The 144,179-nt window shown below is 43.5% G+C and overlaps 3 protein-coding genes across 7 annotated transcripts in view; all 3 read right to left on the reverse strand.

The window, feature by feature from the left end:
- Positions 1-5,271: 5,271 nt before the first annotated feature.
- On the reverse strand, positions 5,272-31,994 carry ERGIC3 (ERGIC and golgi 3). Its single transcript, XM_040330605.1, has 13 exons — positions 31,845-31,994; positions 25,004-25,074; positions 21,228-21,315; positions 19,785-19,904; positions 17,682-17,778; positions 15,452-15,617; positions 13,948-14,005; positions 10,703-10,734; positions 10,510-10,606; positions 10,274-10,338; positions 6,950-7,086; positions 6,797-6,852; positions 5,272-5,905 (listed from the first exon to the last, which is right to left on the reverse strand). Exons 1-13 carry the CDS (start codon positions 31,930-31,932, stop codon positions 5,826-5,828), a joined length of 1,155 nt encoding a protein of 384 aa, XP_040186539.1. The 5' UTR covers positions 31,933-31,994; the 3' UTR covers positions 5,272-5,825.
- Positions 31,995-40,245: 8,251 nt separating this feature from the next.
- On the reverse strand, positions 40,246-102,511 carry LOC120918801 (CMP-N-acetylneuraminate-beta-galactosamide-alpha-2,3-sialyltransferase 2-like). 3 transcript variants are annotated; one of them, XM_040330607.1, is made up of 8 exons: positions 102,306-102,511; positions 85,466-85,675; positions 57,796-58,575; positions 54,951-55,144; positions 47,662-47,841; positions 45,478-45,523; positions 42,942-43,061; positions 40,246-40,497 (listed from the first exon to the last, which is right to left on the reverse strand). In XM_040330607.1, exons 3-8 carry the CDS (start codon positions 58,087-58,089, stop codon positions 40,330-40,332), a joined length of 1,002 nt encoding a protein of 333 aa, XP_040186541.1. In that variant the 5' UTR covers positions 58,090-58,575; positions 85,466-85,675; positions 102,306-102,511; the 3' UTR covers positions 40,246-40,329. The 3 variants fall into 3 exon arrangements, with proteins under 3 accessions (XP_040186541.1, XP_040186542.1, XP_040186540.1); XM_040330608.1 differs by lacking the exon at positions 85,466-85,675; XM_040330606.1 differs by lacking the exon at positions 102,306-102,511 and having other exon boundaries at positions 85,466-85,879.
- A 14,467-nt stretch (positions 102,512-116,978) lies between these two features.
- The window catches only part of LOC120918803 (arf-GAP with SH3 domain, ANK repeat and PH domain-containing protein 2-like), a 218,344-nt gene continuing 191,143 nt past the window's right edge, over positions 116,979-144,179 (reverse strand). For 2 of the 3 annotated variants that reach the window (XM_040330610.1, XM_040330609.1), the window contains 11 exons: positions 142,952-143,037; positions 142,632-142,747; positions 138,504-138,571; positions 136,765-136,872; positions 134,571-134,805; positions 133,132-133,290; positions 130,519-130,585; positions 128,179-128,234; positions 119,944-120,092; positions 118,957-119,079; positions 116,979-118,401 (listed from right to left, as the gene is read on the reverse strand). In XM_040330610.1, the coding sequence (XP_040186544.1) occupies positions 118,327-118,401; positions 118,957-119,079; positions 119,944-120,092; positions 128,179-128,234; positions 130,519-130,585; positions 133,132-133,290; positions 134,571-134,805; positions 136,765-136,872; positions 138,504-138,571; positions 142,632-142,747; positions 142,952-143,037 (1,242 nt within the window). In that variant the 3' untranslated portion in view covers positions 116,979-118,326. The remainder of the gene's footprint in view (positions 118,402-118,956; positions 119,080-119,943; positions 120,093-128,178; positions 128,235-130,518; positions 130,586-133,131; positions 133,291-134,570; positions 134,806-136,764; positions 136,873-138,503; positions 138,572-142,631; positions 142,748-142,951; positions 143,038-144,179) is intronic. The other variant, XM_040330611.1, reaches the window with a different exon arrangement.

Here is a 144,179-nt window from a genome sequence, read left to right on the forward strand (position 1 = left end):
TATCTCCCCCCCCCACCTCATTGGAATTATACATGTTATTCTGGGAACAGATGCACTTTTAGCTAACTATTTACATATTCTTTCCAAGCAGTAAAATCTTTTTAACCGTTGCTGCCATTGCCCCGGGACCTTTAAGAGGCAGCGGTGGGCCCTTGAGATCTTGCAGCCGCATTATCAGCAGCTGCCAATCGCAAGTAAGCATTGGGAGCTGCCCGTGACATCTTAATTACTGAGCTGTAAGCACACGCTCAGAACAGAAAAGCCACCCCCCCCCCCCCCAATGGATGCACACATGTGCCCGCTTGGCCTAAATGCCCAGCAGTTACATATATGCATACGGCCAGTGGGAAAGGGTTAAATGACGCCATCCCTGACCTCTCCAGCGGTTTGTAATATGAAGTCGTTTATTCTCAAAATCTTCAAAGATTAAAGTCCTGTTTCAGTAAGAATCTAACAGCTATGAAACACCTGTTGTGATTTTAAGAAGACCAGCGCTGGTAGAAGAAAAAAATATCCTAAATATGTTAATGTCCTAATTGGGCCATATTAGCCATTTTTCTTCCCCAGTGTCATGCAGGGATGGACTGGCCATTGGGACTACAGGGAGTTTCCCGGTGGGCCGATGGCTCAGTGGGCCGGCTTCAGTGACAGCGGACTGCCGCTCCTCTGTCTCTGCCTTCCCGCAGCGCTCACCTCCTCTCCCTCCCCGCAGCGCTCACCTGGGGGGGGGGAACAGAGAAGCAGGGGGAGGAGCAGGGACAACGACAGAGGAGCATGGGGGAGGGGACAGACAGCTGACTCAACAGCTATGGCCTGGGAGTTTCTCACCTCTGCCTAATCTTGTCCCGTAAGGGGGAGCACCGAACTGATTCTTTGCCCCGGGTGAAATAATGTCTAGCTTCCCCACTGGTACTGCCTATAAGAGGACCAGTACCAGCCGTTCTACTCTAATAAAGTAGAACCTCTAGTGGTTAGTGAAGGGGGAGAGGGGGCTTGGGTGGATGGGGGGGGGGGGGGGGTGGGGGGGGAGTTGTCCGGCCGCCATGGGAGAGACCTGTCAATGTGGGCCAGTCTGGATGAAGTCCAGGGCCAAATTTTTGTCCCAGTCCAGCCCTGGTGTCATGTGACTCGTTAGTATTCAGGTGTGAATGGGGAGCAGGTGTGTTAAATTTGGCGTTATCGCTCTCACTCTCTCATACTGGTCACTGGAAGTTCAGAGATGGCAAAGAACTCTGAGGATCTGAAAAAAAAAAATTAATTGTTTCTCTACATAAAGATGGCCTAGGCTATAAGAAGATTGCTAAGAGCCTGAAACTGAGCTGCAGCACAGTGGCCAAGACCATACCAACAGTTTATCAGGACAGGTTCCACTCAGAACAGGCCTTGCCATGGTCCACCAAAGAAGTTAGGGGCACATGCTCAGCGTCATATCCAGAGGTTGTCTTTGGGAAATAGACGTATGAGTGCTGCCAGCATTGCTGCAGAGGTTGAAGGGGGGGGGGGGGGTTAGCATGTCAGTGCTCAGACCATATGCCGCACACTGCATCAAATTGGTCTGTCATCCCAAAAGGAAGCCTCTTCTAAAGATGATGCACAAGAAAGCCTGCAAACAGTTTGCTGAAGACAAGCAGACTAAGGACATGGATTACTGATGTCCTGTGGTCTGGTGATAAACGTATTTGGTGTCAGATGGTGACAAGCGTGTGTGGCGGCAACCAGGTGAGGAGTACAAAGACAAGTGTGTGTTGCCTACAGTCGAGCATGGTGGTGGGAGTGTCATGGTTTGGGTTGGGGGGCTGCATGAGTGCTGCCGGCACTGGGGAGCTACAAATCATTGAGGGAACCATGAATGCCAACATGTACTGCAACATACTGAAGCAGAGCATGATCCCCTCCCTTCAGAGACTGAGCCGCAGGGCAGTATTCCTACATAACAACCCCAAACACACCTTCAAGATGGCCACTGCTTTGCTAAAGAAGCTGAGTGTAAAGGTGATGGACTGACCAAGCATGTCTCCAGACCCAAACCCTATTGAGCATCTGTGGGACATCCTCAAAGGGAAAGGTGGAGGAGCGCAAGGTCGCCAACATCCACCAGCTCTGTGATGTCATCATGGAGGAGTGGAAGAGGACTCCAGTGGTAAACTGTCAAGGCAGTGCTGGAAAATAATGGTGGCCACACAAAATAGACACTTTGCGGCCATTTTCACTCAGAGCCGGTTCACACTGGGGCGACTCGTCAGGTGACTCAGCCGCCTGACAAGTCGCGTCCCATTCTATGCAATAGAACCGTTCTAAGTCGCTCCGACTTAGAAAAAGGTTCTTGTATGACTTCGGGGGCGACTTGCATTGACTTCTATACAGAAGTCATTTTGCAAGTCGCCTCTGAAGTCATCTTTAGGACGCCTTGCCGAGTCGCCCCCAAAGTCATGCCGCCTCAGTGTGAACCGACTCTTAGGGGTGTACTCACTTTTGTTGCCAGCAGTTTAGACATTGACATTTTTTTTTTCCACAATGCCTATAGCTACAGTGCTTTTTACTGCTTGTTTAGAACATGTGCGTACAAAGTCCTAAAGGTAAAGAGGAAGGCCTAAAACCGTTGCCCCTCTGGTGACACACACTAGGCAGTTGCACGCATAATATCTGCTAAACCTGGACAATCACCAAACCTCATTAGATCATGTGACTAGAAGTCTAGGTTTCTGGTCCTGTAACAGTGATGGCGACCCTTGGCACCTCAGGTGTTTTGGAACTACATTTCCCATGATGCCCGTGCATTCTGCAGTGTAGTTGAGCATCATGGGAAATGTAGTTCCAAAACACCTGGGGTGACGAGGTTCCCCATCACTGTCCTATAACCAGCACTACGAGGAGCTAGGGGCAGCATTTTACCCAGTAAATATATTTCAGCCCTTTTTTTTTTATTATTCCTTTTATAAAAAGGTGTTGTGCTTACAGTTTTGATGGAAGGGATACAAGTTAATATATCTACTTTATCATTATAACAGATTTAGGTAAATTAAAGTGGAATATTATACATTATTAGTGTTTTCATCAGTCCCAAATTATCTATAAAATCTTTTACATTTTCCTATATTCATTCTTTGCTTGCCTTCATAAATATCAGCTGATCTATTGAATTCAAGTAACAACTTTCACCTGGCGCCAATCTATGTGGAAATGAGGTGGTCCCGCATATTTCTCCATGAAACCGCTTTACTCTTCACAGGACTATGTGCTTTGTACTGCGGGTGCAGCAAGAGGAGGGATAAATGGGGACAATTTTGTTGCACATTGAATATTGCTGGGACAGGGAGGAAGGCTAGAATGTTAACAGACAGGCTTCACTCGGGGTGAAAAAAATTAAAGGACCGCTCTACCTTTAAAGCAATAGCCTGCTTTACAGGTTACTTGTGCCAAGTATAAAAAAAAAGACACTGCGAATATACTTAAAAAAAAAATACTAATTGCCCGTCTCTGGCTTCTGCCACATAACAGGAATGCCAAGAGAAGATAAAACACAAATTCTGCAGATTTGTTGATCTGCACCCCTCCTGAACACAATATGGCAAAAGTGCATCAAAAACACCAGGAGCCAATAAAAATCTACCACTGTTCGTTTTCTAGAACTGTGCCCGACACCGACATCTTGGAGATTTGATTAGGATGTTGCGTCTGCAGTACAAGTCGTCTCATTCAAGTCTATGGGATGTTAATATATTAGACATGAACTGCACATCCCCTTGTATAAAGCTGCAGGTAAAATGACAAGGTGCCATACCACCACCATCCAGAAATAGCTTGGTGTTCCAGGATTTGGTTTTCTAGCACAATGGTTCTCAACCTGTCCTCAATTACCCCCCACATGCCATGTTTGCAGGTTTTTCTTCTCTTTCACATGTGCTTTACATCAGAGTCAATGGCTTGGTATTTTTGACAGCTATTTTATCCAAGACAGGGCTCGACAAATCCCGGTTGCCATGGCGACTAGAAATAGGGGCCTGGCGACTTGGCTTGGAAGGGGGGGGGGGGCTGGCGCCATCTGGTGGTGAGCCGTTGGTATTACAAGTTATTACCACCAGATGTGTAAGCTGGCGCCATCTGGTGGTGGCCGTTGGTATTACAAGTTAAGCATTACAAGTTAAACAGCAATTCTAATGTAATTTTTCACTATTTGCACTGCCATCTTCTTCCCTCTAATTAGAACCCCCAAACATTATATATTTTTTATCCTAACACCCTAGAGCAGGGATATGCAATTAGCGGACCTCCAGATGTTGCAGAACTTCAAGTCCCATGAGGCATAGCAAGACTCTGACAGCCACAAGCATGACACCCAGAGGCAGAGGCATGATGGGACTTGTAGTTTTGCAACAGCTGGAGGTCCGCCAATTTCATATCCCTGCCCTAGAGAATAAAATGGCGATCGTTGCAATACTTATTCATGCCGTATTTGCGCAGCGGTCTTACAAGCGCACTTTTTTTGGGGAAAATTACACTTTTTTAAATTAAAAAAATAAGACAACAGTAAAGTTATCCCCATTTTTTTTAATATTATGAAAGATAATGTTACGCCGAGTAAATTGATACCCAACATGTCACGCTTCAAAATTACGTCCGCTCGTGGAATGGCGACAAACGTTTACCCTTTAAAATCTCCATAGGCGTTGTTTAAAAAATTCTACAGGTTGCATGTTTTGAGTTACAGAGGAGGTCTAGGGCTAGAATTATTGCTCTCGCTCCAACGATCGCGGCGATACCTCACATGTGTGGTTTGAACACAGTTTACATATGCGGGCGCTGCTCACGTATGAGTTCGCTTCTGCGCGCAAGCTCGTCGGGACGGGGTGCGTTTTCTGGCTCCTAACTTTTTTAGCTGGCTCCTAGATTCCAAGCAAATTTGTCAACCCCTGATCTAAGACATTCCTAAAGCATGGCCTGTTGGGGGCACTTGAGGACAGGGTTGAGAACCAATAGACTAGCACATTCTAATGGGCGCCAGGTGAATGGACAGAAAAGAAGATATCATTGTGCAATATTTTCCATAGAAAAAGGGGCCCGAATTCCCATAACAAAAAAACATGTTCACAAAAGACTTCAGAAAGGAGGAGAAAACATAAGACTAGCAGTAGACGACACCAATAAATATCCAGGAGAATCCTCAGAGTCAGGCACACTCCGTATTGTGAGATTGCGAGGAGGGATCTCACACAATTGTACACATTTCCACAAGATCAGCTGTGCACTTGCAAGTAGAGACGGGACAAAAGATTTTTTTAAAAATTCCTGAATATTTTACTGGTCAGGGATACTGCCAACCATACTTCATTAGATCATTGTAGAGCAATTGATTTCTTCCTTTTTATGATCCAACAGAATGCAAACCTGCATACAGTGTCTGATGTGCCACAAGCCCACAGTCCTCTGCTGGTGACCTGTGTGGTCTGGCTGAAAGAGAACTCCAGTCCTATTCTTCAACCAAGAAATGTTGTGGACCAGCCAGATTGTTTGGTAAACACCATCACCTTTCATTTTGGGACACCGCAAAGGAAGATTAAAATGAAAAACTGCACAAGTGCCTCACGGCTGCCAAGATGTCACCCTAATTTAAATTATAAAATTTAAATGATAAATTTCTGTGCGAAACAATGCTGGCTCCAACTTGTGACCAATAGAAAATATATTTCTTGGTAGATTTCTCATAAGGACAATGTGGCGTGTGTCCAAATGCACACATTCTGTGTCAGTAAAGTTACCCGTCTGTAAACAAATGAGCAATCTGGCAAGTCTCTGGTCTGTTGCTGGGGATGGAAGACAATTTTCCTTTATGTTGTTTTCCCGAGTTCAATCTTCTTTTGAATGGCACGTGTGGAGTAATAGATAAGAGAGTCAATGAGGCCCGCAACTGTATAAATAATAAAAAAAAAAAGTCCTATTTTAGAAGGGTTGGTTACAAAGAGAAGGAAAAGGCAATGATTGCAGGAGGAATATAAATTATAAAAAAAACAATAATTATATATATATATATATATATATATATATATATATATATATATATATATATTAATTACAAAACATGTCATACTTGCTTGCTCTGTAGAATAGTTTTGCACATAGCAACCCGCTTCTCTTCTTTTTGGGTGCTTTGCCAGCGCTCTGTGCCCCTCCCCCTTGCCGAGTGCCCCCATAGCAAGCCGCTTGCTGTGGTACCATTCATACATGCTTGCTACAGAGCCAGCTCTCTGCATCTATGAGAGACAGAGAGCACGGCTCAGCCATACTCCCGCCTCACTGGCTGTGATCGATAGCCATGGGAGCCAAAAGCTCCTGCATCTCAGCCAATCAGGAGGGAGAGACCTGGTAAAGCCTTGGCTCTCATGCACATCGCTGGACGGAGATCGGGCTTAGGCAAGTATGAGAGGGGAGCTGCACACTGAAGGTTTTTTTACCTTCATGCATAAAGGCGAAAAACCTTCAGCCTTTACAAACACTTTAAAAGTTGAATGTTCCTACAACACTTGTACAGGATATACACAGGCTCTATGGTCAATAGGGTTTACATGCTCATTAGTACACAGCCCTGCTGCCCAACCTCAGGCCTGAGAACCACATGGGGTCAGGTGGTTCTTGCCTTGGAATACCTGTCTTACCTTGCCCACAACAGATTTACAGTATATTATAGGCCTGTGGAAGAAAATCAACCCAAAACACCCAGACAGCATCTATAATCAAAAGTCTAGCTCTGAAAAAGGGACAAAGTATAAAAGATAATAAAGCACCGATGCAATACACTTACCTGTAAATACTCCTCCAATTATGGCGCACACTCCAGTTAGAAAATGGGTCAGTGATCTGGAAAACACAGAACAAGGTGATCTGAATTTTAGCGAGTGTGCATATTATAATACCAGGGCAGCGATGTGCACATGGGGACTTTCATGTGGCTCACCTGTGCTTCTCTGTGAGTTTTACCATCATTGGAGACAACTCATACAACACAAACACACCGGGCAATCCCTGATCACCAATCAGACCACTGGCAATTTTTTCGTGCCTGGTCACTGAAAACTGATTGGTTCGCAATACCTAAAATATGAGATATACAAAGAAAGAGACAGACAATGTTAAAAGGATAAGTGTCCTTGCAGTAAAAGTGCAATATTCCTCCTTCCACAGCACTCCTGAGCTAAACTATCCTGCGCCCCACAGCTGCTAACCCCAGGAAGATTGCTGTGGCTGTTTATCCTTTGGCTCAATCCTGCTGGCTGCTCCAGAAACTGGAGATGTTCCCGACGGGCGTGTAGAAGTGTATGAGGGCTCACTGCAGGCGTGAGGAGGATTTTGGCCAGAGAATGAAACAAAGCAATGCAAGCTGGGTGGGGTGCTTTGTTTTAGCTCAGGAAGGTTTGTGAGGCAGGTTCATTTACTTTCACAGAAAGTACACTTAAATAAGGAAACTTTCCTTTACTGCATGCAAATGTTACTGGCTGGATACTGGAAATTCCAGCAGTATTAATCTTCTGAACGAGTTGTAAGACTTTATTTCATTACACAAATATGGTGAGGAGTACAGACTATGCTGGAGAAGTCAGCCTTCTTATCTTTATAAATGCACTACAGCCTTGTGCACAGAATGCATGAAATCATGAAAAAATCCTAGTGGGAAAACAGTTTGTCTGTATGCAATTTCAACGTGCAAAAAAAAAAAAAAAAATTGCATGCTCGGAAGTGATTTAGGTAAATTAAAGTGGAATATTATACATTATTAGTGTTTTCATCAGTTCCAAATTATCTATAAAATCTTTTACATTTTCCTATATTCGTTCTTTGCTTGCCTTCATAAATATCAGCTGATCTATTGAATTCAAGTAACAACTTTCACCTGGAGCCAATCTATGTGGAAATGAGGTGGTGCCACATATTTCTCCATGAAACCGCTTTAGCCCTGGTTCACACTGGGTACGATTTGGAACGATTTGAGATGCGATTTGACATGTCAAATCGAATCTCAAATCGGCGGCAATTGTCGGCAATGGCACTGTCCTAATCAGTGCGACGCCGCATCTGCGATTTCAAAAAGTAGTTCCTGTACTACTTTTTGCGATTTCGGGCCGCGATTTACATTAAATTGCGGCCAAAATCGCGGTAAAATCGCGCATTTTACCGCGATTTTGAATTCGCAGCAGTGTGAACCTAGGCTTACTCTTCACAGGACTATGCGCTTTGTACTGCGGGTGCAGCAAAAGGAGGGATGAATGGGGACAATTTTGTTGCACATTGAATATTGCTGGGACAGGGAGGAAGGCTAGAATTTTAACAGACAGGCTTCACTTGGGGTGAAAAAAATTAAAGGACCGCTCTACCTTTAAAGCAATAGCCTGCTTTACAGGTTACTTGTGCCAAGTATGAAGAATGACACTGCGAATATATATATATATATATATATATATATATATATATATATATATATATATATATATATATATATATATATATATATATATATATATATATATATATATATATATATATATATATATATATATATATATATATATATATATATATATAGCCCGTCTCTGGCTTCTGCCACATAACAGGAATGCCAAGAGAAGATAAAACACAAATTCGCACCCCTCCTGAACACAATATGGCAAAAGTGCATCAAAAACACCAGGAGCCAATAAAAATCTACCACTGTGCATTTTCTAAGACTGCCCCCCCCCCCGACACCGACAACCTGGAGACTTAGAATAGAATGTTGCGTCTGCAGTACAAGTCTTCTCATTCAAGTCTATGGGATGTTAATATATATTAGACATGAACTGCACACCCCTTTATATAAAGCTGCAGGTGCCATACCACCATCCAGAAATCATAGCTTGGTGCGCCAGAATTTGGTTGTCTAGCACAATGGTTCCCAACCCTGTCCTCAATTACCCCCCACAGGCCATGTTTGCAGGTTTTTTTCTTTCACATGTGCTTTACATCAGAGTCAATGGCTTGATATTTTGGACAGCCATTTTATCCAAGAGACATTCTTAAAGCATGGCCTGTTGGGGGCACTTGAGGACAGGGTTGAGAACCAATAGTCTAGCACATTCTAATAGGCGTTTGTCAGGTTTTGCCAGTATTAGTAAAAGAATGCACAGCTTTATTCATAATAATGCTGCTAATTTTTTACTAATACCGGTTGAGTCCTCACATAAGATTGTCTTGTGGATCTCAAATACAGCTGGATAAGGCTATACACATTGCAATGCTTTGCTTCACGACTGTGGTAATTTAGGCTGCAGAGCTTGAGAGGCGGGACTGCCTGTTATGCCCCGTACACACGAGCGGTTTTCCCGTTGAAAAAAAAAAAAAAAAGGATGGTTTTCCCGAGGGAATTCCTCTCAAGCCTGCCTTGCATACACACGGTCAAAGAGGTCGGTGAACTTTTGACTGCCAAGAATGCGGTGATGTACAATACTATGACGAGCCGAGAAAATTAAGTTCTATGCTTCCGAGCATGCAAACTCACTGAGTTCAATGGGGCCACAATGCAAGCCAAATACAGTGCGTTCCCACAATATAAAATTGTTGTTTGCCAATTATAATAAATATATTTTCTCTCAAAAAGGGAGCCCAGTCTTGACTCGGTCAGAACATAAGGTTTAATATACAACCTGGGGGGGGGGGCAAGACATTGGAACTTGCAGCCACCATAAAGTGATACACTTCAGCACTGTTACCTCGGGTATATTTTACGCAAAGTCATGTTGACTTCAACACCTAGAGGCAAATAGTCACCAAAAAGTGAGGAAGATGTATGAAGTGCAGTAACTGTCTGTAGTTACCCAGATTTCAGTGCAATATACAGCAGTGGTTATCCTCAGTCCTCAAGTACCCCCAACAGGCCATGTTTTGGCAATTTCTCTTAGATAATATAGCTGTCCAAAACCCCAAGCCATTGACTCCGATTTTAACCACCTGTGCAAGATAAAAGGAAAACCTGCAAACATGGCCTGCTGAGGGTACTTGAGGACTGAGGTTGAGAACCACTACTATAGTGTCATCAGTCAAAGGTAGATTGAATGCCATGAATTTCCACACGAATCATATTTGATCATTAAATTATTAAAAAAATAATCAATTTTCTTCCTCTTTCAGCTCAGACTGGTTGTCAGACAATTACTCAGGTCCATTCAGTTTATTACAGCAATAGAAAGGTTAATATAAAAATATTTTTAGCGTGTTTTTTTGTACTAAAATGAGAAGTGATTTTACTTGCCTCTCCATCGATTTGTACATATACGGTAGGAACAATTTTCACAAAGTACTGAAACATCATGGAGGCTAAGGAAAAAAAGAAAATATAGGAACATAAAAAAATAAATAAAATAGGTTTAAACAAATGCAGCTGTTTGCTTATGCGCCGATAAATACGGTAACTATATGAAAAGAGAAGGATATCATGCAAAAACAACTCTGTATACAAGCTGAAGAAGTTATGTCGCAAGTACTTACATTGCACAGCAGTCACACTTGTTCCATCAAGAGGGTTCACTAAACCTGGATAATCCCTCCCAAATGACAAATGTTTGATCTTATGTGTCATATTGATCTAAAAAAAAAAAAAAAAAAGTCAATATATTGTCTTAGGTGCACAGCTATTAATGGGCTAATAATAATAAAATGATAATATAACATTCAAACTTACGTTGTCAAGTCCAAAACTCTGCAAGTCGTGGACTGTAGAAGCAAACAGACAAGACTGTTAATGCACCAACATACAAAAAAGGAAATAAGTTGTTACAGCCACTTGAATAAAAGGAGAGGTAAGTTCTTGAAGCATGAGCTATGTAAGTGGTTATAAACCACAATACGGATATGTCCTCCTAAACCGAATATTTCAGCTCTGGTTTAACCAGTCATCAGTTTCTTACATGTCTCAGGAACGCTGAAGGTACCGTAATATCTGTGGACACGAGTTCCCAGCTCCTCCCACCTGCAGAGGTAATTACACAAAACTCCAGTTTTTCCCCCATGGACCATCTACCTACCTATCTAGTATTAGAGATTCAGAAAGGAAGGCAACCTAAACCTAGTTACAGGCAGTAAAGGGCCGCGAAGCGGGAGCTTCTTACCAGCACTGGATAACTTAAGAGTTGCAAAAGCAAACTGGTAAACTTTGGCCAAAATGATTCACCCGAGATCTCATCTATCTGGTAAGCGGCAGTAATATTACATTATTTGGCTGCACATAGATCAAGGCTTCTTCTGAATATTAAATCGAATATTTTAGTTAATATTGGATTGATTCCTAGAGGTTGCATACTGTGATCATCATCCATATTTTTATCTCTTGGGACTTTTTCTGTCTTTGCACAGCACAGTTTTTTTTTTTCATGGACTTTTTTGTATTTGTGATTAACCTTGATTGCATTATTTTTGTGGTTATATATACATATATTTATTTTATTTATGTATGTGGAGAGACACACATACATATATATATATATATATATATATATATATATATATATATATATATATATATATATATATATATATACATACATACATATATATATATATATATATATATATACATACATACATACACACACACACACACACACACACACATATATATATTTTTTACTTAATTTGATCGCTTCTTCTGCAAGCTAGTCTGCACAGCTATATATTGCAGTTGCAACACACAGCCTTGCATTAGGATAACAACTACTTCTATAATAATTGGAGACGTTTACCCCCTTACTGCCCAGACCAATTTTCAGCTTTCAGCATTGTTGCACTTTAAATGACAATTGCGCCGTCATGAAACAATGTACCCATATGAACTTTTTATCTTTTTTTGACACGGACAGAGCTCTCTTTTAGTGGCATTTAATCGCTACCGAGTTTTTATTTTTTTGGCAAATTAAACAGGAAAAGACTAAAAAATTGTGTGTGTGTGGGGGGGGGGGGGTTCATGCTTGATTACTGAACAGATCTGGTATACACAGGGGACACCAAAATTAAAGTACGAATACACATGGCTCTTGTATTTTTGAAATATTGGTGTAGTTTGGATTTCAGCATTAATCTGAGGATCTGGTTTTGGAGATCAGCCGATTTCCTACTTGCAAGCCTTTCTGACCCAAGACACTGAGCTTTGAGAATACATTGCTCCACAGTACCTGCAGCTACAGAGTCCACTGAGGGCTTTTTTTTAAAAGCAAATTTACTGCTAGTAAACATTCAAGTACCCAAATTTCCATCATCTTACAGTATGTCTGTACTGTATTCAGAATGATGCTCTTCATTATGTACAGGGATCCCCAAAAGCAGGGAAGTAGTTGCATGCAATATCAGTTTCAGCTAGGACCTTGTGCTGATCCCCACTGGCACTGCTCTGTTGGTCCATCACATTGTTGGATCGGGAGCTAGGCACAGAAGGCTGGAGGACAATCCCAGATTGACTGGCTGACCTATCCGAACAATTTTAAGAGCAAAGCATTCTTGATTGCGGGTCCCCAGGGAAACCTCAACAAAATAGATGGGTACTTCAAGGTGTCTACACCAAAACTTGGAAGCCAGTCTGAATCAAGTGAGGCAGATTCACACTACTAGGTATTAAGAAATCTAAACACCTTTTTCCCCCAGACTTAAAGAGAGTCCGTCTATTCCAAAATCTGAATGCTTTATTCATAAATTCAACATAACACTGTCAAATCCTGCTACAAATGGTCTTGGGATGGGCAGAGAAATGGTAGACTAGATGGGCTAAGTGAATGGAAACTGTAATGTGTAACACATAGGAAGTGAGGCTGCCCAGAACATTGTGGATTGTATATACACACACAAGAGGTTCAGACTTACTCTCAACAGCATGAACTGCACAGAGAAAGCAGAAAGAGAAGAGAAAACATTGGCTTAATTACACAGTGGTATCGCTTACTCAGCACATGGGTTAGCTAAAGAAAGGCAATTATTTTGCCATCATTAGCAAAAGAAAAATTAACCAGATTCAACCATTCAAAAAAATAAATAAATACAGAGTGGTATAGAAACAATTATTTATCAAGCACACAGTATTTTTTGCCTCTGGGTCCTTTCACACGGGGGAGACTCCGGCTGCAATCTGCTTGCTCAGGAAGGGATCAGTCTACTGACGTCTCCAGAGCAAGCTGATGACAGGTCCATGTCCACCCCACTCATGCATAACTGACACGGACACAGCCCGCCCTTCTCTATGGGCAGCTGGATGTAAACAGACCAGACTGCCATCTGATCCAATCCGCTGGATGGAACGGGAATGGATCTTCATCTGTCCATTTTTAGCTATTGGATTGGATGTAGACGAGTGTAAAAAACAGACAAGTCCGTTTGCACCTGATGCTTCATAGGAAATGGAGGTTCCAATCAGGTTCACCGGTCCATTTTTCAGGCAGACCCGATTGGAAATCCATTTGTGCGAAAGGGGCCCAAAGAGGATATTTCTCTTCTACAACACACACACACACAAATATCAACAGCATTTAACACTTTGCTGCCAGAGCCATTTTTTTAATACAAACATGTTAAAATCATCCAGCTCCAACTAAGCTGCTCTGCCGTGTATGCAAAAGGAAAAAGCCATAAAAAAAAATAAAAAAACACACATACAAAAAAAAGAAAAATACTAAGAACTTCATGATAATGCATGTAAATGCATGGTTACAGTTTGTGACATGTTCCCATTCTCTGAGCCCACATAGTCTCCTTGTTTGTCTTTCTGCTCATATCCAGTGGAAGGAATATTAAACACCAAGCATTCAACCATGCATTGTGTTGCAGAATAAACAGTTGTGCTCCGCAGCATCCAATCACATGGCTCTATGTGGATTACTGGTTGCTATTTGTATTATATAAAACCCATTTATTTATTTTGTAACTGCACAGTAAAGAGTTATTTACCGTGAACGTGAGACTGCTGGAAGCTTTTCCCAGGAGCAAAATGGAAGTTTCCAGCCACCTAGAGAAGGAAAGGTAAACATTATTTGTTTCTCCAAATCAGTGCAGTTATGTACTGTATTTGCTGACGTATAAGACTACCTTTTACACTTAAAAAAACTGACCAAAAAGCAGGGGTCGTCTTATACGCCGGGTCAGCTGCTCGGATGCCTGCTGGATGTGCAGTAATATTGTACGTAGCTTCGGCTACATACAGTATATACCGTTTAGCCAATCCCAGTGAGCAATGTATTCAAATGAATACAGAGCCTGCTGGGATTGGAGCAACCTCTGCCAATCCGAGCAGGCTACATACAGTAGCCTGCCCGGATTGGCTTTGAGAGTCAGAGAGGCTTGGGCTGATGATGTTACAGCCTCTGCCAATCCAAGCAGGCTTTGTATTCATTAATAGAATACATAGCTCGCCGTGATTGGCTCCAGCAAGAAGAATATGGCTCCAGCAAGAAGCAAGAAGAATATGGCTCCAGAAGGAAGAAATATGAAGCCTAGGAAGGGGGGTCGTCCCATACGGTGAGCACATGCAAAAAAAAATAAAAAAATAAAAAAATAAAAAAAAGTAAAATTAGGGGGTCGTCCTTTTACACCGGCAAATACGGTAGTTATTCACAGATTTAATTCTCGTTACTAGACAAACACGGAGGTCCTCAGGATCTTAAAGGCCTCCTCTCATGCGCATTATGAAGCAAGCTTGCACCCACCTAAAGGCAAGCAAGCAAGCACAATGTATGTCTTCCAGAGAAGAAGCAGGTCATTCAAAGTGTCAATTGACACTTTTTGGTGCACTGAATGAATGGCAATAACACCCAAGCCAATTTCAGTGCCAGGGAAGTAACAGCCAGCATTGGCACTACAGCCGCTATTAGAGTCAACCATAATCTGGAAAAGTTATTCTCAACAAGGATTGCTTGGAGTTCCATGAGCTGTGGTTGACTGACCTTCCATCTGATGGTGCCTACAAAATTTAAGAGGTCCAGCGCCACTTGGCAGAACAAGTGGCATGACACCAATAATCTTTTTTAGCTGTCTGTAAGGGTGGCCTTCTTCCCAATGACTCCTGAAGAAATCATTTTCACTGAGCCCTGAACATTTCTTCAAGGGTTCCTCTGTAGTAAAAATGTTGACAAAGACTGATCTAGTCAATAGATCATGACAAAGCCACTCATATACTGTATATTAGTGTGTCTATAGATTTTTTTTTTTTTAGCTATGGATACATGTAAAGAAGGTTAGAAGGCCTTTCAGTTTTGATTTCTCCAACTAAAACAGTGAGGGGAATGTTCTAATGAGGACACTTGCTTTGTGAACGAGGAGGGGGTCTCTTCTCACTTTGGAGGGTTCATGTCTTGCCTTCCAGCAAAACAAAGGGAAATCTTATCAACAGCACAGAAAGATAAAAAGAAATACATAAAATTCATACATAAACATGCTCAGTAAATAAAAAAATTACCTTATTGACTTCCAGGAATCCGTATAACTCACAGCCCTCATCTTTCTGCTCCTGCATCTTCTGACTGAAGCCCTCCCTTTTACACTGTTCTATGGAATCTGGCGTTTTGAACGCCCACCCCTTCCGGCGATAGGCCTCCCGCACATCATCACATGTGTTACAACACCTGCAGAAGACCAGAGGACATTAAAGTGGTACTATAGTAAAAAAAAAAATATATATATCTGATGCCATCTTTCACTAGCATTAACACAAGTAGGTGCCCCCTCCCATAAAAATTGTATTACAAGATAATCCCTCCAGTTGATACATTTTTCCGATCACCTTCCACTTTCTGCATACGTTAATATGAGAATATGAGAATTTGTACAGCAGTGTTGTCACCCTGTGTACGCAATAGACAAATATGCCGTTTTAAACAGACTATATAATGGATCTAAACCCATCAATTTAACGGTTTCCCAAAACATTCAAGGGTCAAGGAGTGCGGTGAATGATAAAACTGGTATCATTACTGATCACATATGCAGAGGTGAAGATGGCAGATTCCATGATTATAAAAAGGAAAGGAGGGTTGAGTTCCACTTTAAAAAAAAAGTGTCACCAAGTCAATCACATCATAAAAAATAAACCATCAATAAATGGTGCATTACATGCTGTTCACTATGGAGATTCGTATTCTGTGTTCCACAAAAAAAAAAACCTGATAGAGAAACAGGATCAATCTCCACCTAGTGTTCATGTCTACAATTCAGCTAGGGATTTTACAGCTGGCAACTCTGCACATGCTCAGTTTCAGCGAGCTTCTATGCTGAGCATTTCCTCTCTATCACAACTGAGCAGCCCATGTGACTATAGAATCACACATGTGGGCGTATACACAGTGGTAAATGACAGCTCACTACCTACCTCCTCCTCCATGCCCACTAACCAGCTAAACACAATGGGGTGGGATATTACATGTAGATAATGGAAGCTTCACCTCCCTCCACACAGACACAGGCTGAAGGGGCATGACAAAAAAAAAAAAAGTATATCATTTTTTTCTTATAGTGAATACCATTTGGAGGTCTTAAACCCATACAGTTACCAGAATACAGTTTTTCTTTATAGTGGTCATTTAAAGCGGTTGTAAAGGCTGTGTGCTGCTTCCCTTACAGCCCTCCCCCAATACTTAAAGGGGTTGTAAAGGTACAATTTTCCCCCCCTAAATAGCTTCCTTTACCTTAGTGCAGTCCTCCTTCACTTACCTCATCCTTCCATTTTGCTTTTAAATGTGCTTATTTCTTCTGAGAAATCCTCACTTCCTGTTCTTCCGTCTGTAACTCCACACAGTAATGCAAGGCTTTCTCCCTGGTGTGGAGTGTCGTGCTCGCCCCCTCCCTTGGACTACAGGAGAGTCAGGACGCTCTCTACGTTGCAGATAGAGAAAGGAGCTGTGTGTTAGTAGGCGTCCTGACACTCCTGAAGTCACATTACAGTGTGGAGTTACAGACAGAAGAACAGGAAGTGAGGATTTCTCAGAAGAAATAAGGACATTGAAAAGCAAAATGGAAGGATGAGGAAAGTGAAGGAGGACTGCACTAAGGTAAAGGAAGCCATTTAGGAAAAAAATAAATTGTACCTTTACAACCCCTTTAACTGAGCCCGATCTTGAACCAGTGCTGTACACAGGAGCATCAGCTCTCCCGGGTCTCTCCCATTGGCTCCCACTGCTGTCAATCACAACCAGTGAGAAGAGAGCAGGGGTCGGTGGGTGAGTCACGCGCTGTGCATCTTATAGACACACAGAGCAGGGCTCATAAGCAAGCATGATTGCCCCCATCGCAAGCGGCTTGCTATGGCAGCACTCAGCAGGGGGGAGGAGCCAGGAGCAAACGAAGCCTTGAATATCACTTTAAACACGGTTATAAACCACTGCAAAAAAAAAAAAAAAAAAATTTCCCTGTAAGAAAAATTGCATAATGTGCTAGTATGCACCACATGCACCTGTCACCGCCGACATCTTCCTGCTGGTAATGTCACAGACTGCATCCAGTGTAAACATCTCCTAACCGGTGCACGTTTAGGGGATATACATTTTACCTACAGGTAAGCCTCGTTATAGGCTTACCTGTAGGTAAAAAAAAAATATTAAAATGATCAAAACCTACCGCTTTAAGCTTCGAAAAAGTTAAATAAAAAAAAAATAAAGCAACCAAAGAACCTTGTTCATCTCTGAAGCAATTACCTGATATCGTCAGTCTCTGCACCATAGCAGCTTTCACATCGATCAGGATCTAAAGTTTTTGGATCAAACACTACATGCTCCTCCGTTTTTCCTAGATCTGCAAAATATAAACGCAAAATAAAACTGCTACATTTCACAGAAAACTCCATCTCCAAGTTTATACAATTGCAAGTAACCACCATAGACTACTGAAGGACAAATCAGATTTTGTTTAGCTGCACCTCCAACAGTACACATCATGTGACCATAAACTAACATGTGAATTATATACACTACATGGCAAAATGTTTGCAAACAACTCTCAAATCATTAGGCAGGCATTTTCAGTGAATGGTACTGTTAGGGCCCTTTCACACGGAGCAGATCCATATTGATCCGCTCCGTGTGTGTCCGTCGGCTCAGCGAGGATCATCCGTAAATCCCCGCTGAGCTGTCGGCGGACAGGGCGGTCCCCGTACACTGTGCAGAGACCGCCCTGTCTTTCCTCCGCTCTCTCCTATGGGGAATCGGATTAATACGGACCCTTAATAAGGGCCCTTAATATTTTGGATTACAAAGTGATTTTTGTATCAAGTAACGTATTCATTTTTGTGTAATTTCAACTGTGTTATCAATCAATGGGTACCGATATAGTCCATTTATCCTGCCTTGTGGTCCTTTCCCCTTGTTTTTCCACTTTGTGAACCTCTGATATATTGGAAAGCTGACTACGAGCCAGGTCGTCTTGTCCAACATTAGTACCTGACCTTACAAATGTTATTATACTGTGGAAATTCAGCGACCACTACAAAATCTTGAAGAAAGTCATTGCGGCTCCGGCCAATCACAGCGTTGCCGGCCACAGCAGTGTGCTGGGACTGCTGGGGGGGCTTCGATCCAAGGTAAGTATTTCATAATGAGCTAGTATGCAATGTTTTTTATACAAGCTTAATATGCCTTTGTCTTGCAGGTTTACAACCACCATTAAATCATGTGCAAAGCAAATTCCTGTTTATTTCAGCTGCACATGATTGGTGGTGGTGGTGGTGTCAGGTTTCACACTGAGCCGATAGTGTAATTGTGTGTGAAACAGAGAGAGACAGACCAGCTGTCAAAATTCAGCAGTGATGTCGGGGGTGGGCAGGACCCAGTAGCTATCAAACACCAGGCAATGATTGGGATGCTTAAAGGGGGTGGGACCACATACACGTAGTGGCCTGTCCAGATCCCATCCTATTTGCTGGTGTTTGATAGCTGCTGGGTCCCGCCAACCCCCGACATCAACGCTCAATTTTGACAGCTCCTATCTGCATTCAGTTACATGTCAGTTTCACACTTAGCGGCTCTGGCAAGCGCCACGCTGCTCTGCCAACGGAGTGTGGAGAAGGGAGGAGGAACACTTGTGGGCATGCTGCGGTCAGTGTTAAATATCGCCCTAATCTGGATAATAATCAACCGATGACGATTTCTTAAACTGCCAAATATCAGTCGACCTCTACATACTATTGTGTAAAGGATCCAAACACCTTTAAGAAATCAACCATAATTTCAGCCCTGAAATAATGTACTGCCAAAAGGAGACAAATACTTTTCAGACCTCACAGATTATTTGGGACTTCTCTGGAGAATGCTCCAGGGACTAGGTAAAAATGACTGAGAATTTGAGTACTTGTTCTAAAAAAAATAAAATAAAAATAAAAATGGATTGATTGGATACTTATTTCACAGAATTGGTTCTCTTGGAATGCCTTTGATTTAAAATTGGAAAAGTAATAATTTGCTTTCAATTAAATGTGCACCCAGGTGATTACTGTCATAATGTGCATACTAGCACATTATGACATTAACCACCTGAGGGCACATTTAATTGAAAGCAAATTTTTACTTTTTTACTGCAATTATGGTAGACTTACTGTACCTGTCAAAGCAAAGCCCTTCAGAGTGGGCGCCATAAGTGTGGCCTGAGCAGGGCATGCGCAGCTCAGACTAAATTGCAGCTGAAAGGTATTTATGACATAAGAGAATTCTAGGATCTCCTCTGCTATAAAAATTCTTCTTGTTTTCAAACTTGGAATTTAATAACTCTTTAAAGAATGAAGCCTAGAATTTCCTGTAAACACGTACCATGCCTTTCTACTTCTGACGATACTTCTTTTCCATCTTTTCCCAGTCGCCGTTTGAACAGATTGTGCTCGACATCGAGTTGCTGCTCACCAGCTACATCCATGGCATCTATGCTCAAATCTACAGGGCAAATAAATAAAAAGCACAGAACAAGGTTACACAGGGAAGACAGAAAAGACCGGGCAGACTATCACTAAATCCCCTCAACCTAAAGGAGAGCCTAGCATCACACCAAAGCTCCAACCATGGTGAACTAACACAAAAACTGGAGGTATTCTTTCTACTACAAAACGAGGCTAATGGATAATGCTGGGTTCTCTCCAGGTGCTGTCCTGAAATCCTTTGGATTTACCTTCAACGATGTAGTGCAAGGGCCTTCCTGATTGCATACAAATGGAAAGTGTTTAGGTTTGACCTCATAATATACAGTTTTGGTAAATATAAATTGGTTGAACTAGATGGACGTCTGTCTTTTTTTTCTGCCCAGACTAACTGTACAAAGGAAAATTGTAGAAGAAAATTGCATAATATATGGCCAGCCTTACTGGCCATATCACCAGGTGAAAACAATATAAGTAAAAATAAATGCAGCCACCACATGTAAGAATTGGTAAGGTGCAATTTATTATATTTTGTTTTTTGGGTTTAAACCCCTGTTATGATTCATCATGCACTGACTTTCAGTACAAATCTTAAAAGATTTTCATTTTGTCAGGAACTCTGGTGGGGAGATTTTGCTTCAGGACTCCCAGTAAAAAGGCCAGCAAGTAATTTAGTCAGCCAGCTCCCACCAAGAACAATATACCGTATATATTCGAGTATAAGCCAAGTTTTTAAGCAATTTTTTTGTGCTGAAAATGCCCCCCTCGGCTTATACTCGAGTCACCTTTTTGCACCTGATCTCCTGGACTTTGGGGACCCGGTACTGGGCACACATATAGCCACACTCTTCCTCTACAAGAATGCAAAGTTTTTTGTCTGGAGGACCTACAGCCGGGGAGCACCGATTTTTCAAAGCCGGGCACCCCTTCCATAGACTCCCATGTTAAACGGTCATTTCTCCAGTGACTTTGGGGACCTGGTACCAGCCGTAGGTCCCCTTGACACACATGTAGCCCCATTTTTCCTCCACACGTGTGCAAAGTTTGTTGTCTTTGGGACCTACGGCTGGGGAGCACCGATTTTTCAAAGCCGGGCACCCCTTCCATAGACTCCCATGTTAAACGTCAGTCTAGTCATGGGCACAGCGAGGCATGCACATGGACACAGTAAGACACATGCAGATGGACACCCTAGGCTTATACTCGAGTCAATAAGTTTTCCCAGTTTTTTTGTGGTAAAAATAGGTGAATTGGCTTATACTCAAGTATATATGGTATACGGATCAACACAAATCTATTCATGTCAGAATAAAAAATTCACAACTGAATAAAGCTTACTTACAAGCACAAGGCATATGTGGAAATACAATATCAATATTGATTTTTAACTTGTCTCCTCTAGTTTTATCGACAAATAGTTCAGGGTACACCTAAGAAATAAAAATAAAAACAGGAAGATTCAGTAAAGTCACAAATGCATTTCTGCTGTCAAACAATTCCATACAATAAGAAGACAAATTTCATGTCCTGTTAAAGGAAGCAGAAAAATACCAGATCTAGGCTCTAGAATAAAACAGGTAATAGAACTGGAACAGGAGGGACTGATGTCTGACTGGGCATTTTGCACTCCTGTGACCCGGTTTCAGCAGAAAGCGGTCTGAAGTTGCAGAAATTTGTCCAAAAATAATGGCACGACAAAGGATTTTTTTGGTTGTTTATTGTTTTTGATCATACACAGTCTTTCTGTTCTGATAAAATATGAAAACTGTACACATTAAGCAAAAATTGTTTGTTCTGTTCCCGTACGAGAAAAACTTTGGAGTTTGTCCCTTTGGGATTTTCGTATGAAAATTTGGAATCGCCTGTTGAAAGGTTGCCGGGATCGGTTCTACAGGCAACTAGGAGAGTACGATTTTTTTTTTACTCGCCCTCGGATTACCATACTTCTCATTTAACCTAGTTTTGTAAGTTGAGAAGGCAGGAGTCAATGTGTGGAGGACCAGTCTCACTGCTCTGAATAAGGCAAGTATTTCTCCTTATTCCAGAGCCTCAAGATATAAAATGAGAATTTACAATGTAGGGAGCCACCTGCAAGGGTAGATTGGGCTTTAAAAAAAAAACAAAAAAAGAAGAGGGTTAAATACACAACAGGGTAAGGGTGGGCGGAGGGACAGCCTGGTTTAGGGATCTAATCTTAACCCTAAAGAAGCGTGGGCCTTGTGTATAGCCCGAGTTACCAGAAGCTCCAAAGGGACAAAGATTGATCCGAAAGTTAAAAGGGGTTGTAAAGGTAAATTTTCCCCCCTAAATAGCTTCCTTTACCTTAGTGCCATTTTGCTTTTAAAATGTCCTTATTTCTTCTGAGAAATCCTCACTTCCTGTTCTTCTGTCTGTAACTCACCACAGTAATGCGAGGCTTTCTCCCTGGTGTGGAGAAAGCCTCTCGAGGGGGCGAGCAGGAGTGTCAGGATGCCCACCAACACACAGCTCCTTTCTCTATCTGCAAAGTAGAGAGTGTCCTGACTTGCCTGCTCGCCCCCCCCAAGAGGCTTTCTCCACACCAGGGAAAAATCCTTGCATTACTGTGTGGAGTTACAGACAGAAGAACAGGAAGTGAGGAAGTGAATTTACCTTTACAACCCCTTTAACAGCTACTTGCAGATACCACTTCAGCACTTTCACCTTCCACATCACTTTAAATGGTATCCAAACTTAAAGCGGAGTTCCGGCCACAATTTTAATTTTTTTAATATAAATACCCCTGTAATACACAAGCTTAATGTATTCTAGTAAAGTTAGTCTGTAAACTAAGGTCCGTTTTGTTAGGTTGTTACAGCCTTTAGACACTTTATAAAATAGAAATTGACTGGGGCCATCTTAAGTGTGGGCATCATGAAGCCAGACTGTATGACTTCCTGGATTTCAGCCTTGCAGATCTCGCACATGCTCAGTGCTGCACAAGCAGTGTAATAGGTTTCAGATCAGGTTTCAGCACCTGTACTGTCCAAGTCACATGATTCTTCGAGACTGGGGAGTGCACAGACTCCTGGAAAGTTACACCCACTACATTCCCAGGAGTCTGTGCGGTGTAGGTTAGGAAGCTTAAGCACCTAGGTGCAGGAAGAGGGAAGATTACTATTCTGCCTAGCAACAACGCTTTGAAGGCATCTAAAAAAAAAATGTTTTTCTTAAAGGACTAATGACATTTTTTTTAAAACTACTGATGTAATGTTATATTTATGGGTGGAACCCCACTTTAAATGCAAACATTTAATTGCAGATTACCAGTCCTTAGATGTAGTAGCTGCGTATAAAGTCAAGTACGGAGAAAAAATAAAAACACTTGTTCATCCTGCCAGAAATCTAGTATCCTTTTGCCCTTCCTGTGCACTGAACAATGTTCAACTTCATAGTTTTATTGTGAAACAACCCCCTTTCCCATGGTACAGCGGTAAGCAGGGATGTTTTGTAGTCCTAACACAGGGTGACAACGATGCCCTTCCATAGACACAGCATAGTAAGTGATCCTTGTCAACTCAGGACAGGAAGTGTTTTACTAGCAGGACCACTAAATAATTAAAAGAAAAAAAGCCCTAAGAAAAACGAATACAGCCACAATATCTAAGGACCAGTAAGGGGCAATAGATTACATTTTGGTCCGGAGTTTATATGCCCTTTAGATTGAGAGGTTATGCCTTACTGCCTTTGAACAACACCACTTATCCTGCTGCCTACAATGGAAAGTACACAGAATCGGCTCCTCTCAGGTTACTTTATGAAAGGTCACAATATTTAATCAGAAAATTAAGTCCTGTTAGATCACTTCAGGCCGGCCCCTTTTGCAGGTTTATCTATGAAAAACATTAACCCCTTGGGGACGGCCGCTCACAAATATGCGTCCTCTCTGCGCCTGGTCCTTGGCACTCTGAGGCCACATATCTGCATGAATTGCTGTCAATACAAATGTGCCGAGAGTGCGCGCTCCAGACAAAGTTACCGGCGCCTAACTGACAGCTCCTGATTGCTACTTGCAATCTGAGTTTTCAGATTATGTGACCACCAATCGCGGTGGTCATGTAATCTTAAGCTCCACCACCTAAACCTCTTAAAGGGCCAGGAGGTGTCAGCATAAAGAGATTAAAAATCAGTATCTATATGATTTAAAGTCCAGTAATACACTGTTTCACCCTGCTCATGCTCAGTTGCTCTCCCATTTTATGCATTTTTGGGCACTTCCGAGTTTGTAGAGGCCGATTTGCTGACAACCTTAAAGCAGAATTAAACCCTCCTATCTTTTACAGCCAATGAAGCTGCTTCTGTTTGATCTGCAACTGCAATGGTGCTGCACATCAGTTAAGACTCCAGCTATTTGATGGTTTGGTTTGTGGACACAAGCAAATGTGACACTTAGCAATCCCAGCATTTCAGGAATGTAACCATTTTTTTAAATCGGTAAAGTGGTTGTAAACCCTTTACAGCCACTTTTCACTACAGGTAGAGTCTATAATAAGGCTTACCTGTTCCAACAGTGGATATCTCCTTAATCTGCACGGTATAGAAGATATGCCCTGTATCAGCATGTGCCGACATCATCGGTATTGAAGCAACGCTCATTCGTGCCACCGTTTCAGCGGACGTGCCGTTATCGGCGGCATGTGTGGGCGTGAAGTCATTGCGGCTCCAGCCATAGCCTGCGATACCCAGAAATAACTCTGGGACACATGTTGCTGGGCAGAGCAGTGGGGGGCTTCAATCTAAGGTGAGTATTTTATAATGAGCTAGTATTCTATGCATACTAGCTCATTATGCCTTTGTCTTGCAGGTTTTTTTTTCACTTTTGTGGGTTTACAACCACTTTAAATTGATGGGTTAAGCTCAGCGTTATGATTTACTGCTGCTCAGAGGCTCCAGCAAAATGGCTGCCTCCGGCAAGAAAAACCAGGAGCAATGCTGGAGACAATTTACAGCACACACTCATTTGGGTAGCATAATTATTAATGTGGAATGTATGTTCCTTGCAAAAGAATATTTTTTATCACGTTGTTATGGGTAAAATTCCGCTTTAAGTCAACAGAAATATAAATCAAATTAAGCAGCAAAAAATGAAAATGGACTTACCTCTTTAGTGAGAAAATACTGGAGCTCAGAGAAAAACAAAATCAGCATTATAAGACCACTAATCACGGTAACTGGAAAGAAAAATGAAAATTTGGATAAGAATGACAAGTCAGTGCACATGGTGTGGTACAATAACAACATTCAGACTCAAGGCTAAGGCAAACTTATGAATTGGGAAACTTGCAAATAAAAAAAACTATAAAACTTAAACTTTTGTATTCTATCCAATTGGCATCATTACCAAACAGCACAAATGATATCTACTGCCCAACCTGATCCGGTTTTTGTCCCCAAGGGTGAGTTCTCTCTTCACTTCTGCCTTAGGAAATCTTTTGGCTTTCCCTCTTAGGCCCCTTTCACATTGAGGAGTTTTTCAGGCGGTAAAGCGCTAAAAATAGCGCTGCTATCCCGCCTGAAAAACTCCTGCACTGCAGACTCAATGTGAAAGCCCGAGGGCTTTCACACTGAGGCGATGCGCTGGCGGGAGACAAAAAAATCTCCTGTCAGCAGCATCTTTGGAGCGGTGAGAGGAGCGGCATGTATACCGCTCCTTCACATTGAAAACAATGGGAACCGCGGCAATACCGCCCGCAATGCGCCTCTATAGAGGCACATTGCGGGCGGTATTAACCCTTTATCGGCCGCTAGCGGGGGTTAATACCGCACCGCTAGCGGCCGAATCCCACGGCAATCCCGGCGGTATAGCGCCGCTCTTTTTAGCGGCGTTATACCGCCACCGCGGCTCCTGCCTCAATGTGAAAGGGGCCTTAGTGCCGACTATACACACAAAGGGGGCTATTTACGAAAGGCAAATCCACATTGCACTACAAGTGCAAACTACGGGTTCAACGTGCACTTGAAATTGCATCTGAAAGTACACATGAAAGTGTAGTCGCTGTAAATCTGAGGGGAAGATCTGAAATGAGGGGAAGTTCTGCTGATTTTATCATCCAATCATGTGCAAGCTATAATGCTGTTTTTTATTCTCCTTGCATGTCCCCCTCGGATCTACAGCAACTGCACTTCCAAGTGCATTTTGCACTTGTAGTTTGCACTTGTAGTGCAAAGTGGATTTGCCTTTCGTAAATAACCCCCCCAAGTCAAATATATCACATGCTGCTCCAAGAAAGATCAGTCTCCACACTCAAATCTCAAGTGCTGACTCAGCTTGTTTCTACCAAATCAATGAATTGTACCAGCAACATAAATGCCTCACACCGAGATGCAAAATGAGACCTTGTGCTTCACCAATGTTTTTTAGACATAAAATGCGCTGGGGTTTTAAAGGTAAAAGTTGTTTTACCTTAATGCATCCTATGCATTAAAATAAAAAAACATCTGACAGCACCGGCCCCCCCGAGCCCCCGTTTTACTTACCTCACCGTTCGAAAGTCCCGGGCGCGTGCTCGTCATCCTGTTCAGTTCCCAGCCTGGCCGTTGATTGGCTAGGCTGGGCGGATTGATAGCAGCGCAGCCATTGGCTGGCGCTGCTGTCGATCACAGCAGATGTGTGACGCGGGGCCGAGTGATACAGTCGGCGGCCATGGCCGCCGCTGTATCACGGGAGCGCGCTCGCAAAAGCTTTCGACCATGCAAGCTCGCTCGCATGAAGGTAGAAAGCTTTTGCGAGGAGGAGTCGAGACAGCCGCAGAGGGACCCCAGAAGACAGGGTTAGGGGACACTCTGTGCAAAACGAGCTGCACAGTGGAAGTATAACATGTTTGTTATTTTGTTTTAAAAAATATTTCTGCCTTTAGTGTTCCTTTAACAAATTATGTGTAATAAGGTTTATGCCACCTCTCCTGGATTGTTTTGCTTTATTTAATATTTGCACTACTATTGAAGGCCAATAGTACAGCTTTTGCTATACATCCAGCACTCCAACAGGAAACTTACAAGGTCTTCTACACACAAGCCGCCCTCGTCTTTCTACAACATCTCTCAAAAAAGTTGGGACAAGGCAAAAAAAAAAAGACAAAGCGCAACCCCAATTCCAAAAAAGTAGTGGGCAGGGCCATGTTTACCACTGTGTAGTATAGTATGCCCTTTTCTGTAAACGTCTGGAAACTGTGGAGACTGGTTGCTGAAGTTTCAGGAGAGGAATGTTGTTCCATTCTTGCCCGAGCATATGCTGCTATAAAAACCTGGATATATCTTTCAGTATTGATGGTGCCATTCTGCCCATTTCTTATGTACTGATGCGCCCCCATACCATCAAGGCTCAAAGCATTCGAACAGAGTGCTGATGAATGTGGCCCCCATTACACTCGCAATCCACTGAACGTCGGTGCAATTCTTTTTGGGCTCCAAGAAAAAAAAACTTGAGCGTTTTCTTTTAAATCTAGTTCTTTTTCTGCCCAACATGTCTGCCTCTTGTGGCTTATGGACAGTAAAAGCTTAAAATTTCCACCTACACAGTCACATCATTGTTTAAAGATTTACGGTTCACCAACTTTTGTTTGTGTAACAACAGTGCCTTGTCATCTCACCTCTCTATGTCCTGAAGCAGCTCTGGAAAAAGTAATCCTCACTTGAGGAGCTCCTTGTGAGCTGGGACAGTGTGCGAGAGCAGATATAGCTATTGATATGACTTATGGAGGAGCTGAAAACAAGAGACAATTAGGCAGATTCACAAAGACTTACGACGGGCGTATCAGTAGATACGCCGTCGTAAGTCCGAATCCGCGCCGTCGTATCTTTAGGCGTATGCTCAAATTGAGATACGCTTCTCTGTTGCCAAGATACGACCGGCGTAAGTCTCCTACGCAGTCGTATCTTAGCTGCATATTTACGCTGGCCCGCTAGGGGCGTGTACGGCAATTTACACTGAGAATATGCAAATGAGCAAGATACGCCTATTCACAAACGTACGCCCGTCGCAGTAAGATACGCCGTTTACATAAGGCGGTTTCAGGCGTAAAGATAAACCACCAAAAAGATGGCGCAGCCAATGTTAAGTATGGACGTCGGGACAGCCGTCTAATTTCACGTCGTTTGCATAAGCCGATTCAGAATGGGGCTGGGCGTAGGTTACGTTCACGTCGAAAGCATTGACTATTTGCGACGTGATTTTGAGCATGCGTACTTGGATACGTTCACGGACGGCGCATGCGCCGTTCGTTAGGCGCATCATTTACGTGAGGTCACAATTCATTACCAAACAACACACCCACTACAGCCTACTTTGAATTACGCGCGCTTACGCCGGCCCATTTACACTACGCCGCCGTAACTTAGGACGCAAGTTCTTTGTGAATACTGTACTTGCCTCTCTAACTTACGGTGGCGTAGCGTATATGAGATGTGCTACGCCCGCCTAAAAATAGGCACGTCTACGTGAATCTGGCTATCTGTTGTCAGAAGAAAAAAAAAATCTCTCTAAGGGCCTATGCACGTGTGGGCACTTCTGCCTGTATAGCGTATAACCCGGGCATATACTGGCAGTCAGGAGGCACACATACAGCAGAAACCCCCAAAAAAAATAAACCAATGACCTTCTGAAATATACAGCAACTGTACGCTGTTCTGAGCTGTACTCATGTGCAGAGCAATGTATGCCCGGAATGTGACATTTCTGCATTCAAGACATGTGTCCCTGAATACGGGTAGCCGCTGCGCATGTCATCATGTGAATGATTATGACAGGGCTGCTGGAAGGAAGCTATACACTGCAGTGCCCCAGGCATCAGAACCCACCAGCATTTTATGGGCAAAAGTGCCCGTCCTAAAAAAATAAAAATGTTTATCTATGAACAAAAATATTGCAGATTAGCAGTCCTTAGATGTGGTGGCTGAATTAATTGTTTTCAGGCTAAGAATATTTTCTGAAAATACAGAAAATACCTGTTTATCTTGCCGGTGATCTGCCATGCTGGTTCCAGCTATCTTGGAAGTTCCAGCGCATATGCAATCTGATGTGCTGAGACGGTTCCAGATAAAGGGAAAGTTCCTACAAGGACTGCGCAGGCGCAAACTTGCTGACGGAAATCTCCGAACCTCGGCCGGCATCCAGGGCGACGTGGATTTCGAGGTAAGTGGCCAGTCGGCCTCACTTCGCTCGGACGGCTCGCTCGTCCTCCTGGCTCTTCTTTTAACATCCTCCAATCCACGGGGATGTTAAAGAATGAGCCTGGATGCCGGGCGAGGTTCGGAGATTTCCGTCGGGAAGTTTGCGCCTGCGCAGTCATTGAAGGAACTTCCCCGTTAGGGGAACATTGAGGACAAGTCACCGGAATTACAGTGTCTTTGTCCCTTCCTGTGCACTGAACTGATGTATTACACAATTAGGCCCCTTTCAGACTGGGGCGGGAGCCGCGGTGGCGGTATAACGCCGCTAAAAATAGTGGCGCTATACCGCCGGGATTGCCGCGGGAATCAGCCGCTAGCGGTGCGGTATTAACCCCCGCTAGCGGCCGATAAAGGGTTAATACCGCCCGCAATGCGCCTCTATAGAAGCGCATTGCGGGCGGTATTGGCGCGGTTTCCCATTGTTTTCAATGGGAAGGAGCGGTGAAGGAGCGGTATACATGCCGCTCCTCTCACCGCTCCAAAGATGCTGCTGACAGGAGATTTTTTTTGTCTCCCGCCAGTGCATCGCCTCAGTGTGAAAGCCCTCGGACGAGGATGAGAGGATGTCCGTGACAGGTGGAAACTAAGTTCCCCATCACAGACAAGGAGGAGGCGCAGCTTTTGTACACTGGATGGCTGCCGTCTGAGCATTATATAGAGACACAGGCATTACACGCTGCATCTCTCTCTCCCAGGTATCGGATCAGGCATTCGCATTCTTCATGTAGTTTAGATTAACAATCTGTACTTTAACCACAAATGAATCAGTCCATGTTCTCTCACACAAGTTTTTTTGATTATTATATCACAGTAGAGCACAACTGCTTGTATGAAGTATGCCAACAAGTGCCCACAATATTACTTCCCTTTTCTCTGTCTTGCTACCGTGTTTCCCCCGAAAGTAAGACCTACCCCGAAAATAAGACCTAGCATTATTTTCCAGGAGGGCTGCAATATAAGCCCTACCCCAAAAATAAGCCCTAGTTCAGAATGCTTGTAAAATCCTATAACCCGCTCTATTACAGTATTATATAATGTACAATGTGTGTGTTTCTGTAATATAATTGTGGGGAAGAGAGCTCTGGCGGGTCACAGAAGCGCAGAGCGGCCATATAACGAAGGTATTTGGCACAATTTTTTTACAGAAACGCACACATTGTACATTATGTAATACTGTAATAGAGTGGATTATAGGATTTTACAAGCATGTTAACTCAGTTCACACTGGGGATTCCCGACAGGCAGGGAGGGGGAGAGAAGACAGCACATTACATGGTAAGACCTACCCCGAAAATAAGCCCTACTGTGTCTTTTGTTGTCAAAATTAATATAAGACCCGGGCTTATTTTCGGGGAAACACGGCATTAGGGCTGCAGACTGGCTGGTATCTTTTATCAAAGAACTTCTAAAATGAGACAACAGGTTTAAGGGCTTAATTGATCAACCAGCAATCCACCTAATCCTTTTAATTTCAGTGCCGTTTGTCAGTGCCAGCCATCAATGCGTCACTGTCACATGACATTAAAAAAAAGTATCGGCGAGTACTTGAAAAAAAAGTAGCGGTACTTGTACTCGGTCTCAAAAAAGTGGTATCGGGACAACCCTAGTGGTCAGCCAAGGAAACTTAATGCAGCAGATTAGACACATCATGCTTCCTTCCCTTCAACATCAGGAGATACCCAGCAGTGCCATCTGCACAGAACTGGCAGAGACCATTGCACGAGTGTGTGCAATTTTGAAGCGTGACATGTTCGGTATCTACTTGCCCGGCATAACATCATCTTTTATATTTGTCCCCAAAAATTGGGGTAACTTTTGTTCTTTTTCGTTAAAGTGTATTTTATTATTTCTTTGCGCTTGCAAAACCGCTGTGCAAATACCATGCGACGTAAAAAAAAATTGCAACGATCGCCATTTTATTTCCCCGAGCAGTGATGGAGAACCTTGGCACCTCAGATGTTTTGGAACTACATTTCCCATGATGCTCATCTACACTGCAGAGTGCAGGAGCATCATGGGAAATGTAGTTCCAAGACATCTGGGGTGCCAAGGTTCCCCATCACTAATCTGTTTCTATGCTGGAAAAAAAAAAAGTATAATTGGGGTGGGGGGGGGGGGGGGGGTAGAAGTAATTTCCTAGCAAAAAAAATAAATACCGATTTAAAAAAGGTTTTGTTATTTGATAAAAAGAAATCATCACCACTTCTATTTCTGAAATCATTCTTCATTTACAACATTTATTCACACCCGCCTAAAACTTTTGCACATCAGTGTGTATACAGTGAGGCGTACGGTATATACAATGCTGGGTGTATGGTATATAGAGTGTGTTAGGCGTGAGATTATATATATATATATATATATATATATATATATATATATATATACACACACACACACACATACATACACACACCTATAGGGTATGTATAACTCCACACACACACACAAATATATATATATATATATATATATATATATATATATATATATATATATATATACACACACACACACATACATACACCTATAGGGTATGTATAACTCTACACACAAATATATATATATATATATACACACATACACACACACAGGGTGTCAGGTAAGGCAAGTAGTGAATGTAGGTTGTCATGTGAAGTCCTCTATACCCCTCCCCCATGTACAGTACACACTCAGGAGCCATGCCTGTCCCTGGGAAAGGGAAAACCTGTCAGCCCTGAGGATTGTGGGTAACGTGTCGGTCACACCGGTCAGCGCCCGGTCCCCTCCTCACCTACGGCCCCGCCGCATGTCTTCACTCGGAAGTCCTCCAGAGTCTTGGGATAAGCATCAAACTGCCGAAGCCGGTGCAAAGTCTCCATCTTCCCTAACCGGAAGTCCAGTCAGTCAACTCAGCACTTCCGGGTCCATTTGCGATACGTCCTAACCTCATTGGCTGAGTGAAGAGCGAATAGGGGCACGCTACGGCCCCTCAGCGTTTGCGCATGCGCGATCTAGCCCTGAGACTTGCTGCGTGAAGAGCGAATTGTGTCAGCGCCCCACCTTGTGGCGAAGCGTTACATTACACCTGCCAAACTTGCTGTAAAAAAAAAAGTTTTGTGACAGTTGAGAGACTATTATTTTGACTATTTATATTTATTTATATTATTATTTTGAATATTTATTTATTTATTTATATATAGTTGAGAGACTATTATTTTGGCTGTTATTTTGACTATTTATTATTTATTTATATATGTGTTTATATTATTTTGAATATTTATTTATTTATATATAGTTGAGAGACTATTATTTTGGCTGTTATTTTGACTATTTATTATTTATTAATTTATATATGTATTTATATTATTATTTTTAGTATTTATTATTTATATATAGTTGAGAGACTATTATTTTGGCTGTTATTTTGACTATTTATTATTTATTTATATTATTATTTTTAATATTTATTTATTTATATATAGTTAAGAGACTATTATTTTGGCTGTTATTTTGACTATTTATATTATTTATATGTTTTTATTATTTTATTTATTTATATATTTATATTATTATTTTTAATATTTATTATTTATATATAGTTGAGAGACTATTATTTTGACTGTTATTTTGACTATTTATATTTATTATTTATATATATATATATATATATATATATATATATATATATATATATATATATATATATATATATATATATATATATATATATTTATATTTATTTATTTATTTATTTATTTATATTATTATTTTTAATGTTTATTTATATATAGTTGAGACTATTATTTTGACTATTTACATTATTTATATTTCTTTATTTTTATATATATATATATTATTATTTTCAATATTTATTTATATATAGTTGAGAGACTATTATTTTGGCTGTTATTTTGACTATTTATTATTTATTTATACTATTATTTTTAATATTTATTTATTTATATATAGTTGAGAGACTATTATTTTGGCTGTTATTTTGACTATTTATATTATTTATATTTATTTATTATTCATTTATATATATTATTCTTTTTAATATTTATTTATTTATATATAGTTGAAAGACTATTATTTTGACTATTTACATTATTTATATTTCTTTATATATATATTATTATTTTTAATATTTATTTATATATAGTTGAGAGACTATTATTTTGGCCCCTTTCACGCGGTCTGACCGTTCAGATCCGCCTGTCAGTTTTGTCGCTGGACCTGAACGCCCGTTCCATTCTTCTCTATGGAGCGTCGGATGTCAGCGGAGACATGTCTGCTGACATCCGACCCAATCCGCTACAATCAGACGGATGGCTATACGTCGCCATCTGTCAATGGCGGATCGGATCGGGGGAGATCTGATGTAAACGGACATGCTGTTCCGGTTTCCTCCGATCTCTCCATAGGAGACAGCGGTGCTGGACAAGCCCCTCCCTGCCCTGCTTGTCATCCGCTCAGCGGAGATCCACGGAGAGATCTCCCGCTGAGCTGGCGGATCCGTCGCAGCGGAGTGTGAAAGGGGCCTGAAGATAGTACTTGGTGGCCGCTAACGGCTATTTTATTTTCTATGGAAACTATAGCGACATAAAAAAAAGGTAAAAAATTAAATATTCTATTTTTACCAGTGCTGATTTAGAGGCCAGCTCACACCACATGCAGTCCAGTGCGTTTTTTTTTTTCTGCATCAAAAAAGCATGGAAAGTACATTGTATGGTCTTTAACCACTTCACCCCCGGAAGGTTTTACCCCCTTCCTGACCACAGCACTTTTTACAATTTGGCACTGCGTTGCTTTAACTGGTAATTGCGCGGTTGTGCGACGCTGTACCCAAAACAACATTTATGTCCCTTTTCCCCACAAATAGAACATCATTTTGGTGCTATTTGGTCACCTCTGTGGTTTTTATTTTTTGCTCTATAAACAAAAAAAATGCAACAAATATATATTTTTTTACTTCTTGCTATAATAAATATCCCCAAAAATGTTTTTAACCACTTCAATACCAGGCACTTTCGCCCCTTCCTGCCCTTCCTGGGCACTGACAGGCACCAATAGGCGGCACTGATATGCAGCACTGATGGGCACTGACAGGCGCTATGATGGGCACTGACAGGTGGCACTGATTGGCACTGACAGGTGGCACTGATAGGCAGCACTGATGATGAGTTACTGACAGGTTTTACTGCTGGGCACTGATTGGCACTGTGATGGGCACTGTCTGGCACTGTGGTGGGCAATTAGCACTTATATGGGCACTGTTTGGCACTGTCAAAAAAATTTTTATGAGGCACTGACTGGCAGCTTATGGGCACTTTTTAACAGCTGATGGGCACATCTGATGGGGCTGTACTGATAATCAATGTGCTGATTATCAGCACAGACCCCCCCCCTCTTACAGGGGGAGACGCTGATCGGCTCTCCTTGTCAGCTCAAACCAAGGAGTGCCATTTACCGGCACTCGCTGGTTCATGTGATGGTCAGCTGTGATCACGCCGCACTCGTGATCACCATGCTGCATGCGCCCGCATATTATCCTGCTGAACATCATACGACGCCCAGTCAGGATAACAGAACCGCTTCCCAGCAGTCAATCTTCTATAGGCCGGGAGAGAAGTGGTTAAAAAACAAATTTCTTCCTCAGTTTAGGCCGATATATATTCTGGATCAGGGGAAGGTTCAGGCGCACAAGGCAGATCACTGGGGAATTGCTAAACTTCAAAGTCACACTTACCACTTCCTCTCGAGTGGGTATTGCTCACCCATATAGGCCCCTCTCACCTGGCCTAGCAGCCGGGAATGACGCAACGACAAGAATAATCTCAGTCTCTGCCACAGACTGGTTGCAAGTTCAGATGAGGGATTCCGGAATCCTCTGCCACAGGATTTGGTACCCGGATATCCAGCCTTACAGTCTTAGAGCCTTTAAAGGGTCACTAAAGGATTTTTTTTTTTAGCTAAATGGCTTCCTTTACCTTACTGCAGTCCTGGTTTCAGCCCACCAGGCACACTGTAAGGTATTGTAGGCTACGGTGCATCCTTCAATAAGTTACCAGGCCTCTCCCAAAGTACCAGCCTTCCACTCGGTCCTTTCCGGGACAGGTCCTCCCCTGGATTCCTCCATTGAGTGGCTTCCTCCCACAGGACAGACAGCACAGGATCACCTCCAAAGCGTAGGCCCCAGGCTACCAGGCTCCCGTGACCAAGTCCTGTCGTGACGAAACGTAGGGAGGCGGCGTTCTGACGTCACCGCGTTTTCTTTCTACCCGGATACAGGGTTGTATTCGCTGAAGCTGGCCAGTGTATTTCACTTATTTTTATACGAATAAATTAAGATTTTACACTATGTGAGCCTCTTTTATTCCTACATAACATCGGATGGCATATCGGGAGTCCTTTTAAGGATACGAATCACGAGTTTCCAGCATCTGGGCTTCAAATTGGACACCTTTATCCACATCTCTTACCATGCTGTTTTTGATCTCTTTTAATCTGGAGATCAACTCCATTCGGTAAGAGGCTTGATTTGACTGCGGTGGAGGTTCTTTCCTGTCAATCACTTTCCTGTGTGGATTTCCATATACACCTGGGAGATATATACATATATTTTGCCTATGGGCGGACTTATTTATGTACACTAATATGAACATTCACGTGTTTTTATTCATTCAATACTTTTCAATTTAGCGCAATCTCTTTTCCTTTGCAGGCAGAAATGCAGCATGGTCCCGAGGCTAAAAATCACACGACACATACCTCGCGCCAGGAGGGCCACGAGGCGAAGAGCACCCTAAAATGGCATCTGCCCCTTGAGTATCCTTCCCCAGCAGGCGGGGAGACCACTCCCACTGTGCTGTTCCTGAGGAAAGACACCCAATACACTATGGCTTGCCATAGTTCCAACATTGGCCTGTAGTGGTATCGCCACCTACAGGAAGACAAAGGGAAACCCCTCCAGGCACAGCCATAGCCGGAACAGAGGCTGATTTAGCCCCAATTGACAAAGTCTGAGCTAAACTTTCAGCTCAGACACCCTCTAAATTTGACATAGCCCCTGGTCATCAGGAGCAGGAGGTCTTAGAAGTCACTCTGCGCCTCCAGCTGACTTCTCCCATGAAGAGAGAGATCAAGTTTGACTAAATAATAGCAATAAGAGAACCTGATGTACATATATATCCGGTGATACTACCTATATAATATAGAACCAGATTGGGCTTGAGGTGACCACACTTTCATAAAGGTGAAACTGAAAGAGTGTTACTAAACCCACAACAGTAAAATCAGTCTGTATATGCAGCATAGCATGCTTTATACTCACTGTGGAACTTAAAGGGTTAATCCTCTGCATTGTGAAAAAAAGGATGTTTTATCCTGTATGCAGAGATCCTCCCCCTCCTACACTGTCTATTTGGGGAAGGCCAGCTAACACAGGCAGAGTAGCCAGCCTGCACATGCTCAGTTGTGTCTTGTTGATCAGAGCTAGCCAGGTCACATGATATTGACATCACACATGTGAGAGTGTATACGGGCTGCAGTGGAAATCTCCTCCTTCCTGAACGCGAGAAACTGTGCAGTTTATCACTGACCGTGATATACAGGACATCCAAAAAGGTATATAGTGGCAATGGGGCAGATCCACAAAAGGATTACGTAATTTTAAATTTCCCGCGTCGTATCTTTGTTTTGAATCCTCAAAACAAGATACGACGGCATCTGGGCTCGATCCGACAGGCGTACGTCTTAGTACGCCGTCGGATCTAAGCTGCAATTTTTCGGCGGCCGCTAGGTGGCGTTCCCGTCGAAATCCGCGTTGAGTATGCAAATTAGCTAGTTACGGCGATCCACGAACGTACGTCGGGCCGGCGCATTTTTTAACATCGTTTGCGTTCGGCTTTTTCCGGCGTATAGTTAAAGCTGCTATACTGAGACGTACTCAATGTTAAGTATGGCCGTCCTTCCCGCGTACAATTTAGAATTTTTTACGTCATTTGCATAAGTCGTTCGCGAATAGGAATTTGCGTAGAATGACGTCACCGTCGTAAGCAATGGCGGGTTCCGGTTTAATTTCGATCATGCGCACTGGGATACCCCCAGGGACAGCGCATGCGCAGTTCCAAAAAAATGTTGTTTACGTCGGGTCACTACGTATTTACATAAAACACGCCCCCATTACTTCCATTTGAATTCTGCGCCCTTACGCCGCAACAGATACACTACGCCGCCGTAACTTACGGCGCAAATTCGTTGAGGATTCAAACCAAAAAAGGTAAGTTACAGCGGCGTAGTGTATCTTAGATACGCTACGCCCGGCGCAATAATGCACCGTTGTATGTGGATCTACCCCAATATTTTTATGTAAAAAGAAGATTTGTAAGCTGTGGGCACTGGGAGGGGGCGGGCAAAGGAACTATTTTCATATTACTGGGTTTAGTAACACTTTAAATGAACATTTGATTGATGGGAAAACTATTGCTTTTTTCTTTCCAATGGGCTCCCCGTAATTCTCAGTTCTTGAGTTTGTATTTGTTTATGATATAAGAGGTAGTCAGACACTGGGTGGCAGCCGTATTATAATTTAATGAAGGCTGCAGAGTTTTTAGGCCTGAGTATTGTATTTATAAATTATTAATGAGAGTAAGCCGAGCTGGAAACCTATGACACATATTTTCAAATGCATTTCTATTTTTTAATTATTAATTGTTTCATATATGCAATACAGCATGCTGCAAAAATAGAAACAGTATTCAGACCCTGTTCACATTAGAGTGTTTCAGTACTGCAATGCATAAAACAAACACCTAGACAGCGCAACACAGCGCACACAGATTGCAAACCATTTGTGCATTGTGGTGTACCGAGTTAAAAGCGCATGTCTGATTTTAGTGTGTTGTGGTGCGTTGGCAGCCCATAGACTTTTTTTAGATTCAAAAGGCCCATACAGATGATCAGATTTTCTGATGGGAATTGTGTGATGACAGGCTGCTGTCGTCTGAAAATCTGACCATTTGTACGCTCCATCAGACAATTGTCAGATTTTCCGCCAACATATGTTGGATAGCATGCTTTAAAATTTTCCGGCAACAAATGTGTGTTATCGGGTTATCCGATCGTGTGTATAGAAGTCCTTCGGACAAAAATCCAATGTACAAACACGCATGCCCAGAAGCAATGCTTACTATAAAACAACATTAGCAAAAGTTGCCCAAAGGGTGGCGCTAAAGAGCTGAAAAAACAAGTTTAGTGTTTTTTGGCCGACAATTCTTTGCCGTTTGTATGCAAGGCAAATTCCTGCCCAACGCCCTTCAGACAAAAGTCCTACACTTTGTAGGAAAATCCAATCGTGTGTACCAGGCTATAATGTTCCATGTGTTTTCCAGCACGCATAATAATACACACACATTGTAGGTGTGACTGGACCCATTTAGTTTCACTTTTTCTTTCACTAAACTGCAACCTGTGTCCAGGGTTGGACTGGGACAGAAATTTGGCCCTGGACTTCATCCAGACTGGCCCACTTTGACAGGTCTCTCCCATGGCGGTCGGACAACTCCCGCCCCCCCCCCCCTTGGCCATCCAAGCCCCCGCTCCCCCTTCACTAGCCACTAGCCGTTCTACTTTATTAGAGTAGAACGGCTGGTACTGGTACTCTTATAGGCAGTACCAGTGGGGAAGCTAGACATTATTTCACCCGGGGAAAAGAATCAGTTCGGTGCCCCCCTTATGGGACAAGATTAGGCAGAAGTGAGAAACTCCCAGGCCATAGCTGTTGAGTCAGCTGTCTGTCCCCTCCCCTCATGCTCCTCTGTCGTCCCCCCTGCTTCTTTGTTCCCCCCCCCAGGTGAGCGCTGCGGGGAGGGAGAGACAGAGGATCGGAGGGGGGCAGCAGTCCGCTGTCACTGAAGCCGGCCCACTGAGCCATCGGCCCACCGGGAAACTCCCGGTAGTCCCAATGGCCAGTCCATCCCTGCCTGTGACCCACAGAATGGAATTTCTTCTTAAAATGCATTTCCATGCAGCAAAACAGACAAGTGTGAGTAAGCCTGCATGTTACATGTTAACAGCAACTACCCCCATTTTATTCCACATGGTATCTGCTTTCCGGAAATATATAATGTTTTGGGGTTTTAAGTGCATTTCCATGTAAAAACGTTGTTCTTTTTAGTATGCAAGGGAAAAATTAAAAAAAATTCTCTGGGGGCAGCAAAAAGATTACCCAAAACTAGTTTTATGTATGTTTGGTATTATGTGTATCTTTATGCTGTTTTCCTAAAGAGGAAGTAAATGTTGCCTCTTTTTTTTTTCATTTTGCTGACCTGCAATCGCATACTAATACATTATGTGAAACTTACCTGCAAACAAAGCTCTTGTTCTCATGCTGGTGGGCTGCATGAATTTTCACGTGACTAACCTCTTGGCATTCGCGCTATAGCCGAGTGACGGCTACAGCGCGGACCCCAATTGCCGGGAGGACGTCAATAGATGTCCTCCCGTTCTCGAGCGCTCACTGACACAACTCCTTTCTCTATCTGCAACGTAGAGAGCATCCTGACTCTCCTGTAGTCCAAGGGAGGGGGCGAGCACGACACTCCACACCAGGGAGAAAGCCCCACATTACTGTGTGGAGTTACAGACAGAAGAACAGGAAGTGAGGATTTCTCAGAAGAAATAAGGACATTTAAAAGCAAAATAGAAGGATGAGGTAAGTGAAGGAGGACTAAACTAAGGTAAAGGAAGCTATTTAGGAATAAAAATTCTACCTTTACAACCCCTGGTTAAGAGCACCAAAATCTGTGATGGTTATCATTCACAGAAGGCCTTGATTGTAACTGTTTTGGGAAACAGTTAAATTAATGGGTTTAGCGCCACTTTAATGATGGAACCTAACTTGCCCTTGCAGTATGGATAAGGCCTACTAACTGCCATTTCCTTGTCCAGTGAGAGCACCCGAACTAACCACTAGGGCTGTTCCATTGGACAGGAAAGAGGTAGTTGGCAAGGCTTAGCCATGCTTTCATAAAAGTGTTTTTAGCTTTTTTGGCTAATAAATGTAATGGCAGGTATCTTTCGTTGCCTGATCTTAAACTCTCTAAGGCTCACATTCACATGTTACTGTAAAAAACATCCCCACTTTCCTTTTTTTCTCTGTTGTAAAATAAGACACCAACATTAGCACAAAATTTATCATGAGCAGCAATTTTTTTATTACCAAAGTACAAAAAAAACTCCCACAGTGTTCTCTTATGGCTTTAGAGATACATCCATCACTTGTAAAATTTCAACCTTCCTTCTTTGGCCAACATAGATAGGAGTTCAGACTCAAACTCAGCATTGTGCACCCCGGTCCAGCGGAAGGCCCCCGGAAATTTGTTCTTTTCCCAGTAGTGGTGCCAGTTTCCATTCCTGTCTGCACCAAAACCAAACACTGATATCTAAGAAGGAAGAAGATCACAATTAACTCAAGACTCTGTCAAATAACAACTTCAAAAAATTGTGACCTCTGCTTCCAATTGCCTTAAATTGTGATCTTTATATTAATTTGATATTGATACCAATACTGTGCCAGTGACTCAGATTCTCGGTTAAACAAAGAATGCAATAAACTTTAAATAAGCAAAGATTGAGTCAGTAAACAGTTTTTTGGTTTTGTTTGACGACAAGATCCTCCTTCCATTGCAATCTTCTTAAAAACATTGGAATCCAAGGGGTGTGCTTTTCCTTGTCCTTTAAGCCCAATCTCGAAACATTGACAGCTCTAAATACGGAAGACTGCTTTATGTCAAACCATTGTGTCATACTACCAATGCTACATGTGACGGGAGGGACTGTGGAACCCAGAATCCCTTGGAAAGGTTGGGAAACCATTGTTTCAGCTCCCCATGCACCTCCTATGTCTAAGTTACCCTGTGTCCATTGGGGGCACAGGGTGACTGAGAAAATGTGGCTTGGATTACTTAAAATGGGACAGTGATATTTATCCACAATATCTCCCAGGTTATATATAAAGACTATTCTTGGTTTGTTTTATTCTGAACTCAACATGTTAATTTAAAGAGCTGATCACATTGGCCTCTGTACAATGTAGGCGACGGGCCGACTTCTACTGGAGCTCCTGCTATTGTGAGAAGGTGTCCTGTGTTTATACCTATGATAATGTATAATCTACTGTGTGAAGCCCAGTGACAACAAGTCTGACCTGTAGTGAAATCCTGATTAATCACAACAATGGCCAGGAGGGCATGTAGTCACATCGGCTGCTTTAAGGGATTAGTTAATTAGCTCATGTTAATTTATTTTTCTGGTTACAGGTGTATTGTTAGAGTAATATGAGCAGGAAAGGGGAACCTCCTCTTCAACTGTATGTAAGACTCTATTCTTGTTCTAATAAAGAGTCCATAGTGAGCAACCAAACAAGTATTGTCTTGTTCTGGTTGTTAGAGGATGGAATATCTGATTTCTATATACAGACTGGAAGGAAGCGGTATATGACGAAAGCACTCAAGCGGAGTGTGGGACGTTTCGTAACACTACATTCTCCATTTATTTTTATTCTATATGCAGAAGGTGGTGTGTAGCATCATGCAGGACTAAGAACCAAGAATGCAAAATTTATACCACGTATCATGTAATGCTAACCCTAATAATGAATCTCTCCTTTTTACTCCCCTTGATCTGTCAAAGCAGAATTCTACAAAATAAAGTAAAATAAGTACTGCTCACAGCTTCACTGTCTTTGATAACTTTCTTTACTTTCCAGAATAGTTTTCACAGCCCCCGCCCCCCTCACAGATAATGTAGTATGTGTAATTAGGAGATCCCTTAGATTTTGTGAGATTTTGCAGTATACAGAGATCTCCCAGGAAGACAACGGTGACGTAGCCCTCCCAGGGGGCAGTTGTGTAGCTGTGAGGCCCTGGCTACATCACCAGAGCCTCAGTCAATAAATAGCATTCTTAATTGCATGCAACAGGGATTTGAAGTGCTGGGCGACAAAGGTCCACTTTAGATATAGCAGTAAAATTGTTTTGTTATATCTATTTGATAAGGGCTTTAAATGCCTGCCAGAAATCTAGTAAGCGGATAACTGCCTGTGCTCTCTCTCTCTCTCTGCACAAAGAGAAGTTCTAAGGAACTGCAAAAAAACATAATCCAGGGCTGTCAGCATACAGCAGGCACCTCTTGGTGCCTGCATGTCGGGGAACTTTTTATTTTAAAGTGGTTGTGAACTCTTACATCTACTCGCTGAAGTGAACAGCCTCAGGTGATACACAGAGATAAAACAAATCCTTACATAGGTTGCATCTGTTTATCTACAGTCCTGTCTCCAGTCTACAGCCTCCTAAGTCACACAGCTCAAAGGCTTTTTTTCAGCTTGAAAAAGCAGGGGGAAGGGAAGGGATATAATATCTCACATTGCACAGCTCAGAAATTAGAGCTGAGTGTAATCTGAGCAGGAACAGAGCTCCTGGTCCCTCCCTTCCAATGAGTGCCCCCACAGCAAGCTGGTTGCTATGGGGGTACCCAAGCTGCAGCTGCCTGTGTCCATTCAGATACCAAGTCACGATCTGGCCCTGCCCGCTCTCTCTCCTGATTGGCTCACTGAATTTGATTGACAGCAGCAGGAGCCAAGGGCGCCACATTGCCGTCTCAGGAAATCAGGAGGCATAGTCTTGGGCAGCCGAGACACTCCTACAACATCACTGGATAGAGATAGGGCTCAGGTAAATATTAGGGGCTGATGCACACAGAAGGCTTTTTATCTTAATGCATAGAAAACCTTATGACTTTGCAATCACTTTAAGATCTAAAATATCTATTGAGATTTTTTTTACACCTTTAATAATTATGTAGCTATGCTGTCATTGGACATACTCACGTCATCACATATATGTAGAGCAAAGAAGACAGCCAGCATTCCAGTAGATGGATACCTCCCGTGATGATTTGTCCAATTATCGTGGATGTATTTGAAAAAAGCTGGATTAAAGATTAATACCTAAAAAATAAATAAACACTTTTAACACAGTAGTTACTATATAAGCATGCACTGAAGTGTACAATTTATATTATATGTTTCTATATTTCCCTGGATAAAACAATAATGTCCAAACATTATTTCACTCTAGACATTTGTTTGCATTGATATCTAAATCAGCATAGCTCCCAACTGTCCCTGATTTCGAGGGACTGTCCCTGATGTGGAGCAATGTCTTTTTTCTCCTCATTTGTCTCTCATTTTGGTCTGATCTATATATATTAGGGCTGTGGAAATTAACTATTAATTCCTCGATTAATCGTTAATTTTTTTGATCGATCAAAATTCTTTTGAGCGGTACTCACCTCTCCACCGGATTCCGGGTCTTCAGGGAGTTCCGTCGGAGATCCGGTGACGTCACGGACACCGGCGGGGCTTGTCGTGTCCATCTGAAGGGCTCCTTTGCTGTGCCTTCATATCTGCATGCCGGCGGGACCTTACTATCTGCCACACGCAAGGGCTGTTACACTTCCCTCTATCACGTCCCTCTATCATCCTGGGATTCTACAGCCATCCACTGGGAGTTGTGATAGTTCCCTTCATGGGACATCTACATGCCGACGGACTGATGTTATAACCCCTCCTCATCTGGATTCAGCAGTGGTATTTTTATACCAGTATCATACTTAGCTACATGTTTTTATGACTGCTTTTGCTACCGTTTGGTATTACTCGCACCATTTTTACAGTTTATGTAGCTACATCAATTTTATCTCCAGTGCAATGTTTATTTTGTTATCTACTTGAAGACTATACAAGTTTTAATGCTATTCCCATTGAGTGCTGCCTTTGTGTGTTTTTTGTATCCTGCTATGCATTTTTCCAGTGGTTGGTAGCTGCACTGGGAATCAGCCTGCAAGGAGATCAGCTAAAAGTAGTTGGATCTGTATGTGCGTTATAATTAATCGAAATTGGTCGATTAACCTTTAGAAAAAAAATCGATTAATCGAACACGAAAGTTTTAATCAGCAACAGCCCAAATATAGTTGTATATAAAATGCACTTTTTATCTTTCAAAAAGTGTTTCCCAATGCTAAACCTTTCATCCAAATTCTAGATTGCTGCATCTGTAATTTTTAAAAGTCAATATAAAGGAATAATAGTGGTAAAAAAAAAAAAGCCCTTGTAGATTTAATAAACCTTTTTTGGGGGTTAATTCTCCTTTAAGGGGGTGTGGCAGGGGGCGTGTCCTATGCCTACATATATTTGCTAGTAGGTGTCCCTCAATCTTATTTGAAAATGTTGGGAGGTATGGATCAGGGGTCTCCAAACTTTCTAAAGAAAGGGCCAGTAGGGGGGGACTGTGCCCAGTGGGAGTAAACAATGCCTGATCAGGTGCTGTTGGGAGGAATAGTGCCCCATATTTGTTGTCAGTGGAAGGAATTATGCCACCATCGTTGGTGTCAGTGGAAGGAACTATGCCACCATCGTTGGTGTCAGTGGAAGGAACTATGCCACCATCGTTGGTGTCAGTGGAAGGAACTATGCCACCATCGTTGGTGTCAGTGGAAGGAACTATGCCACCATCGTTGGTGTCAGTGGAAGGAATTATGCCACCATTGTTGGTGTCAGTGGAAGGAACTATGCCACCATCGTTGGTGTCAGTGGAAGGAATATTGCCTCAAGGGTCAGATAAAGGTTCGCAAAAGGGCAGCAGTTTGGAGACCACTGATCTAGATTAACAAGTCAGCTACATTTTATAATCCTGAATTCAGAGTTGATATGAGAGACTCCTGACATTCAGCTGATCTGTGTGTCCTCCTGCATCTCCCACAATAAATGTAGTCAAAATCATAGGATTACAGTGAAATGTAATTGTTTAGGTGCAAGCTCTTGGAGTCAACGAAAAGGCGAAACTTAGGTGGTTTCTGGTGGTTTTCAAAGTGGAAGTAAACCCTTTCTTTAAAGTAGTACATTACAACTTACCTGAAGGTACAGTGAATATCTCCTAAACTTCCACAATTTAGCAGGTATTCACATTACATGCAGCTGGAGATGTCACTGGCGCATGCGCTTTGAAGGGACAGTATACCCGTGCCGTCCCTTCAGAGCTCCGTGCCACATTTTGTGACTCCCATGCGTGAGAGTGACTTCATCGTGGTGTGGTCAATCAGATGGCCGGAGGACGCGAACCCGGAAGGAAGACCGGGAGAAGATGGAAGGGCCTGTCAGTGGTGGAGGGCTTCGTTCTAAGGTAAGTATTTAATAATGTGCTGGTATGCGATGCAAACACAAACACAAATACAAAAGAAGAGTAAATAAAATTCATAGAAAAAAAAAGCGGGGTAGATCTATAAATTTTTCTGAGATCCCTCCACTTACACCTATGGCCAAAGCCCTGTTATAGTGTTTTGTTATTTGGTTCTTCAGGACTCACCTTGTCCTTATCAGCTTGAATGTATTGCTTGACCCTTGTATATGTACTGGAAAGAAAAAAAAAAATTTATGCCAGTCAATAATATTTTAAAGGTGAATGGACTGTTCTATTGTACCATATACATACATTTACAAATACTGTACTCTTATAAGAAATTCCTTATGTTGGTTGTAAACCACAGACATGAAATATGAACAAAGCATATCCTTCAATAGTGTATAATTGTCTCAATCCAGAGCACTAAGACCCCTTTCAAACTGAGGTGGTGGGGGCATCGGCAGTAAAGTGCCACTATTTTTAGCGGCGCTTTACCGTCATTTTTTGTGGCAGTATTTGTCCGCTAGCGAGGGAAAAAAGGGTTAAAACCACCCACAAAGCGCTGCTGCAGCGGCATTTTGCCGGTGCTGCCCATTCATTTCAATTGGCAGGGGCGATTTATGAGTGGTGTATAAATAAATAAATAAATACACACACACACACACACACACACAGTGCAGCCTCGGATTGCAAGTAACACGGTTAATGAGCGTCTTGCAATACGAGCACTGTGACTCTGTGACTCGGTTTGCGAATGTTGACTCACAAAACAAGCACGATTCAGGCCAAAGTGGTGTGCAGTGCTGCTTTTGGCCTGAGGTGGGGGGCACCGGTGGCGAGCAGAGCTGAACATTGCCGATCGCAGCCGATCGGCGCCGTTCGTAAATGCACAGAAAGACCCGAGGACAGCACAGTTGACCTTGGCAAATCTAGGGTAGGAAGTCTTTCCGCGGTTTGCCGAGGACAGCCAAAGTGTCCTCAGGCCTTTTTGGCCGCTTCTGAGGCTCTCCGGCCCCCCCCCCCCCCCCGCCTCTGGCTGCATGCGGTATTGCATCCCAATGCGGAACAAATTATTTTCGTTTGGGGAAGCTCGCTTTGATATGCGAGTACTTTGGATTACGAGTATACTCCTGGAACGGATTATGCTCGTAATCCGAGGTTCCACTGTATATATAAATGCTCTATATAAACAAAAGAACATTTGTGAGGTCAGGAACTGAAGTTGGAGGAGGGGACCTGGCTAACAATTAGCATCTCAGTTCCTTCCAATGGCGTTCAAAAGGGTTAAGCTCAGGGCTCTGTGCAGGCCATTTGAGATCATCAGCATGTCTTTATGAAGCTTTGAGCACAGGGGTATAGTCATGCTGGTACAGTGAAAGGCCTTCGCAAACTACATCACGAGTTGGAAGTGCACAATTGTCTCTGTATTTTGTAGCATTAAGAGTACCTTCCAACAGAAACATTGAATGCAATAATTTGGAAGGGTAGCCACATACTTTGGGTTATGAAGCGTTATGCAGCGTACACGCGATCATTTTTCGGGTTGTAAAAAACTACGTTTTTCAGGCTCTAGAAAAAACAACGTTTTTTTCAACTTCATCATTAAAACGGCCTTGCCCACACACGATCGTTAAAAAAAAAAATGCTCTAGCAAAGCACGGTGACGTACAACACGTACAACGGCACTATAAAGGGGAAGTTCCATTCAGATGACGCCACCCTTTGGGCTGCTTTAGCTGATTCCGTGTTAGTAAAAGACGATTCGCGCTTTTCTGTCTGTTACAGCGTGATGAATGTGCTTACTCCATTATAAACGCTAGTTTTACCAGAACGAGCGCTCCCGTCTCATAACTTGTTTCTGGGCATGCGCAGGTTTTTCACGTCGTTAAAGCCCACACACGATCATTTTTTACAACCCGAAAAACGACATTGTTTAAAACGTCGTGAAAAAATAGAGCATGTTCGGAAAAAAAAAATTGCCCGTTTTTCAGAACCCAAAAAATGCTCTGAAGCCCACACACGATCGTTTTAAATTACATTTTTAAAAACCGTCGTTTTTTACAACCCGAAAAGCGATCGTGTGTACACGGCATAATATTGGATGGTCAGTTATCCAGAAACTTTTTGCCATGTAGTGTGAAAAAAATAGTATATAAATCTCTCCCTTATTCCATATCTGCTTAGCTATGCCCATATATGAATAAGGCCATGCTGTTTTTTTTTTTTCCAGGCTCTGTCCCTTGTAGACAGAAAAACAGGACTGGCCTATCAAAACCCAAGTATGCATAACGCTAAGGTGACTTTTAGGTCCATTTATTCCCAATGTAACTCCATAAGCAAACAATCATTTCATTACTGGATACGTACAACTTGATCTCTCCTGTGGAGAGGGCACTGCTAATCCACCTAAGGTCTTGCAGTTTAAATGGCACCAGAACTAGATGGACCCCTTTTGAAATGTGCATAGCACTTTCTGGATACATAAAATGATGAGTGGTCCTGAAGCCCACATCTTCTTCAAATCCGGAAGTGAGAGCTCTGTTCATTCTAAAAAATGGAAGGAGAGCGGATGGTTAGGAAAGGCATTATAACATTTCAGAGTAGGGTTAACACAGTGGAATCTATAGACACAAAAGCTTTGGTGTACCCAGTTCTACCCCAAATCAAAAATTGTTTCCACGCGGGTATAGATTTTGTTGGCAGGCGCAAAATATTTTGTTAGGGTAGGGAGTGGTTTAGACCCCTGCCAGAGTTTTTTTTTCTTCTGTATCCCAATAAAGTGGAGGTTCACCCGGAAATGTAAATTTTTAACCTTAGATTGATGCTCATTTTGTCTAGGGGAATCGGCTAGTTTATTTAAAAACTAAGCAGTACTTACCGTTTTAGAGAGCGGTCTTCTCCGCCGCTTCCGGGTATGGGCTGCGGGACTGGGCGTTTCTATTTGATTGACAGGCTTCCGACAGGCTTCCGATGGTTGCATCTATCGCGTCACGATTTTCCGAAAGTAGCCGAACGTCGGTGCGCAGGCGCCGTATAGAGCCGCACCGACGTTCGGCTTCTTTCGGCTACTCGTGACGCGATGTATGCGACCGTCGGAAGCCTGTCGGAAGCCTGTCAATCAAATAGGAACGCCCAGTCCCAAAGACCATACCCGGAAGCGGCGGAGAAGATCGCTCGCTAAAACGGTAAGTACGGCTTTGTTTTTAAAAAAACTAGCCGATTCCCCTAGACAAAATGAGCATGAATCTAATGTTAAAACATTTTTTTCGGGTGAACTCCCGCTTTAAGAAGTTTTTTCAGAACTTCCTGTCCCAGAGGCACAACAGAAAGTAAGAGGAAAATCTCTCCAAAGTAAAGGGAAATCCCCCTTTAGACAGTTGTCACTGGAACAGGTGTCTTAATTGTGTGCCCACCTCCTGTTCCTGTGACAACTCCAAGGCTGGCTTCAGACCTGTCCACTCTAATGTTTTTCCTTAAATGGGTTGTAAAGGTACAATTTTGTTTTCCTAAATAGCTTCTTTTACGTTAGTGCAGTCCTCCTTCACTTACCTCATCCTGCAATTTTGCTTTTAAATGTCCTTATTTCTTCTGAGAAATCCTCACTTCCTGTTCTTCTGTCTAACTCCACACAGTAATGCAAGGCTTTCTCCCTGGTGTGGAGTGTCGTGCTCGCCCCTCCCCTCTCTACAGGAGAGTCAGGACGCCCACTAACACACAGCTCCTTTCTCGATCTGTAACGTAGAGTGCGTCCTGACTCTCCTGTAGTCCAAGGGAGGGGGCGAGCACGACACTCCACACCAGGGAGAAAGCCTCGCATTACTGTGTGTAGTTACAGACAGAAGAACAGGAAGTGAGGATTTCTCAGAAGAAATAAGGACATTTAACAGCAAAATGGAAGGATGAGGTAAGTGAATGAGGACTGCACTAAGGTAAAGGAAGCTATTTAGGGAATTTTTTTTTACCTTTACAACCCCTTTAAGTCAAGGTGTGATAACAGCCTAAAAGTTTGGATTTCCCATCTCTTTCTGTACCGGACATGGGTCATCAGGACAAATAGTGAGTGTCGGGGGTGTATCGTGAAATCAGTGGGCCCGCGTGCAAAATCAAAAGTGGGCCCTAGGCAGTGAGTGACAAAGTCAATAATGCAGCACCCTGAGTTTATGCTATATATTGGGGATGGCTTAAAAGGGGGTGTGGTTAAATAGATTCCGAAATGACTTGCATAGTGCAGAATGTGGTAATGATAAATAGAGAATGTACAGTGTGAAGTGTACGGCAGTGGGTAGTATGTGCAGGAGAGGGGTGTGGAGTGTATATTTTTTTTTGGGGGGGGGGCTTTCAGAGGCTTTCATTCATAAACTGAAGCCGAGGAAATCATAAATTGCATTGACAGGCCTAGATTGAACTTTTTTTTTTCTACAGCTGCTGAAAGAAAAATAATGTTTAACATGACAACATTCATACTGTTTATTCCGCCCACAGACGTGTGTACTAAACACAAAGGAAACCTTGGGCCAGATTCAGGTACAGCGGCGTAACTTTGAGCGGGCGTAGCGCATCTCATATGCGCTACGCCGACGTAACATAGAGAGGCAAGACCAGTATTCACAAAGCACTTGCTCCCTAAGTTACGGCGGAGTAGCGTAAATGGGCCGGCGTAAGCCTGCCTAATTCAAATAAGGTAGTGGGCGTGTTGTAGGGTTGTCCTGATACCACTTTTTTAGGACCGAGTACAAGTACTGATACTTTTTTTCAAGTACTCGCCGATACCGAATATCGATACTTTTTTTTAAATGTGTCCCCAAATGCAGCCATGTCCCCCACGAATGCAGCCATGTCCCCCACATATGCAGCCATGTCCCCCACATATGCAGCCTTGTCCCCCCACATATGCAGCCATGTCGCCTCACATATGCAGCCATGTCCCCCCACATATGCAGCCATGTCCCCCCACATATGCAGCCATGTCGCCTCACATATGCAGCCATGTCCCCCCACATATGCAGCCATGTCCCCCCACATATGCAGCCATGTCCCCCACATATGCAGCCTTGTCCCCCACATATGCAGCCATGTCCCCCACATATGCAGCCATGTCCCCCCACATATGCAGCCATGTCGCCTCACATATGCAGCCATGTCCCCCCCACATATGCAGCCATGTCCCCCATAGATGCAGCCATGTCCCCCATAGATGCAGCCATGTCTCCCCACATATGCAGCCATGTCTCCCCACATATGCAGCCATGTCCCCCCACATATGCAGCCATGTCCCCCACATATGCAGCCATGTCTCCCCATACATAGATGCCGCCGCCTAGTTAATCAGCGTGCGGGGAACATTACAGCTTTCATTTGAATAGCTGTCTGTTCTCCGCCGCGCCACGTATAGACACTCCCCCTTGCTCGGGATTGGACGGGTGATCTGCACTTCGATAGACAGATCACCCGTCCAATCCCAAGCAAGGGGGATTATACGGGTATCTATACGTGGCGTGGCGGGGAATAGACAGCTATTCAAATGAAAGCTGTAATGTTCCCTGCACGCTGATTAAATAGGCGGCGGGGGCGTTGCGGTATGCGGCGGCGACGGCGGCGGGGGGGTAGTATCGGATCTGGCATCGGGGGCATTTGCGGGAGTACAAGTACTCCCGCAGATGCTCAGTATCGGTCCCGATACAGATACTGGTATCGGGACAACCCTAGCGTGTTGTATTAAAATTAACCGTGACGCCATGTAAATGCATGGCCAAACGAACGCTCAGAATCACGTTGCATATACTCCCTAAGATACGATGGCTCAATGCGTACAACGTGAACTTAACCTACGCCCAGCCCCATTCACGTACGACTTACGTAAACGACGTAAAATCCGATGGCTGTTTCCCGACATCCATACCCTAACATGACTTACCCCTGCTTTATGAGGGATAACTTTACGCCGGACGTACGCCTTACGTAAACGGCGTAGCTTACTGCGACGGGCGCAAGTACGTTCGTGAATCGGCGTATCTAGGTCATTTACATATTCGACGCGTAAATCAATGGAAGCGCCCCTAGCGGCCAGCGTAAATATGCACCCAAGATACGACGGCGTAGGGGACTTACGTCGGTCGGATGGAGCCAGAATTCAGGCGTATCTGGTTTCAAGAATACGGCGCATCCGTGGACTTACGCGGCGTATAAGAAGATACGTTGGCGTAAGTCGTACCTGAAATTGGCCCCTTATCTTTAGATTCCTGTGTGCTACAAATGAAAACTGCAGGCATCTCCAGTATGCAATCCTCTAGCAAATTCATTTACAATTTTACAAATCAGAAACAATTTTCTTTCTGGAGTTTACAAAACCTTATTTTTTAAATTACATAATACTTTAACAGCAGGTTTCCTCACACACTCAAAAAAGCATATTTATGTTCAAAGTTAGTTTTAAGATGTAACAAAAAAACAAATAACATTTCTTAGACGGACACAAAAATATTGCACAAATATTAACAATGTTATTTTTAATTTTATGTAATTTTTCCTTCTCCGACATCTGGTGACCATTCAGGAAGGGTGTGCCCTGCTGTGAAATATAAAAACGCTTTCCATAATTAACATTTGGATTTCAGTAGACAACCATAATTATAGTGATGGCAAAGTTTGTAGGAGACAGTTACAGCTTTCACCAAAGCTAAGTGTAATGCTTAGTATAGCTTCACCTTTAGAAAATACCATTTCCTTAAGACAAGCAAGCCCCGGGACTTATTACACAATGCTTTACTCTATTGGCGCGCGCACACGATCAGAAATTCCGACAAGAAAACTGTGGATTTTTTCTGACGGAATTTTGGCTCAAACTTGTGTTGCATACACACGGTCACACAAAATTCAGACCTTCAAGAACGCGGTGACGTACAACACTACGACGAGCCGAGAAAAATAAAGTTCAATGATTCCGAGCATGCGTCGAATTGATTCCGAGCATGCATGTTTTTTTTGCGCATCGGAATTGCATTTCCGACAAGAACTTTTCCCGTCGAAAAATTTGAGAACCAGCACTCAAATTTTTGCTGTCAGTAATTCCGACACAAAAAGTCAGATGGGACCTACACATGGTCGGAATTTCCGACCAAAAGCTCACATCAAACTTTTCTTGTTGGAAATTCAGAGCGTGTGTATGCAGCATATGGCCAGGTAGAGGCAGAAAAAAAATAGAACAAGAGTACCTGTGGTTCAAGAAGATAGAGACAGATGGGACGCAAAAGATGTCTGGGACTTATGTCTTGGCTAGAGCAGGGCAATAGGTTGGTCCAGGCAGCAGGCAGGGACATGATCAGTAAACAGGCAAGGGTTGGTCCAGGTGGGAGATAAGAGATGTGGTTGGTAAACAGGCATGTCAAGATTCACATGCACTTAAGGCATGTGGGGCTTAACTCTGACGCACACAGATGTAGGATCAATAAGAGGCAAGCTTGGAGAATAGAGCCACAAGAGGATTAGCCTGAGAGGTAGCTTCATGGCCCCAAAACAGGATGCTGAAGAGCACAAATACCTGAGTTGTCAGAGGCCCTCTGGGGAGAAGACTGATCGGCATAAAATGCAGATTCCTCTAAAAACATCCATAAAAAGCCTAAAAAGAAAGGGATGGGCATCCAGAGAAATGGTAGCAGTAAGAGCGAAGTGGCTAAGGCAGGAACTGAGGCAAGAATTAAACAGGCAACAATTTTAGTTAAAGACAAACCAATCTGTGATCTCTGATGTCGCAACCAATGGGTTCCCCAGCATATATTACACAATTCTGTATTCTCTGGCTAGGCAGCACAAAAGGCAGAGCAAAGGTGGGAAAAGAGTGCCTTTGGTTCAGAAAAACACAGATGTCCATATAGGATGGCTGGGACTCATGCCTTGGCTGAAGCGTCATCAGATAGACAAGAAAAGAGGTCGGTGCAGGCAACTGGTAGATACATAATCAGTAAACAGGGAATGTTTGGTCCAGGTGGCTGACAAGAGACCTGGCTACATCACAGGCATGTCAAGATTCAGGTACACTAATGGCAGTGCTAGAGAGGCAAGTGGAAAAACCTATCACAAGCATCAGGCACAGGGTCTGCGATGCCTAAATCTAACACAGAGGCAGGATCAATAGGAGGGAAGCAGAGAGGATAGAGCTACAGACCCTACCTGGGAACAGAACACCTGGACGTTAGATTGCTTTGCTTGGATACAGGTGCTTGGATACAATGAAGAGCCCAGAGGAGGAGCCAGAGGGGCAGCTTCATTACCTGGCAAAAGAATGCCAAGTAATGCAGCTGCCATCATCAAAATAGCTCAGGGAAGTTGGCTGATCAGTGTGGGATGTAGGATTGCTGAGAACAGAGGTGCTGTGGGGAGCTCATAAGAAGGAATACATATTTTCTTTTATAGCAGGAAACAATAATGTAAAAAAAACTGAGGAAAAATGTACATTTTGTTGTCCTGGGTAAGGAATTAGATTGCAGCAGTCACTTTTCCAAGGAACGCTGTTGACAAAGAATAAGATTGGCTGCTTTGGGCAACAAAAGCCCATGCGTATGTGTGTATATACTGTATACTGACTTGTCAGTAGAGCAGTGGGCGGTGTTGGCAGTTTTTATTTTTATTATTAAAAATGTTACAATTTTATTTTTTACATTATTTTTATTTTTTTAGGAGCCCCATTAGGGGGCTTAGGTGAAATATCAGGGGTTTAAACAGGGGGAATCTGCACCACACAGGGTGATTAGGGTATGCCCAGGCACACCTGGCACACACCTATGGTACAGTGCTTTCCGCTCGACCAAAAATATGGCTTCTTCAGGAGGCTCATAAATCACTGTACAGAGTGTTACTATAATTAAATAGAAGACCTTACATCATAAATACAATTCAATACATTCAAATATTTAACCAAATGCATAGACATTATTTAGGAAACACGCCTATAATATTTACAAAAAAAATAAACCAAAAACAACATATTTTGATAGATCATGCGATGGTACTTCTCACCATGCATGCATATACATACCCGGTAATCATATTTGATAGAGATGATATATATCATCTCCATCACATATGATCACATGTTAAAATATGTTGTTTTTGGTTTGTATTATAGGTGTGTTTCCTAAATAAAATCAATGAATTTGGTTAAATATTTAAATGTATTGAATTACATTTATCATGTAATGTCTTCTATTTAAAAATAGTAACACCCTATACAGTGACTCATGAGCCTCCTGAAGAAGCCATATTTCTGGTGAAACATGCCGAGCAGAAACCACTGTACATACACCATGACCGCAAGAACATTATGTTGTTGTTTTTAAAAATTGTATTTTTTTTTACAAAAATAAAACTTGTATGTTTTTTTACATAAGAAAATTTCTGTCTATACATGTGTTTTTTTTGCACCTGAAAAATCCCCTCTTACATCTCCTTAAAATGACTAAAGAAGTTATCACATATTCGTAGTTGTACCTTACAAGAATCAGTAATTTGGATAGTAGGTTACTGAGGAACAAAACTTTGGATAAATTTATATATATATATATATATATATATATATATATATATATATATATATATATATATATATATATATATAAAAGTTTAGCCACTCGGCAAGTCCAATAACAATGTGGCATTGTTACCTGATGATAAGTTTATGGGAATCTATTTTTTTCCCATGACGTGATCCTTTAAGGTTACCGGAATTCCCCACAACAGCACAGGTTCGGCATGGTCTGTTGTACACCTCTTCATATGGGTTCCCATTGGGTATAACCTTGAACATCTGACCAAGTATTCCAGGAATGTCACTTGCATTGTTATTTCCTTGGAGACTCTGCATGACATAAAATATACACTAAAAAGGCGGCTGATCCCAAACAACATTACAAAGGCTAACGAGGAGGCTAAATTCATATTGCACACACACTCTATTAGTAAATCACTCCCTATATGCCTGTGGCCCAGTTTCTTGAGTAACACAACTTTCAGTTCTGCAAATGAATTCCTCAAAACTCAATTTATGCACAACAGCAACATGGATTGAGAAATACAGTTTCTCATCTGTAAGAAGAAAGTGCTTGCAAAACATTTATTCTTTTTGATTACCGGTAACCACAATTTCACTAATACTGTAATCTCCAATTCATACTGATATGTTATGGTAATTTATGGCTATTTAAAGTGGTGTTCCACTGGTGGTGGTGGTGGTGGTGGTGGTGGCGGTGGTGGTGTTAAAAAAAAATCCTTTAAAAAAAAAAAAAAAAAGATAATTTTTTTACTCACCAGAAAGGGCGGTTGCTATGCGGAACTTGCTAATCTGCCTCTTCCTCCACCTCGGCAGGTCTTCTTCCTCGTCCTACTCGCGGTGTTTTCTGGGGAATGTGGCGCGTTGCCTTCTGGGAACTGTGTGAAACCCAGAAAGCAGCCACCCATTCACAAAGTGGCGCGAGCCTCTCGCATGCGCAGTAGGACACGGGCCTGTTTCCCTTACTGAGGATGGCGGCGTCGGAACTTTTTTTACCGTCCTGCTAGCGCACTGCTCCAGTGTGAAAGCCCTCTCAGCTTCCACACTGGAGAGACAGCAGCGGCTGTTTCAGGGTGCTTTGTAGGCGCTACTTTTAGCGTTATAGCGCCTGGAAAGCACCCCAGTGTGAAAGGGGTCTTAACAGCTCCCCCCCCAAAAATATCAAATTATATTCTATAACTAGATGCCTGTCAAACGCTCTCTGAAGGGAGAGGGCACATGGGGGTGCCCAGACAGCAGGGGGTTGGTTGGGCACAGACATGGATACCCCTGCAGTGAGGTCGGAGGGAGTAAAAGGAGGAGAAGCCAGCAGTGCTGCAGGGTGAGCCACAAGAGTCTGCAATAAGGCAGTGCAGCTGGCCCTCTTGTTCAACAGATGCTAGGCCCCCCTTTTGAATTGAGGAGGTTCGGGGTCGGTACAGGAGGGCTGGCTGTACTGCCTTACCAGCGGCCCTGTATCTATATTAGGTTTGCCACCCCATCCCTGTAAACCCAAACACATATGAATTACACATGTTCTGTAGCTGATTAAGGTGCTAATTAAACTCACTTGGTGCCTTATCTGCATTAAATAAGAACCTGTGTAATTCATAGGTGTTCGGATTTAAAGGATGGGGTGGCAACTATATATATTATAGGATGGGGTCGAGGATAAAGCTTTGAGATCATTTGCAGATATAGACTGGAGTTGGTCTAACAAAGACCAAGTGAGCAGGCCGAAAAGTTTCCATTGTTTCAAATGAAGGAGAAAGCCAGCTGTGCAGGAAATTGGCATTCAATGTTGAGTGTGAAGATGATATCGTCCTAGAGCAGAACTGTGGGAAACCTTTTGTATACAGTATATCCAAATAAATATTGATTTTACAGTTACTATGATTTATGACTATTTAAAAGAGTATAATTTCTTATGTAATTATTGATCTAACAGTGCAATTAGTTCAGTATTGTTTGGTACATAATGGAAAATGTGCAAGTTATTGTCCATTAAGGGAACATTTCTGGCACTTTTATAAGCTACTTTGCAGACAAGTTAGGTGTTTGCAATGTTCGGCTCTTAAAAAATAATGGACGAGATGGCCTGTGCGTTGACATAAAGAAGAGCTGAACTTTGGAGACTGTGTTAAAAAAGGGAAGTACAGGGTAAAGGACTAGTCTGCAGTAATGCCTGTAGACCCCCTGCCGTGGATACTGTCCCCAAGCCTTTGTTACACATTGTGTTCCTATGTGTGTAGGTGGCCATCTTGGTAGAGTACAAGCAGTTGCGGCCCATCCAATGGGTGCCCCCCCACCCATGCATCTGGCCCCCTGATCTCTATACAGGGACACCGGACCATAGATTCTAATGGGGGGGGAGTTTTTCCTTGAAGCACGTTATTAGAGTCAGAGGCTCTAAAAGGCTTCAAAATAGGATGGGCTCGGAACATAGAGAACTGTGATCCGAGCCCACCCAGTTGTGTGACAATAACGAATAAATATTTGCTATTTTTACACAGATTCTCCTCCCGGCCAATCAGTACGCAGGTCTTGAAACTGGAAATTGGCTGAAAGGAGAAACTACTCTGGCCGCTGGGAGAAGGAGGGAGCGGATGCGGGAGAGGAGAGGAGACGCAGTGGAAGCTAGCAGGCCACCCGTCTGTCACCCAGAGGGAAGCTATGCTGGCCTCCGGGAGGAGGAGGGAGGAGACACGCCACAGGAGGAAATGCGAGCAGAGGAGATATAGAAGCCGGTCACCCGGAGGGATGCCCACGGTAAGTGTTGCAGCCGCCGGGTGACACTGGCCAAATGACAGAGGGGATGGCTGGCTGTGCGCTGTTTGCTGCCCCCCCCCCAAAAAAAAAATACCACTGGCCGCGACTGAGCAGAAGGGTTTGCTCCCTCATGTTAGACCTACCCTCTGATGACCTGATGATGTGTGATCACACACAGGTCGATAAATTCAATATTTTTCTATTTTACTTACCAACCACCATTTTAGAACGTGAGTCGGGATCACTTGATCCTTACTTGCTAGTAGAGGTTGTACAGATGCATTGAATCGTTTTGCGAACCATGGCGTCTTTAGCTTATTTGGCTTACAGAATCCACACATACACACATGATTATCAAACTCTTCTACAACCTCCACTGGATTAGAGTAGTCTGGACAGAAGTAATTGAAGTAGATCACGAAGGCCACAACGCATAATAGTGGTGGGATCCATACTGTCCTTTTGTGATGGCTTAATCGGAAGTGACAGCGAACACAGTGCATCATATCACAGGCTCTCAGTTTTCCAGATCCAGAAAATAAAACCAGTTCTTCTTTTTACCCTCAGGTTTATTAAGCATGTTGCTTTGCAAAATAATGTTCCATTTTTTCAGTAGACACGAAGATAGACCAAGATGAGACCTAGGATTCCCACAAAATCATTTAGGTCAGATTCCAACATTTTTTTAAATGCTGCTAAATATTTACCGCATGAGGTTGAGGAGAATATGCAGAAGAATGTGCAACCGATAATTCACCATCTCGTTATTCTCTCAACAGACAATTCCAGATATCCCAAAATCAATACTTCCGTGCAATATTGTATGAAACTGGCTGTAGGCAAGATTTACAACAGAAGGAAATAATACATGTGTTTTATGTTTCTTTCCAAAACTCCAGGTGATTACACTTGGTCTTCCACCATGATTCCCATTAGTAATAGTGCAGGGTTTTAGATCATTCACGTGTCAATGTTTTTCTTTCTTGAATAACCTAAAAGATACAAAGAAATTTATAATTATGACTTGGAAAAAACCCAGAGAACATGCCTAGTGGCACCATGAAGAATCAATATGGATATGATAAAGTATGCAACTGAGACCCATACTTTTATTATGACTCCAGGTTTCGAAAGGTAAGCATTGCTCATATTTATTTATTTATATATATATATATATATATATATATATATATATATATATATATATATATATATATAAATATATACACACACACATACACAGTTGTGTTTAAAATAGTAGCAGTCCAAAATCCCTAACCAGATCAATCACTGTTCTTGGTATAAATTATATTTCTACATGGCAAATCATTTACTAGTAGTTGTAGTAGAGTAATAGAAAACCAACAGACCCAACAGTCATGACATGCATGCTGCTGATTCATTAATTGAAAGGGGCGTGTTCAAAATAATAGCAGCGTGGAGTTCAATTAGTGAGGTCATTCAGCCTGTGAAAAAAACAGGTGTCACATAGGTGGTCCTTGTTTAAAGGGTTGTAAACCCTCCTGATTTTTCACCTTAATACTTCCTATGCATTAAGGTGAAAAAACGACCGCCCTCCCACCCCTGTTTTACTTACCTGAGCCTTCGAAAGTCCCGCGTCCAGAACGCGCTGGATCTTTGCCCGAGGTTCTCGTCATTGGATAGGTTGATAGCAGCACAGCCATTTGCTCCCTCTACTGTCAATTAAATCCAATGACGCGGGCACCAGGGGGGCGGGGCAGAGTTCTGCATTCGACAGCTATGGATGCCGAATGCAGGACTCGGGAGTGCGCCCGCAGGGTAATCCCCTTGGGAGTGCGCTTTCCAGAGGGGGTTATCTGATGTGGGGAGGAGCCGAGAGGAACCCCAGAAAACAGCGTTCGGGGCCACTCTGTGCAAAACGAGCTGCACAGTGGAACTAAGTATGACATGTTTGTTATGTAAAAAAAAAAAAAAAAATAGTGCATCTCTCTCTGAAAATCTGAGTAAAATGGGTCGTTCCAGACATCGTTCAGAAGAACAGCGTACTTTGATTAAAAAGTTGATTCTAAAGGGTAAAACATAGAAAAATTAGCAAAACCTGATAGGCTGCTCAGTTAAAATGATCTCAAATGCTTTAAAATTGCAACAAAAAACAGATAGAGGTGGAAGAAAACTACCATTCGAATGAATACGCAGCCAATGATCAACTCCAGGATGATAAAAGAAGGTGTGAAGTTACCTGTGATTACTGTAACAATTAGAAGATGCCTATGTGAAGCCAAGCTGTTGGCAAGAAGCCCCCGCAAAGTCCCATTGGTGAAAAAACGACATGTGCTGAAGAGCTTACAATTTGCCAAAGAACACATTGATTGGCCTAAAGAGAAATGGTGCAACGTTTAATAAAAAAAAAAATATATATATATATAAAAAAAGAAAGAAAATAATATAAAAAAAAAATTATTTTATAAAAAAAAGGGGGGTTGCCATCCGGGGCCTTGGGGACCTCTGGGCCCTTTAATAATAATAATAAATATATATATATATATATATATATATATATATATATATATATATATATATATAAAAAAATATATATAAAAAAATAAATAACAAAAAAGGGAGGTTGCCATTTGGGGCTCTGTGGGCCTCCGGGCCCCTGGGAATCTCCGGGCCCCTAAAAGGGGGTTGCCATCCGGGCCCCTTACAGGTGTACTGCCTGTACCCCTCTGATGGCGGCCCTGTGCACTAGCCACAGGTAAATATTGCAGTGGAACACCAGTTGAGTATACAGCAAAGAAGGGTGGGGGTTGGTTAAATCAGCAAAGTGGGAGGGGGAAAAAATTGAGGAAATGTTTCCATAATGCTCTTTGGAAGTGTTCTTATTCTTTACATTAAATTAATTACTTGGCAAATATTTATATGTTTTAAATATCTGGCATGGTTATTCTTTTAACAATAAAAAGCGTCCAACTTTTTTTAACATCTGACTTGATTTGAATAGATTTCAAATATATAATATAGCAGCAGAGATTTAACGAGCTGGAAGATTCTTAAAACATATGGAAAGCACGTATTGCCTGCCATTTTTGGAAGCCCCCAACTAAGACCTGATAGTCTATACTGTCTAACGATCGGTTTTGACCTATCGGTTAGGAATCCATCGGTTAAATTTAAAGCAAGTTGGCTCTTTTTTAACGGATGGTTAAATTACCTATAGGGCCCATACACGATCGGTTTTGACCGATGAAAACGGTCCATCAGACCGTTGTCCTCTGGTTAACCTCTGGTTAACCTATCGTGTGTACGAGGCCTAAGACCAAGAACTGAGCAATCAAACACTGCTGATCACTCAGCCCTCAGTGAGCCGATGGCTGTCAATCACTGGCTCTCTGCTCTGCCCCTTCAATGCTCACTGGAGCACCAGGCTTTACAGGGGGGGGGGTAGGTAGCTGGCTTAGGCTCTCAGCAGTTTACTGAGGGGCTAAGCCAGCTGCTGGTCCCAGGGCTATCTTTAATATTAATTAAGCCCCGGGCAAACATTTCCGGATCCGGACCATATGGTCGGGGTCTTTGGACCGGGTCTGTGATGTCAGCCAACAGAGGCCTTTAGCCCGCTGTTGGCTGAAAACTGGTGCCAAGAGTGCAGAGCTAACTGCGTTTCTTTGATCCACAGCAGAAGTAAAGCCAAAAAAGCTTTGGCTATACTTCTCCTTTCAGGTAAATCTTACAATAATAATACAAAATGTTACTGAAAATATGTGTAAAAATAACTACAGCGCTAAATTAAATACTCAAACATATAACATTAATAAATCACCAAATAATAAAAAGCTGCAAAAATATTTGGTAGTGGGTCAAACAAAGTAAAGATGTGTATAATATAAAATAATGCGCTAATTATTAACTTAATTATGCCAACCGTGCTAAACAGTGATTCAAAAAACAATAAGGAACAAATCCACAAATTATGTCCAATTGTGTATAAGATGTGCACCAGTGTTTCAATTAAGACAGCAACACCCAGTTCAGTGTAGTGATAGGATTAAACGATGTAATCACAAAACCACTCCTGCTTCACAGATGGGGGGGTTCTCCTCCACACAGACACCGCTCATGAAAAGAAAAGGAGACAGCTCATTGCACAGATGGTATGGCACCAAAAAGAACCAAGCAAAAGATATTCCTCTAGAATGGCACACTCACGCTACCGCCGTTAAAACACAGCATGGATATCCAATGCACCAATCCTCCATAGGGCCGCTCAGCTGATGTTGCATCTACTCATTCGGATCCACTGTCCCGCTCGTAGCTCCTCCCCCACGCGTTACGTCAATGGTCACTTGACTTACTCATGGGTCACCATGACCCATGAGTAAGTCAAGTGACCATTGACGTAACGCGTGGGGGAGGAGCTACGAGCGGGACAGTGGATCCGAATGAGTAGATGCAACATCAGCTGAGCGGCCCTATGGAGGATTGGTGCATTGGATATCCATGCTGTGTTTTAACGGCGGTAGCGTGAGTGTGCCATTCTAGAGGAATATCTTTTGCTTGGTTCTTTTTGGTGCCATACCATCTGTGCAATGAGCTGTCTCCTTTTCTTTTCATGAGCGGTGTCTGTGTGGAGGAGAACCCCCCCATCTGTGAAGCAGGAGTGGTTTTGTGATTACATCGTTTAATCCTATCACTACACTGAACTGGGTGTTGCTGTCTTAATTGAAACACTGGTGCACATCTTATACACAATTGGACATAATTTGTGGATTTGTTCCTTACTGAAAATATGCCAACATTTCCTTTTAAATGAGATCCCCTTTGCTAGCTCGCAGATTTGACTTATAAAATGTGTTTGCTTTGTGCTCATACAATGTAATTTAGAGACCTGTAATCATGCAAAACCAAATGCTGCCAGCCGAGTTAGGTTGATAGTAGATATCAAGGCTTGGTTTGTTCAGACACCGAAAACAGAAGACGTTTTGGTGTTTTTTTCTGTTATAGATTACAGATCTAGGCACAGAGCCACAAAGAAGACAATACGTCCAACAGTCTAAAAGGGCAACAGGGCAAATAATTGAGCTCACTCAGGACAAGCTTTCAACTTGAGTTTCTTTATTTGAGAGGGTTTAAATTCGTTATTTGAGAGGGTTTACATTAGGGATGGGTGAATTGTATTTTAATTCCTGTGAATGTCCATGAAATAACAGTAAAAATCATAACATTTTGGTGAAATTTCATTATTTTGGTGTAAATCACAGGGGGCAATACCGAGAACAAATCTAAGGTTGTTTTTAAGGGTTTTATGTGCTTTAAAAATGAGAACTCCTTTCAACCCTCTTGCACCCGTTCTTACTGCTCATTATTTTACCTTTGCCACAGAAAAAAAAATATATAGCACCAACACTATGCATGGCACTTCACAACGTGAGGGCAGACAGTACAGTTACAATACAATACCGGAAGAATCAGAGAGCCCTGCACGTTAGTATTTTCAATGACTACATATTTAGATTTCTTACTGTAATGTTTACTTTAAAGTGGTTGTAAACCCTTTACAACTACTTCAAACTACAGACAAGCCTATAATTAGGCTTACCTGTAGCTGCACTGGATATCTCTTAAACCTGCACGGTTTGGGAGATATCCCTGTATTTGCATGTGCCGATGTCATGCGGTACATGCGCACGTAAGCCAACTGAAGCAACGGCACATTTGTGGCGTTGCTTTAGTTGTACTGTACCATTCCTGGCGGATGCGCGGGAGTGACGTCATCGCGGCTCCGGCCAATCACAGCCCCGGAGCCACAATACCCGGAAGTAACCTCCGGGATAGATGTCGTCGGCCGGAGGGGGAGACGAGGACGGCTGCAGGGGCTTCATTCTGGGGTAAGTAATTCATAATTAACTAGTATGCTAATTAACCGCTTGGGATCCGCGCTATAGACGAAAGACGTCCACAGCGCGTCTCTCAAGTGCAGAGTGGACATCTTTAGATGTCCTATTGTTGTCATTCCCTGTGCGCGCCACTGGGGGCGCGCAGCAGGGAAACAACGTGCCCGGCGCATTGCTCGGGAGCCGATGCGAGTGCCTGGCGGCCGTGATGTCCGCCAGACACCCGCGATCGTTGGTGACAGCAGGGACGTGGAGCTGTGAAATGCTGTGTCCCTTTACATAGGGACACAGCATCGGTCACCTCCCCCAGTCAGTCCCCTCCCCCCACACAGTAAGAACACAATGAGGGAATACATTTAACCCCTTCCTCACCCCATAGTGTTAACCCCTTCACTGCCAGTCACATTTATACAGTAATTAGTGCATTTTTATAGCACTGATCGCTGTATAAATGTGAATGGTCCCAAAATTGTGTCAAAAGTGTCCGATACGTCCGCCGCAATATCGCAGGCCTGACAAAAAAAATCGCAAATCGCCGCCATTACTGGTAAAAAAAAAAAAAAAAAAATCATAAATCTATCCCCTATTTTGTAGGCGCTATAACTTTTGCGCAAACCAATCAATATACGCTTATTGCGATTTTTTTTAACAAAAATATGTAGAAGAATACGTATCGGCCTAAAACGAGGGAAATTTTTATTTTTTTTAAAAAAAAATGGGATATTGTTATAACAAAAAGTAAAAAATATTGTGTTTTTTTTCAAAATGTTCTGTTTTTTTATGTTTATAGCGCAAAAAATAAAAATCGCAGAGGTGATCAAATACCACCAAAAGAAAGCTCTATTTGTGGGAAAAAAATGATAAAAATATAATTTGGGTACAGTGTTGTATGACCGCGCAATTGTCATTCAAAATGCTTCAGCGCTGAAAGCTGAAAATTGGTCTGGGCACGAAGGGGGTTAATTTAGAGATAGCTGTCTACAATGTAACAGATAAGAGTGCAGTACAGGAAATAAGTTGCGCTGTGTAATCCCCTGTAAAGTGTTTGCTCGGTTTCACTGCTAAGTGATTTCATAGAAGCTGAGCATAAAACACCCACGTCTACCATAAATATAAAAACATGCTGGGAAATAAAGTATAGCCTGGGTCCACACTTGTGTCAATTAGCAATTCCAGAACAAAAACACAGCGTTAGTCATGCGCTATTTTTACCCCGAATTACTGTGTTTATTTTCTTATAAAGATTCAGGCGGAACATATGAACGTGAAAGCAAGCGATCCGAATTGTATAAACATTGTGTGGGTAGGTGTCACGTTCCTTGCTTGGCCAAAGTAAATCAGATCTAACGCATAGACATCCACGGAATGGCACCTCTGGCAGTCCTAATATTTTAAAAGGCCAGTTTATCCACGGCTGATATTTCAGTTATCGGTGGGCAAGATCTAAATCTGGCTTCTTGTATTTCTGAAGACTCCATCAACATGCTCACTCTTTGGAGTTTACACTTCTGTTTTACCAGCAATATACCCATGCCCTCTATTCTCAACAATTAAACAATAAACTTAAAGCGGGGGTTCACCCTTAGAGGGCACTTTTCCCCCTTAGATTCCTGCTCGTTTTTACTAGGGGAATCGGCTATTTATTTTAAAATATGTGCAGTACTTACCCGTTTACGAGATGCATCCTCTCCGTCGCTTCCGGGTATGGGCTTCGGGAATGGGCGTTCCTTCTTGATTGACAGGCTTCCGAGAGGCTTCCGACGGTCGCATCCATCGCGTCACGATTTTCCGAAAGAAGCCGAACGTCGGTGCGCAGGCGCAGTATAGAGCCGCACCGACGTTCGGCTTCTTTCGGCTACGAGTGACGCGATGGATGCGACCGTCGGAAGCCTCTCGGAAGGCTGTCAATCAAGAAGGAATGCCCGCTCCCGAAGACCCATACCCGGAAGCGACGGAAGAAGATGCAGCTCGAAAACGGGTAAGTACTGCTCATATTTGAATACAAATAGCCGATTCCCCTAGACCGAACGAGCAGGAAGCTAAGGGGAGAAATTTTTTTTTTTTTACAAATGGGTGAACTCCCGCTTTAAAGTGTTACTAAATGCAGTAAATTATGCTCGTTATACTCACTGTGGAACCTAAGGCCTCGTACAGACGAGGGGATCTCCGCTGGAAACGGTCCGCCGGACCGTTTCCAGCGGAGATTCCTCCTCCGGATTTTGATCCGATGGCTTGTACACACCATAGGATCAAAATCTGCGCGGAATACATCCGCGGTGACGTGCCGTGCAGTCACTGCGACGATGACGCGGCGACGTGCGCGACGCTGGAAGGTAAGTACTTCCACGCATGCGTCGAATCATTACGACGCATGCAAGGGAGGGGAGCGGACGGATTGATCCGGTGAGTCTGTACAGACGACCGGATCAATCCGCTGGACACGATTCAAGCGGATAGATTTCTTAGCATGCTAAGAAATTTCTATCCGCTTGAAATCGATCGGCCGGAGGAATCTCCGCGGATAAATATCCGCTAGGCCGTACAGACGACCGGATTTGTCCGCTGGAACTGATCCGCGGATCAATCCCAGCGGATAGATCCGGTCGTGTGTACGAGGCCTTAGGGGTTAATCCTGCACGTTGTATACATACATACATATACATTTGCCCCAATTTTTAATGTCAATCATCCTATTGCAGGCTTATCCTTCCCTCCATGTGATCTCCCCCGCCTACCATCTTTGGGCTTCGCCCCCCCCTTCGGGTGACCCCCTGTTGAGTTACATGGGACCACATAGCACACCTTGGACGCTCACGTGGGAGCCCCAGGGTTGGAGCGATCTTTGGGAAGACGGCCGGACCTCCTTGACTGTGACAGCAAAGCTTCATCAAGACTCTTTTTTCTACTCTTTTACCGGTAATGATCGATGTTAGTTAATCTTTCTTATATCACCTTCACACTGCAAGGTTTTGTTTCCTCCACCCCCCACCCCCATTTTCCAAATAAAAGGTGTCTCTATACATATGGAGATTAGGGTGGATTTAAAAAATGCGTAATTTTCTTTCAGTCACAACCAAAAAAAAACCTCTGAAGAAGACCATTATGGTCGAAACGCGTTTATACATGCAATGTTTATTTATTTTATTCAGCTGTATAAATCATTTGTTGTGTACTGTAAATATTATGTGAATTTGTAATGTCCTTTGTAATGCTGCAACTCATATCCTATTTATACTCCCCAGTCCCTCTTTGATACATGTGAATAAATACTATTTTCACAAATTGCATCTAACTCGTCACTCTGAGCTGCCTAAAAACCCCACCGGGGAAATTTTCTCTGTCAATCCTGCACGTTGTATCCTATTAAAGTGTTACTAAACCCACAACAGTAAAATCAGTCTGCATATGCAGTAAAGCATGCTTGTTATACTCACTGTGGAACCTAAGGGGTTAATCCTCTGCATTGTGCAAAAAGGCTGTTCGATCCTGTCTTCTCTGATCCTCCTTCTTCCACAGTCCCCAAGTCATCCTTACTTTGGAAATTATCCAACCTTGGATTTTTACTTAGCGACATTATATGCCGTTTATGATTAGAACTATTTGTGTGCTGCTTATCTGTATGCAGTTTTTTGTAAGCCTTCCATATTTTGGAAATTCAGCCCATTCCAAAAACAGCGAGACTCGTTCCTTTTCTGCTTATTGTCTCTTTGAACCTTGATCGTGTCCTGAAGAAGCCTGACGGCGAAACGCGTAGACGCACAAGGGCTCACTGTACATACTGTATCATTATAGATGATTAACTATTGAACACTTATTATACTATGTACTTTTTTCAAGTAATGTTGTCTATTTTTGATACTTCTCCATTGTTTCCATGCCTCTACATTTCGACCCATGGTTACTATCTAGTACCATTTATGTGTTTCCTCCCCTATTTATGGATGTGGCAATGTGAGTGCCTTCTCTCTTTAATTTCCTGTCTCCAGCAGTGCCTCTTCTTGGCCACAAGATGTCCTCTGGGACAAATGATGCCCAGCACCAATAAACTTGGAAGACTGAAGACTTTACTGTGAATGTAGGGTGTCATGACTCCCCCCACTGAGGGGGCATCGCCATATTGCAGCCCTGAACTTCCTCTTCTCAGGTTCTGGCACTCTTGGCACCTCCCTTCTACCATGTTCCCCCAGAGCAAGCAGATTTCTATGGGGACACAGGAGCAGTCTCACTCTCAAGCTGGTGCTCTGCGTCTAGTCACACACAGAGAAGCGGCTTGGACTCGCCCCCTCTCTCTCTCCTCACTGGCTGTGCCAATGAGGAGAGAGAGTCCCCGGCGAGCCAAGGTTTTCATGCACATCGCTGGATCGCAATGGGGCTCAGGTAAGTATTGGTGGGGCTGAGGGAACGGCTGCACAGAGAACGTTTTTACCTTCATGCTCAAACTTGTGCCTTTAGAACCACTTTAAGTAAGGACTGCCCAGCCCAGAGAAGAGGGGCAGATGAAAAAGGTGCAATATAACCAACCTGAAGACACCAGAAATGTAAGCAAACACAAAAGGTATCAAATTCAGCCAACACGGGTCACATGGGGGTCACTTAAAGTGCGAAGTCTGTATCCCAGAGCTTTAAAGTCAAGTTTGTCATCACCTCAGCCTTCTCACCACACACCAGTGCCAGGAACTCAGCTGCTGATGAGAAGGGCCCTAAAGGGATTGCAGTAGGATGCCCACATGTCCCGGATTTCCCCGGACTGTCCCGCAATTGTCATGTCTGTCCTGGATCCCGGGCACCTTCATTACGGGACAATTCAGTGTCCCTGAATAAAACCGAAGACACAGCCACCCTACCAGGTACATTGCCAAACTGGTTGCTAGGGCTGCCCCCGCCTGGCGTCTACCAACCAGTGTCGTCACACAGACTCAGGGTGGGGCCGAGCGAGGCTTGCGCCTAGTGCTGCTTGGCTCCAGTCTCCACCCACTCCCTTCTTCTCCGGTCTGACTCCGGCGTGCAGCGGTATGCAGAGGGAGGGAGTGTCTTGCAGCAGGGACTGGCTGGTGTGATCGTCTTCACTGCTGCTCAGATCGGCTGCCCTCCTCTTGCCTAAGGGACCTCACCCACTGGTATAGTAATGAAGCAGATGACATGGGGAACTGAGGGAATAGTAATGAAGGTGACATAAGAAACTGGGGGACAGTAATGAAGGTGACACAGGGAACTGAGGGAATAGTAATCAAGGTGACATAAGAAACTGGGGGACAGTAATGAAGGTGACACAGGGAACTGAGGCAATAGTAATGAAGGTGACATAAGAAACTGGGGGACAGTAATGAAGGTGACACAGGGAACTGAGGGAATAGTAATGAAGGTGACATAAGAAACTGGGGGACAGTAATGAAGGTGACACAGGGAACTGAGGGAATAGTAATCAAGGTGACATAAGAAACTGGGGGACAGTAATGAAGGTGACACAGGGAACTGAGGGAATAGTAATGAAGGTGACACAGGGAACTGGGGGACAGTAATGAAGGTGACACAGGGAACTGAGGGAATAGTAATGAAGGTGACATAAGAAATTGGGGAACAGTAATGAAGGTGACACAGGGAACTGAGGGAATAGCAATGAAGGTGACACAAGAAACTGAGGGACAGTAATGAAGGTGACACAGGGAACTGAGGGAATAGTAATGAAGCAGGTGACACAGGAAACTGGGGTACAGTAATGAAGGTGACACAGGGAACTGAGGGAATAGTAATGAAGGTGACATAAGAAACTGGGGGACAGTAATGAAGGTGACACAGGGAACTGAGGGAATAGTAATGAAGCAGGTGACACAGGAAACTGGGGTACAGTAATGAAGGTGACACAGGGAACCAAGAGTCCATTAATAAAAGGGGACACAGGGACTGAGAGGACAGTAATGAAGGTGACACAGGGAACCGAAGGAACGTTAATAAAGGTGACACACAGAAAACTGAGAGGACATTAATGAAGGAGACAGAGAGAACTGAGGGGACACTAAAGGATACTGATAATTGATTGCCCGGCCCCCTCCTCCTCTATCTGGACTCTGGCAGCCTCGTATTGCAGGGAAGCCCCCGCGGGGGGCATGCCGTCAGCCACATGTGCATGTGAGAACTCTGCGTCTGCAATGTTTGTCTAAAAATAAATGAGTGTCAAAGAAAGAGGTGAGCGCAGAGCATCCGCAGAGAGTGTCATCTGCACACCGCTACGTCCCGCATCACATGACTCCCAGCCCCAGGTGCCGCACATCATGACCTAGGGGTGTTGTGGGGGAGGGGGGGTGTCCCTGAATGGCAGTATAGAAATCATGTGGTCACACTAAATTGCAGTGTTTTCTACCACAGCACTGGTACCAAACCTGATCATGGTAAAACAGGAACCTTTAACTTAACACTGTATTAATGCCAGAGATGTATTATGGCCTAGGCCGACAAGGCCCAGGCCTAGGGCGGCACTTTGTGGGGGGCGGCGAAAAAGCTGTCCCCCTGTGCTCATCCCACCCTGTCCCGCTGTGCTCATCCCACCCTGTCCCCCTGTGCTCATCCCACCCTGTCCCCCTGTGCTCATCCCACCCTGTCCCCCTGTGCTCATCCCACCTTGTCCCCTTGTGCTCATCCCACCCTGTCCCTCTGTGCTCATCCCACCCTGTCCCTCTGTGCTCATCCCACCCTGTCCCTCTGTGCCCATCCCACCCTGTCCCCCTGTCCTCATCCCACCCTGTCCCTCTGTGCTCATCCCACCCTGTCCCCCTGTCCTCATCCCACCCTGTCCTCATCCCACCCTGTCCCTCTGTCATCATCCCACTGCGTCCCTCTGTCCTCATCCCATGAAAATGACAGGACGGGTCTTAAAAAGGAAGGGGTGCGTCATATATAGTAAGTAGGGGGTGCGCAAGTTTCACCAGGCCTAGGGCAGCACAAAACCTAAATACACCCCTGATTAATGCGAGTAAACTGGAGTGACCTACCTCAATATCTACAGAACGAAAGCAAGTAACAATCTGCAGTAATGTTCTTTAAAATGCAAGCATTGTATATAGCTCGATAGCTCACCTGGAAGGTTATTTTCCATCAACAAATATGGAGTTTGACTTCATGCTTCCAACGGCACGCCTGTGAATTTCCTACTAAGTTACTCTCCTATCATATATTGAACTACAATTATGCAAACTTCCTGGCACAAGTCTGATTAGAAGAGTGGGAAGATATCAGTGCTGACTTAGTATATAAGTAAATGGAATAGCTGGCAGGGGAAATAAGTCTGACAAAGGTCTCCAGGGTTTAATTGAATTGCACAGTGGCTGCAAATCTTTAAAACACGAATGTATCCGAGGATGCGGATTCCTTATGATCAAAGGTAAAATCAAAGCCTTCGCTCAGCTTTTAGCAGATAGACTTTCCGCAAGTCATTATACACTGATTATCTTGTGCTGTATAGAAGAGATGTCATTTAAACCCTAACAGCAATTATAATAAAGGAATCTTCATTTTTTTATATACTGTATGTACAGGCCCATCGCTACAGGACAGGCAAAACAAACAATTGCTTGGGGCCCCGAGCTGGCCTGGGGCCCCCAACTTCCCCTTCCCAGGCTGTAGCGTGGCTAGGCTCCTCTTCCTTCTTCCTGAAGTCCTGTCAGTCCGGCCGCGTGTGGTACAGGAGATTCAGTTTTCTTTTCCCGGCCGGACTGACAGGAAGTGCACACTGAGTGCTCACTTCCTTTCAGTCCGGCCGGCAACACAGGAAACTGAATCTCGTGTACCGCACGGTACCCGGCCCAGCCCGGGCACTATCTGATAGGGGACTGGGGACCCATAATGATAGAACACTGGACTGACAAGAGGAAGAGGAGCTCGGGCCACACTACAGCGGCAGCCAACAGGGAAGAAGGGGAGGTGAAAATAGAAAAACATAGGGACTGGGGGGGGGGGGGGGAGTAAGAACATGGGTGTAAAAAAATAGTGTAGCGCTAACTTAGGCTTTGCATGCGGGGGGGGGGTGCTTGGGGGCCCCCATTTTGCTTGGGGCCCCCAAATTCCTTCAAATGGCCCTGTGTATGTACACACAGAGTTAATAAAGTGTGTGTGTATATTGTACAGGATATTGGGAGTGTGTCCTGGATGGATGGCAGGTATATTGCACCAGTATTTGAGTTGTGATCCCTTTAAGGGGGACAATTTAAAGACTGGGCTGAGTATTCAAGGGTTCTCATCCATACGGAGTAAAGGGTTTTGATTGAAAAAGAGTGCTTTCTTATTAGGGACCCAGATTTTCTGAAGTTCGAAGAAATTTGGATGGAAAGAACCTCCAAACCATTGGTCCGGAAGGGGTTAAGCCCCAGGCAGGAGAGGCTTGAAACACAGCAAAGGGGAAATCAGCACCAGTGTCAAAGAATAGAGTGAAGCTCACAAGCTGTGAGTAAGGCACCTTTCACACTGGGGCGGGAGGCGCGGTGGCAGTATAGCGCCGCTAAAAATAGCGGCGCTATACCGTCAGAATTGCCACGGGATTTGGCCGCTAGCGGTGCGGTATTAACCCCCGCTAGCGCGGTTTTCCATTGTTTTAAATGGGAAGGAGCGGTGAAGGAGCGGTATACATACCGCTCCTCTCACCGCTCCAAAGATGCTGCTGCAGGAGATTTTTTTCTCTCCCGCCAGCGCATCGTCTCAGTGTGAAAGCCCTCAGGCTTTCACATTGAGAAGGCTGGGGCAGGAGTTTTTCAGGCGGTATAGCAGCGCTATTTTTAGCGCTGTAACGCCTGAAGGAGCGTGAGCTCTCAGACAAGCTGAGATGCTGGTTGCTGCCTTTCGGGTTTACAGAAAATGGCCCGAAAAATAGAAAATATCCAGTGAGCGGCAGTTGTGTGGAGGAAAATGCCTTGTTGAGGTCAGAGGAGAATGAGCAGACTCAGTAACTTAAATAACCACTCGTTACAACCAAGGTATGCAAAACACCATCTCTGAACATACAACACATCGAACCTCGAAGCAGATTGGCTACAGCAGCAGAAGACCACACCGGGTGCCACTCTTGTCAGCTAAGAACAGAAAACTGAGGCTACAATTCACACAGGATCACCAAAATTGGACAATAGAAGATTGGAAAGACGTTGCCTGGTTTGATGAGTCATAATTTCAGCTGCGAAATTCAGATGGTAGGGTCATAATTTGGCGTAAACAAAATGAAAGCATGGATCCATCCTGTCTTGCATCAATGGTTCAGGCTGGTGCTGGTATAATAGTGTGGTGGGATATTTTCTTGCCACACTTTGGGCCCCTTGGTACCAATTGAGCATGGTTTACACACCATGTCCTACCTGAGTATTGTTGCTGACCATGTCCATCCCTTTATGACTACAGTGTCCCCATCTTCTGATGGCTCCTTCCAGCAGGATAATGTCACCATGTCACAAAGATCCAATCATCTCACCACTGGACAATGAGGTCACTGCACTCCAATGGCCTCCACACTCACCAGAGATAAGAGCACCTTTGGGATGAGTTGGAACAAGAGATTTGCATCATGGATGTGCAGCCGACAAATCTGCAGCAACTGCGTGATGCCATCATGTCACTATGGACCAAAATCTCTGAGGAATGTTTCCAATACCTTGTAGAATTTGTGCCATGAAGAATTGTAAGCTTCATGAGCAGAGCCCTCCTATTCCTTCTGTATTGAACTGTATTGCAATGGGTACTGTTCTCCTTTTTATTGTATTAAAGGGTCACTAAAGGAATTTTTTTTTTATGCTAAATAGCTTCCTTTACCTTACTGCAGTCCTGGTTTTGTGTCCTCATTGTTCGTTTTTGCTTTGATGTTGCTGTAATTCCTCTCTGTTCTGGACACTTCCTGGTTGTCTGTTTCCTGATCACCACAGTACTGGGAGATTTCTCACGGTGGTGACTAATCAAGGAGGTGTGATTACTGTGTGTAAAACAAAACTGGATTGGTGCTGAGGGGTTTTAGACAAAGTATCAGTGCTCTCTATTGGCTGACTGCCCTCTATTGGCTCTCTGTACATCAGAGAACCAGCAAACAACAGCAAAAACTAAACTAAACTGCAGGCACATTATACGATTGGTTTTTATCTATTTTTAATAATTTTTAAAAGGAATCAGTTAACTATTATGTCTCTATACCCTGTAAACAGTCATTTCAGCTTAAATGTTTTTTCCTTTAGTGACCCTTTAATTGTACTGTTCCCCTTTTTATTGAATTAATTGTACTGTTCCCCTTTTTATTGAATTAATTGTACTGTTCCCCTTTTTATTTTAATAATTGTACTGTTCCCCTTTTTATTGTAATGTGCTGTGTAAACTGTTGGCGCTATATTAACCCTGTATTATAATACCGTATTTATCGGCGTACACCGCGCACTTTTTTCCCCTTAAAATCAGGGGAAATCGTGGGTGCGCGATATACGCCGATACGCGCTTCTCACGCTGTGTTTGAACCGGCCGCCGAAATATACCGAGTGCAGTACACTCGGGTACACTCGGCCAGGTTTGACTCCGCTGCCCGAGTGTACTGCGCTCGGTATATGTCGGCGGCGGTGTTCAAACACAGCGCGGGAAGCGGGGATCGGCTCAACAATAGCACGGGAGAAGCGGGGAGGACACCACCAGGGCCGCAGATGGACGCCGGACAAGACACCAAAACTGTAAGTAATTAAAAAAAAAATTCCAAGAATTTGCCTTCTACATTAGGGGTGCGCGCTATACGCCGGTGCGCGCTATAGGCACATAAATACGGTAATACTAATAATAATAATAAAGGCAATTCTGAAGGCAAAAGGGGGTCCAACCCAGTACTAGCAAGGTGTACCTAATAAAGTGGCCAGTGAGTGTATATACACAAAGGTTGTGCTTTTTACCTCTGTCTATAGTTTCTAATCACATAACACATTGCGACCTCTATTCCCATACAGGACACAGTAGTGACGTAGCAGCCTGTAGTGGGAACCACAGATTGCAGCAAGGGAGCATGCATCTGGCATACACAAAAGTACTGTATGTTGTATACAAAATATTTTTGTTGGCAGCCGTAGCTCTTGAAGAGAATAAATATAGGCATCAGTGCCCACCAGACAGATAAGTATTAGGGCCCCTTTACACTTTTCAAGCCAACTGCTATGCATTGCCACACGCGTGTTAACATGCTGTATTTTGCATGGTAATGTGTATTGCATGAATGGCACCACAACATATGGTGCGTTTACTTGCATTACAGTAAAATATTTGTTACCATAAGGCAATGGTGAAGGCAATTCTTCTTTTGCTCGGCGCAGTTCCTTTAATTTTTTCCCCCAAGCTAGTGCCATATTTACAGTAAAAGACATAACACCAAATATAGAAGGGTTATATCTTTCTATTTCAGAAGGATTCATTTTGAAATGCCGCAGGGACTTAATATAGCTATGTAAATTGCAGCTGTGTATGCTCTGCAGAGTTCTGTGGACCATCTCTGCCTCCGCAACAAACTGAGTTTTGAAGAAGCATTAAAATAAACAGCAGTCTGTTTTGACAGCTAAGCTGCACAAATAGAGGGCAAGCCGATCTTCCTATAACATGCACCTGACTAACGGTGGAAGCCAGCCAAGGTTCTGCAGAAGTTGGAAAAAGAGCAGCATGAAATCTCCGGAGGTATAGGCTAGGTGTATGTATGCTGGTAAGGACAGGGCAGCCGGCATCTCCAGAGATACAAATAGCAGCACCAACAACTACATTTCTGTAAGAGTTTAGTAGACACCCTGTCGGTGCAGCCGCCGCTTTCCCCATAGATGTAAATGGGCTGCCAGCTTGCAGTACCTACCAGTTCAAGCTGCATAAACACACATCCCATTTACGGACTATGATCCTCAGCACCCCTGAGACCGAGGCCTTAGGCCTTGTACACACGAGCAGACATGTCCGATGAAAACGGTCCGCGGACCGTTTTCATCGGACATGTCTGCTGGGATCTTTTGGTCTGATGTGTGTACACACCATCAGACCAAAATCCCAGCGGACAGAGAACGCGGTGACGTAGAAGACACCGACGTTCTCTGACACGGGAGTTCAATGCTTCCACGCATGCGTAGAATCAATTCGACGCATGCGCGGGATTTCGGGCCAGCGGACATGTCCGATGAGTCGTACTAACCATCGGACATGTCCGACGGACAGGCTTCCAGCGGACAAGTTTCTTAGCATGCTAAGAAAGTTTTGTCCGCTGGAAACCTGTCCGCTAGGCCGGAAAACTGTCCGGTAGGCCCTACACACGGTCGGACATGTCCGCGGAAACTGGTCCGACGGACCAGTTTCAGCGGACATGTTCGGTCGTGTGTACAAGGCCTTAGTGGCCATTTTTTTAGGCAAACAAATTTATTTACGCAAACGAAAGACATTAAAGCATGCAGACGTGATCAAGCGGTTCAGCTGTTTCACAAACCGTGGGAACAGGGCCGGTGCTACCACTAGGCAGCCGCATAGGGCATACTTCTGCCTAGGGCGCCCGGCCACTGGTGTTCCTACTCTCTTCTCTCTGCAGCAAGAAACTAATAGGTAGATTCAGGTACATGGGTGCAAACTTGCGACGGCCTAGCTTAGCCTGTTTAGGCTACGCCGCCGTAAGTTAGCTAGGCAAGTACATGACTCTCAATGCACTTGCCTGCCAATATACGGCGGCGTAGCCTAAAGCGCGCGGGCGTAAGGGCGCCGAATTCAAATGTCTTGGAGGGGGCGTGTTTTATGGTAATGAGGCTTGACCTCACGGTTTTCAAGTTTTTTTTTAATGCGCATGCGCCGGGCGCCCACATTTCCCAGGGTGCATCGCGGGTAAGTACGCCGCACGGGCCTACTGATTTCGACGTGGACGTAAACGACGTAAATCCCAATTCGCGGACGACTTACGCAAACGACGTAAAAAATTCGAATCTCGCGGCGGGAACGGCGACCATACTTTAACATTGTTATTCCACCTAATAGATGGAATAACTTTAGGCCTGCTAATGCCTTACGGAAACGGCGTAAAACTACTGCGGTGGCCGGGCGTACGTTCGTTAATCGGCGTATCAACTCATTTACATATTTAATGCTGACCGCAATGGAAGCGCCACCTAGCGGCCATCCGAAATATTGCAATCTAAGATAGGACGGCACAATGCCGTCCTATCTTAGATATGTTTAAGCGTATCTCTGTTTGAGCATACGCTTAAACATAGGTCGGCGTAGATTCTGAGTTAGGTCGGCTTATCTACTGATAAGCCGGCCTAACTCTTTCTGAATCTACCTATAAGTCTCAGCATAAGCAGGCAGCCGCCGCTCCATTCGCAGGTTGTGTAAGAGGCGGTGGAGGACGGTGTCTGTGTCCCAACTCCCGAATGAATGAAAGCAAGCAAACATTCATTGATAGGCACTGGTAGGCTGCATTGATGGGCACTGGTGAAGCTGCATTTGATGGGCGCTTCATTAAAAAGGTGGGGTATACATAGGCAGGCCAAAGGGGGTGGAGCCAAGGGGGTGGAAAAATTAGGTTTCGCCTAGGGTGTCAAAAATCCTTGCGGCAGCCCTGCCTAGGAATGAGGAAGATGCATGATCTATGCGAAACTGTCTGTAAAAAAAGAGTTGGTTTTCTTGTGAAAAAAAAAAAAAAGAGTTGGTGCCATACAAGGTGGCTACAGCATCTCAGAAACGGACTTACCAGCATTTTCCCCAATACAGTAGAGATGCCAACTTTCTTGAGATTGCAAGGACAGTCCCGCATCTAGGTGCTGTGTCTCAATGAGCCTGTGTCCTGGGCTGCCTCCCAAGATCACAGCATCACCCTTATCCACTTGGAAGACCCGGCTTTTTCTGGCAAACTCGGTTTGCGAGTGTTGTCTGGCAAAACGAGCAGGATTTAGGCCAAAGCGGTGAGCAGTACTGCGTTTGGCTTGTGGTGGGGGGCGCCAGAGCCGAGCAGAGTCGAACGACGCCGTTCGTAAATGCTCAGAAAGACTCCGTTCCCGAGCCTTTCCGGCTGTTTCCGTGGCTCTCTGGTGCCCCCCCCACCTCTGGCCACATGCAGTATTGCATGCCATTGAAGTCAAATTATTTTCGTTTCCATTGACTTCAATGGGGAAACTCGCTTTGATAAATGCGAGTACTTTGGATTACAAGCATTCTCCTGGAATGGATCATGCTCGTAATAGGAGGTTCCACTGTATAATTGAGTTACTGTGCATGGGAAGTAGCTCAAAAAAGGGTATTAACTAATTGGATTGCATCACAAGTGGGAGATTCCAGCTTAATTAGAGACAGGACTGCAGAGAAAGTTGGCGTGATCTTGGTGGCACTGCCCAGAAAGTGGGATTGATGTGGAACCACCAGGAAGGTGGGTGTATTAAATGTGGTCTGTGGGCAGGGGTAACAACATCCTGAGAAATGGGATGAATATGTTAACATATATGCCACAGTCTCTAGTGTAAAGAAACTGGTTCATAAAAAAATATCTACAGTGAACAGCTGTGCTGGGACTAAACGCAGTTCCAAAAACCAAAGCAGAACTATAACTCACAATGAAACATTGCTGGCAGGTAGACCTTTATTGCAGAAGAGACTCTCTATGTCATCGTTGGAATAAAAGCTCTTCTGCCTGCCAGCAATGTTTCTTCTGAAAGTCCACTGATATAGTATACCTACAGTCTTATCTATTCTGTATCTCTATGGAAGAATTGATGAAAAAGAAACTTCCGGAAGTTGATGCATTTCCGGTAGTATCTTACCCACTAGACTCGTTTTCATTTCCAACCATTAACATTTTATTATTATTTACTTTTACTTAAATTTCCAACCTCACAAAAAAATATAAAGAGGAATTCAATAACGCAATAATGACAGTTTTCTGGTGGTATGGCCCACTTTGACACGTCCTGCTCCTAATTTATAAAAGCTTTGCACCAGTTTCGGTACCAATGCCAACATGTGCACCGGATTCAGGTAGTTCTTATTACTACCTCTGATTTTAAAAATCTGTTGCCATCTGAATCTGCTACCGACTGATCTACCGTTTATAACCCCTTGCCTGGCTCCGGGTTTTGTTTATGGTCTGCTCTGCTGCCAAGTATGCCTGGTGCCACCCAAGCACCACTGCCCCGCAGTGCATCTTGCTTGTTCCAGCTACCTACAGGTGATCAGCTCATCAGACCACAGTAACCCCAGTTCAGACGGCTGACACCCGAGAATAGATTCCTACATGATTGTAGCACGACCTATTCTCAAAGTAATCAGTTCTAGGACATCAGTTACGACTCAATTGGTTTCACCGCTGCCTTGGCTCAATCAGCCCAGTTTTTTCCTGAGCTGAATCAAATTGTGCTACAATTCACGCGTGCTAGATTATATTAACAAATCTACTGGTCCGTCCACCACCCTTAGGCCTTGTACACACGATCAGTCCAAACTGACGAAAACGGATTGAAGGCTGAAGTCTGATGGTCTGATGGACTGATGGTCTGATGTGCCTACACACCATCAGTTCAAAATCCAATCGAGTCCAACGCGGTCATGTAAAACACAACGCTAAAAAAACACGAAGTTTAATGCTTCCAAGCATGCGTCGACTTGATTCTGAGCATGTGCGGGTTTTGAACCGATGCTTTTGCGTACTAACCATCGGTTTTGACCGATCGGTCATCAGTCCAATTTTAAAGCAAGTTTTAAAACTTTGGTCTGAAGGACAAAAGTCTGATGGGCCATACACACGGTAGGTTTGGACTGATGAAACTGAACTTCAGTCCGTTTTCATCAGTTTGGACTGATCTTGTGTACAGGGCCTTAGCCTTCCGTGTTTACCCCCGGGGGGAACACCAGTTTGGGGTGTCTCTAATGTCGTCTGATGCCCATTAGGGCTTCCATTGATGTTTTTGGTTGACTCCTCCTGAAGAAGCGACACATGTCACGAAACATGTAGAGGACTACGTCTGTACCTACATCTTTGTGTCCCCATCTACCAGTTGGGTTCTATGCTTCATAAGTGTTAATGCAATCATATAAAACAATTCTACCATTGTTTTCTTGTTTTTGTATTTTATGTATTTTTCTTAATAAATGTATAACTTTTATTAAAAATTGTCTCAATTTCTGGGTACCGAGATAGTCCTTCAACACTACTGGCGATATAGGGCAATACTTTGGAGTAGCCCCCGTTAACCCTTCCCTTCACAGTAACTGGCAGACCATGCTTCTTTCTGTACTGCATTCCCTGTACCACCTTCAGGGATGCGCTGCACTTAACCGCAAGGGGAGCACTTCGGCCTCGCACCTGGTACGTGACACCATAATTCCAACGGTCCAATGCCCTTGAGGTCCCTCTTCTCCCTGGGTTCTTCCAGGTGCCAGTGCTCAGAAGTTTCTATTGGCTGGTGTGGGGATGACGTCACACCCAAGCATGCGTGGAAATGCAGTCAAGCTAGCACACTAGCAGTGTTTGTGCAAGAATGAAAACTAAGCTGTGCATATGCAGCTCCGTGCACATTCTATAGAGAATTGCATGTCTCTTCTGCAAAAGAAAAGCCAGCCTGTTTACAACTTTTTTACATTTAGTTCCACTTTAAAGCAGCTTATAAGTCCTTAGATGTGGTAGCTGCATTAGGTTTCCCTTTTCACAAAAAACAATTAGTTACACCACAGTGCTCTGTGTGCTCTTACTGATAGGAGAAGAGAGCAAAGACAGAAAGAGGAGCTCGTCTGTTTTCTACTGCTCCCTCATTGATTACTCGTAGCCTGGGGCAGGGACATGACCTAGTTGTGTTACCTAAATGTATGTTATCCTACATTTAAAAAATTTGGACTACCAGCCATTTAATTCATAGACTAAATGCCTAGTGATCCCGACAGCCTTCTTGGCTTTCTGTAGTTGTCTGACCATGCTATCCACAGAGCCATGACTGCTGAAATAAAGTTTAAGTTTCAGCCTCTGTTGACATTTTTATTGGGTATGCATAACTGCATATTATTTAATAGCCTGCCTTCAAATCAGCTTTCACATAAGCTTTAAGGCCTAATATTAGTAAAACAAAATAAAAATTATGTCCGCCCCTTCCGTCCGTAGGCAGATGCCTACGTTTTAGTTTAGGTTTAGTTTTTTGTGGCATGTCTCAAGTTTTTTGGTTGGTGCATACAAGGTTGAGATATTTTTAGTGACATAACTTCCCCTATGTGTACGAGTAATTTCCCTTCTTTCTTTGCAGCAGAAGTTTTACTCTGATGTGGAGTTCATCATGGGAAATTAGTGCTGCAACCGTTCTGCAGGCAGCGTCTCCCCTAAATCAGATCCTGGGTGTTTCCCAATGAATGGGCTTGTTGGATATCCCAACAAAAGATATAAGTAGCCCAACTAAAGCAACAGTACAAATTTTGTAATAGCACCACTAGGAAACAGTAAAAGTAAATTTTGCACAGCCAACAGCTGGTGCAGTTTAGTACATGCTTAGTGTTACTTGCTCAGAATCCTCTGAAGTCTGGGATTGTATGTGATAGACCAACACAAAGTGGCACATAATTGTAAAGTGGAAGGAAAATAAATATCTGAAAAGTGTGGCGTTCATTTGTATTCAGCCCCCTTTACTCTGATACCCCTAACTAAAACCTAGTGGAACCAATTGCCTTCAGAAGTCACCTAATTAGTAAATAGAGTCCACCTGTGTGAAATGTAATCTCAGCATAAATACTGCTGTTCTGTGAAGCCCTCAGCAGTTTGTTAGAGAACCTTAGTGAACAAACATCATCTTGAAGGTCAAGGAACACACCAGACAGGTCAGGGATAGAGTGAGTGAGTGAGTGACTTATATAGCGCAGCAAATGCGAACTTAATCGCCTCAAGGCGCTTGACATCCAGAGTCGAACCGGTCCTTCAGAAGAGGTGGGTCTTTAGTTTTTTCCTAAAAGCCCGATGGTTTTCCTCCAAGCGGATGGTAGTGGGTAGAGCATTCCAGAGCCGAGGTCCTTGGACCGAAAATCTGCGTTCTCCCTTCGATTTGTAGCGGGATTTGGGAATTTGGAGAAGGTTTTGGTTGGTTGATCGGAGCACGCGCTTGGTGACGTAGGGTATTATTTTCTCGCTTAAGTATTGGGGAGCGTTCCCCTGTATACATTTGTGGGTGAGGCAGGATAAAGTTGTGGAGAAGTTTAAAGCAGGGTTAGGTTATAAAAAAATATCCCAAGCTTTGAACATCTCACGGAGCTCTGTTCAATCCATCATCCGAAAGTGGAAAGAGTATGGCACAACTGCAAACCTACCAAGACCTGGCTGTCCACCTAAACCGCCATCCTGGGCAAGGAGAGCATTAATTAGAGAAGCAGCCAAGAGGCCCATGGTAACTCTGGAGAAGCTGCAAAGATCCACAGCTCAGGTGGGAGAATCTGTGCACAGGACACCTATTAGTCGTGCTCTCCACAAATCTGGTCTTTATAGAAGAGTGGCAAGAAGAAAGCCGTTGTTGAAAGAAAGCCATAAGTAGTCCTGTTTACAGTTTGCAAGAAGCTATGTGGGGGACACAGCAAACATTTGGAAGAAGCTGCTCTGGTCGGAAGAGACCAAAATGTAACTTTTTGCCTAAAAGCAAACCGATATGTGTGGCGGAAAACTAACTGCACATCACCCTGAACACACCATCCCTACCGTGAAACATGGTGGTGGCAGCATCATGTTGTGGGGATGCTTTTCTTCAGCAGGGACAGGGCAGCTGGTCAGAGTTGATGGGAAGATAGATGGAGCCAAATACAGGGCAATCTTAGGCCGCATACACACGGTCGGACAAAACCGATGAGAATGGACCGAGGTTCAGTTTCATCGGTCCAAACCGATGTTAGAGTCTGCAAAAGACTTGAGACTGAGGCAGAGGTTCACCTTCCAGCGGGACAATGACTCTAAACATACAGCCAGAGCTACAATGGAATGGTTTAGATCAAAGCATATTCATGTGTTAGAATGGCCCAGTCAAAGTCCAGACCTAAATCCAATGAGAATCTGTGGCAAGACTTGAAAATTGCTGCTTACAGACGCTCTCAATACAATCTGACAGAGCTTGAGCTATTTTGCAAAGAAGAATGGGCAACAATGTCCCTCTCTAGATGTGCAAAGCCGGTAGAGAAATACCGAAAAAGACTTGCAGCTGTAATTGCAGAGATAGGTGGTTTTGCAAAGTTTCGAATCTGGGGATTTACCCCCCACACTTTTCACTATTTTTTTTGGTAAAAAAAAAATTGAAAACCATTTTTCAATTTTCCTTTTACTTCAAAATGATGTGCCTCTTTGTTTTGGTCTATCAGTATTAATCCCCATAAAATCCATTTACGTTTTTGGTTGTAACATGACAAAATGTGGAAAATGTCAAGGGGTATGAATACTTTTTCAAAGCACTGTATCTTCTTATGGGTAATAGACCTAAAGTACAGTAAAGACATAAAGTAACCTCAGTGGCCTCTGAATGTATACCACACTGAGAGATTTGTGTTTTTTAAATAGTAAAAAATAAAGAAATAGTTGCACAATTTACTGATTACTGATAACTGCACATAGAAAAATACATTTTAAAAACTACAGAAACTGCACTGCTTATAAAACATTCATTTCTGCTGCATTTTGTAAATTCTTTTAGATTTTCTTGACATTGCTATATTTACAGTACTTTAAAGCATTTACGTTTTAATTTATCATTTAGCATGTTCTGGTGGGGGGGGGGTTAGTCCTCTGTCAGAACACAATAGTTTAAAGGGGAAGATCACCGCACTAACATTGCTTACTTAGTATAACAATCTCTTGTCGCTGGGGCAATGTGTTAAAACACAAACAATTCAAATTTCTTGTGTCTTTATTGAACACACCCATTAACTAACCCCTTTGCGCCTAAGGATAAAACAAATCTTAATGCCTAAGCCCAATTTTGCAACTATGACATGTGTTAGTAAAATCATACATATCATCACAACTACTTTGTGCATCCAGGTGGATTATACCGTTTTTTTCAGGACAAATTGGGCTTTCATTTGGTGGTAAATAGTAATGGATATCTCCTGATTTTTTTTGATGAAAACTAGGCCAAAATATATATATATTTTTTAAATATACCTATATTCCTTGCTGCTACCATGACCTACCACCAAATAACAGCCCAAAAGAAATTCTCCTGCTCCTGACGATCGCAGCAATACCACATATGTATATGTTAGTTTTTGTTTGTACTCGTAGTACAGCCCAGAAACAATTTTTCTTTTTTTTTTTCTTTCTTATCCTACCTAAAACACACTGTCCCGGATTCACATACATCGGCGCATAATTATGCCGCTGTAGCGTATCTCTTTTACGCTACGCCGGCGCAGCGCACAGAGGCAAGCAATAGATTCACAAAGCACTTGCTCCCACTCGCTCTTAAAGATACGCTGGGTTTCCTCGGCGTGAGCCAGCGTAGGTGAAAGTGGGCGTGAGCCATGCTAATGAGGCGTGACCCCATGCAAATGATGGGCCAAGCGCCATAGAAGTACTTAAAATGTGGCCGCATCCCAGTGCACATGCTCAGAATCACGTCGAAACAACTGCCTAAGATACGTCGAATCACTGCCTACGACGTGAACGTAAACGACAAAAGATACGACGGCTTGTGTTCCCTGGTCCATACCTTTGCATGAGTTGCGCCTCCTATATGGGGAATAACTTTACACCGGACGTAGGACTTGCGCAAACCGCGTATATTATGCACCGGGCGCAACTACGTTCATGAATCGGCGTATCTCCCTCATTTGCATAGAAAATCAATGGGAGCGGCAAATGCGCCCAGCGTAAATATGCGCCTACGATACACCGGCGTAGGAAAGTTACGTCGGTCGGATGAAGCCTGTTTTCAGGTGTATCTCAGTTTATGGGCACGGCTTAAAGCGGATCTCCACCCTAAAGTGAAGTCGTGCTGATCGGCACCCTCCCCCCTCCGGTGTCACATTTGACACCTTTCAGGGGGGAGGGGGGTGCAGATACCTGTCTAAAGACAGGTATTTGCACCCACTTCCGGCCACACGTCACGGGTAAAAGACGGGTTTTTTCTGACATCCCGTCCGTCCCCCGTTGTGTGCTGGGAACACTCGGCTCCCAGCACACAGCGGGAGCCAATCGGCGGGCGCAGCGCGACTTGCGCATGCGCCGTAGGGAACCGGGCAGTAAAGCCGGAGCGTTTCACTTCCTGGTTCCCTCACCGTGGATGGAGGGGGGAGCAGCAGGGTGACAGGGATCGCTCGTCCTCTGCTGCGGACGGCGCTGGACTCCAGGACAGGTAAGTGTCCTAATATTCAAAGTCAGCAGCTGCAGTATTTGTAGCTGCTGGCTTTTAATATTTTTTTTTTGAGCGGACATCCGCTTTAAGTGCTTTGTGAATCTGGGCCACTGACACTAACTGACATGGATACAAAAGAAAAAAAAAATCCTGTTCAAAAAAAATCCTGGCCCTGACACTTGACCCTGGCCCAAACACTAACCCTGGGGCTAACTTAGATTAAACCTTGATCTATGTATTTTTTTTTTATTTGTTTTATTATCATTTTTATTTTTTTATACAGTCCATCTTTTTATTGGAAATTTTCAAAGCAAAATAAAAAATAGAAGTTACAGCAGTCTAATACAGTATACACTGCTTTTTTAGCAAACAAAATGTCATTGAGTTACTAACTGGGTTGTACATCTACTTTTAAGTTGATTAAACCAGTGAGTGTTTCCTTACACACTGCCAAAGTAGCGTACGGCTAGGAAACAATTCCACTTTGGAGGGGAAAATCTTTTTTTAAAATAAAAAAAGTGGAAGATATGTATCCTACGGACACCGCTTTGTAAACATTGCCAAAAAAGGTAGGCGTTGGGGGGAGCTTGTGCAGGGGTTTTGCTGGCACGTGTCAGTAAAGGGTTAACCCTGTCTGTGTGTACATCTATGCAGGACATGTTCTAGCAGGGAGCCGCTGAATCCATTGTGATGATCTGAAAAGCATAACTAACCTGTTTTCCCGATGCGGCGTCTACATCTGTCTCCCCAGCTGCAGCGTGCTGTGCTGGATTGAAGTCTTTCGCTGCGGCTCGCCACACGACGTGGTGGCGATACTGATGCCAGCGTACACCCCTGTGTGACAGCTCCAGCTGCTGATCCGCCAGGCGGTATAGTTGGAAAGGATGCTGCTTCTTGCCTTGTTCTTCTTAGGAATGCATAGCCTGAAGAGGGAGAATAAGAAACACGGAAACCTGAACAGAGGTTTCTGATCTCAACTCGTGTCGTAATGAGAAGCCTTGTGCCAGATGAGGAGGATTTGGAGGCTGGCGGTGAAGAGAGGAAGCAAAATCAGAATTGTGTGTGTGTGTGTGTGTGAGAAACAGAAGTGCTGTCTGCGGCTCGCTCAGAATATCACACAGTGCTGGGACGCCACAATTTAAAGACCTCCGCTGTTCAAAGCTTATTCCATAGGCAAGGCCCAGGAGCTGTGCACAGCGCAGTAACCCATAGCAACCGCTCAGCAATCGTCTCTTAATGGTTCTGAGTGTAGTAAGGCTTAAAGAAGGTGGGTGTAGGTGAAGATTATTGTTTTGGTCTGCGCTGCGCTCTCTTTCTTGGTGGGGCCTGCAGAGAGAAACAGTTAAAGTGTTTGTTAACCCCCCCCAAAAATTGAGATCCTGGTCCCTTAAAGCAGATTAAACAGCACAGTGCTTATGCTGTGTATTCTGCCCCTCTCGAAACGGTTAAAAAAAAAAAACCTGGCTGATCCTGCCACTTCCTATATCCCCCTCTCTGCTAAGTAAATATATATACAGTACAGACCAAAAGTTTGGACGCACCTTCTCATTCAAAGAGTTTCTTTATTTTCATGACTATGAAAATTGTAGATTCACACTGAAGGCATCAAAACTAAATATAAAAATAAATAAAATATATTTCATATTCTAGGTTCTTCAAAGTAGCCACCTTTTGCTTTGATTACTGCTTGGCACACTCTTGGCATTCTCTTGATGAGCTTCAAGAGGTAGTCACCTGGCGCAGCACCCCATCACTCTCCTTCTTGGTCAAATAGCCCTTACACAGTCTGGAGGAGTGTTTGGGGTCATTGTCCTGTTGAAAAATAAATGATGGTCCAACTAAACGCAAACCGGATGGAATAGCATGCCGCTGCAAGATGCTGTGGTAGCCATGCTGGTTCAGTATGCCTATAAAAAACATACAATTACAGCACTCACAATAACATCACAAATCAATCAAAATAATGAGTGAAAAAGAGAAATATAATAAATGTCCATGTATATTGTGCATAGGTGCTCCAATCAATAAAGTGCCATTGTGCTCCAAACTTCTAGGTGCGCCTAGACATGGATGATCGAGTTTGGGGTGGAGGAACTTGACTGGCCTGCACCTCAACCTGATAGAACACCTTTGGAATAACGCAACACAAAGCCATTAATGTCAAAAAACCCTGGCAACAAAAGTGAGTACACCCCTAAGTGAAAATGACCAAAGTGTCAATATTTTGTGTGGCCACCATTATTTTCCAGCACTGCCTTAACCCTCTTGGGCATGGAGTTCACCAGAGCTTCACAGGTTGCCACCGGAGTCCTCTTCCACTCCCCCATGACAACATCACAGTGCTGGTGGATGTTAGAGACCTTGTGCCCCTCCACCTTCCATTTCAGGACGCCCCACAGATGCTCAATAGGGTTTAGGTCTGGAGACATGCTTGGCCAGTCCATCACCTTTACCCTCAGCTTCTTTAGCAAGGCAGTGGTGGTCTTGGAGGTGTGTTTGGGGTCGTAATGTTGGAATACTGCCCGGCGGCCCAGTCTCTGAAGGGAGGGGATCATGCTCTGCTTCAGTATTTCACAGTACATGTTGGCATTCTTGGTTCCCTCAATGAACTGTAGCTCCCCAGCACTCATGCAGCCCCAGACCATGACACTCCTACCAACATGCTTGACTGTAGACAAGGGACTTGTCTTTGTACTCCTCACCTGGGTGCCACCACACAAGCCTGACACCATCTGAACCAAATACGTTTATCTTGGTCTCATCAGACCACAGAACTTAGTTCCAGTAATCCAGTCTTCGGCAAACTGTTTGTGGGCTTTCCTGGGCATCATCTTTAGAAGAGGCTTCCTTCTGGGGCAACAGCCCAATTTAATGCAGCGTGTGGCGTATATTCTGAGCACTGACAGGCTGACCCTCCCACCCCTCGAACCTCTGCAGTAATGCTAGCATCAATTATACGTCTATTTCCCAAAGACAACCTCTGGATATGACGCTGAGCATGTGCACTCAAATTCTTTGGTTGACCATGGCAAGATCTGTGTGGAACCGGTCTTGTTAAATCTCTGTATGGTCTTGGCCACTGTGCTGCAGTTCAGTTTCAGGGTCTTGGCAATCTCCTTATAGCCTAGGCCATCTTTAGTTAGAGCAACAATTCTTTTTTTCAGATCCTCAGAGAGTATTTGCCATGAGGTGCCATGTTGAACTTCCAGTGACCAGTATGAGAGAGTGAGAGCAATAACACCATATTTAACATACCTGCTCCCCATTGAGACCTGAGACCTTATAACACCAACAAGTCACATAACACCGGGGAGGGAACATTACTAACATTTTTGTTGCCAGCGGTTTAGACATTAATGGCTGCGTTTACACTGTTATACAAGCTGTATACACTACTTTACATTGTAGCAAAGTGTCATTTCTTCAGTGTTGTCACATGAAAAGATATAATAAAATATTTACATAAATGTGAGGGGTGTATTCACTTTTGTGAGATACTGTGTATCAATATTTACTGAAAATTCACACGTTACAGGTTATGATGCAATTACAATTTTAAACTAGAGTAATGTCCCTATCCCACTCACCAGATGCACCGGTCATCTTCAGCACAATGACCTTGATCCAGCAGGAAGATAGATCCTTTTATCTAATTGGAATAACCACTTTCAACCAGAGAACAGGATCTCTATTACCCAGCTTTAGTAGGAGAGCCCAGGCCAAACTAAGATCACCTTACAGTCTACTCCTGATCAAATAGCGCACCCATCTTGCTATCAGTGTCATTTGAGGATAGTGGTGATTCCTGGCTCTCATGCCACGTACACACGATCATTTTTCGGGATGAAAAAAAACATTGTTTTTCAGCATGTCCAAAAAACATAGTTTTTCCAACTTCATCATTAAAAACGACGTTGCCCACACACCATAGTTTTTAAAAAATGATGAACAAAGCGTGGTGACGTACGACGGCACTCTAAAGGGGAAGTTCTATTCGCCTTTGGCCCGCTTTAGCTGATTCCGTGTTAGTCAAAGACGATTTGCGCTTTTCTGTCTGTTACAGCGTGATGAATGTGCTTACTCCATTATGAACGCTAGTTTTACCAGAACGAGCGCTCCCGTCTCACAAATTGCTTCTGAGCATGCGCAGGTTTTTTACGTCGTTTTAGCCCACACACGATAAGTGAGTGAGAAACTTATATAGTGCAACACATGCAAACTGAATCGCCTCTGGGCTATAATTTTTTACAACCCCAAAAACGAATTTTTTTAAAACGACGTTAAAAAATGCAGCATGTTCGGAAAAAAAATTGTCGTTTTTCAGAAACGGAAAAACGATGTGCAGCCCACACACGATCATTTTAAATTACGTTTTTTAAAAACGAAGTTTTTTTCATGTCGAAAAATGATCGTGTGTACGCAGCATCAGTCTACTTGTGAAGATCGACAGTTATCGCTCCGACTCTACACTCATGAAAAAAGCTACTCATGTATGACCTTAGGTCTTAGCTGAACAGCTCACCGAGACTGTGCTAAATGCTCAGTAAAAATATATTAGCCCTTGTTTTTTGAAATGTAAAAAGAATAAGAAACACATTTTAAGAATCTAAATTTACCTTCAAAACGAGGCGTCAGCTTTTGGCCCAGTGCTGCCAGCTGTAAAATCTAAACAAAATGTTCTGACGATTGGCGAGTGGTGACTCAGCATCCAAATTCAGTAGGAGGAATAGAAAAGAAGACCTTGAAGTGTTACAGCAAACCAGAATTGGCCAGGGACTACCGACAATGGGAACAAATGAGGGTCAAAGCCGCTACAAATGGCACAAGCAGGAGGCTAATATTTGTATAACGAGAACCCAGCAAACACCTACACATACCGTAATCTCTGCGTTGCTTAAGCGGAAGAGGTGGCTTTCTGCCACTGTGCTGTACTGCAGCTGATTAATAAGAGAATAATAAGCAGGTCTGAATCAATAGGCATACAGCAGAACTCAAAGGTCAGACATATGTTCAATGGAAAGGGGCTCTAAGGGGAAAAAAAAAGCCAAAGTAGATGTCAACCTCAAGTGAAAGTGAATCTGACCTCCGCAGTAAAAGCTCTTCAACACTGGGCAATTCAGTAATCAGACAAAATACTGTCATCACTGAGCATGTTAACTTTCAGATTCATCGGAGAATACTTCTGTGTGAACGGTAACATTTAAAAAATGTATCTCCATTACTCAATCACATAACAATGTTGAGAGCTTTTGATGCTATTTCGTTTTCTGTGTTTCAAACACATCTCAAGTCACAGAAAAAGATATTGACTCACAGTGAGTAAGTAACTTGTATAGCGATACAAATGTGAACTAAATCGCCTCAAGGCGCTGTATCCAAATTTGTCGTCTAGCCACGCTTCAGAATAGATGTGTCTTAAGGCCCGTACACACGGTCGGACTTTGGTCCAACAAACTTCCAAATCTGCAAGTTTTCACATTTGTCCGACCGTGTGTACGCTCCATCGGACCAACCTTTTTCGGGTTTCGTCGGACAAAAAGTTCGGTCTGCAAACGGACAAACTTTACGACAGCAAAAGTCCGATGGTGCCTAGTCCGACCGTGTGTACAACAAAGCCATCTGACTTTTGTCCGAAGTACAAACACGCATGCCCAGAACCAATGTTAAAATCAACCAACAATAGCAGAAGTTAACCAAAGGGTGGCGATAAAGAGCAGAAAAGACGTGTGATGTTGGGAAAGTTTTAGAAAAGTTTGCAGAAAAGTCAGAGCGTGTGTATGCTATGGGTGTGACTCACTTAGGACAAATATCCAAGGGAAAGTTTGTCGGATGTCCGACCGTGTGTACGAGGCTTTAAAGGGGTTGTAAAGACAAAAATATTTTCCTCTTAAATTAAAGTCTGACAGTAGCTGATAAAGTAAAAAGTAATGTTTTGCATTATAACTAGTTTGATACCTGTTGAAATCTAGCTGTTTTATTCACCTCCGTCACTCCTGAATCATTATTCTCACTGACTTCCTGGTTTGCGGTGCGCATTCATTCTTGCTACATCACGGCCTAATGGGAACTACAGTTCCCATTAGGCTTAGCCTCCATGCCTGTGAGGGATAAGAGAGCATCTTCATGCAGGGCTGTAGTCATAGGGAGGGGGTGAGCACATTCTGCTTTCCACCATGCAAAACTGCTCAGATGATGGTGGAAAGCAAGAAGAGGAGTGACAGGAAATGGCATTTTCAAACCTGGATTACTGTATTTTGGAGGTCAAAAGAAAAAACGAGGTAAGTGATATTTAAATGCTCTAGCTTACAGCAATCAATTGATCTAATAAAAACAAACCTTTAGTGTTCCTTTAAGTTTTTTTCTGAAGGCCTGATAGTTCACTTCCATCCAAATGTCTGTAGGTAGAGCGTTCCATAGCCGTGGTCCTTGGACTGTAAATCTTCGTTCTCCTTTAGATCTGTAGCGGGACTTGGGGATGTGGAGGCGGTTCTGATTAGTTGATCGTAGGGCCGATTTGGGGTGTAGCGTTTTATTTTCTCGCATAAGTATTGCGGCGTGTTTCCTACAGTCCTACGTTTGAGTAACCTATTTTGGGAGCATTTTAAGTTTGGGACTGTCGACCCTGCCAGAACCCTTCATCTCCCCCCCCCCCCCCTTCTTCCCATTGACACTCGGTTTCCCTTTTTAAAGAGAAAATTCCTTCGGTTTGCGCATACCTCCCAACTTTCCAACTTCAGAATGAGGGACAAATGAGCATACCTCCCAATGAAGTTGGGCAGGGGGGGGGGGGGGGTCCGCGGATCAGAGTTGTTGAGCGGGGGGGGGAATTCCGTGGATCAGAGTTGTTGAGTGAGGGGGGGTTATGGCCAATCGCGGGACCGCAGGGTTTATTGCAAATCGCGGAATTTGCCGCGAATCGCGGGACCGCAGGATTTAGCGCAAATCGCAGTAATCGCGGGGGGTGGGGGTGCCGCGGAATTGCGGGACTCTAGCACTGATCGCGGGACTGCGGGATTTAACGCGAATCGCGGGACAGTCCCGCAAAATCCGGGACGGTTGGGAGGTATGGGTTTGCGGGGATGCATTAGTACTGCTCCTGCAAAACCAGGACTGAGAGCCACACACTATGAGAGGTACAATGTTCAAGCTTAGTCCCCTAAAATACAATGGCTTGGTATCTGCCAAATAGGGACTAATTCACGTTATTTCGTAAGTTGTGCTTCTCTCTCCTTCAGTGCTCTTAATCAATGGCTTTCATACATCCAATAAAACTAGTTCTATTTTGAGTTTGGAGGTTCCCTTCGCTGTTCAGGTTGAATAACAGGAAATGACTGTTGGAGTCTTTAGACCACAGTCTCCTGATTTGTTATAACTATGTTAGGGAACCTTGCCTGGTATTTCTCTAATATATGTAGACTTCTTGGACGAGTTATTATTATTGCCTATTACTGAATTTCGCAGGTTGACGTGTGTTATGATGTCATGTTGTATACACCACATACCTTAAAGGGGTTGTAAAGGTAAAACATTTTTTTCCTAAATAGCTTCTATTACCGTAGTGCAGTCCTCCTTCACTTACCTCATCCTTCCATTTTGCTTTTAAATGTCCTTATTTCTTCTGAGAAATCCTCACTTCCTGTTCTTCTGTCTGTAACTCTTCACAGTAATGCAAGGCTTTCTCCCTGGTGTGGAGAAAGCCTTTTGAGGGGGCGAGCAGGCAAGTAAGGATACTCTCTACTTTGCAGATAGAGAAAGGAGCTGTGTGTTAGTGGGCGTCCTGACACTCCTGCTCGCCCCCTCAAGAGGCTTTCTCCACACCAGGAAGATACCAATTTCTCACTTCCAAGTAAACTTGCCCCCATCATCCGGGCCGTTCTGGCTGGGGGTTAGTCACCCAGAACAGCTTACCGAGGAGGAACAGGAAGTGAGAAATTCAGACAAAGAAAACAAAAGAAAATTTAGAATTTAGAAGGGAAATGGAAGGAAAAGGTAAGTGAACCAACAATGCACTAGCTTAAAATAACCTATTTAGAAAATAAAAAACTAACCTTTACAATCCCTTTAAGTGGTTAAAATGTACACTGAGCTGTAAATGTGCAGCTCTGTATACATTTTTAGAAAGACACGCACAGGAGTTATGTTTTCTCCTGGGGCGATCAAGTTTCCTGAAGATGCTAAACTCAGAAGAAGAAGCAGATGAAGAAGTTGACACCGGCGAGGGAGCTTGTGGAAGCCACATTGTTGGATGGGAAGTGCGTACGATGGACTTTAATTATGTTCAAAGAGGAGCAGCAGTCTTTTTCATGTTAATTAAAAGTCAAAAAGTGTAGCTGCCGACATTTAATAAACACACGATCTCCTGTCCCAGGATATAAAAAACAACAGATAATTTGCTGTTATATGTCCCGTATTTGTTCAGACAAGAAACGTACACCTGAGACTGATTATACTGGGACGCCCCGGGGCGAGCATGTAAACAGTGACAGGTTACCAGCTACAAGTGCTAACTGGTGGTCTGTTGAATGTAAAGAACACTTTGGACCGGTAAGAAATGTTGAATTGGTTTCCTGAAAATTACAACATGCCTCCCAAGTTTCTTGGAAAAGAAGGAAGCTTTTTACCATTTATTTTTTAAGCGGGTCTTCACCCTAAAACTCATCCTCCTCTTGCATTCCACCCCCCCCCCAAAAAATGTTTTTAAACACCAGCAGCACCCCCCCCCCCCCAGATGTCCCGCAGGGCTTCGTGTCCTGACAGCCCTGTGGCAGCTTTGCGCAGATGTACAGGGAAGCCCGCAAAGCTTCCACAGGGGTGTCAGGACACGAAGCCCTGCGGGTTAGTATGGAACTCACAAAACTTTCCCATCTTTGCGCACACTAGGAAAATACATTTTGCAGCAGAGCCCTCCAGCATTTCTGTGCACGCGCCATATGGTGGTGCAAGGAGAGCTGACAGTCACCAGCTCTCTGCTCAGGGAGCTCTGAGAGATCGGTGGTCTTTGATCGCTCGGTTTCAGTTCTCTGTGTTAGTACCGGCAGGGGACAGATGTACCATCGGAACGATGCTGCATCCACCTAGGTAAGTATTATTCCCCAAAAAATTCCCATACTTCTCTTTTAACTGCACCTTTGTTGTACTTTCACTTACCGTATTTATCGGCGTATACCGCGCACTTTTTTCCCCTGAAAATCAGGGCAAAATTGTGGGTGCGCGATATACGCCGATACCCGCTTTCCCGCGCCGAGTTTGAATACTGCGCGGCATATACCGAGCAAAGTAAACTCGTGTATAGTCGGTCAGTCTCGGCTCCTCCTGCGCTCACGTCCTGGACGTACAGGACGTGAGCGCGACAGTAGCCGAGCCTGCCCGAGTGTACTGCGTTCGGTATATGCCGGCGCAGTATTCAAACTCGGCGCGGGAAAGCGGGAAACGAGCGAGGAGGACGCCGCAGAAGGGCGCCGGACCCGACGAAGAGGACATCCGAAGCCGCAGATGGACGCCGGACCCGACGAGGCCGCCGCGCAAGACACCAAAACTAAGTACAAAAATCTTTTTTCCTCAGGAATTTCGGGGGAAACTTTAGGGGTGCGCGCTATACGCGGGAGCGCGCTATACCCCAATAAATACGGTATTTAGAAAATAAAAAACAAACCTTTACAACCTCTTTAAGTGTAACTAAAAAGGCAGCCTTCATCCACACACTGGCTTGTATACAATTTCTGGGCATATTTTAGGCATTTTGCCAAGGCACCACTAAATAAACATCAAGGAACCCCAGGTTGCCTGGGCTGGGCACCCTTGTTGAAAAAGGCTGTGCTTCAAAAGGTGAAATAAGCCTTTATGGCAGAGTTCCGCCTGGGGGAAAACAAAAAAAAAGGTCAGCAGCTATAAATACTGCAGCTGCTGACTTTTAATATAGGGACACTTACCTGTCCATAGAGACCACGATGTCGGCACCCGCAGCCGACCCGTCCCTCAGCTCCGGGTGAAGGTGCTGCCATCCTTACTAAGGGAAACAGAGCCGTGCGGCTTCACAGCCTGTTTCCTACTGCACATGCGCGAGTCGCGCTGCACTTTCTGAATGGTCTCTGCTGTCTTCTAGGACCTGTGCGTCTCCAAGAAGGAGGCGGGAGGGGAAAGGAGGAGGGGCTGGGCATTGCGTAGTTCGCCGCACAGTTTGCGGCGATCTTTCCCTGGAAGAGGGAGCAGATCTCTGTATTTGACAGGTATCCACTCCCCCTCGAAAGGTGCCAAATGTGGCACCCGAAGGGGGGAGGAATTCGATCCGCGGAAGTTCCAATCCTGAGTGCAACTCCGCTTTAATCTGAACTCTGGGTAGATATAAAAGACACAAATTATTGTAGCTCTGTTATTAATACATCATTAATGTATTTTTTTTAAATGCAAACAAAAGACCTGATTTGTAGTATCAGCCTCTTGCAGTCCCTGTACAAACAGAGCTAGGGTGTAAGAGGAAGAAGCAGCACTAGCAGCCAATCAGTTGACAGAAAGACTAATATGATAGGGGGAGAGAGCAGAGTGACCAATAAATGGGGGTCATCATTGTGTCGCTTCTCTTTTCACTGTGCAGTAACAAGGGGGTTCGTCCAGGACAACCTGGGCTCAGATGAATATGAATATGCTGGTGACTAAATTGAAGACATCTAGTGGCAGAAAATATACAATAAGAAAATCTCTGGACTGAAACTGAATATTTCACAAAAAACAGGTTTGTTATTTTATTTTTTAACCACTTAAGGACAGCCGCACGACGATATACGTCGACAGAATGGCACGGCTGGGCACAAGGGCGTACATGTACGTCCCCTTTAAGAACCCAGCCGTGGGATGCGAGCCCGGTCCGAAGCTCCGTGACCACGCGCCCGTGGGACCTGCGGACCCGATCAACGCTGGTGTCCCGTGATCGGGTCACAGGAGCTGAAGAACGGGGGGGGGGGGGGGTGAGTGTAAACAAACCTTCCCCGTGTTTCTCTGTGGCAGTGTCAGTGATCGTCTGTTCCCTGTCATAGGGAACGACGATCAGTGACGTCACACGTCCAGCCACGCCCCCCTACAGTAAGAAACACTCATTAGGTCACACTTAACCCCTACAGCGCCCCCTAGTGGTTAACCCATTCACTGCATAATTTTTACAGTAATCAGTGCATTTTTATAGCACTGATCGCTATGAAAATGACAATGGTCCCAAAAATGTGTCCGCCATAATGTCGCAGTCGCGAAAAAAATCGCTGATCGCCGCCATTACTAGTAAAAAAAAAATGATAAATAAAAATGCCATAAAACTATCCCCTATTTTGTAAACGCTATAACTTTTGCACAAACCAATCAATAAACGCTCATTGCGATTTTTTTTTTAACCAAAAAATATGTAGAAGAATACATATCGGCCTAAACTGAAGAAAAAAAAAGTTTTTTTTAATATATTTTTTGGAGATATTTATTATAGCAAAAAGTAAAAAATATTGGCCCGGATTCAGAGAGCAATTGCGCCTACGTAACCATAGTTACGCAGCGCAATTGCTTACTTGCGCCGGCGTAACGAATGCTCCTGATTCAGGAACCTCGTTACGCCGACTGCAGCCTAAGATATGCGTGGCATAAGGCTCTTATGCCCGCATATCTTAGGCTGCATTGTTGCGATGGCCGCTAGGTGGCGTTCCCGTTGTGCTCAGCGTATAGTATGCAAATTGCACACTAACGCCCGTTTCACAACGTTACACGAGCCCTGCGTACGCAGTTTACGTCGTTTGCGTACGGCGGTTTTCGCGTAAGGCTGCCCCCGCTATTAGCAGGGGCAGCCAATGTTACGTATTCCCGTCGTTCCCGCGTCGCGAAATTTGAACTTTACGTAGTTTGCGTAAGTGATTCGTGAATGGCGCTGGACGCCATTCACGTTCACTTTGAAGCAAATGACATCCTTGCGACGTCATTTGCCGCAATGCACGTCGGGAAAGTTTCCCGACGGAACATGCGCTCTACGATCGGCGCGGGAACGCGCCCAATTTAAATGATTCCCGCCCGCTACGGGATCATTTAAGCTGCGCACGCTTACGCCGGGCAATTTTAAAGAGCGCACACGCAATTTACGGAGCTACTGCTCCGTGAATCGAGGGTAGCGCAGTAAATTTGCGGGGGCGCAGGGCAAAAACGGTATAAAACCTACGTAAAAAATGCATAAATGTTACTGAATCTAGCCGCTCTATTTTTGTTTATAACGCAAAAAATAAAAACCGCAGGGGAGATCAAATACCACCAAAAGAAACCTCTATGTGTGGGAAAAAAAGGACGCCAATTTTGTTTGAGAGCCACGTCGCACGACCGCGCTATTGTCAGTTAAATTGACGCAGTGCCGAATCGCAAAAAGGGGCCAGGTCCTTTACCTGCATAATGGTCCGGGTCTTAAGCGGTTAATGAGATTTATTTTTTTATTTTTTTGACAGGAGTAATGCAATGAAGCCAAATGTGTGCGGGGTAACGCACCACAACAATCTGACCATAACGAACTTTTATTTTAGCACAAATGATTTCTGAAAGATACGATTCTTTAATGGAAGAATAATTACACTGAATGACCGTGGAGAATAATCATCCTTTGTATAGAGGTCTGCAACATGAAGAACATTTTCTAATGGGAGTTTCCAGGGAGGGGTGGGGCCCGGCTGCATTAAAGATAAACAGTACAGATGCCTGCCCGTCTAAAAGCAAATTGGTCCTGGAAAAGCTCCTACACATGAACATTTACTATCTCATCTTGTGCACTCCCAGCCAAGAAAAATAACCGAATTAGGATTACAAATTTCCCCAGCTACCATGAAACTGCACGGTGTAGACATTACTCATTATAGAACTACCTAGACATCAGAAACCCGCAACCCACTAAAATCAAATTCTGCATAACGGCCCGACTGTTACCGACTTCCAGGGACAGTCCCAACCTTTGATAGCCTGTCCTGGAAATATTCCAAATATTAAACTTCAAGGAATTGCTGCTTTTCGTGATATTTTATACGTCTTCACTGTTTTTTCAAAATGCTTCATGCATATTTTTCTATCTCTGGGGCTGATGCATGAAAAATGTGCTACAAATTTTGTTGTTGCCCACAGAAACCCACCATCTTCCAACTGTCATTAATGCAGTTCAAAACTAAAACATATTAGGTGAGGTTGAAAAAAAAAAAAAAACAAGTCCAACCAATGTGTGTGATTTTATGTCAGTATTACATTGTATATCCCTGTATGTTGTGGTCGTTCAGGTACTTATCTAATAGTTTATTGAAACCATCGAAGCCCCCCGCTGAGACCACCGCCTGTGGAAGGGAATTCCACATTCTTGCCGCTCTTAGGCGCGTACATACGGTCGTTCCAAACCGATGAGAATGGTCCGACGGGCCGTTTCCATCGGTTCACCGCTGAAGTGGCCTGATGGTCTGATGTGCGTACACACTAGGGTTGTCCCGATACCACTTTTTTAGGACTTTTTTAGGACTGAGTACAAGTACCGATACTTTTTTTCAAGTACTCGCCGATACCGAATACCGATAGTTTTTTTAAATGTGCCCCCAAATGCAGCCATGTCCCCCACGAATGCAGCGATGTCCCCCACATATGCAGCCATGTCCCCCACATATGCAGCCATGTCCCCCACATATGCAGCCATGTCCCCCACATATGCAGCCATGTCCCCCACATATGCAGCCATGTCCCCCACATATGCAGCCATGTCCCCCCACATATATATGCAGCCATGTCCCCCACATATGCAGCCATGTCCCCCACATATGCAGCCATGTCCCCCACATATGCAGCCATGTCCCCCACATATGCAGCCATGTCCCCCACATATATATGCAGCCATGTCCCCCACATATATATGCAGCCATGTCCCCCACATATATATGCAGCCATGTCCCCCACATATATATGCAGCCATGTCCCCCACATATGCAGCCATGTCCCCCACATATGCAGCCATGTCCCCCACATATGCAGCCATGTCCCCCACATATGCAGCCATGTCCCCCACATATATATGCAGCCATGTCCCCCACATATGCAGCCATGTCCCCCACATATGCAGCCATGTCCCCCACATATATATGCAGCCATGTCCCCCACATATATATGCAGCCATGTCCCCCACATATATATGCAGCCATGTCCCCCACATATATATGCAGCCATGTCCCCCACATATGCAGCCATGTCCCCCACATATGCAGCCATGTCCCCCACATATGCAGCCATGTCCCCCACATATGCAGCCATGTCCCCCACATATGCAGCCATGTCTCCCCATACCTAGATGCCGCCGCCTAGTTAATCAGCGTGCGTGGAACATTACAGCTTTCATTTGAATAGCTGTGTGTTCCCCGCCGCGCCGCGTATAGACACTCCCCCTTGCTCGGGATTGGACGGGTGATCTGCACTTTGATAGACAGATCACCCTTCCAATCCCGAGCAAGGGGGAGTGTCTATACGCGGCGCGGCGGGGAACACACAGCTATTCAAATGAAAGCTGTAATGTTCCCCGCACGCTGATTAAATAGGCGGCGGGGGCTTTGCGGTATGCGGGGCATTGCGGCGGCGTAGTATCGGATCTGGCATCGGGGGCATTTGCGGGAGTACAAGTACTCCCGCAAAAGCTCAGTATCGGTCCCGATACTGGTATCGGTATCGGGACAACCCTAGTACACACCATCGTTCCAAAAACCGATCGGGTCAGAACGCAGTGACGTCAAACACACAACGTGCTGAATAAAACGAAGTTCAATGCTTCCAAGCATGCGTCGACTTGATTCTGAGCATGCGTGGGTTTTGAACCGATGCTTTCTGTACTAACCATCGGTTTGGACCGATCGGGCAGCGGGTCATCGGTTCGACTTTAAAGCATGTTTTAAAATTTTGGACCGAAGGAAAACAGACCGATGGGCAATACACACGGTCGGTTTGGACCGATGAAACTGAACCTCGGTCCATTCTCATCGGTTTTGTCCTACCGTGTGTACGCGGCCTGACAGTAAAGTACCCTCTACGTAGTTTAAAGGGGTTGTAAAGGTAAAAAAAATCCTAAATAGCTTCCTTTACCTTAGTGCAGTCCTCCTTCACTTACCTCATCCTTCCATTTTGCTTTTAAATGTCCTTATTTCTTCTGAGAAATCCTCACTTCCTGTTCTTCTGTCTGTAACTACACACAGTAATGCAAGGCTTTCTCCCTGGTGTGAAGAAAGCCTCTTGAGGGGTAGGGGCGAGCAGAAGTGTCAGGACGCCCACTAACACACAGATCCTTTCTCTATCTGCAAAGTAGAGAATGTCCTGACTTGCCTGCTCACCCCCTCAAGAGGCTTTCTCCACACCAGGGAGAAAGCCTTGCATTACTGTGTGGAGTTACAGACAGAAGAACAGGAAGTGAGGATTTCTCAGAAGAAATAAGGAAACCTGTCACTCACAGCAAAGGGGCGGAACGGACTAAGGTTTTGCTCTGTAAGTCCGTTTTATTTCACTGAACAATAAAAGAGGATTGCTCAGAGCGGGATTAACTCTTTGTGGCAAGACTGGGCACAGATGATAGGAAATTTTATACTGTACATTGTGACATGAAAAAAAAAATAATAATTTGGTTTACATCCACTTTAAGACTTTACAACCACTTCAAACTGCAGGCAAAGCAGCTGCTGCATTTTCCCCTGCAGCAAAGCAATGTCGCGTTTTACTGAAAAGCTCAAATGCACCTCAACAGGACATGCAACACCCTAAAAACCGCAATACAAAGCAAAGCAGGTAAAACACAGCCTCTGAACTGCTCAATTAAAGTCAATGAATGGGATGTTGATGATCTGTGCCTGACACCCATTCCAAATGCAGAAAAACAATGATCATCAATATAGGCCCTTATTAAATCAAAGAGGGAGAATAACAATGAAATTCTATTTTTTTTAAATGATAATGTGATTTGAATCTCTAGATTCTTAAAAAAAAAAATAACTGATTGGTTACATAATCTAATTGAATGTTTCCAGGATATCTATTTTCAATTCAACAATATAAACTAAATCTGAAAGTCATCATAAAACACAACAAACATTATTTTGATATTTAGCCGATTAGTTTGAAATATAGAATTCTATTAGGCCCCTTTCACACGTACGGACCGTATGTCCGTATTTCATCAATCTGTTTTCGGATGAAATACGGACATACATGTATCCCTATGGGATAGTGGGTATCAGCAGATGAACATCCTCTGACACCCGATCTCATCGGTCCCCGCTGTGGTCCGATTCTGCAGACGCAGGAAAATCCTATTTTTCCATCCGTCTGCGGATCCTGTGAACACGGACAGACGGTGTTCATCCAATCCCCCCCATAGAGCAGAGCAGAGGTCTGACAGGGCGGTCCCTGTCACCTGCCGGCTCAGCGGGGATCAACGGAGCGATCCCCGCTGAGCAAGCGGATGAGAAAGGTACCGATCCTCACGGGATCCGTACGTGTGAAAGGCGCCTTAATGGAACAAAATTGAACATGGGTGCTCAACCTGTGGCCCTCCAGCTGTTGCAGAACTACAAGTTCCATCCTGCGCCTTTAAGGGCTCTTTCACACGGAGCGGACCGTTTCTGGGTCCGCTCCGTGTGTCTCTGTCGGCTCAGCGGGGTTCCCCGCTGAGCTGTCGGCGGATAGGGCGGTCCCCGCACACAGTGCAGAGACCGCCCTGTCTCAGCTCCGCTCTGCCCTATGGGGAACCGGATGCAGACGGACCGTCTGTCCGTCTGCATCAGTTCCGTTCCGCCGGACGGAAGAAAAATAGGGTTTTCTTCCGTCCGAAAACCGGATCCCGACGGACGCGGATGTTAGCGGATGCTCCATCCGCTAACGGACGCGATCCCATAGGGATGTATTACAAGTCCGTTAACGGACTTGTAATAACGGACAGGCGGAGCGGATGTCTGAAAGGGGCCTAAGAGTCATGCTTGTACCTGTCAGACTTGCAGTTCTGCAACAGCTGGAGGGCCACAGGTTGAGCACCCATGAAATAGAAGCTACCATTAGACAGTGCTGTGAATTGCTGGTTGATAAATGACATTTTATCAAAGTGTACCTGAAAATTATCTTAAATGGCAGATCCATGCAAAACAAATCTTTCAGTTTTTAGTAGATGCTGAAATGACACAACGCCTTTATATATATCTTGGATACCACCCCGTCCGTCCGTCCCCCCCCCCGGTTTTTCTGCCCACAACTCAGTCATTCTTCTCCTGCTGCACAGCAAGGGTCTCACTTCATCTGCTGCATTTTTTTAAAGTATAAATAATAAATCCAAAAAGGGAGAACGCAAGCCTTTGTCATGAGGCCTGCTGCAGGTAGGAAGACCAAGGTACCTAAGTGCAGAGAATTAGCTTTTGATATATAATAATCTGACAGGTGATTCAAAGTCCAACCTCAATCAAACATTAAAAAACATCACTTTTCGGCGGACCATTTATCCAAAATGTTGCCAATTCTGGTTCTGGACAATCCCTCCCCATATTGTGACATTACCTTTGGGTTCCGAAACCTCTCAATCGATCTGGAAATTTCTGTCGTGTCATCAGAATAAGTAGAAGGCAGCAGCTTACATATAGACTGTATGCTGAACGCTGCTTACATCCTTTCTAGAACCTCCCCCACACCCAGACAGGAAACATCAGTGCAGTTAGCAGGAGATGTTTTTCTAACTGGACTGTGGAGGTTACATGAACTCGCTCCATACAGCCACTATACACGGTGTTGGAGCTGGTCCTCTTGGCGCCCGCACGGTTATATTCCTGTCCATCTGCTGACCTCACCCTCCGCTCACTTATCTATGGAACACACACAACCGAAAATATCCTGAAACAAAAATACAAGAACACTACATGTTACTAATAACAGGAGAATAAAAATAAAAATAAATGGAGTACTGGATCTGTTTAGGGCAACAAAAAAAAAAAAAATTTTTTTTTTGTGAAAATCATCTTTTGGAATAAAAAAAAAAAAAAAGATAGAAAAGAAATAAAGTTTAACCACTTAAGCCCCGGACCAATATGCTGGCTAAAGACCCAAGGGGTTTTTACAGTTCGGGACTGCGTCGCTTTAACAGACAATTGCGCGGTCGTGCGACGTGGCTCCCAAACAAAATTGGCGTCCTTTTTTCCACACAAATAGAGCTTTCTTTTGGTGGTATTTGATCACATCTGCGGTTTTTAGTTTTTGAGCTATAAACAAAAATAGAGCGACAATTTTGAAAAAAATGCAATATTTTTTACTTTTTGCTTTAATAAATATCCCCCAAAAACATATATAAAAACATTTTTTTTCCTCAGTTTAGGCCGATACGTATTCTTCTACCTATTTTTAGTAAAAAAAATCGCAATAAGCGTTTATCGATTGGTTTGCGCAAAATTTATAGTGTTTACAAAATAGGGGATAGTTTTATTGCATTTTTATTAATTTTTTTTTTTTTACTACTAATGGCGGCGATCAGCAATTTTTTTCGTGACTGCGACATTATGGCGGACACTTCGGACAATTTTGACACATTTTTGGGACCATTGTCATTTTCACAGCAAAAAATGCATTTAAATTGCATTCTTTATTGTGAAAATGACAGTTGCAGTTTGGGAGTTAACCACAGGGGGCGCTGTAGGAGTTAGGGTGCACCTAGTATGTGTTTACAACTATAGGGGGGTGTGGCTGTAGGAATGACGTCATCGATCGTGTCTTCCCTATAAAGGGAATGACGCGATCGATGCGCCGCCATAGTGAAGGACGGGGAAGCCGTGTTTACATACGGCTCTCCCCGTTCTTCAGCTCCGGGGAGCGGCTATAAACAAATAGCCGCGCCGTGGTCCCGGATCGCTCCCCGAGCGGACCCGACCTCCGCATGTAGCGGGGGGGGTCCCGATCGGACCCCCCACCCGCTAATAGGCGAGGACGTACGTGTACGCCCATGTGCCTGTACGTGCCATATTGTGGACGTATATGTACATGCGGGGGTCGGGAACTGGTTAACCACTTCATTACTGGGCACTTAAACCCCCTTTCAGCGCTGACGCATTTTGAATGACAATTGCACGGTCATACAACACTGTACCCAAATTATATTTTTATCACTTTTTTCCCACAAATAGAGCTTTCTTTTGGTGGTATTTGATCATCTCTGCGATTTTTATTTTTTGCGCTATAAACAAAAAAAAGACAGAACATTTTGATAAAAAACACAATGGCCCGGATTCACATACATCGGCGCATATATATTCCGGCGTAGCGTATCGAATATACGCTACGCCGACGCAGCGCACAGAGGCGAGCACAGTATTCACAAAGCACTCGCCCCCAAATCTACGCTGGGCTTCCTCGGTGTAAGCCAGCATAGGTGGAAGTGGGCGTGAGCCATGCTAATGAGGCGTGACCCCATGTAAATGAAGGACTGAGCGTCATAAAGTTACGAATAACGTACGGCGCATGCGCCGTCCCGTGGACGCATCCCAGTGCGCATGCGCAGAATCACGTCTTAAATACTCCCTAAGATACGTCGAATCACTGCCTACGACGTGAACGTAACCTACGCCTAGCCCTATTCACGTACTAATACGTAAACGACGTAAAATACGTCCGGCTGTTCCCTGGTCCATACCTTTACTTGAGTTGCGCCTCATAGATGGGGAATAACTATACGCCGGACGTAAGCCTTACGCAAACCGCGTATATTATGCGCCGGGCGCAACTACGTTCGTGAATCGATGTATCTCCCTCATTTGCATATTTGCAATGAGGCGGCCAGCGTAAATATGCGCCGACGATACGCCGGCGTAGGAAAGTTACGTCGGTCGGATGAAGCCTAATTTCAGGCGTATCTAGTTCTGTGGGCACGGCGCACAGATACGACGGCGCATAGATAGACTTACGCGGCGTATCTCGAGATACGTCGACGTAAGTGTTTCGTGAATCCGGGCCAATATTTTTTACTTTTTGTTATAATAATATCCCAATTTTCTTTTTTTTTTATATTTTTCCTCGGCTTAGGCCGATGCGTATTCTTCTACATATTTTTGTTAAAAAAAATCGCAATAAGCGTATATTAATTGGTTTGCCCAAAAGTTACAGCGCCTACAAAATAGGGGATAGATTTATGATTTATTTTTTACTAGTAATGGCAGCGATCTGCGATTTTTTTGTCAGGCCTGCGATATTGCGGCGGACATATCGGACACTTTTGACACAATTTTGGGACCATTCACATTTATACAGCGATCAGTGCTATAAAAATGCACTAATTACTGTATAAATGTGACTGGCAGTGAAGGGGTTAACACTAGGGGGTGAGGAAGGGGTTAAATGTATTCCCTGGGTGTGTTCTAACTGTGTGTGGAGGGGACTGACTGGGGGAGGTGACATAGCTGTGTCTCTATGTACAAGGGACACAGATCGGTCTCCTCTCCCCCTGACAGGACGTGGAGCTCTGTGTTTACACACACAGAGCTCCACGTCCCTGCTGTCACCACCGATCGCGGGTAGCTGGCGGATATCGAGGCCGCCAGGCACGCGCATTGGCATCTCAGCGATGCGCCGGGCACAGTGTTTCCCCGCTGCACGCCCCCAGCGACGCGTGCGGGGAATGCACATAAAAAGGACGTCCACCCGGCAGTTGAGAGCCGCGCTTTAGACGAAAGACGTCCACAGCGCGGCTCTCAAGTGGTTAAAACCATACTAAACTTTCTGTTTTGGATTATGCACAGGGATATTTGGATTTGTTTCATGTGCTTAGCGTAAATTCCCCAGAGCGGTCCTGCACCTGGGGAGCTGCAAGTGTCGCGCACAGCTTTCCATACAAGTAAATGGCTGTATGCGCCCGTATTCTTGGAAAGGCTGATGGCGTGTACTTCTCAGTTGTCCTTCATTTTGGTCTGACCAATGTAGATGTATATAAAATGCACTTTTAATCCATCAAAAAGTGTTTTCCGGTGCTAAACCTTTCATCTGATTTCTAAACTGCTGCATTTGTAAATTCCAAAAGCCAATATAAAGGAATAGTAGTGGTAAAAAATAATAATCGTGGGTTTACCCAATCTTGTTTTTTTGTACAGGGGTGTGTCTTACGCCTGCATACTTTTGCTGATTGGGTAGGCGCTATTTGTAAATGTAGTTATCTGAGCTGTAGTTTAGCTCAGGATTTTATGCCAAATTATGGGTCTCTGTTCCAGCTCGGCTGTATTGCGCATCTTCCACCTGACTGTGGGCGTTGCTGTCACCAGGGTGCAAGGTTGGAACTGCAATGGGCTGGGTGTATTGGGTGCTTCTTGCCCAGAAGCAGCTCAGTGGCATGGCACCTGCCGCTGTGCATTCTGGGGAAGGGTACTTAAGGGACAGACATCGTTCTGGTGGGGTCTTCCGATCCTGACATGAGGGCCTTCCTGGCCTCACGGATGTTTTAGCAACTTTTTGGTCTCTGGGCCTGCTGGCCCGAGGCTTCGTTACTGTGAGTAGGCCCAGGAGTTTCTGGGGGCCTACTAGTCCAGGGATAGTCCTGCACGGTCTTCTCTGCAGGAGGAAGCCGAACGATTGAGGATTCAATTAGAGGACATATCCTGGCCAGTTTACCTCACAGTGCGGCCGGTTTGTCTGAAAGATCCTAGCACCGTGAGCTGTGTAATTTCTTTGAACTTTGCAAAGTGCATGTGTGGTTGCATGGCCCTGTGGCAGAGAACCGTGTAACGACTCAACGACATTCATCAAGTCAGTGGCAGAGACTTTTGAACGAGCTTCGCACCGGCTGCTAGGTCAGTGAGAGAGGCCTATCCGGTGGTCTCTGGATTCAATGTGGGAGCAGTGTGTCCTCTGGATCCAAGATCATACCCGCAATCCGCAAAGCAAGGTACATGAATCTTTCCCTACCCCTTCATCCCTCTTATGGAACTTGTTTAATAAAACCCTTGAAGAAAAAGAAACAACGTGTTGGTGCGGACATTTGTAACTCTTCAAGAAGGACCCCTAGGACAAGAATGGTGAACAGTAAGGTAACGGCAGGCCCAAATCTAAACCAGCAGCTCCTTCGGGGGTAGTGCTACAATGTCATACATGCAAAACTCAGATGCAAAGACGCATTGGCATTTACTAGAGCACGGCTGCCTACAAATATCCATGTGCATAAGCCTTACTAAATCTTCTAAACATATTTCAGATACATAAAAATAGGCGTGAAAAAAAGTCTAATGTAGCGTATACACGGTCGGAATTTCAGACAACAAATGTTCGATGGGAGCACGTGTCCTCTGCATTTTTCACCTAAAGCCAGTAGTGTGTGTACTGCCTTTGTCCTCTGCAGTTTGCACCTAAAGCTATTTGGTGTGTACTGCTCGTGTCCTCTGCAGATTGCACCTAAAGCTGCGTAGTGTGTACTGCCCGTGTCCTCTGCAGTGTGCACCTAAAGCTATGTGGTGTGTGTACTGTCTGTGTCTGTGCTATTTTTCTCAATGATTTTCATCCATATTGCAGGGACCAGACATTACATTAAAGCCGCAAGCAGTTTTAAATGACTTTTTTCTTACAGTAATCTCATTTTGTGCAGGGACAGTTCTAAACATGTGCCACTTCACAGGCATACTATAGACACCCAGCAGGTACAATATTTAAAGGAATTTTTCATTTTTGTTTTTAAATTTAAGCATCATTAAAATCACTGCTCTAGAAAAAACTCAGCTCATCCCTACTGAACAGGTTCCAGCCTATTTACAGCCCTCTCTCACCACCTACTGGGCACACCTCCCCAGGGATTGGCCAGAGGGTAGTGTATATTCAGGTGACAGATTTGAATTTCCCTCCCTGAACTCTAGAAGATTCTCAGAGTCAGGAGAAAATAATCTCACCACCCGAGAAACCACAAACTTACCCAAACAATCAAATCTAGCTCATCTGGCTACTTAACAAGCCAAACACTAAATTTTCCTAGCCTCCTAGTCTAGGAGGTTGCTACACAATGTTTTAAAAAGAAGAGATCCATTACATTGGTGGTCAGTGAGGAAAGGAACCTGTAGATTGGTGGCCAGTGGGAGAAGGACCACCTTACATTGATGGTCATTGGAAAAAAAAAAACTTACACTGGTGTTCATAAAAAAGGCTCCAATACATTGGTAGCCAGTGAAGAAAAGACCCTGTAGATTGGAGGCCAGTGGAGAAGGACCACCTTACATTGATGGTCATTGGAAGAAAGACCCCCTTAAATTGTTGCTCGTAAAAGAAGGGAGCCATTACATTGGTGGCCAGTGGAGAAAGGGCCCTGTAAGTTGGTGGTCATTGGGAGAAAGGCTCATTAGACTGTTGGTCTTAAAAAAAAAAGGCTCATTACATTAGTGGTCAATGGGAAGAATGCTTCTTACATTGGTGGTCAGAGGGAAAAATACTCCCTCACAAATAGCTAAAAAGGGCATTAATGTCAGTGGTAACTTTTCTAAAAGGCAAAAAGGAACCCCTAGTCAAACCACATACAATATATGTAACCACAATCACTAAAATCTTATTAGCTTGAACATGTTAATATTTCAAAAGTTGTTTTCATTAAAAAAAATACCTTGTGACCCTGCCATGAAGATCCTTGTTCATACACTTTCCGTTCCAGAGCTACAACAGACTCCCAAATGATCTCCTGTATTGTTGTTCTGTCATATTCCCCTGGTGGGGAATACAATACATATTTGCCAACATACATTGTGCCAGCATTGCTCCAGACCAGCATTGTCCCATCGTTGGCACTCAGGATGCTGGTCTGGAGCAATGATGTGAAGCTGGAGAGATCGCATGTAGACAGTAAGTAGCTAAAAGTTAAAAAAGTTAATATAAAAAATAAAAAAAAATAAACCTGGGAAGTGAGCAATGGGCAGGTTATTGTGCCACGCACAAACTACCTAATAATACCATTCTTTAGCCTAAAAAAAAAAAGCACAATGATTTTTGGACTATTTTATTTTTTGAACAATTACAGAATTTTAAACTGATGTTTTTCAGCTTTTTATCTTTAAATAAAAGTTTAGCATAAAAGTAAACATTTCATACAGGGTAAATCCATGACACTCAGTTTACAAAGCATGCCGTTTTTTTTTAAATGAGACAGCTCGGCACTATATATTTTGGAGAAACCCCTGCAAGCTAAGTACATCTAACATCTGCTTGTACATCTAATCTGATCACTCCTGTGTTTCAGGTTTGTTTTTGTAGTAGGAAAAGCAGAAGCTCCCGTTTTTTGTCTCCTGACCATATTAAATACAGAAATACTTGTTTGTTTCATTTAAAATCCATTGTGGTGGTGTATAGAGCCAAAACGATTAGAATTGTGTCGATATCCCAATATTTATGGACCTGACTGTATCTCTGTCCTGTTACCATCTCACATGCACAGTGCCAGATAAGTAGAACTGAATTTAAGGCTGGTTGAGTAATGGCTGGGGGGTTTCCTCACCACAGATCTGTTCCTCCGGCCTCCAACAGAAAAAAAGGCGCCAAATCATCCTCAGCGTTGCCTGCAACTGGACTTTGCTGCAAAATTCAAAATATTTCTATATCCCCGGGTATATGTGATCATTTCCACCAAGACTCCTACCGGGCCCTTTGCAGATAAATACCGGTTTGTAGATTGGATGTACAGTATGTACTGTATTATTCTCTTCTTATATAAAGCTTGTATTATTTATGTAATGGTATGCAGCTATATACCAATCTCCAGCAGGTGTCTCCAATCTCAATCGTCTTTTATACTTTATGCCTGGAGTTCTTATCTCTGGGGTAAGAGTTTAGACTGGAGGGGGCTTCTATCTGCACAACCCCCTCCATTTCCTCCGAGCACGTGTATGGTGGTGACATACAGGACCGCAGCAAGATTGTATTCTTTTTCTCTCCTTCTGGGATTAAGTGGACTATTTACATATATTTACCTTTCCCAAATCATTTTCGGGCTCATGATATGGACTTTATACTATTAGAAAACATGTTTACATGTATATGCTAAAGCGCTACCAGGTCTACATTTTACATTACATATTATATGCATTTGTATTTTATTGACCCTTACACTACTATTGTACAAACATGTTTATAGCAATCCTGGGTTTAACCACTTAACCCCCGGACCATATTGCTGTCCAAAGACCAGAGCACTTTTTGCGATTCGGGACTGCGCCGCTTTAACTGACAATTGCGCGGTCGTGCGACGTGGCTCCCAAACAAAATTGGCGTCTTTTTTTTCCCACAAATAGAGCTTTTGGTGGTATTTGATCACCTCTGCGGTTTTTATTTTTTGCGCTATAAACAAAAATAGAGCGACAATTTTGAAAAAAATGAATATTTTTTACTTTTTGCTGTAATAAATATCCCCCAAAAATATATAAAAAAAACATTTTTTTTTTTCAGTTTAGGTCGATACGTATTCTTCTACATATTTTTCGTAAAAAAAAAATCGCAATAAGCGTTTATTGATTGGTTTGCGCAAAAGTTATAGCGTTTACAAAATAGGGGGTATTTTTATGGCATTTTTATTAATATATTTTTTTACTAGTAATGGCGGCGATCAGTGATTTTTTTTTCGGTACTGCGACATTATGGCGGACACTTCGGACACTTTTGACACATTTTTGGGACCATTGGCATTTTTATAGCGATCAGTGCTATAAAAATGCATTGGATTACTATAAAAATGCCACTGGCAGTGAAGGGGTTAACACTAGGGGGCGGGGAAGGGGTTAAGTATGTTCCCTGGGCGTGTTCTTACTGTGGGGGGGGGTGGCCTCACTAGGGGAAATTACTGATCTTCTGTTCATACATTGTATAAACAGAAGATCAGCATTTCCCCCGCTGACAGGACTGAGAGCTGTGTGTTTACACACACAGCTCCCGTTCCTCGCTCTGTAACGAGCGATCGCGTGTGCCCGGCGGCGATCGAGCCCGCCGGGCACACGCAAGGGAGTCGGGGGCGAGCGGGGGGCGCGCGCGCACGCGCCCCCTAGTGGCGGCTCAAAGAGCCGCTGTATAGCTACGGGCTCTCGCCCAGGAGAGCCGACCTGCCGCCGTATAATGACGGTGCGCGGTCGGCTAGTAGTTAAGGTAGCAGCTATATCCAGTAATGGTTGCATGATATCTAATCTGGTGCAGTTTTCCATGAGCGCTTGTTTTTGTGTTTGAGATAAGGCGTTATTCTCAGATCCAAATTTTTCCCTTTAATATTTTTTTATTGAAATCAACGTACTCCCTGGGTGTTTATTCCCGTTATCTGTAGTTGTTCAGCAAACATGCTGATTACAATGTCCGATATATACCAATGTCCACTTGGAGGAATCACTTTTAATCTCTATATTAAAAATGATAATGATAATAACAGACAGAAAGCAGTTTACAATGGAGACTCACATGGAAAATAAACTTTACAGCAACCGCTCACGTTGCAAATATAGAATAATTTCTCTCCAAGACACAAGGTGGTAATCTAGTTGCAATAAGACATTCCTTAGAAAAAAAAACACATTTGTTGATACAATCATTAGTATATTTTTATTTTTCTTGGCAAGTTAAACATTTTTGCATAAATAGAGATATATATTACCTGAACTATTATTATTTATACAATTCTATGTACAGCAAGTACAGGGCACAGCAGAACATGGGGCATCACAGTTTTGTTGTACTTTCATCATCTTAGAACACAGAACTAAAAGGTATTCTATTCCACAAATCATGTAAAAATGTTGTGCCAAAGAACATTAAAGCCCACCTCCAGCCGAAGGTAAAGGGTTAGAGCCTTCATTATGTTTTTATATTGATCGGTGTTCTCCCTGTCTAATTTGCCTGTTGGTTACTGTCCCATGAGAGAGGATGCCACTGCGACAGAAAATGGACGGCAATTTTGCCAATGGAGATACAACCAGGACAGGAAGTGGACGGCAATATCGCCAATGGCGATGTAACCAGAGCAGGAGAAGGATGGCAATCTTGCCAAAGGAGATGCAACCAGGACAGTAGGTGGACAGCAATATCATCAATGGGGCTTGCAACCACTACAGGAATTTGACGTCAATCTTGCCAATGGGGTCCCAACCAAAACAGGAATGGATGACAAACTTGCCAATACGGATGCAATCAGGACAGGAAGTGGATGGCAATCTTGCCAATGGGGATGCAATCAGGACAGGAAACAGATGGCAATCTTGCTAATGAGGATGCAACCAGGACAGGAAGTGGATGGCAATCTTGCCAACGAGGATGCAAACAGGACAGGAAGTGGATGGCAATCTTGTTAACGAGGATGCAACCAGGACAGGAAGTGGATGGCAATCTTGCTAACCAGGATGCAACCAGGACAGGAAGTGGATGGCAATCTTGTTAATGAGGATGCAACCAGGACAGGAAGTGGATGGCAATCTTGTTAAAGAGGATGCAACCAGGACAGGAAGTGGATGGCAAGCTTGGCAATGGGAATGCAATCGGGACAGGAAAAGGATGACAATTTCGCTAATGAGGATGCAACCAGGACAGGAAGTGGACAGCAATATCGTCAATGGGCCTGCAACTATTACAGAGAGTTGACAACATTCTTGCCAATGGGGATGCAACCAAGACAGGAATGGACAGCAATTTTGCCAATGGGGAGGCAACCAGTACAGGAAGTGGATGGCAGTCTAGCCAATGGGGACGCAATCAGGACAGGATGTGGAAGACAAGCTTGCCAATGAGGATATGGACAGTAGCAAAAATCAGTCAAAGTTCTAAGCCTTTAGTTTATGGCTGGAGCTGGACTTCTTTACTCAAACTAAGCAGAATTTGGTGATTTGTCAGTGATATTAGCATCTGTGTGGAAACGGAATGGTCTGGAGTGTCATTTAGTTAATTTGTTCATGGGTGTGCACTGAGAATACTGGCAAGTGTGATATATATATTAACCTAATCTCCTGTTTCTGCTTCAATCACCTATCATTTTTCTTCTTGAGGACTCCATTGATATCAGGATCCACAACTCCCCCCCCCCCACTATATGGAGTCTGACTTTTCCTGATACATTTTCCATAATATATATCCATAAAATATGACAGGGAGACTGGAATCTTGCTTGAGATGGGTGCATTATAAAATGACCTGTACTCTGCAAGCTGTATTGCTTAGGCACAGAAAACATTTCCAGATGCTCATAAGAGAAAATCAGCGGGGCTGGAAACCCAGATGAAGAAAACTCACCTGAGATTTAAGCAGTTAGTAGTAGTTTGTGATACAACTTGCCTGAATTCACGCAAAACTTAAATATCTGGGTTTATGCAAATTTACCCTTCAATTGTTTGGCACTGAAAAAAAATATAACTAGAGACACTTAAAATTAAGTTTCCCGACATATAAAACTATATACTTCATTGTATTAATTTGTTTAAAAACATACTAACAAAATACAACCAAGTCCTGTACTGTTGTGTACGTTTTAAAAAAAATTGTATCAAAGTCCTCATGTTTAAGGGTTTGTTCGCATGTGTGGCTATTATTGCTTCCCCTGTGAAAAGCGTTCCGTAGTGGATGAATTATAGGAGGGATTACGTTGGATGGATATTAAAAGCATGGGTTGCATTTGGTATTTTAGGTATGGGTGAAGGCCTTTTTTTTCCCCAGACAGACCTCAGATGGACAGGAACAGAAAGAAAAATTATGACCGGGAGATAGCTCTCCAAGTTTCCATTACTTATACAAAGCTAAGAGCTGACCTAATCTACCAAGCTGCGTCTATAATTAAAATATCACTTTTGGATGGACCGGTCCTTTAAGCAGCAGATCTCCCTTTAAGATGCAGCGAATAGAGAGGGATTGGAAAAAACAGGATTTTTGTACTCACTGTAAAATATTTTATTTGGAGTCTATTGAGGGACACAGGAAGTATTAAACCTTCAGGATTATACTGCCACCTAGAGGAGGATTAGACACTGGCAAACAAAAAACTGTCAGGATGTTTTAATACTTGGAAAAGCGGGTGCAGAGGGAAAGTCTTTGGGGCTTAGGAGTTTACAGCGACCCAAGCCTGGAAACAGCATGGGTAGAAGCTACAGCGGCCCACCCTCTAGTTTCAGAGTGGTGTTTCATGCATCAATAAGAGCTAAAAAGGTCTTCTTGAATTTGGGAGCAATGGCAGTATATTGCACCTCCTCTGGTAAGCTCATCCGTCAAGGACTAGAGCGAATCAGAATCAAAGTCTCTGTGGCCGATGGCTTTGGAGACTGAAAGGGCCACAAGCTAAATCAGATGCATCATGTGCAGGAGAGGTGACCAAAGTCATTGTAGGTGGGCAGTAAGAACAGACTAAGGTTACACATGACTCTTTTCAAGCAGGAACAGCAGCTTCCATATAGAAATTATGCTTCCATGGTGCTCTATAGCAGAAAGGAGAATGCAGATCGTGCACATGACACTCCAGACATTGAATGACATCTGCGCTCAGTCTCACAGCATTAATCCCTTTCACTGCCAAGCCAGTGGGAATGGGGTATAATTGAGGTACCTTTAGGTGCCTGGCCCCACTGGCCTACTAAAGGCAAAGTTCACCTTTTGGAATATGGTACACCCATATTTAGGGTGGAACATGTAACATATTCCATCTCCTGCCACCAGTTTCTCCCCGTCAGTGTGACAGCGGGTGCGGACACTTCTTCCCACACCCGCTGTCACAATTTAAAAAGCATGGCGGTGTTGGGCTCCGCCCACACGGTAATATCATTCATTTAGTTTCCTGTGAATGAATGAACTATAACTACGGGTAGCCACCACAGCTGACAGATTGTAGTGCTGAATGAACTGCGAGGGAGCTGATGAGCACTCTCGAAGTTCATTTACAAGCCCTGGAGCTTTTAATAGACAGGCCATATGAAGGTATGGACAGAAAGCTGTAGGGCTTGTGTGCAGATGGCTGAACATTGCACTCCTAAACCACTGATCAAGGGTGCAATGCTTTCCAGGCTCCAGAAGTAAAAAAAAAAAAAAAAAAAAAAATGGTAATTTTTTTTCTGCAAAAATATGTGCATTTATTTTTTTGAAAGGTGAACTCATCCTTTAAGCACGTTTTTAGACAGGACAAGTGCTAAAGGCAAGGCCAGCAACTCTGGACCTGGAAAACAATCCAAGGCTTACTTTCAACACAATGGAGTCTAGAAAGAGCCCTACATGGAGAAAGTCACTTCCAGGCTATCCTGGCACAGTCAGTCCAGCCAGATCCCCAGGCCGAGGCAGCAGCATAATGCGAAGGTTAAAAACGTTCTGTGTTTCCTATGGACGAGAAACAAAAGCATTTTTGTGTCTGTCGGAGAGTTACCCTGGCTTCCTGTCTGGTTAAATGTTTTCAATATGTGACTCAAGTTGAATGTTATGATTTCCTCTTACATTTTTACTTGTCATAAAGAATTAAAAAGAAAATGTTTTCAGCAGGAGAGGAAGGTAGGGTAAATCTCTTGAATTGTGCCCCAGATAGCAATAAAAACCTGACAGGGGTTCTGACCCTTCCCCACTCAATTTGGGGGGGGTCTGTGTGGAATGATAGGAGTAGGCTCTAACAGTGCTGTATTGTGCTTTGAATTCAGTTGGGGTATCAAAGGGCTGGCAGGAGGAGGTGGTAACACCATGTTTACAACATATTATGGAAAGAATACACCGATATCAGCTATGTTGGTTCACCTCCTACAGAACAGGTTAAGTTATAAGAGATGCCAGGGGATGGGTCATATATTTACAATTCTAACCTTTTCCAATGACTGATTTGTGTATATGCATGCAAAGATCAGACAGAGCACCATTATCGGATGAACAGTTGGGTAGACTTGTTCTAATTTATTGTTTTCAGCCTCAAACAACAAAGGAGAAAGTCTACCAGTAAAGTCTGATCATTCACCAAGACGGAGGGCAAATATTGTTCTTTAACAATTTGCTGTTCATGTGTACAACTGAACAAAGACAACAAGTTATATCATACAAGTATATTGCTCGAAAAGAAAAGTCCCATGAGTAGTTGGCAGTTAAATGACCATTTCCTGATGTGTTCCTTTAAAGGATAAGTTCACCTTTTTAAAAAAAATATAATAAATGCACATCTTTTTGTATGTATTGTTTTTTTTTACATGGAGCCTGTAAAGCATTGCACCTGTGATCAACAGTTTGCGGGTGCCATGCAGTACTCCTGCACACTTCAGTGTATATGTCTGCTTGTACCTCATACCGGCAGACAGATACACATTGACAGGAAGAATGAATGAGCGAACTACGAGAGCGCTCAACAGCGCCATGGTAGTTAATTGAAACTACAAGCAGACAGCCACAAAGGCTTCAGGAAATGTAACATAAGGAAATGATTCCGGATGGCTGCACTTCCAAAAATCCTTTAATTGAAGCTTCATATGACAAGTGGTTGACAGATGGAGCAGGAGACAAAGAGGTAGAAGCATTTCGCACAAAGGTTAGTTAAACGCGTCTACCACTTTGTCCCCTGCTCCATCTGCCAACCACTTGTCATATGAAGCTTCGATAAAAGGATTTTTGGAAGTGCCGCCGTCTGAAATAATTTCCTTATGTTACACAGCATAGTGTGAATAGTGTGTGTGGGGGATTAACCAGATACTCAGTCATCTTGTTTCATTGAAGCTTCAGGACTTGTAGTTTCTTATTCACAGAGCGCTGTAAATGAATTACTTGGGTGGGCGAAGCCCTGCACAGCCACAATCATATTTCAAAACAGTGACAGCAGGTACACAGAAACGTTGCCCGCCCGCCGTCACTGTCGAAGGAAGGGGGAGAAGCTGTAGCTGCTGGAACATGTTGCATGTTCTACCCTAAATACGAATGGATTATGTTCCAATAGGTCATGGGTCTTCAAACTACGGCCCTCCAGTTGTTCAGGAACTACAATTCCCATCATGCCCAGTCATGTCTGTGAATGTCAGAGTTTTACAATGCCTCATGGGATTTGTAGTTTTACCACAGCTGGAGGGCCGTAGTTTGAGGATCCCTGCAATAGGTGAACTTATCCTTTGACCTTAACAAAAGCGGGGATATGTGGGCTGCCAAGGCTGACCTTGCATTTAAAAAAATGTAGTTCTCTGGCTGTTGTGCCAAAACCAACTTTAATGTTCTTACCCAACTAATTAGACAGATCGGGAGTTTTGACTTCATTGCAACTTTACTTGCTGCAAGCTTGCTGTAGGTAAGTTTTAAAAGTATTGAAAGCAAAAACAGCCAAACATCAATTTAGGGAAGAAGTGAAGAATGACACCCTCCATATTCCTCTAGGTACAAGATTCTTTTGTAGTGGAATTATTGTCAAAATCCAAAATGATATACTGTGTGTGGGGCAGTCTGTCACTAGTGTTAGTACAATATGTTTTTTTTTTTAGTTCTTTTAGTAACCTAGTTTTATTACCTATCAATCCTGCTAGTAGATCTGTTATTTTACATTTCCTGTAACAGGGTGACAACACAGTTCATTCTGCAATGAAACTGCATAGCAGCGTTGTCACCCTGACTGTTGTAACTACCCCTGTCAGTGCGATTTGCCCTTTTCCAACTGTAACAGCCTTTTACTTTATGGCACAGTTTCCAATATCTGTGAAGTCCACCCTAAAACTAAAATCCCTGCATCTATAAACATCCATGATCTAACACTAATCTATTTAGCCTGTAAAGCACAAAATCAGTATACATACCTTTTTGAAGCCGCTCCGACCCGATCCCACACTGAGCTGTCAGACGTGGCTTCGCTGTGGAGGAGGGTGCAGAGGACACCGCAGACAACGGAAGCCCCATAGTAACTATGGGCAACGTCCCTCCCCATTCATTTCACAGCCGTTGTCGGCCATGTCCTCTGCAGAGCTTCCGCCGCTGGAGATAGGGTCGGATCGGCTTCAAAAAAAGGCATGTAGACCGATTTCTTTTTTACAGGGCTAGATGGGTTAGTGTTAGATCGTGGATGCCTATAGATGCAAGGATTTTAGTTTTAGGGTGGACTTCTACTTTAATGCAGCATTAAAGTTTGTTTGTTCCACTGAACACAATTTTCTGAAATATGGATGTGCCATATCCATAAAATACACCCAAGCAGTGCCTTTTGTTTGTTCCTGCTGTTTTTGTGGACACAACTGCCCCAAGTTGTGTGCTGTATAGATTGTACTTTTGCAGCTAAGCTGACACATTATTAGGATTATATCTGTAAAAATGACACAAAGCTATATGCATTACAAGGCACAGCACAAGCATAAAATGCATGTCTATTAACCCCTTTATCTCTCACATTACATGGTTTGGCGAGTCACAGATTTGGTGATGATGGTGTGGTCCCTTGTTTATTAAGAAGGCCATTGACCAGCACAGTCTAAGCAGTTGGAATTGGTCCTTTTGCCCTATTTCTGCCACCTGCTCTTGCATTTACCATGACAAGGAGTGGTCCATACAAAGGCCAACTTATATACAACCAAATCAGAACTTTTTATCTGACGACCCCAACCTCTGGTTCTGTCTTCTTTTGGCTCATGTCACGTCCTTGAGATTATGCTTACTAATCAGTTAAAATGTGCACAAAGGATGCTGGGAAAACTCCTCTTCTATGCAACTGACCATCGATGTAGCCATTCTAGAGAAGAGAAAAGAAAATACGAGTTAGAAACTTCACTGCAGGCACACTTCCCCACTAATCCTCCGACGCAGGGTGCATTCGCTGGCATCTCCACAGATTCTACTGGCAAACACACAAAGAAAAAGGGAAGCCGTTCGCAGTTAAGAGTCCTGTTCCAGTTAACTGAACTCTCCAATATACAAACTGTTCCACCTGGCCCATAAAAGCCCAACACATTTCACTCCACTTGGAGGTTACTTATAGAGTCTTTGAGTAAGCCTCGGATGAAGTGAAGCGTTTTAAAGCTTCTGTGAACCAGCTGGAAAAGTACAGATATTGGAGAGTTATAAAAAAAATTGAAAAGGCATTTAACGGTGAGGTTGAGGTTTTGATCAACTTTAACCTCTAAAGCCTAAACCGAACATGAAAGGCCGTACTTACCATATCAGCCCCATTTAATGTCAAATGCTACGATGCCGGAGCCAACTGTCCAGCCATTTTGCGATATGTGACTAAACTGTTTCAGGCGCTTATGCAAAGAATTATCAGAGAAAGTTATGCTTAGCTACTCACCCACCAGTTGTCGTCCTCCTCTTCTGTGATTACAATAATTTCTCCTGTGCTAAAAGTGAGCTCATCTTCTCTATCGGCTGTGCAGTCAAACAAAGCCTTCACCCGTCTGAGCCTTGGTTTGCTCTTTACAAAAAAAAAAAAAAAAAAAGGAGCAAAAATTGATTTTCTTGTCAAATTTGTTTATTGAATTTTAACAATTAGCATACATAAGTACATAGGGTGCCAGCAAAAGAAAAGATTACATATATGTTAACAATATTGAGTTGTAGTTTCAACATAAACTAAAAGCAATTCAACTAAAACAATGTAAGCATGGATCTAACTACGTCAAACGATTATGTCCATACATTCTATAAGAAAGGATAAAACCAACTTAGAACGGGTTAATTATAAGATGACCTCAGATTTAAAAAAAAAGGGGTCTTAATTATTAAGAGTATAGTCTCTGAAATTGTTCACAAAGTTTTAAATAATAAAATGTAGAAATGAAAATAAAAAATAAAAGTATAAATTAAATTAAAATAAAAAAAAAAGACAATTTATTATAGAATCTAAAATCTTATACTATATATTGGAACTATGTACAATTGGTATAATGATAACCAAGGAAATAAAAGTTCTGCTACCAGAACTATATAAAGAGTAAATTGAAAGAGGAGAGAGAGAATAGGGGGAAAAGTAGAAGAGAGAAAGAAGATAAAAGAAAAAGTAATCTTTCGGCAGGAGAAAAAATAGATGGGGAAGAAAGAAAATGAAAGTTAGTAGGGGTCCCCGGGGTAGTACATGGTAATAAACACATACTATGAATGCAGAGAATGTAAGTATAAATCGAGATAACCAAGGTCTTAGTAGGGAATTATCAAAATTGGAAGGCAAAAAGTGAGTCACCCAGGGATTCCATATATTCTTTGTTTCAGTTCCAAATATAAATAAAAGTTTAAATATCTTATCAGTCATTATAGAAACTAGGATCCCCTTAATTCTTACCAGACTCATCCTCCGTGGCATTGGCTGGGGAGGTTCTTGAGTGGGCGTTGGCACGCGGTACAGTTCCTGCACAGATGAAGCTGGAGACGTGCTGGTCTGGAAGGATCTTTGGTTTCCTGCTTTTGAATATCCTTCTGTCCTATAATCAACTGGGAAGAGGAGACCAATAATACATCACTTATGGTCATGGTTGATTCTAGACTTCATACTACCCTAGGTATAGTGGTAGGCAGTAGACACAAGGCCCGGAATGCAAACCATCTACTCCCATTCATGGGCAGCTGTATGTAGCATACCAGGGGCTTTTAGGCACCAAAATAAACCAGTGCTGTAAGGAGAAATGCACCTGTGAGCATAAGCCATTAATGTGATTTTATTATTTTCAACAAAGACTTCAGAGTTGGGTTTTAAGTTGGTTTCTAACTACTTAGAAACACCTGAGGATTGTTTATAATAGAGGGCTAGCAGGCTGACAAGATTCTGGTTCAGCAGAAAGTAACAGGGAAAGAGCCAAGACGTCAATGCCTGTGTTGCAAACTTTTACCATGAATTTCTTCACAATGCTTTTAGATACATAGATAAATGAGGGGTTATTTTAGATTTCACTACTTCTTCAAAATAGGTAAACACTTTAGTGTTACAAAGTTGGTAAGGTTGAAAGGACACCAGTCCATCCAGTTCAAACTGTGTCTGTGTGTATGTATGTGTTTATGTCACTACAAATTTCCCCTAAAATGCCAATCTAAGTTTTTTTTTGTTTTTGTTTTTTATCTACACTCCACGTTGACACTTCAAACTATGGAAGGGAGTTCCAAATCCTTTCTGCTCTGACAATAAAGAACCCCATATGCAGTTTAAGGTTCTGTCTCTCACCCAACTTCATTTAGCGACCGCATGTCTTCTTAAGAGACCCAAGATTGAATAGCTTTCCCCGTATGTTAGGATCACCATTTATATATTTTAATGTTGTGATTATATCTCATCTCCGCTTCGTTCTCCAGGGGGAATACGTTTAATGGTTGTTGCAGTTTCTCATAACTAAGGTCTTCCAGCCCCCTATTAGCAAAGGTACTCTTCTCTGGACTTTATCCAGTTCCAGCACATCCTTTCTAAGGATTAGTGACCAGAACTGGACAGGAAATATAAGATGTGGCAGAAAAAGAGTTTTGTATAGTGGAAAAATTATAGTTTTATATCTTCAGTAAATACCCTTTTTATTACATGTTAATAGCCTGCTGGCCTTGCCTGTTGAGTCTGTGATCTACTAGGATCCACATATCCTTTTCCATCCTAGACTCCCCCAGAGGTTTACACCTTAGGAGTAACTTTCATTCATATCTTAGCCCCCCCAAGTGCATTACTTTACATTTTCCAATACTAAACCCGTATTAGCCATGTAGTTGCCACCCCCTTTATTTTATCAAGGTCCTCTTACAAAGCTGCTACATCCTGTTATAGAGTTATTACCCTGCTTAGCTTTCCATCGTCAGTGTACACAGAGATTGAACTATTTATAATAACCTCTATATCATTTATGAACAAGTTTAACAGAATTGGCCCCATGACAGAGCCTCCGGATACCCCACTTACAACTACAGCCATTTTAGGGGATATGCCATTTATCACTACCCTCTGGACCAGTTTTTTTATCCAGGGAAAATACACTATCGTCAATGCCAACAGACCATAGTTTGTAAATGCTTAGGTTATGGAGTACTGTGTCAAATGCTTTAGCGAAATCAAGATACACAACATTCACAGGCCTTCTTCTATCCGAATTACAGCTCATCACCTCATAATACACTGGTCTGGCAAGAATGATCTTTCATACATCTATGCTGGTTAGAAATTATACCATTTTCATTAGCAAATTCTTGGATCTCTTATCCCCTCCAGTAATTTACATACTATTGATGTTAGGCTTAGTGGTCTGTAGTTTTCAGGTATATACCTTTCAGCTCCTTTTTCAATATTAGTATCGCAATAGCTTGTTGATCAGCCTTACTAATCCAGTCAGTAATCTGTCCTTAAAGATTAAGAATAACAGTCTGGCTATAATATGGCTAAGTTCTTTGAGGACTCTTGGGTGTAAGCCATCTGATTCTGATGATTTACTCACATTACGTTTTTCAAATATTTTTTTTTAACAGTGGCTTTTGTTAGCCATAAGGCTACATTCCTTGTGCTTCTAACAATTCTATACCTAATTTTTCTTTGTAAAAACCGAGGAGAAGACTGTATTTAGTACAGTTGCCTTCTTGTCACTTATAACCAGCTTCCCCTGATTATTCTTTCAGGCTGAGGGGCCTGTTGCATACACCCACTATTACATTTACCCTGCATTTGTCTTTGAAACTCCAGCCACAAGGATTCCACCTCCTTCTTTGCCCTGTTAGTAAATATGGAGGATGACATTGCTAACAAATCGCAAGTGTGTGTGATATGGACACAGATTCACTTTAATGATTATGTCATCCTCTGGTAAAGCTCTAACAGCAAACACCACAAAAGATGAACGCAATTACCTTTATTAGTTAGATAAGCCTCTTCTGTGCAATTTGTTACTGGGGTCTGACTTGCTGGCCAAGCCCTGCCAACTACCATTTCATCATCCAATGAGATTGCCTCAATGAACAGTAAGGGCACCCTCACTAGCCAGATGGGTGGTGACAACTGGCAGAAATTAGACATAAATTCAGATGCTGTCAAGCCACAGTAGCAAAGTGAAACAGGCTGGCCATACACGGTTTGAATCTCAGCCGGTTCAGCAGGATGCCACCGAGATTCAAACCGTTAATGGGCAGGCTGAATGTACCAAGTTGATCAATCGATCAACTTGGGTACAACCAGCCTGCCAGAGTCTCTTATGATCTCTAGTGACTACTATAGCTGCCTACAATAATCACTGTCTTCTCCTGGTGGGGATGGCCTCCGCTGCCTGCCCCCGGCCGGGAGCAGATAATGGCTTACCAGATTCTCCTGCCTGCACTATCCATGTTGATGGGGGAATTGTGCAAATTTATTTCCTCAAACCCATAGTTGCAGGAAAGAAATTCGCACCTTGTATGGTCTGCCCAAGTCAGGGGTGTCCAAACTTTTTTCAAAGAGGGCCAGATTTGATGAAGTGAACATGCGTGAGGGTCAACTATTTTGCCTGGCATTTGAACCATTAAAATTAAATGCAAATTAACTAATACACTGCCCGACAAGAATTCTTTTGCCTTGTGAGTCTAAGGATGAGCTTAGGTGTGTTATTTGGATATACCGTATTTATCGGCATATAATACACACTGGAGTATAACACACACACAGGCGTATAACACGCACCTTCACTTAAGGAGGAAAGTTTCAGGAAAAAAAATAGAATTGTAATTAAAGAACTGTGAAGCAAAATAAAAGGGTCAGTGCCCATCAATGCAGTCTAATCAGTGCCCATCTGCAGCCTCACCCTTGTCATGAAAGCAGCCTCACCCTTGTCATGAAAGCAGCCTCACCCTTGTCATGAAAGCAGCCTCACCATTGCTATGAAAGCAGCCTCACCATTGCTATGAAAGCAGCCTCACCATTGCTATGAAAGCAGCCTCACCATTGCTATGAAAGCAGCCTCACCATTGCTATGAAAGCAGCCTCACCATTGCTATGAAAGCAACCTCACCATTGCTATGAATGCAGCCTCACCATTGACATGAATGCAGCCTCACCATTGACATGAATGCAGCCTCACTATTGCCTTCAGTGCAGCTTGATCGATGCCCATCTACAGCCTCGAAGGGGACAGGGAGGGTGCGGGACAAATGCCAACCGATTACATACAGAAGAATCTCCTGTTTACTCGGCGGCCTTCCAATTACAGAGGCCACCAAGTAAACAGGAGATTCTCCTGTATGTTATCTGACAGCACTCGTCACACCCCCTCCGAGGCTGCCAGAACGATAAATAAGGTATATATCTTTTGTGGCCCCCCAATGACTCGCAGAGTGCCACGCAATGGGGCCGCATTAAACCAAAACGCGGGCCGGACTTTGGACATGCCTGGCATAAGTCAAGGAGCACAAAAGAAGATTCCCTGAGTAAAAACGGTAACTGCAGGTATTGGGTTATGTCTATTCTTAGGCTGCACTCTTCCATGATTCTTAACTCAAAGTCCAATTTAACTTAATTTAAAAATAGAAGGAGGCTTTCAACGTTTGGCTAAAAGCTTCAATTACCAAGCATCAATCCTTACAGTGCTTTTATTTCTCCCAGCACTGGCATTAAATCTGACAACAAGGCTGCCTGGAGGTTTTACTGCTCTCAGGATGAGAGTGATTGTGCCCAAACAGCAGCCTGACAAGGCAGCACTACAGCACACCAATCAGCAAGGCTTGCCGAGGACTTACTTGGCAATTAATGCATTTAGAACAACGTTAAAGCTTCTGCAGATTATGCTTTAACGGGAGGTTGACAGCCTGGGCAAAGTACCTAGAGCGCTCTCCAGGCACAAAGGAACTAAACTGAGGAAATACACCAGTGGTTGATGTCTTCACATTACTTGAAATGTCAGTTAAAGTGATAGTAAACCACACTTTTTTTTTTAAACTCTGCAAGACAAAGGCATAATGTGCTAGTATGCATCACATACAAGCACATTATAAAACACTTACCTTAGAACAAAGCCCTCCTCCAGTGGTGCACTGTCACCGCTGACAGGGCTTCCACCTTCACCTGGTCTGCCTTTCGAGTTTGCGTTCTCCAGCTGCCTGATTGGCCACGCTGATGTCCCTCCCACGTGCCCTCAGACAAAGTCAGCCAATGACGAAACGCGTCAGTGCGTGACTCCTATCGTACGACCGGAAGCACTGTGAGCGTTCCAAGGACCAGGAACAAGGAAGTCTGCAGACGTACTGGCATCAGAGCGGCTTCATTGTCATGGTGACCGGAGCAACCACAGTCACAAGTAACATTGTATGCTTGAGATCTTTTTCCTTGGGGTACGCATATTTGTATATGGGGTACTGGTGGGGTGTTTTAATAAACTTTTTAAACGGTACTGCACTATATGAATTTTATTTCCTTATATGGAATTGTGGACTTGACTCAACAAGAGAAAGCAAGTGGTGGAGAGTGCAATACTCATGACAGATGTAGATGATGGTTCCATTCTGATTTAATATCACATTTTGGTGAGTGCATCCCCAAAAAGGGGGAAAATCCCACCCACGTGGTGACTACCCCCTGGTGAAAGGAGCACTGGTTAAGAACTGTTCTGATCAACTACATCTCGTTTCCCTGCACCATTATTGTTTCCTATATGCATTACATATCGAAGCAAATTTCCCCATAAGAAAAAATGGAAACTCAAATGATTTGTTCCACAACCATTTATTCATAAATTCTTCAGTTTATAGTCCATATAAAAACATTATAGTAATGTGACAGGTTACCAGGTAACCATAAAATGTCCATCCACAAATGGAAACCTCCACAATATGTTGATAAATGTTGTACCTTCGTTAAATGTAACCATATTGCTACACTTAGGCCGCGTACACGCGGTCGGTCCAAACCGATGAGAATGGTCCGACGGACCGTTTTCATCGGTTCACCGCTGAAGTGGCCTGATGGTCTGATGTGCGTACACACCATCAGTTCAAAAACCGATCGGGTCAGAACGCGGTGACGTAAAACACACAACGTGCTGAAAAAAAACGAAGTTCAATGCTTCCAAGCATGCGTTGACTTGATTCTAAGCATGCGCAGATTTTGAACCGATGCTTTTGTGTACTAACCATCGGTTTGGACCTATCGGGCAGCGGTCCATCGGTTCGATTTTAAAGCAAGCTCTAAAATTTTTGACCAAAGGACAACGGACCCATGGGCCGTACACACGGTCGGTTTGGACCGATGAAACTTAGTTTCATTGGTTTGGACCGACCGTGTGTACGCGGCCTTAGAGGCGCCTCTCTTCTCTTTTATACTCAGTTGTGACATGACGCTGCTTGTATATTAAGACATCGCTTGTATATCAAGTCAAAATGTATTTTAAAATGTTGCTGGTCTTACAAATCGCTCTCAAACCAAAGTTTTACTGTATAACTGAAAATATTCTATCCAAAGCTTTGAAATACAATCTGGAGCTGGGCTTTAAGATGTAATTATAAGGTATTCAAGTAGGGAGGGTGATATATCTACATCTACAGAGGTGTAAATCAACATTACTGGGCTATTTTGTGTCAATAACACGTTTCTAATTTATTCCTTACATAAATAGTGTTATCTTATGTGCTTTGCGCTCTTATGATTGTTTAGCAAACAGAGCTTAGTGGCACTGCAAACATTGGTTAGAAGTCCTTATGGATAAGTGCCAATTCACAGTAAAACGGGCTTAAAATGAAGTCTGAGCAAAAAATAAATGTACATCTTTGATATACACCCACAACACAGAAAAAAATATGTTGATCTGCTAGAAATCCAGTGTACTCCTTTAGAACATTTAAAAAAAACGGGCTGTAAAGCTAGTACAGATGATAGGAAAAAAAACGGCGTTAAAAACGTGTTTTTTCCGCGTTTTACATTGAATTCAATGCACGTTAAGCTGCGCTAGCTTTCAACCGCGTTTCTGTCTGTATTGAAAATCAATGGTTCCCTATGGGAGCCCATTGATTTGAATAGAAGTCGCACCAGAAGTTGGATCAAGATGATCCGACTTGCGGTACTACTTGTGTGCTGAGAATCTTGAAGGGCGAAAATTTAAAAATAAAATTGCTCGAGGCTCGCCCCCCCCCCCCCTCCCAAGACGATACCAGACCCTTTGGTCTGGTGTGGATCTTATGGAGAACCCCTATACCAAAAAAAAAAAAAAAATGGCGTAAGATCCCACCCAAGATCCATACCAGACCCTTATCCGACCACGCAGCCTGGCAGGTCAGAAATAGGGGGCCAAACGAGCGCCCCCCCCCCCTACTGGACCATACCAAGCCACATGCCCTCAACATGGGGGGGTTGGTGCTTTGATGCCCCCCATCCCAAAGCACCTTGTCCCCATGTTGATGAGGACAAGGGCGTCTTCTTAACCACCCTTGCCCGGTGGTTGTTGGGGGTCTGCGGGCGGGGGGGGTTATCGGAATCTGAGAGCCCCTTTTAACAAGGGGGCCCCCAGATCCTGGCACTACACCCTATGTGAATGAGTATGGGGTACCCATTAACCTGGGGAAAAGTGTAAAAATAAAACACACTACACAAGATTTTCAAGTAATTTATTAGGCAGCTCCGGGGGTCTCTTCCGACTTTGGGGGTCTCTTCCGACTTCTCTGCTCTCTCGGGTGACTTCTGCATCATCTTATTCCCTCCGGTCTTCTTCCGATGTTGACTCGACGCTCTCTCCTGCTGTAATGCTGTGTGCACAGTGCGCAACGACTTATATAGGCAAGGGGCGGGGTTACCGTGTGATGTCATCCGGTGACCCCGCCCCTCACGATGTCACCGTTCCGGGGCATGATGACGTCATAAAGGGCGGGTCAACACTTCGGCAGTGTTGCCCATTGATTTTAATAGCAGGGGCGGTTTAGAAGCGATGTACACAGCGCTCCTGCACCATCCAAAAGATGCTACTTGCAGGACTTTTTTTTGCATCCTGCAAACGTACCACCCCAGTGTGAAAGCACCATGGGGAGGCAAGGGAGACAGTTTAGAAAAAGGATTGCAAGCAGCATCTTTTGGGCGCATCATTTCGCATACTAGCACATTATGTGAAACTTGCCTCAAAACGATGCGCTGTCACCTTCACCAGGTCTTTCTTCTAGGTTCGCATCCTCCGGTCGTCTGATTGGTCGCGCCACAACGTCGTCACTCGCACACTATTTACAGCAAAGGTCTCTGAAGGTATGGCACGGACATGCTGTTCCTTCAGAGCTTATGTCCCAGTGACGTCACCAACCCATTCACAAGTAAATATCTCCTAAACAGCACACATTTAGGAGATACAGCGGGTAAAATAGGTATTGAACGCGCCACCATTTTTCTAGGTAAATACATTTCTAAAGGTGTTATTGACATGAAATGTTCACCACATGTCCATAACAGCCCATGCAATCCATACAAAGATGTCGTTGGGTGGAGAGTGGTTAAGAACAAAGCCACATAATCAGAAAAAGTATATATATATATATATATATATATATATATATATATATACACACACACACACACACACACATACACATAAATTGATTTGTAACAAACATTTCGATAAAATACCTTTTGGTGGGACTTCCGGCACTTCATGAAGACTGCTAAGTTTTGGAGATCCAATGCTGAATATAGAAAAAAAACATTTTAAGAAAAAAAGCAATTATAGGCCCAATTTAAAAGAACACTGTACAGTGAGAAATATGTAGGTGGCCATTGGTGATATCCTTGGTAAAATGCTAGTTGCCAAATAATACTTGGCTTCAGTGTTTTCTGAGTCCACTGACCCAGAGCCAGCAAACTGCCAGAACTCTTAACTTCTATTTTTGTTTTTTGGTCTGTAACTCAGAAACTTTTGAGGACATTTGTGAAAAAAACAAAACAATATTTTTTACTTTCTGCTTCTCAATAAAAACATTTAAAAAATCAAATGCCTTCATGAATTTAGGCTAATATGTATGCTGCTATATGTTTTTGGTAAAAAAAAAAATCTCAATAAGCGTACATTGATTGGATTGCGCAAAAGTTATAGCGTCTACAAACTATGGTATATTTTTATTTATTATTTTACTAGTAATGACAGCGATCAGCGACTTATAGCGGGACTGCGACATTGTGGCTAGCAAATCGGAAACACCTAACTGACACTTTTTGGGAACCAGTGACATTATTACAGTGATCAGTGCTAAAAAATATTCAGTTACTGTACCAATGACACTGGCAGGGAAGGGTTTAACATCAGGGGCAATCAAAGGGTAAACCGTGTTCCCTAGGAATGATTACAAACTGTGGGTGGGGGGAGTGTTGCTTTGACTGGGGGAAGGTAAAGATCTGTGTTCCTCCTTAGCACACTCCCCTCTCACAGAACGACTGTTTGCTTTGTTTACACAGATAGATCACCGTTGTGCCTTTCTCCTGACTGATTGGTGGGACCTGCTGATTGGCTCCTGCTATGTCCAATCACAGCGGGTCAGCGGCGGCGCGTGCACACCCCAGACCCGGAAGTGCCAGAGGTACGTGAACTGGCAGGGAGCGGCTGCCCTGCCACAGTAAATCTACAGTGGGCTGTCCACAACTGGTTAAAGTAAAACTATAGGCAAAACTACAGGGTGGGCCATTTATATGGATACACCAAAAACAAAAGTTGGATTCAAAATGGCCGCCATGGTCACCACCCATCTTGAAAAGTTTCCCCCCTTACATATACTAATGTGCCACAAACAGGAAGTTAATATCACCAACCATTCCCATGTTATTAAGGTGTATCCATATAAATGTCCCACCCTGTATATGAACTTTTTTTTTTTTAATTTTGAATAGAGAAATGGAGGGTTATAAACCCAGTCAGATTTGTGTCCAATTGTGGCGATTACCCTTCACTTCCTGTCCCATAGCCAAACAGGAAGTGAGAGGAAATGTCTGCAAATTAAAAGGTATTACTTGGGGGCCCCCAGGTCACCAGAACTAGTGTCCCCATTGGAAGATGTCCCCTCTATTACTTTCCTGGGGACAACCCCGAGAGAGAATCTCATTAACGGGGGACAGTTTTGTTTTTAGTTATACTTTAAAGCTGGGGCTGCACTGAAAAGTTGTTTTGGTCTAAGAGACATAGAAAAGAAGAAGATCTGCTTATCCAATCTTCTGCACTGCTAGACTGGTCCCTGCAGTGTCTTCTGCCCAATGCTCCAGCACACTAAGGTCCTGACGTCATCAAGCCCAATGCAGGATCTATAGCCCTGCACTTGACATGATGATGCCAAGGGAAAGTCCATCGCCAGAACGAGTGGAGGCGGAGGATCAAGCAAGTTAAAGTGCAAAAACTCTCCCACAGACTAAACAGTTAGCCCTTGCAGTGTGGGCGCAGGGGATTATTTTTAAGTTTCCCAGAGTTGGGCTTTAAAAGTCAAGCCAAAACAGATACACTGACTAGTCAGATCTGGATGGACATCGATATACAGCCACCATAGGCGTGCGCACAGGGTGTGCCAGGTGTGCCCAGGCACACCCTAATCACCCTGTGCAGAACAGATTCCCTCTACTGCCCTGGCTCCCATCTTTCCCCCTGCAGCGCTGCCAGCTTCCCTCCTCTCCTATCGGCTGTTGCTGCTGGGATGTTTTAGGAGTGGGGAAGTTGCCAGTAAATATGTAATTTACCGGCCCCTTTCTGAATGAACACCGTGAGCGTTCGGTAGTATGTATTTGGGCTTTGGGGTGCACACCCTAATGCAATAGGCTGCGCACACCTATGACAGCCACCCAATAAAAAAACAACAAACCCCCCCTCCACAAACTTGGTAAATTAGAAGCACGATTTATTTCTGTTACATGCCTCATTCCCCCATCTCTCTACTACTAAGGAAAGGGAAAGGAAGATGATGTACAACTCAGAGAACATCTACTAGCACCAACCTTGGTCTCCTGGACATAACTTCTGACTGGAGATATTTGGAGGGGGACGAACAGCAGGAACCGTAGTCTATCAAAAGGAACACAATATTTGTTATGCATTCAAAAAGTTCCATCATAAACGATTAGTAAAATCTAAAGATTGCAAACAGAGATTCAAACTATATATATATATAGCAAAAAGTGTTGAATAAAAATGCACATTATTCACTGAAAACTAAAAAAAGCTATTTTTCCTTTATTTCCATCTAGTGATCTAGCCAGTAAGTCTTTTTTTAACGCAACAAGCTGTGCTGCAGATGTAGCAGTTACATGGATGAGACAAACCATTAAACACTGACAGGGATGGTTACAATGATCAGCTTTTATTGTAAAACCTTTATCCCCAAAGGAACAAAATTGTAGCTGTATCTACTTCTAGTGTTAGCTGGTGTTTGGCTTCAATTTGACCGCTCGGCTGACATCAGAGGGGAAACTTGGCCCCTCCCACTATAGTCCTTAGATCAAAGAAGGAGAGCGGTGGTCACGTGACCGCACATTGGCAATGAGAAAATAGGCATTTAGCTGCAGGATTTAAAAAAAAAAAAAACACACACACACACACTGTATATCTTGTTATTTCAGAGGGGCTGGAAGGAATTGGAATCATGGACTTTACAACCACTTTAACCTCCCTGTGCCTTCCAAGATCTAATTAGTTTTAGATTGGCCTTTTAAAAAGACTTTCTTAAAGGGGTTGTAAACCCTCATGTTTTTTCACCTTAATGCATCCTTCCAGGCTCTACCCATGCATTTTGGTAGGAGAGTTCCCAGCATGTACAGATATGCCTTGTTCCTTACCACCCTCTTCACAATCTATTGTCGTGAAATTCTGCTATACAAAAGTCCCCAAAGACTTCAAGGTTTGTGCAGCACGTAAAATAGTTTTCCTTGAAATGATAAACTTTTTGACACTAAAAACAGAACAAATGGCTCACAAGTGAAAGTGTATGAACGAAAATTGCAACGGACTGTGACAACAAATGGATTAACAAAGCAATGCAGAGTAGGGGTAAGTAATATTAAAGTGAACTTGAAGATTTGCTATGTTATATGGAACAGATAGATATATAGGCCCAGATGCACATACATCGGCGCATATTCATGCCTCCATAGCGTATCTTCTTTACGATACGCCGACGCAGCGCAGAGAGGCAAGCACCGAATTCACAAAGCACTTGCCACCAAATCTGCGCTGGGTTTCTTAGGCGTAAGTCATCGTAAGTGGAAGTGGGCGTGAGCCATGCAAATGAAGCGTGACCCCATGCAAATGATGTGCCGAGCGCCATTAAAAGATACGAATAACGAACGGCGCATGCGCCGTCCCGTGGACGCATCCCAGTGCGCATGCTCAGAATCATGTCGGAACTAAGATACGCCGGATCACTGCCTACGACATGAACGTAACCTACGCCTAGTCATATTCACGTACAACGTAAACGACAAAAGATACGACGGCTTGTGTTTCCTGGTCCATAACTTTGCATGGGTTGCGCCTCAAATATGGGGAATAACTTTAGCCGGACGTACGACTTACACAAACCGCGCATATTATGCGTTGGGCGCAAGTACGTTCGTGAATCGACGTATCTCCCTCATTTCCATATTTGAATAGGAAATCAATGGGAGCGCCACATGCGTCCAGCGTAAATATGCGCCCACGATACGCCGGCGTAGGCAAGTTACGTCGGTCGGATGTAGCCTATTTTTAGGCGTATCTCAGTTTGTGGGCACGGCGCATAGATACAACGGTGCATATTTGCACTTACGTGGCGTATCTCGAGATACGTCGGCGCAAGTGCTTTGTGAATCCGGGCCATAGTGCCTAAATACTACCCTTAAAATTTCTTAAAAATGCTGTGTGAAATCATCTAAGGCACTACTGCTGTTCTTCTTGCTGTAGAGAAAGCTGTACCCAAGGATCTACAGCGCAAGGAACTCCCTGCTTCATTCATTCTGTGAATCTGTGCCTCCATCTCTCCTGCTTTCATCACTTCTAAACAATAAAAGGGATCACTCCTTGGGCCACTAGCATAAAAAAGTAGGCAGACTGGGAGGGGTTATTCTGGGCTGTCCCGACAATTCCGATTGGTTTTCAATGTCCAATCTCCTAAAGGGTAGCTGCATAACCCTATGTCTCTGAATATCCTTTTGTGACCTCAATTAATGACTAAGAATCTCTACTAGTGACAAAGGTCACCCTGACAAACAAACACAAAAAAAACACCTTCTGTTCTCGATCTTGGGATTCAATAAGACAGTGCTGGGGGGGGGGGTGATTTGGTTAAGTACATACACTATGAAATGTTTCCATGCATTTCCCAGGAGCCCAAAATCACAGGTCCCTCCAATTTGCAAATTCCAACACTTCCCGAGCGTGCATAAAGCGAAGATTGTGCGTATGGTTACAGCACAGGTACTCTTTAGCTTGGATCTGTGCTTCCCTACAGCCACCAGTAAAACTATAACCTGAACTTGAAACTGACAGCTGAAGAACAAAAGCCCAAATCTGATTGGAAGCCATGGACAGCACAGACAGTACTTAATAAGATACATTAAAACATGTGGTCACCTTACCGAAATGGAGGCCGCTTTGGCTGGAGGGACTGTGTGGTATGATGGGGGATGGCTCTGAGAGTGCCCTCTTGTGCTTTGTAGTCAGTGGAGGTGTAGCAGGCAGCTTTTTGGGGATAGGTGAGGGGCTGGCAGGAGGAGGTGGTGGTGGTACATTGGGTGCTATAAAAAGGACAAACCAGATTTAATGATAAGTGTGTGTTTGGTTTATTGTCTTCGTGTGCCTTCATTTTTCAGCATCATTATAAAAAAAGCCCAAGGAAGGGCTTGGCGAACAGAATGAAAAAAAAAAAAAACAACTGAAGAAGCAAAAGTGTCTGTGTTGCCCATAGCAACCAATCAGGTCTCCACTTTAAGTTTCTAACCTGCATTGGAAATAATCTGGAAGCTGGTTGGTTGCTTTAGGCAACCCAGACACCTCCTTTACTACAGTTCCTAGCCATAGTGTAGAATATAGAAGATTTAAAGCTGAACTCCTGGAAAATATCTAAATATCTATGCAAAGAAAAATTGCCCTGATTGGCCCAGTGTCTATTCTTATAACTGCAGTGGAACCTTGGATTACGAGCATAATCCGTTCCAGGAGAATGCTTGTGATCCAAAGCACTCGCATATCAAAGCGAGTTTCCCCATAGAAGTCAATGAAATCTAAGATAATTTGTTCCGCATTGACTTCTGTGGCATGCAAAACCGCATGTGGCCAGAGGTGGGGGGGTGCCGGAGAGCCTCAAATACTTGGGGACAGCTCGGCTGATCTCGGAAACCCTCAGAAAGGTTCGAGAACGGAGCCCCCGTTTACTTACCAGACCCTTCGAAAGTCCTGCGCCGTGAACGCGCAGGCTTCTCGGCTCATTCATTGGTTGATTGAAAGCAGCGCAGCCATTGGCTCACGCAGCTGTCAATTATATCCAATGATGCGACGCGCCGGGGGCGGGGCCGAGTGATACAGTGAGCGGCCATAGCCGCCGGCTGTATCACGGGAGCGCGCCCGTAAGAACTTTCCACCATGGGAGAGAGCTCGCATGAAGGTGGAAAGTTCTTGCAGGGGGGAGCCAAGACAACCACAGAGGGACCCCAGAAGACAAGGTTCGGGGCCACTCTGTGCAAAATAAGCTGCACAGTGGAGGTAAGTATGACAGGTTTGTTATTTAAAAAAAATAAAAATTCTCTTTAGTGATCCTTTAACCTTTTTGTTCTGGGAGTTGCACTTTATTAATGCAAACTTTTAAATTATTTTTAATTTTTGTCTATTCAGGACAAAGTGACAGGTTCTCTTAATTAAGAGGTTGGTCCCAGCTTACCAACGATGGCCTTGCACAAAAAAATAAATAAATAAATAATAAAAAAAAAAAGATATGCACTATGCTGTGCTACTAAGCAGGAAGCACAACCTGGATATGTAGACCTAGATAGGCATAAATATAGATAGATAGATCTGGTACCTCTGATAGGATTACGGGGTGGCAAAGGCGGTGTATATGGCGTTGTTGGAGTCCCTGCATTTTCAGTACTCAACTGTCCACCTCCCACATCATAACGCGAGTCCTGAGACACCTGTGACACTTGTGAAGCCCGTCTTAAAAACGACGTTGGGGTTCCTCTGTCTGGAAACGGAGAACTGGGCGACGGGAAGCAACTGTACGGCCGTAGATTTCGCTCCTTTTTGACGGGGCCCAGCTGTAAGGAGACCAAAAGAATGAGCCTAGGATTACCCTACTGCCCCTCGTTAGGGCTGGTGCACACCGATCTGTAAATGTTAGACATGTACAACTCGTTTCGTTCTGAATATTTGTTTTCAATAAATTTGTTCATTTTGAAATATTCAAATTAACGAAAAAAACTGTTTAACAAATATTTCCGAAATTCGAAAATAAAACCGAAAATCCAAAAACCTGAAAACGTTAAAATCTGAAATAATAATGAACAATAACTATTAGTAACTATTAAATTATAGGTATTGGAACTTCCTTTCAAATTTGGATGTTAGTGAACGTATCGAAGACAGATTTTTTGGAAGTTACAAATTATCCGAAATAATGAATGCCACATCTAAACTACCGTAATAGAACGTAACAAATTAATAATAATAATAATAATAATAATGTAGCGCTCTCCCCCAAAGGAGCCGCTGGTTATTGAATGGGATGGCCCGTTACCTCTGTGACTCCGCCGTCTAGGGTAGTTGATGAGAGCCGTAGTAATGGAATGTCCACACAGCAGGTCTTTCTCTTGCACTTTATTTACCAAACAAGGTAAAACAATAAAACTTTCAGTGGAGGGTAAAGATGTAGAAGGAGGAGAAATAGCAGACTCAGGCATAACGATATGGAAACAGTCCTGCTTCCAACCACTTTGTTTCTTCGTCTCCACTCTCGCCACAGTGGGTTTAGTGTACCTGGAGAGGCCTCTCTCACCGACCTGGCAGCCAGAGTATCACTCGGAACCTTGAGGGAAGAAAGTCTCTGCCACAGACCCTCCCTGTAATGTAGATCACGGAGACGATTCTCCGTAATATTCTTTGGGCCTGTATCTCCCTCAGGTAGTTTTTCAGATAGGAACCAACTGACAGGTGACTAACGTCCACCCTCTCAGTGTCCGGATACCTTGATCCCCGGTGGATTGTCGAGGCCCTATTGGAAGGCCAGCCTCTCTTGGCTCTCCTCAGGCGGACTCCCCACCGAACAGCTTCCCCTCAACTGAACAACGCTTGGGATCTTCTCAGAATTTGGGGACCCAGTCGATTTCTGGGGCCCCGCCACAGCTTAAACGTTCCAAACCATCATGGTCACGGAACCAGGAGCACCGTGTGGCACGCGCACCCCGGCCTGGTAGGCCATTTTGCCGGGGGGCCGTGATGTGTGGTCACCCTGAAGGTGGGCACCACACCGGAAGAAGACCCCGCCTCAATGGCGTCTGTTCCAGAAGTACCCTCTCCCAGCATGGTCCACGAGAGAACACTCTCTCCTGATTTTCTGCTGGCAAAAGGCACCCAAGCCTCGACTCCACTGGTGCCACCTGCCCCCCCGGGGTGGTATAACACCGCAGCAACAACAGAATGGGCCCACAGTACAGCCAAGCTGAAACAGAGACCCATTTTAGCATTTTAGAATTGAAATTGAAATCAGAGTCTCTTATACTCTGATTATCCCCTAAATTTTGTTAGCACCAGTACTTGGAAGTAACCCGGCGCTACAATAATAATAATAAGAATAAAAAAAAAATATATATATATATATATATATATATATATATATATATATATATATATATTATTAATTATTATTAATTCATTACATTCCATTCATTTAGATGAAGAACTTGTTATTTCGGATAAATTCGTATTCGTTACATTCACCAACAGCCAAATTTGAAAGGAAATGACAATAACTATAATTTAATAGGTCGTTACTATTAGCTAGTTGGCTATTATTTTGTATTTACAAATTTCTTATTTTTCGGATAACGAATGACCTGAAAAAAAAAAAAAAGAAACGAATGAAACGAAAACAAAAACAAAATAATTTTTTGGCAGTGCACATGTCAAGTAAATGCTGTAACCGTGTGGCATATCTACTGCAAAGTGGCCACATGGATGCATCCTGAGGCAGCAAAGAGACATGGAAAGATCTCTCCTACCTTTTCATCCAGATCGTCATCACTTTCATACATATCATCCTGGCGCAGAAGCCACTCGTACTCCACGTGAACACGCATGTTAAATTGATTGTTCTGAGCTTGGAGCAGCTAATGGAAATAAAACAAGCAACATGAAAGGTGGGTCAATGAGATGCAATGAAAAGATTAAATTAAAATAACAAATGAATTGGCTTTACTATCCCCCCCCCCATTTGATCCTGCAACGTGTCTTTTGGGTGCACTTGATGTGGAGTTATTGCAACCTTCCACACACATAGCGGTAACTAGGGCTTTTTTTCAGCGGGAACGTAGGGGTTCTGGCACCTCCTGCACAGAATAAATGTAATGTCAATGGGTGCAGAGTGTGTTGAAGGGTCCAATGAGGCTGGCTCCTGGGAGATCTATTGTCACTGGGATATCTATTGTTTGCTTGATAGGTCTATTGTTGCTAGTGGGGGATTTATTGTTGCTGGAGGGCAAATTGCTGCTAGGAGGGATCCTCTATTAAGGAAGTGGGTCTATTGATGCTTGGAGATCGGTTATTGCTGGGGTGGATCTATTGTTGCTGGGGGTATTTTGTTGCGGAGGGTCTATTTTTGCAGGGGGGGGGGGGGTCTTTTGTTACTGGGGGGGGGGGGGAGTTATTGTTCCCGGCTGCAGGAAATGTAATTTACTGCCTTTCTTGTTATCAGTAGAAAATTGAGTACTGTCCGCGATACTTTTTTCATATGCACTAAAATACAATTTTTCAGGACAAGCAGTACCATGAAGAAGGGGACACACCCCAAAAGCTTGTCCTGAAAAATGTTAGTGCATATAAAAAAAAGTATCACAGACAATACTCAATTTCCTCTGTCACAATTACACTAATACGGCTACAATCATGTCAAGTTGTTATCAAGAGCAAATTATACAAACTATTTAGCCCAACAAAATGATACTTGGCTCTGTATTCTCCAAAGGGGGTGGTACTGGGAGGGTGGTAGAAGGCACAAGGGGCGACTCAAAAGGAGGGAGTACCTGTACCTATTCTCTTAGAAAAAAAGCCCTGGCGATAACTAGACCACAATATATTACATGTAAGTTGGTTGCACGCCAATGGATACCCCCCAACCCACCGATAAAGGAAATGCAGACAGGTCAGGTGAATGCTACATTGGTTCGGAAAAATAAATAAAAATACCAACGACGGAACTTGCCCAAACAATGTAAAAAAAATTTTGGCAGAGTCGGCGAGAAACCCCTGGTTTAAACCCGCCACAGTTAGCACTTGACAGATTGCAATCTTAGCATTCCCACCGAGTACATACAACAGATTAAAAGCTCGAGAGCAGCGAGCCATTGTACGCTAAACTGCACAGCGTTGGCTACTGAGAATGACCAAGCACTAAAAGACAACTTTGGATTGTTGGGTTTAATGTGACCTGTGGTTTAATGGTATATTAGTTTCGAAAAAGAAAATGTTTTATGATGAGGTATATCACTAAATGTTTCCATGTAACCCATGCTGTTAGGATTAATACTGATACATTCCAGTATTTCCAATTTCTGATTTTTATCTCATGTGCATGGTTGGCAGTGTGGTCAGACAGGGCCACACTGCCTCTGATGCAGCCGGCGGTGACCAGTGAAACCAATATAGCCTCGTACACACGCATGGTTTTCTCGGCAAGAAAACTGCTGGCAGAGCTTTCTTGCCGAGTATACCTATGTCTAGAATTCTGTCTAAACTTTATTACCAAATCTTCACAAAGGGTGTGCTTTAGCTGTCTGGCAATGTCCAGTGCGGTCTCACCAGCTTCATTTTCTGTGAAGAAAAAGGGAAAAAAAAACAAGTGAACACAAACCCCAAGGAAACAATCAAGGTGGACCCCCCAGCTACCTTCTACTCCAGTGCTGGTGCAGGACTTGCACAGCTCTCAACAAATCAGCAAAGGATACAAGTCTGAACAGAATTCCCAGGTTAACAGATGCTCTTTATTCAAAATCAACATAGGCATTGAACCCGAGTCCTCCAAACAAAACCAATTCTATTGTGCCTTCTAAGCACATGTAATAAATGATGTATGTGGGTCCTTATCTCTGGGCAACAAGAAGAGTAATTTTGATTTAAAGTGTTACTAAATCCACAGCAGTAAAATCAGTCTGTATATGCAGTAAAGCATGCTTGCTATACTCACTGTGGAACCTAAGGGGTTAATCCTCTGCACTGTATAAAAAGGTTGTTTGATCCTCCGCTTCTTCCACCTTCCCCAATATACTGTATTTCCTGACAATACAGAGCCAGGGGACAGGCTGCACATGCTCAGTTTGGTGCATATTGCTAGAGAGTTTTTTTCTTTTCTTGGGAGGGTCAAGGATCCTGCATCCTGATAGGAGTCAGTGCAGAATGAAAACTCCTCCTACAAGCCTTAAGCAGACACTGATAACATGCAGAAGACTGCTATAGACTGCTGATGAGAAAAGTTTTCTCGCAGTTTATATTTAGTAAAATAATTGCATTTCCATGTTCTGTGGGAGACCAGATATAGTGAATGCAGGCTCTTGGGTTTAGTAACACTTACATTTTTCAGCCAGTCTTGGTTACAAAAGGATATGTATTTGTTTTATATGTAGTGGATGATCCCCTCCCCAACATTAGCTGGTTGGAGAAATAAATAATTTTGAAACGGTGCCTCTGTGTGCCACACTGCAGCTATCACCTTGCTGAATCAAGTTTGGGGCAAGTTTTAGGGTTGTTGGCCACTATAGGTGTGGTAAAGAAAAATATTAGTATGCACCTGCACTATCACTCCTATTTAATGAAACTAAACAAACTGCTGCAGGCACCTAAAAGTGTTCCCACAACTATAAAGTGCATAAAAGTGTAATGAGTGGCGCTGCGCTATTATTATGTGTGCAAAAATGCATTATTATATCCGTGCAAGAGCAAATAAAGTCGCTATCCCCTGAAGAAGTCACTTGAGTGACGTAACGTGTAGGGCATGAGCCGAAGCATAGGAGGAAACCGGAAGTGATGTAAGCAGATGTGCAGTCCGATGCGCTTTTTTTTAATGCGGTTTTCCAAGTGGTTATATTGTAAGTGAGGTTTTTATACTTTAATAAATCATTTACCGAAACAATATAAAACAATGGGAAGATTTCTCTGCACATTTATACCCTTTCCTATACTTTCATATACTACTAAGGCTAATTTAGGAGATTACATAGATGAGCACCATAAAGGAGAACCCATCTACCACATAAGTCTGAAAGACGGGAATTCCTAGAGGGTCCCTAGTGGACAAAGAATATAGGAGGACCATCACATTTGGAGGAATATTGTTATATGCCATGTTACAAGTATAAAGAAGGCTAGAGTCCTGTGAGCACAGTGGTGATATTGCATTGTTTACAGGCAACACAGAAGTTTACATTTTGCACAAGAGGTGACGGGAAAGTATGAACACAAGAGACTGTGCATAGCCATATGAACTTTTTAAGATGGACCTTTAATACTGGATTACTTAAAGTGGTTGTAACGGCAGGTTTTTTATCTTAATGCATTCTATGTGTACAGCAGCCCCCTCATACGTACCTCATACTCCTACTCATACTTACCTCAGCCTCATCTAGATCCAGCGATGTTGCAGGAGTGTATTGGCTGCCAAGGACTCCCCTCCTTATTGACTGAGACAGCAGCGCAGCGCCTTTGGCTCCCACTGCTGTCAATCAAAGCCAGTCAGTCAATGAGAAGAGAAAGGGGTCGGGCGGGCCAGGGCTCCGTGTCTGAATGGACACAGGGAGCTGTGACTCGGGTTGGGTGCCCCCATAGTAAGCTACCTGCTCTGGGGGCACTCAACAGGAAGGAGGGTCAGAAGCACCAAAGAGGGACCCGAGAAGAGGAGGATCTGGAATGCTCTGTGCAAAACCACTGCACACAGCAGGTAAGTAGAACATGTTTGTTTTTAATATAATTAAGACATTACAATCACTTTAAGAAGCACATAAGATATTATTCAGTTGCATATCTTAGTCTTCACCTTGTACCACGTCGTATTGCCTGGTTTGCACATTATAATATTGCTTTATTTGCATTTAATTATATAGAATAGGTTTGAATATATTTGTAACAGTCTACAGTCGAAGCACATGGAATACCACTTAGTTGCGTATTCTGTTTTTACCTTGTAATTGATTTAATTGCCTGGTTTACACAATATTAGATTGCTTTATTTGCACTTAATCATATAGAAACGACTTGCACAGATATAAAATTGCATTTTTGCACCCAAAATAACAGCGCAGCACCACTCAATAGGAACTTAATAGGAATAGAAGAATGCCCTAACAGGGCCCATATAGTCTTCTAGATCGAAAAGCATTTAAAAAGTTAACTAAAAGTGCACTTCACGTTGTTTTAAGAGCTTCTGCAGATCTATATACTAGTTCTCAGCACAACCCTAAAGCCACAGAAGAGTGATGTTAATTACGAGGTATGGCATAAATTGCTGGTTTCTATACTGCTGCACGTCCCCTCTTGTCACATATCCGATACTATAATGACACATCCCCTTGTAAACCAAACCAATCCAGCAGGTCCAAGCAGGCAGTAGAGAGAGATGGATCTGCAGGTCTGGACAATGCTAAAGATGACTGTTACTAGAGCCACAAACACATTTTATATAAGGACACAGGGAGGATAAAAAAACATAACATGGCTTGTTGGCTTTCCTGCTTAAAGGAGTTGTAAAGGGAAAACATTATTTTGCCTAAAATTAATGTCTGCAAGGTAGACAGACAGAATAGTGTAATGATTCTGTTAAAAAAACTAGTAAATACCTGATAAATTCCTTCATCTATATCACCTCCGGCGTTCTAGTTTCTGTTCTCTCATTCACTTCCTGGTTTGCGGCGCTCGTTCATGCAAGAACTACATTTCCCAGTATGCATTGCGACACGCCCAGTAATTCACACCTCCTTGAAGTCTCTAACACGTAGAGAGCGTCCTGCCACACAGATGTAGTTCCCAGGAGGGGGTGAGCACGTTACTGACCACCGCAGTAAAGCCTCCCTCCACGGTGGTCAGTAAAATCAGACAAGCAGGAAGTGAAGAGAACAGAGAAGAAATAGAGCAACTTCTGAGCAAAAACGAACAATGAGGAAGTGAAAAGAGGAATGTCTGCAGGTAAAGGATGATTATTATGAAAAAAAACATTTTCCTTTAAAGGGGTTGTTAAGGAAAACTTTTTTTTTTTCCCTAAATAGCTTCCTTTACCTTAGTGCAGTCCTCCTTCACTTACCTCATCCTTCCATTTTGCTTTTAAATGTCCTTATTTCTTCTAAGAAATCCTCACTTCCTGTTCTTCTGTCTGTAACTCCACACAGTAATGCCAGGCTTTCTCCCTGGTGTGGAGAAAGCCTTTTTGAGGGGGGAGGGGGCGAGCAGGCAAGTCAGGACACTCTCTACTTTGCAGATAGAGAAAGGAGCTGTGTGTTAGTGGGCGTCCTGACACTCCTGCTCGCCCCCTCTCCCCTCAAGAGGCTTTCTCCACACCAGGGAGAAAGCCTTGCATTACTGTGTGGAGTTACAGACAGAAGAACAGGAAGTGAGGATTTCTCAGAAGAAATAAGGACATTTAAAAGCAAAATGGAAGGATGAGGTAAGTGAAGGAGGACTGCACTAAGGTAAAGGAAGCTATTTAGGGGGGGGAAATACTTTTACAACCCCTATAACACAATGTACTAGTGTTTTGTAAATATTTTCTTTATTATGGTCAGGATTAAAAAATATATATTTTTTTACCCACGACTAACATTCTTTCCCATTAGAACTCACCAGGATTGTAATATAAATACTGATCTACTGCCATCTAGTGGACACTTACTGATCTTTATATTGACTTTGGCTCTCAGGAAGAGTTTCATGCTCTCGGTTTTATTGTACAAGCTGCAGTAATGGAGAGGAGTGTTGCCTCGAGCGGTCTGCTTCACTAGATTGCCACTAGAAAAAAACAGTGCAAATATTTGTCACTACTATCGAAACACCGATATATAGCTTAATACATACAGTATCACAGATATGTACTATGCTTTTTAACACAGACTTCTACTGTATATGTAGGTTATAGTGCAATATGCCGATTATTCAGATATAAAAGCAAACGCTTTCAGATAATGTTATGTAAAATGGAACAGCACCGCTTACCTGTTGTGCACCAAAAAGTCTACAATGTGTAGAGACGTACGGTCTGACAATAAAACTGCCAAGTGAAGAATGGTTTCACCAGCCTCCTTCAAACACACACACAGAAAAAAAATCTTTATTACATCTCATGAAACATTAGTTCAGCCATTTTGTTATTGACTACAGTCTAAGACAAGGGTATCAAACTCAATTTCATTGTGGGCCGCATCAGCATTATGATTGTATTTGTAAGATTAAATGTCCAGCGCATCCCCTCCCCTTACATTGGATGTCAAGAGCCACCCCACCATCAGAAGTTGAGTCCCCCACTCTCCCTTACATCACAGTGCACCCCCCTTTCCTTACGCTGCTGCTGGATACATTGCTTGAAAGCAGAAAGTAAGGGTCTGGAGGAGGACCAGAGGAGGGCTGGAGCTCTCCTGCAGCTGCAGAAGAGGTGCGAGGGCCACATGAAATGGCCTGAAGGGCCGGATTCGACCCGCGGGCCTTGTGTTCGACACCTGTGCTCTAAGATAAATAATTTTTCTCTAAAAAGTAAAAAAAATAAAAATGTGTTTTAACCACTTAAAGAGGAGTTCCACCATAAAAATGGACCTCCGCTTAACCCACTCCTCGCCCCCTTACATGCCACATTTGGCATGTAATTTTTTTTGGGGGGGGGGGGGGGAGTGGGGGCTTCAGGAGAAGGGGACTTCCTTTCCCACTTCCTCCTTCCGCCGAGGGGCTGGAAAGGCGATTTAGCTTAAATCGCCTTTTCACAGCCCCTCCCTGTAGGCGAGCGCTTGTCCAATCGGATGGGTGCCCGGCCGTGAAGCCGAAAGCTGTCACTGCCGGGTGCCCACAGTAAGAATGAAGACGCCGGCCGGCGAGGGGGGGCGAGGAGCGGAGCCCCGGCCGGCGCGTTGCTGGACCCGTAGAGCAGGTAAGTGTCAGTTTATTAAAAGCCAGCAGTTACACTTTGTGTAGCTGCTGACTTTTAATAAACTAAAAAAATGGCTGGAAAACCCCTTTAAGGACCATCTCACGACTTTTTACGTTGTCAGAATGGCACGGACAGGCATAGGGGAGTACAGGTGCGTCCTCTTTAAAATGCCGCCGTGTGGTGACGCACGCTTCTGCCGGCACACTCGCGACCCTGTCGCCTTCTCCGTGAGTCTGACCGCGGTTCCACCGGACTGGATCGCCGCAGGGATACCCGCGGTCAGACTCACGGAGAGATAGAGCGGGG

This window comes from Rana temporaria, chromosome 12, assembly GCF_905171775.1.
Source record: "Rana temporaria chromosome 12, aRanTem1.1, whole genome shotgun sequence".
NCBI lineage: Eukaryota > Metazoa > Chordata > Amphibia > Anura > Ranidae > Rana > Rana temporaria.

What these genes read in the sequence shown, in the direction of transcription:
- ERGIC3 (XM_040330605.1), bottom strand. Translation starts at nt 31,932, where the DNA reads ATGGAGACTTTGCACCGGCTTCGGCAGTTTGATGCTTATCCCAAGACT. An exon ending in GACATGCGGCGGGGCCGTAG is followed by an intron (nt 25,075 to 31,844) that starts GTGAGGAGGGGA and finishes TTTTCTTTCCAG; the next exon opens with TTACCGTGATTAGTGGTCTT. An exon ending in AGAGTTTTGGACTTGACAAC is followed by an intron (nt 10,607 to 10,702) that starts GTAAGTTTGAAT and finishes TTTTTTTTTTAG; the next exon opens with ATCAATATGACACATAAGAT.
- LOC120918801 (XM_040330608.1), bottom strand. Translation starts at nt 58,089, where the DNA reads ATGATGCACTGTGTTCGCTGTCACTTCCGATTAAGCCATCACAAAAGG. An exon ending in ACGTTCTAAAATGGTGGTTG is followed by an intron (nt 55,145 to 57,795) that starts GTAAGTAAAATA and finishes TATGTCATGCAG; the next exon opens with AGTCTCCAAGGAAATAACAA. An exon ending in TTCAAGCTGATAAGGACAAG is followed by an intron (nt 43,062 to 45,477) that starts GTGAGTCCTGAA and finishes TTTATTTTTTAG; the next exon opens with GTATTAATCTTTAATCCAGC.